This window comes from Grampus griseus (genome assembly GCF_964374135.1).
Source record: "Grampus griseus genome assembly, chromosome: 6".
Classification (NCBI taxonomy): Eukaryota; Metazoa; Chordata; class Mammalia; order Artiodactyla; family Delphinidae; genus Grampus; species Grampus griseus.
The window spans coordinates 94,254,360-94,398,538 of record NC_139000.1 but is presented as its reverse complement, the minus strand read 5'-3'; the positions used below and the strand labels follow the sequence as shown (position 1 = coordinate 94,398,538).

The 144,179-nt window shown below is 45.0% G+C and overlaps 2 protein-coding genes across 2 annotated transcripts; both read right to left on the bottom strand.

Moving 5' to 3' along the window:
- Positions 1 to 30,560: 30,560 nt before the first annotated feature.
- LOC309824370 (anaphase-promoting complex subunit 15-like) lies at positions 30,561 to 30,875 on the bottom strand (the record flags this gene model as incomplete). Its single annotated transcript, XM_082657214.1, has 1 exon — positions 30,561 to 30,875. Exon 1 carries the CDS (start codon positions 30,852 to 30,854, stop codon positions 30,561 to 30,563), a length of 294 nt encoding a protein of 97 aa, XP_082513340.1. The 5' UTR covers positions 30,855 to 30,875.
- A 13,013-nt stretch (positions 30,876 to 43,888) lies between these two features.
- Positions 43,889 to 138,443, bottom strand: SYK (spleen associated tyrosine kinase). Its single transcript, XM_082657288.1, has 14 exons — positions 138,332 to 138,443; positions 96,706 to 97,135; positions 94,203 to 94,363; positions 81,074 to 81,209; positions 77,815 to 77,896; positions 77,388 to 77,431; positions 75,627 to 75,695; positions 66,463 to 66,544; positions 64,864 to 65,041; positions 61,388 to 61,597; positions 60,356 to 60,545; positions 49,010 to 49,150; positions 47,461 to 47,573; positions 43,889 to 44,678 (listed from the first exon to the last, which is right to left on the bottom strand). Exons 2-14 carry the CDS (start codon positions 97,105 to 97,107, stop codon positions 44,606 to 44,608), a joined length of 1,881 nt encoding a protein of 626 aa, XP_082513414.1. The 5' UTR covers positions 97,108 to 97,135; positions 138,332 to 138,443; the 3' UTR covers positions 43,889 to 44,605.
- Positions 138,444 to 144,179: the final 5,736 nt, after the last annotated feature.

Sequence of the window (144,179 nt, the reverse complement as noted above, 5' to 3'; positions counted from 1 at the left end):
TGTCACCAAAGTAGAGTAAAAAGCCTGCCTGTACCATCTGTGATGAAGAATTATGTTCAGGCCAGAAGCACAATACTGCTCATGTAGCATCAATATTTAATCACAGCTGGGTGTTTTTGCTCAACAAGAAACACTGTCTGCCCCTCCGGGCTTATGGTCAATCCACATGTGAACGGATCCGAAGTCCCTGCAGTAAGCCCGGGTGAGGAGGTACAGGGAAATATACTTGGGGATCAGCATCTTGGTAAAGAAAGGGAAGAGAAGGAGCATTTGTGAGAACTTCCAGTGTGCTTAGAACCCAGAACTGAGTAGTGAGTTTGGGAGCAGAAAACCCACGTTCAGCTCTCTGAGCCACTTGACCTTGGGCAAGGCCCTGAAATTTCTCTGAGCTTTTATTTTCTGTAAAATGTGACTATGGTGATTGATGGCAAAAATGGCACCTATTTCCCCTGGCTCCCTTGTCCAGTGTGCCTCTTCAGCCCTGCCACTGAGAGGTAGAATCTAATTCCCCACACCCTGAACTGGGTTGCCTTGGGAACTTGCTTCAGCTTACAGAATGCTGGGGCCATGACAGGGAGCTGTTTGGAGGCTGGTGCACTTCGCTGGCTCTTGCATTTTTGTCATTGCCTGGGAACAAGGCTGGGTTGGCCTGCTGGGAGAAAACAGTAAGTTGAGAACCAAGGTGTCCCAACCTAGGCGACAGCTCCCTGGACCCCACGAGTGCACTCGCTGCCTATTGACCCACAGTTTTCCAGGGCATGACCTGAGGGAGCGCAGCCCAAATACCGTAACTGCCCAGCTGCTCCCAGCTTTAGCTGCTGACCATCTGAATCATGAGTTAAAGAAATGCTTGTTGTTTGAGGCTAGTAAAATTTGGGGTGGTTTGCTCTGCAATAGTAGCTAACTGCTGTTCTTGCCCGATCTCACAGAACGTTGTGAGGAGCGAATGAAGCCATGCTCAACAGAATGCTCTGTGAATCATGAATAGCGCACAGATACAAGCTGTGTTTCCCAAGTTTCAATCAGTATTGAGACCAAGCAGAAGATGCAAATCGATAAAAACAGTGCATTCACTCTCACCCCCCGTCCCCACTCTCCACCTTGACACAGGGTCAAACTTGATCTCGTTTTTTTCTTCTAAATATCCCAGTCACCCTTTAGCCCCCCTGGGTTCACGCACTACACTCATGCACTTAACTGATATGTGTTGGTCACCTACTATTTTCCAGGCACTGTTTTAGGCATGGAGGATGCTGGGATGGGGCGGGAAAGTGAAGCAAATACCGTTGTCCTTCAGTTTCCTTGAGGGATTAGGTCCAGGACCGCCACAGATACCACAATCCACGGACGCACAAGTCCATTATATAACACAGCATAGTATCCACAGGTTCTGCATCCAGGGCTATGGAGGGCCGACTGTAAATTCATGAATAAGACAAAGAAAAGTATCAGAAATGAAAAGAAAAGTACAGGGAGAAATGATAGAATGATTAGGTGGCTACTTCACATTGGGTGAGTTGGAAAGGAGGTGACAATGAGACGAGAGCTAATGAAGGGAAGACGCCACTTGAAGATCCAGGGGGAGAATGAATAAATGTTTCAGGGAAGAGGAGTGGACATGCAAAGACCTCAAGGCCATAGAAGCTGAAGGAGGGAGGCAGGGCCTGAGCTGGGAGAGCAGAGAGGCCAGGTAGGGTCAGAGAGTGGATTCTATTCTGCAGTGTGACAGGGAGCCACTGGGGTGCCTGAAGGGATGAAGTGCTAGGACAGGGTCTATGTTAAAGACCCCTGAGCTGCTTGCTGTGAGGGGAACTGCCTATGGGAGAGCAAGAGATGATGCCTGGGCACCATTTAGGAGTCCTCTGAGGCCGTCCACTTGAAAGGTGTGGGTGATTTTGCTGAACTGGCATCTGACCACCGCTCCACTCATGACGTCTGTCACTTAAAAGTTAATGCCGGGCTTCCCTGGTGGCTCAGTGGTTGAGAATCTGCCTGCTAATGCAGGGGACACGGGTTCGAGCCTTGGTCTGGGAGTACCCCACATGGCGCAGAGCAACTACGCCCGTGAGCCACAACTACTGAGCCTGCGCGTCTGGAGCCTGTGCTCCGCAACAAGAGAGGCCACGATAGTGAGAGGCACGCTCACCGTGATGAAGAGTGTCCCCCGCTTGCCACAACTAGAGAAAGCCCACGCACAGAAATGAAGACCCAATGCAGCCAAAAATAAATAAATTAATTAATAAAACAAACTGCTACCCGCCCCCCCCCCAAAAGTTAATGCCCGCATCAGAGTGAGCTTCTTTTTCAGTTCATCATTTTACAGCCCACACAATCGATTTGTTGTGTTCTCCGTGCATGGGCTGAACTGTGCACTGATGAGCCATCTGGACGAGTGCATGTGATGGCATCCCATGACCTGTGGGCAGCCACCGGACAATTCACCCGGGACTCTGGTCTGCATGGTGATGCACAGGGCTGCAGGGTCAAGGCCAGCTAGCTCTGATTTTTGCCAAGTTTCGATGTGTTTTCAGATCAGATGTCAGTTACGTAACTTGGTTTAAATTACTTTCTTTTTTTGAAGATCAGCTTTGTGTTTCAGAAGCTGGGAACCACTGATGCTCCTTGTCTTAGGCGTTCTACAAATTGGTGGGCGGTTCAGTGTCACAAAAAGAGTTGTCACTTCCATGTATCAGGTGGTCATTTGATATGTTTCTTTATAGCAATGTCATTCATAGCCCCCTCCTCCCCATATGGGGGGTTAGTTTTCAGACTCCTCGGTTTGGCCTGTGTGGGTGAGATGGGAAAACACGTTCTCTTCCTCCAGTCAACACCACCAGAAGGGGTCAATTTCAATGAAATGGAACTCTTGAGTGGACAAGAAGTCACCCAAGCTTACAGGAAGTCAGCTGTTCTCTGCCGCCCCCCTTTCCTTCGGGCCCCAGCAGCTCTCCTCTTAACAGCAGCTCGGGACAGACAAGGTCTAATGGGTGCTTGATGTTTCACAGTGAATTGGTTGTGGTAGACATGGCTTCTGACAAAAATTTAGATGAAACACTATGGAACTATCTTTATCAAGCCTTAACATTCATGCAAAATATATTCATGAACTTAAGGATAAGCTATCTGATCCAGTGGCCTTGCCTTTTTAATTTATTTAATTATAGAGTTGAACTCACTGTCAAAAGCAGGTGCAATTACGTGAAAGTTGTCATGGAGTGACATGTTGCTCAGGGATTGGGAAATAAATGGATCTGTACTGTGGAATCCTGCTGTCTCCTTACAATGAGCAGATGTCCTATTCTTACAAAGTGATCAGTAACATGCTCTCTCTTCTTGAAATATTATTTAACTCAGAAGCTACCTCTTGGTGTAGTATTTTGCACATAGGGCTTCATTGTTTTGTGACAAGTAGATGTTTAGTCCGTGTAGCAGTTTGCTAGGGCTGCCATGACAAAGCACCACAGACTGAGTGGTTTAAACAACAGGAATGTGTTCTCTCACAGTTCTGGAAGCTGGAAGTCTGATATTGAAGTGTTGGCAGTGTTAGTTCCTTCTAAGGATTAATCTTTTCCAGGACTCTCTCCCTGTCTTTTAGATGGCTGTCTTCTCCCTGTATCTTCACATGCCAGTTTCTGGGTCCACATTTCCTCTTCTTATAAGGACACCAGTCATATTGGATTAGGGCCCATCCTAATGACCTCATTTTCATTTAATGACCTCTTTAAATACCTATCTCCAAATACTGTTCCATTCTGAAGACCCGGGAGTTAGGAGTTCAGCTGATGAATTTTGAGGTGGGGACACATTTCAACCCTTAACACTCTGCTTAATGCGGTACAGCACTGTTTTGATAACCAAAGAGAATAACTTTCAGGATATATTACTTAAATAGATAATAAGACTATGGCCCCTACATGATTTGGTTTCTGGTGGGTCCTGTGATTGGTTTATTCTAGGGTTAGGAAGAGAAGGACCCCTATAGACCTCAGAGACAGGAATGCTCTGGAGCAGAAGTAGGACAACCCCATTGGTCAGTGCTTATCAAACCCTAGCAGCCCTAAGAATCTTCAGAAAACTTGTGAAATCACAGATTCCTGGGTTGACCCCCAGAGTTTCTGAGTCAATAGGTCTGGAAGGGCCCTAGAGTTTTCATTTCTCGAAAGTTCTCAGATGCTGCTGGCGGTGTTGATGCTGCTGGTGCTTTAGCCTGAGCAGCACTGGGATACAAACCTACCCCCCGGAGCCCCAGCGACACGCAGCAGAGTAGACATGGTGAGGTGGGTCTTAGCCCGGGGAAAGTACATGGGCTTTCTTCTCCTTGGGCCATTGACTTTATAGTTAAAACCCACATTGTTAGGCAGAGAAGACAAAAGAGGTGGGTTCTAGGAGATGCGTGTTGTTAAGTGATTTTCAGACATTAGCCTAAAACGGACCATAAATTACTTATAAGGAGGAACTTAATTCAGTCTTGGCTGATAGTAAGCTTCACTTTCACTTCTTTAGTGCCCTTGACCTGAGCTGGGAGGTTTGTGGGTTCCATACTCCACAGTGGAAGGGACACGGGGTGAACCCCACTCAGTGATTTCCTTCAGATGTCTACTCAGCTCCACATCAGCTTAAGGTAAGATTTGTGGGAAAATCTCACCTCTACTGAATTCAGGGTCCCCAGGATTTATCTCCAGGAGCAGCTAATATTACTCACAGAACTATTCAGGGTTTTCTATCATCTTCTAGCCCTTGAAGGGGTTAGTCAGGAGAAGAAGTGGTTAATGCCCTTTCTGTCTAATCTGACTAGAATGTTGTTCAGCTCTAAAACAAGATGTGCTGTTCTTGCCAGTGATGGAGCTGGCGGTGTCCATGTAAATGTCATCAGCATCCGTGGTGAGGGATGCACCCTTCTTTGCAGGGTCTGTGCTAACGCACTGAGCTGGACTTTGAAGCAAGCCAAGCAGAACTCACTGCATTTACACTGTCCTTCCTGATGGGCTGGCTTTCTGGGGTGTTAGGGAGTGTTAGACATGCAGGGCACCCTGGAGGGACCCAGGGCAACAGGGCTTTATGTAGAGCTAAGGAAACAAAGAGCTAGCACCAAGGCCCCACAAGTCAGAGGTGACCCAGACCTCCTGCCTCTCCCCAGCATGGAAGGGCCCCTGCTGGTGCTGTGTGTTCCTTCACTGTGACTTGGGGGTTGTGGTCGGGATGGGGACACCGAAGCTGTGTCTGCTTACAGCAGAATCATTCCCCCACCCTTGCTCCCCAAGCATTATCACCAAGGCAAGGAGCTGACCCACGGAGTGAGGGTGTAGGGCCCCCAGGTGGCTCCTCTTCTCATGACCTCCCTGAAGTGCCCCTCGGAGACCCTGCTGCATGAAGACTCAGTTCACAGAAGTGCCCCCAGCCACTTGCCCTAGGACGACCCTGACTCCACGGGGAGGAACACCTGAGCTAGACAGTTCTGTCCATCCGGCCCCATTTCCTAGGGGCAGGGACGGGAGGCACATGGGGTCCAGTGTGTGAGGGAAGTTATTTCCTCAGAAATAAACACTGTGGCCCAGACTCAGGGCCTGGGGGTCCTTCTGTGGCCTGTCTGTGAGGGAGCTCTGGTCAGGCTGTCTGCAGAGCCATGTTCCTGTTCATGTGGTTCTCCTTCATGACACCAGGCTGCCCAGGGTTTGGCAAGCACTGGGATCACTGCAGAGCTTGTGAAAGCCCCTACCCCAGAGTTCCTGAGTTGGCTGGTCTAGAGGGAGGCCTGAGATTGTGTGTTTCTAGCTAGCTCCCTGGGGATGCAAGTGCTGTGGTTGAGACCACACCCAGAGAACCACTGGATGACACAAATCCCTCCAGTTGCTGCCCTTCCCTTGCCCCCCAGTTAGGACAGGGGTGGTGCCAGTGGCCTCTACTATCCTATCTGGGGGTTCCAGTTTTCCTCGGGTTCCCCCACTCCCAAGCACAGATCCTTCTATACGCCCTGCTTGAACTGGTGGCCAAGCAAGCTCTGGGTGTGCTGGTCCCAGTGTCACCCTCCTGCTCAGTGCCCCAGAAGCTGCCACAGGGCAGCAAAAGAGCCCCAGGCTGGTGTCGGTGGACTTTCACGTCCTCAACTCTAAAATAAATGGATTGGGCTTGAGGGTCTGTGATTGTCCTTCCAGCCTCTGAGCTATAGCAAACACTACTTCATGTCCTCCTTCATACCCCCTCAGCCCATGTCTAGTTATCCATGGTTATCAACAAATTACTCCAAAACGTAGTGGTTGAAACAGCAATTTGTTATTATTATTTCTCTCAGTTCTTTGGGTCAGAAATGTAGACATAGTAGAGCTGGACTGGCTCATCTCTGCCCCTTAATGTCTCAGTTGGGAGAATGCAGACTGAGCAACTCCCTCCCTCCCTCCCACCCTCTCTCTGTCTTTCCTTCCTCACACAGCCTTTCTAAGTGACGAGCTTGGGCTTCCTTGAAGCATGGGAGACCCAGGTTACTCAAACGTATCCATCACTACTCAAGGCGCCAGGAGTGGGTGTTCCAAGAGGCCTGGGTGGGAGTTGTAAACCTTCTCAAGATGTAGCTTCTGAAGTCCCAGAAAATCCATCACATTCTAAGGGTCAAGGAATTCAGGAAGGTAAGTACCCAGATTCCATGTATCAGTGGAGAAGTAGCAAAAAATTTATGGTCAAGTTTAATCTACCATAGTCTACCTGAATTAACTGCAACCAAGACAGACGGTGCCCTCTTATCCTACAACACCCCACTTGGACCCTGCTCTGCCTCAGTGTCTGAGCGCCTTCCCTGGTGCCCCAGGAGCTTGCTCAGGGCCTGTGCAGGGCAACCAGAGCGCTGGCTATTCAACTTCCCAAGGAGTTAACCTCAGCCAACAAAGCAATGAGTAGATGGTCCCCAGTGTCTCCATTCCATGGTAGGCCAATTTGGTGGCATGGTCTGGGCCATGACTTGGAGGGCCCTGGGGGGACTGAGCCCAGTTGCCAAGCAATGTCTGTTCATTGGTGCAAAACTGATGGCCTCCTTTCTGCCCCTATCACGTTCCCTCTCCCTCAGGGAACCTCCCAGACCACCTCCCAGATAAACCGCCCGCTCTCCAGACCCTGTCTCAGCATCTGCTCGCAGGGGCAGCTGAACTAAGACAGAGTTTGGTGGTGTCTTGAGAAGGCACATAGCAAACATTCAATTCATGTCAGCAGTTATTGTATCTTTGCATTCTAGAAATGCCTTACATCATTACATCATAATAGGGTTAGTTTCCTAATCCAGAGGTAGAAAATTCCATAGAAATGTAATGACCTGATTTCTGGACTGATTTCATGGTTAAATTAGGCTTGCACCTGTCTAATTCTTAGCCCTCCAAGATCAGAGAAACCTTGCTCTTCTTGCGTGAACCACCCTTGTCATGAGTCACCTCACCAGGCCTGTGTGGAACGTGGTTGATGCAGCAGCACCATGACAACCTCACATCCCGGGCGTGCTCAGGGGAAAGGCCCTGGACATGGGACAATGAGGCGGGTTCCCCAGTTGGTGGTCTCTGTGTCTTTGTGGAGACCTAGAAGAGCGGCATAGAGATGCTTTGAGTCTTGGAGTTACAGGGCTAGCTTTTCCTGAGCTCTTTCCTTCAGGAGGATTTTCTCATTGCATTCTTATACCTCCTGGCTTTCAGGTACAATTATGGTCCCCATTTAGTAGAAGAGGAAGCAAGGTCCGGAGATGCTTATCGAATGCATGCTTCCTATGGCAGCTCATCCTCCCGACCCTGTCCTCACAGCCTTTGTTCCGCAGTGACACCTAACGTGCAAATGCGCACATGCGCACACGCGCACACGCACACACACACACACCACACACTCTCATACCCTCAACACATATTCACATACACACCCTCATACTCACACCCTCAAATACATTTGCACTGCCACCCCACGTATGCCCCTCTCTCCCTCTCTCTTTCACATACACACACACACACACACACACACACACACACACACACACACACACACTGCTAGACACTGGGAAGGAAGTTTTCTGGCTTACAAAGGTCATGATTCTGAGTCATTTCAGCTTTCATTCCGAAGACATGTTGTTCTGTTTTGGAGATGCCAGGTTCAAGTTTAGTGAAACTTTGGGACAAAAACTTATTATAAAGTTGCTGAAAGAGCCAGGCCATGCTGGCATTCTACATGGGAAGAAGCATCATGCCAGTGGCGTACCAAGGACAGGGAGTGGGGTGGGGGCTTGTTGCCCTGGTGCAGACAATGTGGGCAGTCACTGACTGCAGAGAATCTAAAAACGATGTACTAAAATTTTTTATTGTCACCACGCACTGGGAATTCTAAACAGTGTCAGTAATGACATACTCTTTCCCCAAAAAATCTCTGTTGGTGCAGGTCCTGAAGCACTGCTGCAGTTCCTGGAGTCTCGGTGATGTGACATCAGCTGCATATGAGCAGGTGGTCATTTTCAACCTTTTAATAAGTGCTCTAGTGAGTCAGAGGACCCCTGGTGATTCTTGGTCCTGGACACTCAGATACAGCTACACACTGGCTTTGAAAGCACGTTCTTAAGGGCTCTGACCATTCAAGCTCACTTCAGGCACAGTTGGGGTCCCCAGCTCTGGGGGGCTACGTGTTCCTGCATCAAAACAGTAGATCGGGGGCTTCCCTGGTGGCACAGTGGTTGAGAGTCCGCTTGCCGATGCAGGGGACATGGGTTCATGCCCCGGTCTGGGAAGATCCCACATGCCGCGTAGCGGCTGGGCCCGTGAGCCATGGCCGCTGAGCCTGCGCCTCTGGAGCCTGTGCTCCGCAACGGGAGAGGCCACAACAGTGAGAAGCCCTCGTACTGCAAAGAAACAAAACAAAACAAAACAAAACAAAAGACAGTAGATCGGAAATTCACCAGGGTGGTTCAGTGATGGAAAAAAATGAAGAAACAGAACCGCGTTCCTTAAAGTGACCAGTTGGCATGTTTGTTTGTGTTTAAAATTCCAAACGGTGATATAAGTTGGAACTGTGACCACAGTATTTTTGTTTGTTAAGTTCAGATTTTGGTTCATATGTGAACTATATTTCATTTCATGATTATCATGGACAATAGTTGCATCTTACTGAGGAGGTGAGTGTTAGCAATGATCTGTTCTGGGTGTAAATGTGCCAGGCCTGCTCCATTGGACCCTGACTGGGGCAGACATCCATGCCCTTTTTGGTTTTTATGCATATGGTTGCCCTAAACCTGAAATATATGTGATCTATTACACAAACTGTTGCTTTTTCTATTGCTAAGTTGCAACTGTCACTGTGTTATTAAACTCTCACACCACATGTCTTTATTCCAAAGCCCAGATCCTGGTTTACATCCATAGATGTACTGCCGATTGGCACTTCTGGAATTTTCTGCCCTGGTGGTTCCAGAACTATAAAAGAATTACTGCTCGTGGACCTCCAGCCTTGGCCTATCAAGGACTCTGGCTGTTCCCTCCAGTACTGGACCCTGTGAGCTCCACACAGACCCCCACATAGACCCCCAAACTCCTGCGGGCCTCTAGCTGAGGCCTCCCCAGGACCACCTCAGCCAGGAGGAGCTTCCTCACCCAGAGACAGCCCTGCCCTGGGGCTGCGCCAGTGCGCTCGCTCAGGGAGCACTGAAGCCCGTCTCCATTTCCTCCACTGGGGCAAGACTGAAGGGCCCCTGTGACACCCTTCCTTGGGGCTGCTTCCAGAGTTCAAATTCTCCCTCCATCAGGCCCTGCTCTCTCGTTTCCCACAGGAACTGATCCTGAGAGTGTTGCCCAGTGTACTGCCTCTGCACAAATCAGGGTCTGTTTTGGGGAACTCTATTAAATTACCACTCGTGGGCTTTCCTGGTGGCGCCGTGGTTGAGAGTCCGCCTGACGATGCAGGGGACGCGGGTTCGTGCCCCGGTCCGGGAGGATCCCACATGCTGCGGAGTGGCTGGGCCCGTGAGCCGTGGCCTCTGAGCCTGCACGTCCGGAGCCTGTGCTCCACAACGGGAGAGGCCACAACAGTGAGAGGCCCGCGTAACCCCCCCCCAAAAAAAAAAAAAAAAATTACCGCTCGCCTCTCCAGATCCCCATCTTGCATCAGTCGGCCCTCTGGCCTGTGCCGTCTTCCCCATGTGCACTCGTGGGCCCCCATCTCAGCCCCAGTAGCAAGCACTGTCATACAGCAAACACTCCTGCTGCACAGCCTTCCCCGTTTACCTTCCTGGCCCCCTTTTCCTACAGGGATCTCAGAGGCCCTTTGGCAGCAGCTGGGTGGGGCTCCAGAGCGAAGGCTTAAGCTTGGCTACACTGACCCGTAAAGAATTTAACCAACCCACCCACGACAATGAGCTTAGTATTATTCCTCTGCTTCAACTCCTTTCTGCCCCTTCCCTCCAAGGGAGCAAAAGGATGGAGGAATGGTGGGAGGAGGAGAGAACTGATCATTGTTCTATTCAGAGAAACAATAAGAACCTGCTGTATAAAAAATAAATTAATTAAATTAAATTTAAAAAACAAACAGAGGGACAACTAAATCAGATCTTCTTTTCCACCAGCAGACAAGTGATAGAGACTCTATTAGTCAGGGTTCTTCAGAGAAACAGAACCAATAAGAGATGGAGAGAGAGATAGAGAGAGAGAGAGAGAGAGATAAAGGGATTTCTTATGAAGAATTGGCCCATATGGTAATGGAGGCTCAGAGGTCCTACTCTCTGCTGTCTGCAAGCTGGAGACCCAGGGGAGCTGGTAGTGTACTGCAGTCTGAGTCTGAAGGTCTGAAAGCCAGGAGCACTGATGGTCCCATTCCAAGGGCAGGAGAAGACCATGTCATGGTTCCAAGACAGTCAGGCACAGGGAGCAAATTCCCACTTCCTCTGCTTTTTTGTTCTATTCAGGCCTTCAACTGATTGGACGAGCCCCTCCATATTGGGGAGGGCAATCTTCTTCCCTCAATCCACCAATCCAGATGCTAATCTCATCCAGACACACCCTCACAGACACACCCAGGATCATGTCTAAGCTGATACCTGGTTGTCCCATTGCTCAGCTAACTTGACACATAAAATTAACCTTCTGTGCATAGCTATGATCTCTGGGTTCCTGGGGCCTCACCATTGTTCTGGGGGGCTCAGAACTATCTGGGCCTTACGGAGTTATTGAGAAAAGTTGAGGATGGTCCTCAGGCAAACCTGAGGGTCACTCCTGTGGGACAACCAACATGAGGGCAGTTGAGGGGTGCCCTGCTGGTCAGCAGCCAGGAGGCTGCTAATGTCAATCCTCTTCATGGAATATGTGCTCCAGGCTCACTGGATGAGATGGAGGTTGGCAAGCATGAACTCCTCTCCCTCAAGGTCGGCAGCCCTGCCTTGGCTACTTGCAACCCTGTCCTTTCATGTCCCACAGGGCCCAGCAGCCTCCTCTCTCTGATGCTGTGACCACAACCCTGGGCAGCCCTCCATCTTCCCACCTCACCCCAGCCTTGGATAGGCCAGTTATTCACCTGTTACCTATTTAATCTATTATTCACGGAGCGCACAATGCCCTGCTCACTAATCTTTGGGTTTTCAGATCCTTTTAAATGATTGTTTTTTTAATGTCCAAATGCTCTTTTCTAGCAGATTGAAAGCTTGCCTTTTAATACTATTGTCTCAAAGTGGGCTTCCTGTCAGAGGCCAAAGGTTGTGCATGGGGCTCTTTCTTTTTGATAAATTCCTTCCATAACAACCATCCTTCTGGAGAACACGTCTGTCGGGTAGAAGAAGGGACCTGAGGGCACAGGAAAGAAAAGCACAGCTATTAACACTGCAGGTTCTTTTCCTGCAGGAGGTCCGGGCCGGGGCAAGCTTCTGCCACATGGTAAGGGAGGGGGCTCTCAAATGTGTGTCAGCCCTCTGCCTCCTCTTTCCCCTTGTTGAGTTTGTCTTTTTATTATACACAAACCCTGTGCACAGTTAGAAGAAGTTATGTCTGGGCAATCAGCTCAGTTCCTGAGTCGAGAGAAACAATCTTGTGCATCTTGGGTAGCTTTTACCATCTCTGATGGACCCTGGATGGACATCACATAAGAGATTTCTGTTACTTCCTTCCCTGATGATGTATTTAGGGACAAGACTTGAATGATTTTCCTAGATTCTTCTGATCTGGTGGATGGTTTTAGCCCTTCTTCAGTTCTGACATAGCTGGTACCCCTTCTGCTGTCTTCACTTGGGGGTTTTCAGCTTAGAAGGAAACTGGTTTAGAAGGAAAGAAGTTTCTCAAACCTTCTGCAGCACCACCACCTTGCCTCACCTGTCTGTATTGGCTTGGAAATCAGAAAAAATCAAAACACTTCTTTTTTTTTAAATCTGAAAATATTCTACTCTCTGTCGGTCATTCGATACTCTGTCTTGGAGTCAATGGAGAGCAACTGACAGTGTTGCAGCGACAGGGACACAGGTAGCTGTGGATCACATGGGGAGACTTGGACAAGACAGACCCTGGCCGGACAATTCTCAAGCAGCCTGCAAGCCCTGGGCCACCTGCCCTGGGGTGAGGCTGCCCAGCAAGGTCTGGACTGAGGAGAGCACCACAGCAGGGTAGTTGGGGGATGTTGCTATTGGCCCGGGGTGAGCCTGCACCATCTAACACCCCCCAGAGGGGAGCTGGCCTCTTGCATGAGAAGGGGGCACCTGCTCACACAGTGGATCTCCTGGGACAGGCGGGACCTGGCTGTAGGTCTGAGACTCAAGGCAGCTGCCCTTGGGGGTGGTAGGGAGTGAATTGCATCTCGGAACTCAAGCAAATTTCCAGCTGGAGGCCAGGTGAATCTGAGAACAGAAACTTCTCCCTCATTGAACAGATTCATTTACTTTTTTGTTCATTGAATGAATTTATGAAATAGTGCTTTCTTGGGGAAAAAAAATGCCCTGGAGACTGAAAATACAAGATAATACCATGTTGTTAATATGCATTCAACAGAAGCAGCAATATCACGTTATATTAGCACCAAACCAAGAATATGAACATCCAAACTTGAATTCTCCAATGTCAAAATCCTCTGAGATTTACTTTACTCCATTCAAGTGGGGAAATTTGACTTCCGGTTAGAAGTTTCTAAGTGGCAATGTCCATGGACTTCCTTGGATGGCGTGGCATCTTCTGGAGGTTCATGACATTGACCCCTTGCCAACTCCAACCTCCTTCAATCCAAGAAGACTTTTTGAGGAGAGAATGAGTGGCCTACTCCCACTTTCTTCATAGTGGGACAAGGTAAAGTGATCAAATGTGTTTTTCACAACCTTCTAGATTGGAGACATCTGTGGAGTCCAGCATACAGGTTTTTCTAAAAACAAAATGTTCCTTTTGAATGATGTCATCTGCTTCTACTTCCTCCCCTCTCCTACCCACTTATCCTTCCTTTTCTGATGAGATCTTCCAGCAAATCAAAGGTGGGGTTTGGTGAGCAGCTTCCCAGTTATCACCAGCTATCTATATGTTAAGATCTTTATGAGCTCAGTCAATACTGCCTGCCCCAGAGAAAGGGGGAAAGGGCAGTAATCCAGGGATCTAGAAGCAGCTTTCATGCCTCTTCGTGTACGGACTGAATTGTGCATTTAGTGGGGCTGGGTTTGGTTTGTTTCTCAAATTATTTAGACAACCTGAAAATACTCTTGAAAGCATCAGCGCTCACCCCCAGCGAGTGGGAATAAGCACACAAGTGCCCCGCAGCAGAGGAATGCACTAATACATCACCTGACATCATCACCCTTCCCAGTGAGGGAACGGCGTCCAGAATGAGGACGAGGTGATCTACAAGCTCATGAGACAACACAGAGGAGAATCTTGCCAGTGCAGCATGAGCCAAAGAAGCTGGACAGGAAAGTATAATTCCGTTTGTACAAAGAACAAAATGAAGGGGAACTAAGCTGTGCTGTTGGAAGTCAGGGTAACAATGGCCCCGGGCCTGACCATAACCAGGTGATCCTTCCGTGGTACTACTGACATCTGCTCTTGTTCTGGGGCTGGATGCGTGGGTTGAACAGTTAGTGAGCCTTCAACAAATTGTGCACTTCAGAAATGTGCTCCATTTGCGTGTGTGTGTGTGTGTGTGTGTGTGTGTGTGTGTGTATCTCAGATTTAAAAATAAAATAAACAATCAAGGGCTGCATCTGCTCTGGGGCAAGCGGGTCAGAAGATCCATGTGGGTCTTTGGAAAGGAGAGACCCTTACAGACACTGCTTTCCTCCTTCAGTGGCACTTCCCTCCTGCGTGGTGGTCTGGTCTCTGTTTCCCCTCCACGGGCTGTAAGTGACAAGCTGGGGATAGGAGGGGATGGCCAGCACCGACAGCAGTGGGATCCCCAAATGCTCCCCTCTCGTGGGATCATGGCTTTGAGGTGGCTGACAAAAGGGGGGAAAAAACAAAAAAATATTGTTATTGTTGTTTTCAACATTAGGACTCCAGATTACCCAGAAGAGGGAAGACCCCCAAGAGCATTTTGGCACTTGAAGTCAAAGATCAAGGGTTCTTCCAGAGTCTCTTCAGAAGGACAAAGAGTTCAGAGTGTAAGAAGAAGCAGAGGTATGAGGGGCCCTTGGTCCCAGGGCTCTTGGAGGAAAAACCTGGGAGACGATGAGAGCTGAAAACCTCCCAGAGCCAAGGAAATGGGTTTCCAGTGGCAAACTTCTTTTGAGGTTATAATCCAGGATTTATTATTGTTGTTGTGGCTGTTATTAGTTTGATTCATGTAAAAATTTTCCCTGTTAGAAACCCTTAAAAGAAGAACCATTCTCTTTGAGATAAGAGGACAAACCAATTCAAAAATTTCACTTCCTCATTTCTTTTGCTGAATCTCAAGTGAACGTAAGGAAAAAAAAAAAACACTGAGACACACAGACCTATTTTAAGAACAGCAGGTATTTCCACTTTGGTGCTTTGACTTATTTCTAGACCAGAAACCGGATCGCAGGTCCACAAAGCCCCGTCCCACCTGGCGTTTGCTCTGCACGGGTTCTGGGAAAGAGCAGCATGGGGTCAAGCCAAAAAGGCAGTTTTGTCTTTTTTATGATCGAATGCTGAGAATGTACTGATTTATAGCATCTACTTTGATATTTTACACAGGGGCCAAGATTGGAGCTTAGCCCAGTCCTTTCTGGAAATGTATGCTTTGAATCAGGAGGTCCACTTAAAGAAAAGAAGCAGAATTGTGTGTTCCCTGGTGACTTACATCACCACCGTTATGTGCAGCTATCCTTGTCGAGACTGTATCTGGGAGCTGCTCGTGGGAGGTTGGTTCCCATCTGAAGTGTGATGGTATTCAAGTCACCACGAGTGTACCCGCCAGGGAGATGCTTCCATTTCTAGAAACACGCCCCAGTGAATGTGTGGGAAGGGATTTCACAGATTTCAAGTCTGGGTGTTCCCCTACAAGGAATCACACAATATTTGAGTTTGAAATGAACATCTGGATCACCGGGTCCAGGCTGTGGTCACTGAGACACGTGGCCTGGGAGCCCCACCAAAGTCCATCTTGAGGTGGGGCTGCAGGAGGGATTTCCAAGGTGATATCTCCAGGCTTGGCATCTGCTGGGATTATTGCCACACGGTCTCCATTTATACACTGTGCTTCCACAGATAAGTTATCATTTGACAACATTTACCAAAGCTAACAAGAGTTGAAAACCGCTGATCTACTGCAGGTCGTTATTTTACAAATGAGAAAACCGGGCACAGAGAAACAGGACTGATCCAGGACTCCCAAACAGAAAGATCAGCAGATAGCCGAGAGCTGTCAAACATCAAAGAAAAATGAACATTATGAAAAAGTGGCAATCCAATTCAACAAATGGAAAAAGGCCATACAGCAAAGTCTTGAAGGTAATTATAATTAATATAGTCAAGGAAATTAGAGAATGTAAACTATCTATAAAACACGAAGAGTTTGTTATGAAAAAGAACTGGGGAAATTGGAAAATCAAAAACATGATTGCTAATTACAATCTCAATAGGCTCAGTAGCAAAATAGACATGATTGAGGAATGAACTAGTGAACTGAAAGACCAGGCATTTCTTGCAGACTGTTCATGAGGACAAAGAAATCAGAATAAGAGAGAAAAGGGGACACATAAATGGGAGAACCAGAAGTCTCGTTACTTATTTTCCTAGAGTTCCAGGAAAACAGAGAGAATCCAGGGAGGAAAATAATCAATTAACAAATAGAAGAACACTTACCAGATTTTTTTCAGTTCTAAGCAGGACTAGCCTCACTGCTGTGTGGCCTTCGCAGTCACACGGGGCCCTCTGCTCAGAAGGCCCTCCACTTGATTTAATGCCCTGCTGTCACCAACTTGAAATCGTTAATAATTTAAGCTTTGAACCTGTGTTTTGTAGGTGAGGTCTGGCGGGATAATGAAGCGTGCCTGTGAGCAGAGGAGACATCATGCAGAACTAATGTCTGCCGGGTTTTTGCTGCCTGATTCGAGTTCACAGTACCCCATACATAGGGCTCCTATGCACTCAGGATGTGTGGAGTTTATTCAGCAAAACTCAAATCATGTACAGGTAAGTGTGTATCTTTATAGCCGAGGGAGTGGGGCACTGACAGCTTGAGGAGCCACACTCTTCACTTGAACCAGAATTTGCTTCAAATGCAAATGGAAGGCAGTGGCCTTCTCAGCAACAAGAACACCCAAGGCAGCCCGGCCTAGCTTCTCTCACCTGTTTACATCCCTGTAACAGCCGAACACTTACTCTAAAGTGATGATGACACAGCAGGAAAGGGAAACACCTTTTTTTTTTTTTTTTTGGCGGTACGCGGGCCTCTCACTGTTGTGGCCTCTCCTGTTGCGGAGCACAGGCTCCAGATGCGCAGGCTCAGCAGCCATGGCTCACGGGCCCAGCCGCTCCACGGCATGTGGGATCCTCCCGGACCGGGGCACAAACCCGTGTCCCCTGCATCGGCAGGTGGACTCTCAAGCACTGCGCCACCAAGGAAGCCTGGGAAGCACCTTCTGATTCAGTCCTTCCTTTCTCCTCACCAAGCCAAAGTGTCAATAAGTGAACTAAAAATACTTGCGTTAGTTTTTTGCAGTGTTTCCATTGTTCTGGTAAGAATGAAATACACCTGCATGTATGAGGTACAAAATAAGCTAGGTAATCTCAATCGTTCTTCATGTGACTTAAAACGCTCTTTCATTTGCATTTAAAACTGGCATTGCACAATATAAAGGTGAATGCTAAAATGCACACTAACAATTTAAAATTTCAACTTTTCTTTATTTGGAACAACATTAAATAAAAACACCATGGCTAGTCAAGAAAGACTGTGAAGGAAAGGAAAGCTTTATACTTTGGTACCTTTAACCATGCTGTTTTCCTATGTTTTGAACAAGGGTCCCCCATTTTAATTTTGCATGAGGTCCTGCGAATGAGGTAACTGGCCCTGTTTAAAAAGCCTGACAGGGCTTCCCTGGTGGCACAGTGGTTGGGAGTCCGCCTGCCGATGCAGCGGACATGGGTTCGTGCCCCGGTCTGGGAGGATCCCACATGCCGCGGAGCAGTTGGGCCTGTGGGCCATGGCCACTGAGCCTGCGCGTCCGGAGCCTGTGCTCCGCAAAGGGAGAGGCCACAACAGTGAGAGGCCCGCGTACCGCAAAAAAAAAAAAAAAAAAAAAAAAAGCCTGACAAATTCACAGCAGAATATATTTTAAACATGCTTATTTTAGAATTTCAAAGGTAAAGGGGAATTTTTGAGGTTTCCAAAGAGAAAAAGAAGAGCTCATTTACAAGAAATGAAAGTGACCAGGACAAGTGATGGTCGAGCTGGGTAAGGATTCCTTTGCTGACCACTTGGGATGTGGGCACCGAGGGGTCCTCTTCCCAGGGCTCCCCACTCTGAACAGCCAGGTGGCCCAGCCTGCATCTTCTCTTCATCTGGTCTAGAAAGCAAAGGAGGTGGAGAAGCCAGCATCCTGGGGCAGTAAGCAGGCTGGTTGTGAAACTCCTAGGGCTGTCTCCTCACAGAAGCAGCAGGGCTGGCTCTGGATCCAGTCCAGTTTCCCAGGATGTGCAGAGATGCAACTCAGCTGGGCTGTCTCCGTGGGGCTGTGGGCGGTGGGCTGCAGCTCGAGGACACATTGGAACAAAGTGTCCCACTGCTCCAGCACCTGGACATCTGGGCCCAGCAGAAAGCCCAGGAAGATGGAGTGGGTAGTGGAGGCCAACTGCCATTTTCCATGTCAGAGGATGGCCAGGACTAACTCTGAGTTCACGCCCTGTGTTCATGTGCTGGTAGACAGCACACACACACACACACACACACACACACACACACACACACATCTACAGGAATCCACAGACATACAGACACACACAGATACCTATAGACACACACAACACACATACATTAATATACGTTACACAGATACATACATAGGCACACATGCACAAATATGCACGGACACACATGGACACACCCAGACACATACTTATATATACACACAGACACGCACATATACAGACATAGACATATACACATCGGTAGATACACAAACACACACACAGACACACAGACACAGACACACACAGCAGTAGAAATTTCTCCCTTGGCTCTTCAAGTACAGAAATATACCAACCATTCACTTTGGCCAAGCAAACTCCTGTGCAATGTTAGGACCTGGTGAACGACACGGTCAGTCAGGGTTCTGCCTTTCATCCCGTCCTCTTCATCCCCTGGTAGAGGCACTAATGAGCAAACCCAGCCAAGCTGTCCAGGAGGAGGGATGCAGAGCAACAAAGCATTGGGAAAAAGTCCAGTCAGCCAGGGGTGTTGGCTGACCCGCTAGGTGCACACTCAGCACCGTCCTTGCTGCTCTGGTCCAGGTTCAGGAAGGAATGGAATGCAACTTCTGCTTCAAAGCACTTACAGCCAAACGTCCATAAAACATACAATTGGATGGTACATCGTGTTACAGGCGCTCGGCAGTGGAAGGAAGGGAAGATTTATGGGGAAAGAGGGGTGGGCCGACTTCTCTGGCTGGAAGAGCTCAGGCCAGAGAGTGAGGCCAGGGCGGGCAGACAGGTGCCTTCGCTGGGCAGGCGTGAAGGGTGGTGCCGGGCCAAGGACCCCGAAGACATACGGGGTCACGTGAACAGGTTCCTGTGATGCAGGCATTCTGTGCATTTTAAACGTGCTTTCTGGATCTCTAATAGGAAACCAGTCAACACAGGTTTCCATAAGAATTGAACCACGGACTCTGTTCTGCTGGGCAGAACGCAGTCTGTAAATCCTCATGCGAGCAGATGGTGCAGGCCGTAAGGCTTATGGGGAGGTGACACGTTGCAGTTGGGAGACAGGACGAGAGGGTCCTGATTCTAATGCACAGCAGAGTTGATCCACTCTGCTAGGTTAACAGCGTGTGGAGCTGGAAAGCTGCTGTTGGCTGAAAAGGACTGGCCCTGGGGAGGAGTGAGTCCCTCACCCAGGTGCTCACAGCTCTTGGTCGAATTTGAAGCCCATTTGCAGGGAAATGCAAAGCGTAGGGTGAATCCGCTCAGCCCACCTTCAGAATGAAATGCAAAATGACCTCGAAGGGGAAATCTTGTCTTTCTAACACAGCTGAACTTCCAGAAGTGTCACTAACCACGTGAAAGGGGGAAACCACATGTGGGGGGCAGTGGCAGCCATCAATTTTGACTTTTAAAATGCCTTTAAACTCTCCACGTGCTGGAGATGGTTGCAGAAAATGACTTCCCCTGATGGTGCTTCTGTCTGTGTGGTTAGAGACTTGCCTTAGAGGATAAAGGGCCAAGCTAAAGGTTAAGGGGATAAGTGAGGGATGAGGGAATGGATCTTATTTAATCGTTCTCTCTGTGGTTGGAAAGAGAAGGTGCACAATAAAATCTCCAAGTCCAGACATTTAAAAACAGAAACAAGTGTATATTGACAGACCCACTCTGTGAAGGCCGTTCTACTCCTGTGGGAGTGGGTGATGTAGGCCAGGCAGCATCTGTGCCATAGGAGCAGGCTCTGTGCTGGGCCTGAGGTCTGGAGAATCACTCTGGACCGTCCAAGGGTGCCAGGCCCGAGCTTGGCCCTGGGTTATAGCAGGGGCCCCCAGGCACAAGGCACCCCCCAGCCTTGGGGTCCACGTGGATGGAGAGGTCCTTGACCCTCCATCCTGGGAAGCCTGGGCAAGTGAGGATCATGTGGTAGCTGTCCTTGCTCTTACAGGTCCACCTTTGGAACTTGGTTCCAGAGTTGCTCCTGGGTGCTAAGGACCACTTGGACTCCTTGTGCAGGGCCCAGCTCTGTAGATGCCTGGGAGGCAAAGTCTGAGGAGTCTCCACCCACTGCCATCAAAGCCTGCCCTTTTCCTTCTCCAGCACATTCCTCAGCCTGTGCATAACTTCTAAGTCTAACCTCACCCTCTCATGCTGCAGAAACATGTGATAAGTCACGACGCACTGGTTGGAACATAAAAGCTTTCTTCCCAAGCTGAACCTCCCCATGCATGGACTGGAACTTTGCCTGGAGGAGCTGTGGGGAGAGGGTTGGGACTCAGCTCCCAAGCGGGTCGCTTGAAATTTTTCACGGTGATGTGCCCAAGTGTAGGGGAAAGTGGAGGACAAAACACATTTATCTGGGGTCTAAATCCCTGCCCTCTGTGTAGTGCTTTCCATAGGCCAGTTGTCCGTTAACTAAAAGGAGGCAAAAGAATATGTAGAAATACATCTCTTTTCTCCAACCTAGAAGAATCACCTGTCACTCTTCTTGACATTTCTCAAACATTTTGGGGGTGTGTCCAGAAGGTGCCTCATCCTTGGCTTCGCTCCATGTCTGGGAATCAAGAAAAGACAGCTCAGCCCTTCAATGTGATTTCCTCCACTCACTGAGGCTCTGTGACCCGGGCAGAGTGGAGAGAGCGCCAGACAAGCAGTTATGAGGTCCACGGGCTCAATGCACACCCATTTTGGGGGCTTAGTTGCTCCCTCTGTAAAACAGGGTGGATTAGACCTGGGATCCTTTGTGTTACCCCCTTAGAACCTACATCCAAACCATGTTGACTACATAGTAAACCTATTGTTTTTAGATTTCTTTTAATCAAAGGCCTGGACTATTCGAACCCGAATTAAGGAACCCAAGTCTTTCTGACGTCTAAGTGGCCTTCTCCAGGAATACGTGGTATGTCCTTCAATTCCCAAGGCCTCTAGATTGTGGATGAACAAGCCTGGATGAAGGGCCCTTCCAGCTCAAACTTTCGGCATCCCGCCTCAAAATGAGCCCACCTCGAGTTCAGGCCAGCAGGAATGAACATGCACCAGGCAGATCTTTAACAAGAGGACATAAGAAACCTTTCCAATTCCCTTTCAGCCCTCAGTACATAATGGCAAAGATGAGACATTGCTTCCCTGAATTGAGCAGCCAGATGCCAACCACTTACTTCGAAAATAAATCACTTACTACATCTTTTTTACCTGCCGAAATGTGATTTCCAATACTGCATCCAGTTGGCAAATTTCAGGCTTTTGTGAAAATAGGTGGAACCTAAATCACTGTCTCCAAGACTGGCAAGCTCTCGCCCAGGTGTCATGCTGCCACCTAGTGGACGCTTGGGGAGCAGCCACATGCGGTGCCCGTCCTGCAGCAAAGCGCTCCCCTGTGTCAGCCATGCCCGTGGAAGGGGCCCAGCAAGCCTGCTGCCTTCCTGCCAAGGTCAGGCCAGACCGCCTATGTTGACTCGATGGGATGGTCATCGCTCCCGTCTTTCCCTTCTTTTCTTCCCCTCCCATCTCTTAAAAGAGGTTCAACCCAATGAAATGAATCCCCCTTGGAGGCAGCTCCTGCAGCAGAGGACCAGGTTTTTACTTGGAGAGAACACTGCCGACTCTTAGAAATTACCCTGGGCATGGCCCTGGCACAGGTGGACTCAGCCCTAGCAGGTCGGGGGCTGTTAGATTCCGGAGGACAGGGCCCCTCCCCATCAGGGTTTCAGGAATAAGGCTCACTTAGGGATCGTCATTCTGCCCTGGTCCCCCTAGTTCACTATGACAGGGTGCCTAGGGGCCCAGCGCGAGCTGATCAAGTTGTCACTTGGTGGCTTCACAGGGGCCCACACGTGTGCCAGGTTGGTGCCCCCCGAACATGAACAGCATAGAACTGCCATCCCACACCTGGACAGACCTGGAGCTGGTGTCTGTGGACCTTGTCAGACAGCTTGAGAAACCATCTTACAGGCTTGTGGGCCCAAGGGGTTGTGAGCTCTGGGTGGCAGAAACCAGGGTCCCATACCTGGTTCCCCTCCTGCCCCAGTGTCTCATCAGCTCCTCCCCAGGAAGCCCCAGATGCAAGTGCGATGATCATTACCGATTTAACAGCGAAAGCAGTGCCAGGTAGAAGGTGGTTTTCTCCAGGGCTCCCTGGGAGGGCCACTGGGAACTGGAGACTGGTCCAACTCCACAGGCCACAGACAGGTTACGGGGAAAATCATCCCAAGTTCCAGGCTCCTGCTTCCGCATTGGTCCTTACCTAGGACACTGGAATTTACTTTTACTAGAACAAAATACTACCTGGGGCGTTTCCCCAGGTATTGGCTCTGGGCCTTCTTTGGGCTATAGAAAACCTTCTGCTGGCCTTTTCATCTTCTCTCTTCTCTAGTTCTTTATCTCTCTCTCTCTCTCTCTCTCTCTCTCACACACACACACACACACACACCCCTGGCTGACTCCCAGATTTTGAAAATCCCCACATATAAACCTGTCTCTCAGCCTTCCCAGGGTTTCTTTGTCCCTCTGAGGAAGGATGACAATGGGTGGCAGGGTGACATTTATCTTTGACCTCCAAAGCCCTTGAGCTGTTTCCTTGGGCGGGGGCTGGAGAGCAGAGGGGACTCAACCCTGGGGCCCTGCAGGGTGGGGTTAAAACTGATGACCTTGGGATGACCAAGGCCTCCTAGGGTCAGAGGGCAAAGCCAGAACACAGTGGTTGGACTGCGCACAATCCCCGCCAGATCTGGCTGGGCAAATCCACACGGAGAGGCCCTGATGGCAACCAGGGAGCCACCCGTGACTGTCCATCCTCTCACTGTTCTCTTGTCCATGTGGGCGGGAACCTCGGGCAATCTCTTCCAGTGCCTTTATCTGCCTGCTCCACCCCCGGACTGCCTGTGTCCGACACCAACAGGTGAACACAGCGGCTGTTAGACATCAACCACCAATGCCTGGGCACTTTCTCCAGGTGAGCCTGGCTTCCTCCAGTGCTCCCAGAGGCTCAGTGTCTCCCTGTGGATGATGTCACACCAGTGCCTGGTCCCGTCTGTGAAAAGCCTGCGGGGCCGCGTAGGGTGGGCCGAACCCGGGGAGCAGGGAAAGGAATACTGGACTCTAGCAGCTTCTAGCACAGCCCCCTTTTGTCCAGGTGACTTCTGACGTCTGCCTCCCCTCCACCACTTTGCCCGCTGTCCCGGCTGGCCAGAGTCAGGGTGACTGCTGGGTCCAGAGAAAGAACCCATGGCCGTGAAGGCAGAGTGTCTCTAGGTTGTTAAACACAGCCGTTCAGAGATCAAAGTCAGGGGCCTCAGCCGGTCCCCAGTTCTCTGGTTGACCTGGAAGCAGGGGCCCGGGGCTGTCTCAGAGGATGGGGGCTGTGGTGCCCTGGCAGGCTGTTAGACGCATGGGTCAGTGAGGGCCATCTTTACACAAATGCAATCACATCTGATGTCGGATTCTCTGAATGAGAGTACTCCTCTAAGGTCAGCATTTCTGAGCCTACAGGCCACCGTGGGAAACAGAGGAGCAGACACACAGGCACACGGTGTTAGCACGTGGTTTTTCCCGGGATGCCCCAGTGACTCCCAGAGCCCTGTACTCTTGCTGGGATGATGTGGCCAAAGCCTGGTCCGTGAAGGTGGGGAAGCTGAGGGGACAGAGAGGAAGAGAGAGTCAGGGCAGGAACAGCCAGTCCTGGCCAGGCCGCCTGCCCACAGCTGCCCCCGTTTACACAGCACTCTGTCCTCAGCCCGCACTCAGGTGAGCAGGGGACACAAGATGAGCATGGTGCTCCCCTCCTGCTTGTGACCCTCACCCCGACCCCTGCAGGCTTGCAGACTCTCTGGGGACAGAGTCCTTTCTTCTCCTGCCTCAGGCCTCGGGAAGCTGCCAAGTGCTGGAGGGATCAGGGGGGATGGGCCAGGTACCCTCACTGACAAGCAGTGGAGTCCAGGGGACAGTCTGGCCACAGCTGCCAGTAGCTAAAGTGCACATGTCTACAGATTGCCAGCAAACACATGAAAGGATGCTCAACATCGTTAATCATTAGAGAAATGCAAATCAAGACTACAATGAGGTATCACCTCACACCAGTCAGAATGGCCATCATCAAAAATCTACAAACAATAAATGCTGGAGAGGGTGTGGAGAAAAGGGAACCCTCTTGCACTGCTGGTGGGGATGTAAACTGATACGGCCACTATGGAGAACAGTACGGAGGTTCCTTAAAAAACTACAAATAGAACTACCATATAACCCAGCAATCCCACTACTGGGCATATACGCTGAGAAAACCATAATTCAAAAACAGTCATGTACCAAAATGTTCATTGCAGCACTATTTACAATAGCCAGGAGATGGAAGCAACCTAAGTGACCATCATCGGATGAATGGATAAAGAAGATGTGGCACATATATACAATGGAATATTACTCAGCCATAAAAAGAAATGAAATTGAGTTATTTGTAGTGAGGTGGATGGACCTAGAGTCTGTCATACAGAGTGAAGTCAGAAAGAGAAAGACAAATACCGTATGCTAACACATATATATGGAATCTAAGAAAAAAGTAATCTCATGAAGAACCTAGGAGTAAGACGGGAATAAAGACACAGACTTACTAGAGAATGGACTTGAGGATATGGGGAGGGAGAAGGGTAAGCTGTGACAAAGTGAGAGAGTGGCATGGACATATATACACTACCAAACGTAAAATAAATAGCTAGTGGGAAGCAGCCGCACAGCATAGGGAGATCAGCTCAGTGCTTGTGACCACCTAGAGGGGTGGGATAGAGAGGGTGGGAGGGAGGGAGATGCAAGAGGGAAGAGATATGGGGACATCTGTATATGTATAACTGATTCACTTTGTTGTAAAGCAGAAACTAACACACCATTGTAAAGCAATTATACTCCAATAAAGATGTTAAAAAGATAAAATAAAATAAAGTGCACCTGTCGGTACTTCCCTGGTGGCATAGTGGTTAAGAATCTACCTGCCAATGAAGGGGACATGGGTTCGAGCCCTGGTCCGGGAAGATCCCACATGCCGTGGAGCAACTAATCCTGTGAGCCACAACTACTGAGCCTGCCTGCCACAACTACTGAAGCCCGCGCATCTAGAGCCTGTGCTCTGCAGCAAGAGAAGCCACCACAATGAGAAGCCTGCACACTGCAATGAAGAGTGGCCCTGGCTTGCTGCAACTGGAGAAAGCCTGTGCGCAGCAACAAGACCAAACATAAATAAATAAATAAATTTATTTAAAAAATAAAGTACACATGTCCTCTGACCCCCAGCAGTCCACACTCACCACAACACAGGACACACAGGAGTGGAGTCCCAAGGGCACTGGTTTCTTTGGAAAGAGCCTGAAAGCAGGTGGTGCTCTGGGAAGCTGACTCCGAGGGAGCGTCAGGGCAAGCGTTTATCAGTGAGGGTGCAGGGTCCATACCATCAGCAGTGGACAAAGGAAGGGGCACAGCAGCTTTTCCACGGGGGCTCCAGGGCTCACATGACCCACCAGAGCTGTTCCAGGTGGGTCAAAACCGCCAGACCTGCACAGACCTGGACAACCCATCTGGTTGGAGACCCACCCGCAGCCTCCCTCAGGAGGCCTGCCTATGCCATGAAGCTGAGAGGCGCTTAAACGCCACACTGGATGAAGTCAGGTCCCTGGGAACCCGAGATACTCCTTCAGGCCCTGGGTTTCCCTCTGGGACAGCTTCTGGCTCAGTCGTGGGAGCTCCTCCCAGTGGCCCTAACTTATGACCAGAGGCAGGTCATGGCTCGGGATGGGGCCCTCATCCTCTTCTTCCCAGTGTGGGGGATACACTTCAGTGACTTGTTCACATGACTAGATGTTCTAGTAAAAGGGAGGCATTTTGAGCACAGTGCATGAGGCCATGGTCTCCCTTCTGGACTTGCCCAGTGTATTCACATTTGTCTATTCTTACAAAGGGGTCCCAGGCTGGACGAGATTCAGGCTCTGGAGATGCTTCTGCTTCCCCTGCCCTCTGAACACCCAGGGAGTGTCTTCCTCCCAAAGGCTGCACATCAGACTCACCCAGGGGCCTTTAAACATTGCCAACACCCAGGCCACAGCCCAGACCCGAGGAAACCAGCATGACATTCCTCTGCAGGCAAGTCTGAAGGGCAGCAAATCGAGTACCAGAACCCAGGCTCCTTGTTACTCCAGTGGGGCCACATCAGCCTCACCCAGAAGCTGCAAGGAATATAGGCCCCACTGTAGACCCACTGAGTCAGAATCTGCTTTTCAACCAGATCTGCAAAATCCGTGAGCACAGGAAGAAGTGAGAAAGCAACTGGGAGCCACTCGGCCCTCTCCTGGGTCTCCCTGGCACTAGCCTCCGCTGCCACTGAGAGAAGGGGCACCTGGCAGAGGAGGCAGGACCATGGGAGCCCGGGTTTCCCTGCCGACACTTGTATTCATTTCCTGCAGCTGCCGTAACAAAGCACCACAGACTGGGCAGCTTAAACAACAGAAATGTATTGCCTCACAGTCCTGGAGGCTGGAAGTCCAAGATCACATGATTGGTAGGGCTGGTTCCTTCTGAGATTGTGAGGGAAGGATCTGGTCCAGGCCTCTCTCCTGGGCCTGTAAATGACTGTCTTCAAGTTCATGTGGCATCTCCCTCTGTACATGTCTCTCTGTCCAAATTTCCCCTTTTTATAAGGACAAAGTCATTCTGGATTAGGACCCACCATCATGACCTCATCTTACCTAAATCATGTGCAAAGACCCCGTCTCTGAGTCAGTTCACACTAGCAGGTACTAGGCTAGGACTTCAACATCATGTTGGTGGCACAACTCAACCACACTTTTTCCAGAGTGTCTCAGGGTGAGGCTGGTGCAGCAGCCCCCTCCTGATGGGTTGGAGCTGCCCACCGTCAAGGGAAGTGTAGCGAGTCTCCCAGAAGGTGGCAAGCTGACTTTAGCTGCCCCAGCCATCTTCAGAAAGCATCCTCACCAACTCACAGCAAAGCCTCAGGGTCCAACTCTGAAGGAACCATCAAGTTCAGAGCTAGAATCTCTCCGAGCTGGGAGTGAAGCTCTGGTTGGACCCCAGTGGGGACCCAGCCATTTCCAGTCTCTTGAGATGAGCCAGTGAACAGAATGACATAGAGTCCATCTGCACAGTGTTATGGGCTGTGTCATGTGCCCCAAATTCTAAAATCCTAACGAAGGGGAAATATGGACTCAAAGACAGACACTCACAGAAGGATGGCCACGTGACGACATGGAGAAAACAGCTGTCTGCAAGCCAAGGAGAGAGGCCTCAGGAGAAACCAGCCCTGCCCACACCTTGATCTTGAACTTCCAGCCCCCAGGACTGTGAAGCGATAAATGTCTGCTGTTTAAGCCACCCTGTGTGTGGAGCTTTGTTACAGCAACCCTGGGATGCTGCTGCACACAGGGATGTTGACCGGGGGAGGACTTGGTTCTGCTGGCCTAAGGGAAAGGTTGGTCACAGGAAACAGCATGTAGAATGTGGTCTTGGGGGCAGGGCCTGATGGCCACACCCAGCTGCAGACATACACACAGGTGTGCAGACAGGTGTGGCAGGCAGTCTGAAGAACACAATTTGGTTCTTGTTCTGTGAGACATGGGCCAGGAGCAGCCCCACTGGGCCTTGGTCCCTGCATGGACTCCAGGGCAGCCTCTCCTGAATGCCCATCATCGTCCCTGGCCAGGGATTGCAAAGTCTGTTGGGGCCACATGTGAGACCCTGGGGCGCTCAGCAATAAGACGGGGCGTTCACAAATGCCGGGAGCCAGGGACATTACCATTGTCTCTATGAATCTGGCCTTAGTTTCATCCACAGGTGGTGTGACCTGGTGAAAAGGAGGATGGAGAATGTGGGGGCCAGGAGTGGCCCTTCTCAGAGCCTGATGATGTCCTGATGGGGCTGAGCTCCAGGGGGCCCAGCTTGGGGGTGTAGAGGGGGTAGTAAGGGTCCAGGCAGAACCCACAGTAGAGTGTGGCCCTAGCAGGTGACTTCTCTCCTCTTTTTTGGCACTACTCGCCCACCTCCTCTCACACCACCTACACCCAGTTTCTCCCCTCCCTCCCTCCCTCCTCCATTCTCTCTCTCGCTCTCTCACTCTCTTGTTCTCTCTCTCCCAACACCCAACTTCTCTCTATCGTATTGGCTGTTGGCAGAGATGCGTTCACCATGCAGCTATCTATAATTCGTATAATCCTCAGGGCCTGGGGTTTGCATGGGCTCCTTCCAAGATCCTTGGAGAGGATCTAGCAAGGTAGTTATGTTTTTACATAAAGTTTTCCCAAGTAAGAAATTTGATCTACAATCTCTCAAGACAGCTGTCTCTTTCCCCTCCATGTTCCTGGGTAGCATTGGAATAGCCATGGGCACTGTTAAAATTCTGGGAAAGGAAAGCCAAGTTAGGGATGCAGAGAGCCTGGGCTCCCTGCAGCAGAGTAGCTTGGTTCCCTGCGTCTTCCATGTATACTTAGGTCACTGCCAGCCTTCCAGGCAGCCAAGGCCACCACCCATTCTACTGAGCACGTGGTTTGAGACGGGAAGGTCACAGGTGATAGGATAGTGTCCTGTTTGCTAGCACTGGATTGGTGGGGGGGGACTTGCAGGAGGAATATGGTGGCCACGTGCAGGGCTGGAAGCGTGTCTGAGAAAACCTCCTCATGGTGGGAGGAGGGGAGGTCCTTATTGTGAGGTGAATCCCCCTGGCAGCCACACGCCCTGCACAGTGAGGCTTATACAATCATTCATATGATTGCACCATGCTTTTGTTTTTTCTTTTTGATGGGAATTAATGGAATTTACCAGAATTCCTATTTTCTTGCATCAAACCTGTAGCCATCTTACACTCAGTATGCAGAATTGCACATTTTATATCTCCCAGCACTTTGGACCAGTCTTAGCACACCTGGGCCAGAGCCGACTCTGGTGGTTCCGATGAAATCTCTTTCTTAAAGTCGGCTCCACAACCCTGCGTGTGAGCTTCAGACTCCACGAGGCTGAATCCGCCCTGGCCTCTGGGATAGACATAAAAGGTATTCGGTTCCCCTGTTCCAGGGCTTCAGGGATGTGGACCTCCACCGGGATGTTTGTAAGGGAACGGCTTCAAGCTGAAATTACCGTGGATTTTGCTCATTGTTGGGCATCCTGCAAGTCATCTGGGGACCCAGGTGCTAAGGCTCATGCATTCGAGGCTGAGATCTCCCAGATTCTTCTCCTGAGCGAGGCCTGAACCTCACAGGTTCCTCTGAGCCACCCTGAGCTGACAACAGCTCCTGACGCCTTCTCAGGTCCCCCAAACCCCATCCCCCTATTTGTCAGACTCTGCCAGCAGAGAGGGAGTGAAGGAGGCAGCTCAGTTCACAGGCTATTCCCCAATTTGCTGACCAACACCGACAGGCTGTTCCCTGTTCTTCCATGAAAAGTTGGAACCCACATCACAGAAAAGTGATGAAGTTTAACAGGGAGAACCACGAAGTCAGACTTCTACCAGCCAAGAGAATTTTAGACCTTCACTCTTCACTGGGCCACTTTGGGATTGCAGGGACCTCTTAGAGGACTGTCCTGGCAGGTGTTCAGTGACCCATCGTAGAAAACATCGGTCCACGCTGTTTGGCTTCATTGGAGAAACCCAACCTGCTGGAACTCAAGGGAGGCTCTGACCTTAACTTCCTGTCCCAGGATCCCAAATGATTCCAAGTCCCCTAAGTCAGAGCCCTGATAAAAAGGAGCACCAGTGATGGGCCACACAATGGGAATGGATTGTACTTTTAAATATTGTCAATGCCTGGACCTCCCTGGGCCCCATTTCAGAGGAATGCAGCCATGCTCTGGGAACGCAGCCTGGACATGAGCCTTTTTAAGGCTCCAGTTGATTCTGCTGTGCAGTCCGTCCTGGGACCCAGTGGTATTAGACAAAGACATCTGGGCTGGCCACTTTCTGGGTGCTCTTTTCTGAGTCAGGGACTTTTCATTTGTAAAATAAGGAGTTAATAATCACAGCTATCTCAAAAGTTGGTTGTTTTTTTTATTTTTATATCAGTCCTGTGTCTTTATTAAAGAGAGTTAGAAAGAGACTAGGTCTGGCAACCAAGGAGTGAGGTACTGGCCAGAAACGTGGGGATGCAAGGGCAGATTGATGGGCTGGGAGGGGCTGAGGATACCAGGTGCTGGCAGCAGCTGAGGAGGTGCCCGAGGGTGAGCTTTCAGGCACTGGGGTCGGTGTGGGGGGTGTTGGGTGATCAGCTGGTTCCGCAGGGCATCCAGGATAGATTGGGCGGGCCTGGAATCTCCCTAGATCATCCAGTGGTCCTGATCCTGTGAGCTGCCTTCCATGTCCACCTCACTGACCTCTCCATCATCGGGTGACTCATTGTAGCCATTCGTCTCATCCATGCCCTGCGCGTCCCCATCAACCTCTGAGTCCTCTTCACCATCTTCATCTTCATCTTCCTCGTCAACACAGTGCCAGGCCTGATGCTGCTGTTCCTGCTGCTGCAGCCCTGTCTCCTCCACACAGGGTCGATCCAGATTAAACCACAATGTCTCAGTCACACAGGGGAAGGGCGAGGGGAACAAGGTGCGCATGGCTTCTAGACTGGGTTTGAGTCCTGGCTGCACCACTTACTAGCTGTTTGACCTTGGCCGAGTCACTTAACCTCTCCAAGACTCAGTTTCCTCATTGCACCGTGAGGTGGCAGCTGGCGGCAACCCAGAAGCACTTCACTTTCAAAATTTGGTTGTTTTTAGGCTTAAAATAGAAAATATATCTGAAAAGGCTTTGCCAGCTGTATTATGCAAATGCAACTTCTATTACAGAGGGCTCAAAAATGACACTGCACATACCTAGTCTACCAAAGCAGGCTGAACCATTTGTGTGCCTGAGCAATGCTCTGGGCATTCACACACTGTTTGAATTTTTTACTATAAAGCCCTTTGCGTGCTGGTGCTCAGTGGTCAGAGGTGCAACCCATGGGCTGCTGCAGGGCATCATAGAGACATTCATTTCTCTGACCCGTGAGTGCTCACTGGGTGCTCTCCAAAAGCTGAGAATGGGGAGAGAGGAAGACTATGACCCCCACAGACGCTAATTCCACCCTCAAGTGATGTGGATAAGTAGTCTAACTTTGTTTTCTCTCCTGATGAAGCCTCCAAGAATCACCAGTGGCCTGAGGCTTCACCCAAGGACCAAGTAGTGTCCACCCCTCCCTGTTGACCATGCAGGGAGTTGTCTTTGGGAAAACCTGGGCCATGGTTGGCTTCCAAGTGCCGTGCACTGTCGCTCTGCTGGTTAGGCTGGTTCCTCAGGGGCAGGAGGACAGGGAATTGCAGCAAAAGTCCAAGTTCCACTGAAGAAGTACCTGCAGGTCCGGAAAGGATGCCCCCTGCTCTCGGTGGACCCGATTCTCGCCTGACTTGGGGCTTCCCAGCACCCACCCCACCCTCTCACCGCAGAGCAGGGGGTCAATCTCTGCGCAGTGCAGGGAAAGCAGACCTTTCCTTGTGCACTGAAATACTTGGCTCTTTCGAAGACGTCAGTAACAGTGCGTCAGGCCCCAGGTCCATGCAGGTAAGCGGGGAAAACCTGTTCTACACACTGAGAACTGAAAGGGGAAAAGCAGTTCAAGCTGGTTAATAAGAGAGAGTTATTTTCATGTTGAGAAGAACATTAAAAGTACAGGAAGTTCTGAAAAAAAGAATAGACACAGACACCTGTTTGACAGAGTCACACACACTCACACATACACACAAAGAATCCCTGGGGAAACATTACAAAAGAATACAGGTCCCATGAGCCAACTGTGGACCCTGTGTTTCCAAACGATAACATACAGAAGTAGGAATTCGGAATAGAATGAACTCTCTGGCACTTTAGCCAGCGAGTTCTCATCGCAGAATGTTCAGGAAAGGATGTCGTACTGACTTGAAGAGAAGAGTGTCCCAGAATGAACAAATGTCTAAAAGTTTTGCTTGCAGAGTAAAGTCGATTGACGTGGCTCTCTGTTCCATGCTATGCTTTACCCCGGCAGCCCTTTTCTTTGGAGAGATCTCCTCTGCTCAATTCTGTCCATCTCAGGACAGAACTCATCTCTGAGCCAAGGAGAGTCTGCTCGGGTCCTAGTGTCCTGATACCCGTTGTGTGTTTAGGTCACTTTTTTTCTGATTTCCCCGCCATGTTCATAATCGTGTGAGGTACAAAGTGCTGGTAAATGGGATTGGCTTCATCAAGCATCCTCTTTTCTTTCTTCTTCAGGGTTGAATGCTGACAGAAGTAAGAAGAGGTGGGGAAGGATGGAGCAGGCTGGAGGCTTATCAGGCAGTTCGTGCTCCTCAATTCTGACAGGTAGTGGGGGTGGCAGCATGCTGCAGTGTAAGTTTGCTCACCTGGGCACCCTGGCAGGCAGAAAGCTCCCTGGCATCCCTGGGAACACAACCAGTGTCCAGGGGTCCTGCTCTCCCAGATGCCTTCAGTATGAGAGGAGACACTTCTCTGCATGTTCTCCAAGCATCTCCAGGTGCATCATGAAATCGAAAACTCGCGTCCTGCACAGCAGATGCAGATGACTCGCCTACTTCGGTGAAAATCACTTTCTATCTGGAACAACCCACCCGAGAAGGACTCGAATTCAACAAAATGGTTTTCTTTTTTTTTTTTTTTTAACAGCTTTATTGGAGTATAATTGCTTTACAGTGTTGTGTTAGTTTCTGCTGTATAACAATGTGAATCAGCTATACATATACATATACATATATGCCCATATCCCTTCCCTCTTGCATCTCCCTCCCACCCTCCCTATCCCACCCCTCTAGGTGGTCACAAAGCACCGAGCTGATCTCCCTGTGCAATTCAGCTGCTTCCCACTAGCTATCTATTTTACATTTGGTAGTGTATATATGTCAATGTTACTTTCTCACTTTGTCCCACCTTACACTTGCCCCTCCCCTAGTACTCAATTCCATTCTCTATGTCTTCGTCTTTATTCCTGTACTGTCCCTAGGTTCATCAGCACCATTTTTTTTTGTTTTTTTAGATTCCATATATATGCGTTAGCATACAGTATTTGTTTTTCTCTTTCTGACTTACTTCACTCTGTATGACAGACTATAGGTCCATCCACCTCACTACAAATAACTCAATTTTGATTCCTTTTATGGCTGAGTAATATTCCATTGTATATATATATACCACATCTTCTTTATCCATTCATCTGTCGATGGACACTTAGGCTGCTTCCATGTCCTGGCTATTGTAAATAGAGCTGCAATGAACATGTGGTTCATGACTCTTTTTGGATTATGGTTTTCTCAGCGTATATGCCCAGTAGTGGGATTGCTGGGTCATATGGTAGTTCTACTTCTAGTTTTTTAAGGAACCTCCATACTGTTCTCCATAGTGGCTGTATCAATTTACATTCCCACCAACAGTGAAAGAGGGTTCCCTTTTCTCCACACCCTCTCCAGCATTTATTGTTTGTAGATTTTTTGATGATGGCCATTCTGACCAGTGTGAGGTGATACCTCATTGTAGTTTTGATTTGCATTTCTCTAATGATTAGTGATGTTGAGAATCCTTTCATGTGTCTGTTGGCAATCTGTATATCTTCTTTGGAGTAATGTCTATTTAGATCTTCTGCCCGTTTTTGGATTAGGTTGTTTGTTTTTTTTTGATATTGAGCTACATGAACTGCTTGTATATTTTTGGAGGTTAATCCATTGTCAGTTGCTTCGTTTGCAAATATTTTCTCCCATTCTGAGCGTTGTCTTTTATCTTGTTTATGGTTTCCTTTGCTGTGCAAAGCTCTTAATTTTGATTAGGTCTCATTTGCTTATTTTTGTTTTTATTTCCATTTCTCTAGGAGGTGGGTCAAAAGGGATCTTGCTGTGATTTATGTCAAAGAGTGTTCTTCCTATGTTTTCCTCTAAGAGTTTTATAGTGTCTGGACTTGCATTTAGGTCTTTAATCCATTTTGAGTTTATTTTTGTTATTGTGTTAGGGAGTGTTCTAATTTCATTCTTTTACATGTAGCTGTCCAGTTTTCCCAGCACCACTTATTGAAGAGGCTGTCTTTTATCCATTGTATATTCCTGCCTCCTTTATCAAAGATAAGTTGACCATAGGTATATGGGTTTATCTCTGGGCTTTCTATCCTATTCCATTGATCCATATTTATGTTTCTGAGCCAGTACTATATTGTCTTGATTACTGTAGCTTTGTAGTATAGTCTGAAACAGGGAACCTGATCTCTCCAGCTCCATTTTTCTTTCTCAAGATTGTTTTGGCTATTAGGGGTCTTTTGTGTTTCCATACAAATTGTGAAAGTTTTTGTCCTAATTCTGTGAAAAATGCCAGTGGTAGTTTGATAGGAATTGCATTGAATCTGTAGATTGCTTTGGGTAGTATAGTCATTTTCACAATGTTGATTCTTCCAATCAAAGAATATGGTATATCTCTCCATCTGTTTGTATCATCTTTAATTTCTTTCATCAGTGTCTTATAGTTTTCTGCATACAGTTCTTTTGTCTCCTTAGATACGTTTATTCCTAGGTATTTTCTTTTTGCTGCAATGGTAAATGGGAATGTTTCCTTAATTTCTCTTTCAGATTTTTCATCATTAGTGTATAGGGATGCAAGAGATTTCTGTGCATTAATTTTGTATCCTGCTAGTTTACCAAATTCATTGACTAGTTCTAGTAGTTTTCTGGTAGCATCTTTAGGATTCTCTATGTATAGTATCATGTCATCTGCAAACAGTGACAGCTTTACTTCTTCTTTTCAGATTTTTATTCCTTTTATTTCTTTTTCTTCTCTGATTCCTGTGGCTAAAACTTCCAAAACTATGTTGAATAATAGTGGTGAGAGTGGGTATCCTTGTCTTGTTCCTGATTTTAGAGGAAATGGTTTCAGTTTTTCACCACTAAGAATGAAGTTGGCTGTGGCTTTGTCATATATGGCCTTTATTATGTTTAGGTGAGTTCCCTCTATGCCTACTTTCTGAAGGGTTTTTATCATAAATCGGTGTTGAATTTTGTCGAAAGATTTTTCTGCACATATTGAGATGATCATATGGTTTTTATTCTTCAACTTGTTAATATGGTGTATCACATTGATTGATTTGCATCTATTGAAGAATCCTAGCATTCCTGGGAACCCACTTGTTCATGGTGTATGATCCTTTTAATGTGTTGTTGGATTCTGTTTGCTAGTATTTTCTTGAGGATTTTTGCATTTATGTTCATCAATGATATTGACCTGTAGTTTTCTTTTTTTGTGACATCTTTGTCTGGTTTTTGTATCACGGTGATGGTGGTCTTGTAGAATGAGTTTGGGAGTGTTCCTCCCTCTGCTATATTTTGGAGGAGTTTGAGAAGGATTGATGTTAGCTCTTCTCTAAATGTTTGATAGAATTCGCCTATGAAGGCATCTGGTCCTGAGCTTTTGTTTGTTGGAAGATTTTAAATTACATTTTCGATTTCAGTGCTTGTGATTGGTTTTTTCATATTTTCTATTTCTTCCTGGTTCAATCTCAGAAGGTTGTGCTTTTCTAAGAATTTGTCCATTTCTTCCAGGTTGTTCATTTTATTGGCATATAGTTGCTTGTAATAATCCCTCATGATTCTTTGTATTTCTGTGGTGTCAGTTGTTACTTCTCCTTTTTCATTTCTAATTCTATTGATTTGAGTCTTCTCCCTTTTTTTCTTGATGAGTCTGGCAGTGGTTTATTAATTTTGTTTATCTTCTCAAAGAACCAGCTTTTAGCTTTATTGATCTTTGAGATCATTTCCTTCATTTCTTTTTCATTTATTTCTGATCTGATCTTTATGATTTCTTTCCTTCTGCTAACTTTGGGTTTTTTTGTTCTTCTTTCTCTAATTGCTTTAGGTGTAAGGTTAGGTTGTTTATTTGAGATTTTTCTACTTTCTTGAGGTAGGATTGTATTGCTGTAAACTTCCCTCTTAGAACTGCTTTTATCGTATCCCATAGGTTTTCGCTCATCGTGTTTTCATTGTCATTTGTTACTAGGTATTTTTTTATTTCCTTTTTGATTTTTCAGTGATTTTTTAGTTATTTAGTAGTGTATTGTTTAGACTCCATGTGTTTGTATTTTTTATAGTTTTTTTTCCTGTTATTGATATCTAGTCTCATAGCACTGTGATCGGAAAAGGTACTTGATATGATTTCAATTTTCTTAAATTTACCAAGGCTTGATTTGTGACCCAAGATATGATTTATCCTGGAGAATGTTCCATGAGCACTTGAGAAGAAAGTGTATTCTGTTGTTTTTGGATGGAATGCCCTATAAATATCAGTTTCAATTAGGTCTATCTTGTTTAATGTGTCATTTAAAGCTTGTGTTTCCTTATTTATTTTCATTTTGGTTGATCTGTCCATTCGTGAAAGTAGGGTGTTAAAGTCCCCTACTATGATTGTGTTACTGTCGATTTCCCCTTTTATGGCTTTTAGCATTTGCCTTCTGTATCGAGTGCTCCTATATTGGGTGCATAAATGTTACAATGTTATATTTTCTTGGATTGATCCCTTGATCATTATGTAGTGCCCTTCTTTGTCTCTTTAATAATAGTCTTTATTTTAAAGTCTATTTTGTCTGATATGAGAATTGCTACTCCAGCTTTCTTTTGATTTCCATTTGCATGGAATATCTTTTTCCATCCCCTCACTTTCAGTTTGTATGTGTCCCTAGGTCTGAAGTGTGTCTCTTGTAGACAGAATATATATGGGTCATGTTTTTGTATCCATTCAGCCAGTCTATATCTTTTGGTTGGAATATTTAATCCATTTACATTTAAGGTAATTATCGATGTATATGTTCCTATTACCCTTTTCTTAATTGTTTTGGGTTTTTTAGGTCTTTTCCTTTTCTTGTGTTTCCTGCCTAGAGAAGTCCCTTTAGCATTTGTTTTAAAGCTGGTTTGATGGTGCTGAATTCTCTTAAGTTTTGCTTGTCTTTAAAGGTTTTAATTTCTCCATCAAATCTGAATGAGATCCTTGCTGGGTAGGGTAATTTTGGTTGTAGGTTTTTCCCTTTCATCACTTTAAATATGTCCTGCCACTCCCTTCTGACTTACAGAGTTTCTGCTGAAAGATCAGCTCTTAACCTTATGGGGATTCCCTTGTGTGTTATTTGTTGCTTTTCCCTTGCTGCTGTTAATATTTTTTCTTTGTATTTAATTTTTGATAGTTTGATTAATATGTGTCTTTGTGTGTTTCTCCTTGGATTTATCCTGTATGGGACTCTCTGCACTTCCAGTACTTGAGTGACTATTTCCTTTCCCATGTTAGGGAAGTTTTCAACTATAATCCCTTCAATATTTTCACAGACCCTTTCATTTTCTCTTCTTTTTCTGGGACCCCTGTAGTTTGAATGTTGGTGTGTTTAATGTTGTCCCAGAGGTCTCTGAGACTGTCTTCAATTCTTTTCATTCTTTTTTTTAAAATTCTGCTCCCTGGCTGTTATTTCCATTATTTTATCTTCCAGCTGTCTTATCCATCCTTCTTCCTCAGTTATTCTACCATTGATTCCTTCTAGAGAATTTTTAATTTCATTTATTGTGCTGTTCATCATTGTTTGTTTGCTCTTTAGTTCTTCTAGGTCCTTGTTAAATGTTTCTTTTATTTTCTCTATTCTATTTCCAAGATTTTGGATCACTTTACTATCATTACTCTGAATTCTTTTTCAGGTAGTCTGCCTATTTCCTCTTCATTTCTTCGGTCTGGTGGGTTTTTATGTTGCTCCTTCATCTGCTGCATATTTCTCTGTCTTCCCATTTTGCTTAACTTACTGTGTTTAGGGTCTGATTTTTGCAGGCTGCAGGTTCATAGTTCCCTTTGTTTTTGATTTCTGCCCACAGTGGTTAAGGCTGGTTCATGGCTTGTGTAGGCTTCCTGGTGGAGGGGGCTGGTGCTTGTGTTCTGGTGGGTGGGGCTCGATCTTGTCTTTCTGGTGGGCAGGGCTGTGTCCGGTGGTGTGTTTTGTGGTGTCTGTGAACTTATTATGATTTTAGGCAGCCTCTCTGCTAATGTGTGGTGTTGTGTTCTTGTCTTGCTAGTTGTTTGTCATGGGGGATTCAACACTGGAGGTTGCTGGCCATTGGGTGGAGCTGGGCCTTAGCATTGGGATGGAGATCTCTGGGAGAGCTGTTGCCGATTGATATTACATGGGGCTGGGAGGTCTCTGGTGTACAGTGTCCTGAACTCGGCTCTCCCACCTCAGAAGCTTAAGCCTGACACCAGTCCGGGCCACTGAGACCCTGTCAGCCACATGGCCAGGTACATGGGGATTTTCTTGCCTTTTGGGATGTCTGAGATCTTCTGCCAGCATTCAGTAGATATTCTGTAGGAGTTGTTCCACATGTAGATGTATTTTTGATATATTTGTGGGAGGAAGGTTATCTCCACATGTTACTCCTCCGCCATCTTGAAGGTCCCGCAAATGGTTTTCTTTTTTTATTTTCCAAATGGTTTTCTTGATCAATGATCTTTCCTACCTTTCCTTTCCTGTTCATTGTCTGTGAAGCTGAGGTGCCACCTCTTCCCCCATGTTGGGGGAGGAGGGACTCAGAGCAACTGTTCACAAGCTGTGGGTATTAACAGTGCTGTCTTCCAAAGAGCTTTGACATCCTTGGTGGTTTATAGAAATTCATGGTGTCATTTCATATGTGCTATGCAGAATAAACAGTACTAGACACTGGCTCTTTACTTTTATGAACGAGGAAGAGTTGTTTGTGAACAACATACAATTTCCACTCACTGTTCCACAGTTGAATTGTTGTCATGGAAAACTGAGTCATTTGAAGACCTCAAAGACTGCAAAGGCATAAAGTCTCATGAATCACGACTTGGGTAAAATAACGCCTCGCTGAGAAAATAGCTCCTGGAAATGTCCTCAGCTGAGTAACATGTGGGCTGAGAGCATCACTTGGTCAGCTAATGCCCCATAAAGGGGCAGTGACTGGAAGTGCCCAGATGGTGAGATCATGAGTTTAAACAGGCACAGGACAAGTTTGAATCAGCTCAGGACGTGCTGGGTGTCCAGGTGGATTTTTGCTGGATTTGGTGGTGGTGGCTCTGGAAATGTGTACTTTCTTAATGTAGGTTAATTTTGTAAAACTACAAAATAATAAATAAGTGGTCTTAAAAAGAGCTCTATGTAATGAAACATCAAGTTATGTGCCCTGGGTCCTCCTTCTGTATCAAAATGCTATCATTTTATTTCTTTTTCTTGGAAGGAAAGATTGATTATATGTGTCCCAGTGTTGTGTGTATGTGTGTTTGTGTTTGTGTGTGTGTGTATGTGAGAGAGAGAGAGAGAGAGAGAGAGAGAGAAGGAAAGAGAGAGAGGGAACATGATGTATAAATAACCCACATTTGAGAACAGGACAGGGCTGGTTTTTCAGCTAATAAGAACAGGGTAACTGTTTCCTTGGATGATCTCAGGGACAGAATTACGTTTCCACAAGTGCACAGTATCCCACTGTAGAGATCCCTCCCTCCTGCGTGGTAAGTCTGGCATTTCCTAAAGTCTGTGAGGAACACCAGCTTGGTCTTGCTAGTAGGCATTGAGCACAATAGTGCTTCTGTGGTCAAAGAAGCCGGGAAAATGATGAGCTAGAAAAAAATGTGTGAAAAGGTCTTTGTTGCACTTTATTCCTTGAACTTTGGGCTAATGGGGCACCAGAGTCCTTACGTGGGAATGCACTCAGCAGTGTTATTTGATCAGGGAACTGCTGGGTGCAGAGCACAGCTCTGTCTTCCAGACTCATGTTTGCAGGAAGACACCTGTGAGCTGTTTCTCCAGTTTTTCTTTGGATGGACAGCAGGGAGAAGGAAACGGCGTAGGGCCTGGGGCCTGACTGTGCTTTGCCTCTGCTGGGCTCCCAATACCTGAGAAAGGCCGTGATTCAGGAGGACTTGCTTTCCCTGAAGCAGGGACAAATTCCACCCTGAGGCCACAAGCCAGTGTCTAGATGGAAGCAACTGCTGCATAAAGTGGGAAATGGCAGCATCGTTTGTCCTGAACTAGAATCTCTTTCTGGCTCTTTCAAATTATTTTCATTTTTCTGAAAATCAGCTTTATGTTTCAGAAGCTGGGAGCCACTCATGCTCCTGGCCTTAGGTGTTCTACAAATTGATAGGCAGTTCAGGGTCACACGAGTTGTCACTTCCATGTATCAGGTGGTCATTTGATACGTTTCTTTATAGCAATGTCATTCATAGCCCCCTCCCCCCCATATGGGGGGTTAGTTTTCAGACCCCTCGGTTTGGCCTGTGTGGGTGGGATGGGAAAAACACATTCTCTTCCTCCAGTCAACAACACCAGAATGGGCCAATTTCAATGAAATGGAACTCTTGAGTGGACAAGAAGTCACCCAAGCTTACAGGAAGTCAGCTGTTCTCTGCCGCCCCCCTTTCCTTCGTGCCCCAGCAGCTCTCATCTTAACAGCAGCTCAGGACAGACAAGGTCTAATGGGTGCTTCTTCTAAAAAGAGAAAGTGTTTATTGGCTGGTTCTGAAGTCCCCTCCTCCCCTTGGAAAGACAAGGGCAGGTCTTAAAATCTCTCTCTGCCCGAGCTCACTTTGGTGACAAAGCCATCTCACATCCCTGCTTCCAAGGATCACAAACATGTGATTACCTGGGTTCTGCGCCCTCCCTGGGGTTGAAGAAGTCACTGCCTGAGCTGTCACACAGTGCCACCTGCTGGCCTACAGAATCCCCATCGACCAGGTCGCCCATTGCTCTTGGGAGCACAGGCTGTGGGGCCCGCTGGTATTTTTAGAATATGGCTCCTGGCCTCTGTGGCCAGCACTTACACATGTCATCGTAGGTCAGTGGGTAACCCTCAGCTGCAGTCATGCACATCAGGAGGTTGAGTTTGCATGACTCGCCCAAGGTCAGTGCCGGAGACCACCTGTTGTGCCCTGCTTCCAGGGAAACCAGCCAAAGGGCTTTTTGGCAGTCATCCCCCTTCTGGGGCCCTCCTGGTCTCAGGGCCCACCAATGGAGTGTGAGGCCAGCCAACCCAGGTCTCCTCCAAACCTCTGCCTGCCAGGAGCCGGAGGACCTCTAGTGGGGCTGGGAGGGAGGCTGATGGCCAGGAGAGACTCTGGTACTTTACCCAGGCCCAGAGCAGGTAGAAGAGAGATGACTAGATCCGCTAGCATGTATTCCGAGGCAGGATGTCTGCCCCACAGTGGCATTGAAGTGGTCATTCGGAATAAGGTTCAGTGTGCGTGTGTGCTTATTGCAGTGTGTGTATGTACATGGTGTGTGTGTGTATGTATGTGTATGTATGCGATGTCCATGCATGTGTGTAACCTCCTTTAAAACAGGGGATGGGGGCTCTGGATATCTTTTCTTGATACCCCCAGTGCTCCCTAAGCTATCTGTACAGAGAAAGGGAAAGTTCACCAGCCACAATGCTGCTCTGGCCTCTTTTGGGATTTCTGTCTCGTTAGCCCACCTCTCATTAGTGTACGATGTGAGCTGTGAGGCTCTCGCTGGGCAGATCCCCTGCCCGTGAACAGAGGATCATGGCGGGCCAGGGCCCTCCTTGACAGGCCTTTTCCTTCTGTGCATGGCAGAAGCTTCCAGATCTGCTCCGACCAGCCTGCATACATCCATCTTTTTAGGATGTGGCTGGGGACTTACCATTTTTTAAAATATATGTTGCACATTTGACAATGCTGTTTGGCACCGTGGATTTGACAGTATAACCTATCATACTTTAATCACATCCATGAAAATCATCACAAAGCTCATTTAAAAGTTTTATTAAAAATCACAGTTGAAAAAAAGTCCAGTGACAAAAGATTGCTCTTCTGAAATGAATGGAGAATATGATGCCCGGATTGACAGGTAGAGTGTGCTCTTTGGGAGTGTGGGAGCCTGATAAACCGGCGGTCACCCCTACATGTGAAAACCCAGGTGGGGTTGCAGTCATTGGGCTGGGGTAAATGTGAAGTCACCACGCAAAGGACAAAGGCAAGGCTGGTACCAGCAAGTGCAGGGGAAGGACATGCTCAAACGAAAAGCACTTGTAATTATTTTAACCACAGAATGAACTGTGTTTCTGCTACAAAAACTTTTGGTCCCACTGAGGTGACAAAGTGTTTGTGGCATCAGCAGACAATTGGTACTGGCCAGGGCCGTGTGTCTGATGTGCTGTCCTTTTGTTCCTGCTAAACATGGACCAAAAGGTGAAGGCACATGGAGGGCGCCCAGACCCAGGTAAAGACGTGGTTAGACCCATCAGAAGGGCAGCATGCATGTGAAAGCCCAGCCCTGCAGTAAGCCCTAAGCTTCCAAATTTTGCTCATTTACATCATAAATCCTTCCACAAAGGTGCCTTTCCCTATGTGCCTTCCTCTGTGACCCCAGGGAGGAGAACAGTTATCTCTAACGCAGGACACAATTTTCACTAGACAAGACTTGGGCGAGCGGCCACAGTGAAAATTCTACACACAGGCCTCTTTCCACTAGGGGGAGAAGCAGAGGACAGAGCGGAGGGGAGTGCTGGCTGCCTCCTGGGCAGGGCATCTCTTGCCCACTCACATTCTAGATGTTCTTCATCCTCAGACTCCTGGGAAGTGTGTTGAGCTGCTAGACAGTGTGGAAAATCCCACTGGAAAGAAGGCAAGAGCTCTACATGTTTATGACATGCATGCCCTCTATTCCTGTAAGTGTGTGGCCTTGCTACAGACACACTTTGCGGGTAGAAGAAGGACCCTGGGAGTTCAGCAGTGTGTATGGATGGTCTCTTTCTCAGATGCCATTACTGCTTTATCCAGCCCTTTCTGTGATGATTCTACAAACAGCCTGACCACAGAGATTGTGTCACTCATCTTTATAATCTCAGGGACTCTACATGTGCATTGCCGTTGTTTTGAGTATCTGCTCAGCACACAGGGATCCTCTCTTTAACACGATGATTAAACCACCATGTGGCAAAAAAGCATGGGCGGCTTCTGAAAGTTTCTTAACACAAGTTCTACCAGTGGACCCATGTCTTCTGCTGGCTAAGCTGGGGTGCCGACTGCTGCCTTTCTTCATGCCTGGCTCCCCTGTCATGAGTGGGGCCTCCTCTCTGGCCATAGGCTGGATGTACACTTTAAAATGTCTTAGGTACCACTGAAGACAAGATGGTCTGAGTTTATGTGTCTCGACTGACCTAAGAAGGATGGCTACAGCAAATCTGATATCAATGAGATCAAACATTAGCCAAGGATTAACTAAGACTCAGGGACTAGAAAAAAGTTCTCGGGTCTTGTATCTTCAACCCAAAGTCACACTCAATGAGGTTTACTTGTGGAGAGGGTCAGGATCTGTGGCTTTATTGTGAATTGATACTTGCCTTAGAAACTCCTCTTTAGATGACCTTGGCCACCAGGTTGTCCCTCACTATGAATACAGAAAAAGTCAGGGAATTCTGGCTGCAGGCCCTCTCTAGGGGAGAGCAAGCTTGGACCCCACTAAGCAGACGACAGCCCGCTGTACCCTGCTGTCTGTCCTAGGTCAGACCTGAGAGGACAGACATCCTCTTCCCTACTGGGTCTCCACGAAGAACTTTATTTATTAGTCTCCAGTCAAGTACAGTCTTCAGAGAGGCTTTTGGGGGGAAAGTAAGCCAAGCCAATTCATTCCAACAGGCTCCATTTTTCATACAGATGTGAGTCTTCTGCCTCAGAACACACAGAGCAAAAGCAGTATCCATACTTTTTATTTTCCCTTAACTGGGCTACAGGCTTAGAAATTGCAGTGGTCCAGCCTGATTTTTTTAAGCCTCAAAACACTTTTATCGGGGAATGTTTTTCAGTGGCAGGGCTCAGTCTTGGGACCTGTAGGGGCCATGTTCTGGAGGCAGTCAAACCTCTTCTCCTCTCCCTTCCTTCCCTCCACGGCAGGCATCACAAGCCAAGGGCACCCTCTGGCCACTGAAAATGCAGCCGAAATGGGCAAGAGGGTTCAGCACCCCATGGTGATGCTGGGTATTCAAATGCAGCCCAGGAGCCCGAGAACTGAAAAGACAAAGAAATTTGGAAACAAATCCTGCAAATAACCTGCCACACAGACAAGAAACACACATGAATCCACGGGACCCTTGGTCCTGGTGTCTGTCTGTCTTCCCACCGCTCCTCTGGGATGGGTTGCTTTGTGGAGGGCGTGTTCCAGGACAGGCTTTGGGGAACGACAGTCAGTGGAACATTCCACCTGAGCTGGCTCTCCCGGGCGGAGGAAGATGGAGACTCAAAATCAAAGCATTGGAATAGTCTTCCCTCGACTGCTCATTTGCTCAAAGGCAGCCACAGAAGGGCGCCAGAGCCGTTAGTTAACCACATCGTAGTAGTAATTGCGCAGCCGCAGTTCCACTGCTACAAATCCGGGCCTGTTCTCCACGCTGCAAAGGGAAGAGAGGCATTATTGTTTGTAATCAATGCTTGTGAAAAAGTGCTGGTCACAGCAGGGGTCTTTGCAGGCCAAGCGCTAGTGGAGTGGCGGCGCCCCACTTCCTCATGAGCCTGCGGTCACACTGCATCCCTGCTCTAAGTGTGGCTGACCAGAAGCCTCTGGGGAATACAATGTTAGGCCCACCCCAGACCTAAAGAACGCAATATGCACTCAACAAGGTTCCCAGGTGACTCCTGTCCACCTTAAAGATGGGAAAGTTTTGTTCTCAAAGTCAGGATCTTTTAACCGCAGGTTCAGAGACTGTCTCCTTATGACCTAGCAAAACAGAACGTGTCTGAAAATACTTAGTTGGTCAGTGTGCTGCAGATATATATTTAACGTTTGACTCAATCTTTTTTTAAAAAAAATGTGGACACAATTTAAACTTCCCCTCCCCACACCCCAATCAGATGGCTCTGGATTTTCTGAAAAGACGCTGCTATTCTAAACCTTAACGTGGCCAGGCCTTACTTCTGTCACTGTTGGCAGGTGAGGCGATGATGTATATAAACCATGGGTAAAAGTTTTTTTAACAACTTGCAACCTCTAAACAAACTTCTATAGACATCTCTGCTTTCTCTAACATGGGCATACTGAACAGAATCAGTTGGAAGCAAGTATTTCTTAAAATTCGGAGAGTCTATCCTTGCTTGGAAGTTAATTTTATTTTGCAAGAGTTTTGCCTATATTGCAAGTGGGTAAAACTGCCCAAAAAGTGACATAGAACTTGAGGTTAAACTGCATGAACTGTCCACATTCAACCTTTTTGACCTACAACAACTGTGATTTCACATGGTTCAGTCTAGTTATAAGAGAACAGCCAGGGACCACCCATGGGAACCAAGAATCATTTACTGTTATAAGGGCAGGGTGGCTTCTACAGAACCAAAATAGGTTGTCTTGTCAAAGGGCATCAAACAAATGGTTGCACCTACAGCTTTCAAGAGCAGGCAATAAAACTGCGTAAAAATATCAGCCATCTGTGGTCATGTCTATAGACCACACTCACTGTGGGAAGATGTCTCTGGCCACCACATTGTGTTGCAGGAGGGGACGTGATGGCCAAGCCTGGGATGTAGGACCATGTGTGGAAACCTGTGTCCACACGGAAGGAAAGCCTCCCTCCTGCTACTAAACTTCAAGCCAAAGAACACAACTTCAACATCTTTGCCAAACAGGGTGTTCTACTCCTACCATGGGGATCCAAATGCACCAAGAGTCCCTTTGAGTCTTGCTATAAGGGTTTCATCCACCCAGCAGCCTAGCACCAAGCAAACAAACTAGTGTAGGGAAACAGGAGTACAGACTGGCCCTCAGCAAAGACACCTGGTCAGGTTTCCCAGGGAACCTCTCCTTTATACCATGGGTGAGGTTGCCTCTAGGACATCACTGAGCTTCTGCAGAGGAGGGTGGTCAAGTGTCCTGTGTGTGTGCCAGCGTCCTGGTCACTCCCGACTACCTGGGTCTGGGGTGCTCTTTCCGCTCTGACCCTCGTGCCTAGTGGGGGCATTGCCGGCACTCAAGCTCCTCAACCTGCAGTTCTCGGTTGGAATGCCCCTCCCTAAAAGAGGCCAGTATGGACTCTCCAATGGAAGTATGACCCTCCCCCCAAAACTCTCTACTCTCATTCAAAGCTCCCTGTAGCTTGCTCTATAGCACCCATCACAATACATAATCAGGCGTTTATGTTGGGGTTAATTTGTTTCCTGTTTGCCTAGCCCAGAATTGTAACCTCCATGAGGAAAGTGGCAGGGAAATAACTGCCCTCTCTTTTGCTGACCCTGGGTCACTTCTAGATAATAATGAGATTCTTCACTTCCACTCCCAGCTACAGTTGTGGAAGATGCTTCCCGGGGTGTTGCAGAATCCCAGGTGGCATCTGAAAGCACCTGAAATATCCATCATCCTGAAGATACTCTTGCAATATCAGCTGTCATATCTGAGAACAAACCTGACCCTCGAAGTACCAAATCTACTGGCAGATATATGAGCTCCCCCGGATGACAGACCTGAATCATTGCCAAGTTGCAAGGGCGCTATACGCACACTTCAGTGTCAGAGGGACAGAGACCATGGCTTGGAGGTTTCCCCATGATGCATGTCCAGGCTGCCAAACCCAGGCAAGGTCAAAGGCCACGTCCCTGATTCTTAGGTGCAGTGTGTTTCCCTTGCCAGCTGAGCTGCCCTGGACATCACCTGCCTACAACGTCACATGTGCTCTACCAGGCAGGCCATGTGAGGCCCCTCAGTGCAGACTCTAGGGCCACTGTTCCAAGTTCTGAGTTGCTTCTCGGGAAGTGCTACCTTGGCCAATCCATCTGTGAACTGGCCACCATCCGTGGTCATGCCTCACTCTGAAAGGTGGTCAGGAATTAGGAAGTATGACATCCCCCTGCTAAGTACCTCTGCCATCCGCTCATGCCAAAATAGCACGTATCACCAGACCAGACCCTTAAGCGTATGTTTTTACTTTGACCACCCCTCCACCCTTTGGCCAATATTATCTACGTTTAAATTTTGATATCCCGAATTAGAGTAATTGTCTATACTCTTTAGACTAAAGAATATAAGTGTGTGGTCCAGGAAGCAAGACCTCTCCCCCCATTGTTTGTTTAGAAAGGAGCCCATCCCTGATTCATGAAAAGACAGAATTCATGCTCCTTTTTAGCGCTCAGCAATTCTATCTGCCTCCAGAGCATTGGGCTAAATGGCAGGAAGGGCTGGGTACTCACTCATAGGTCCAGCACAGGGTCATCAGCTCGTACATCTCTCTCGGACACCCTGGAGGGCACCCCATCCTCTCTCCTTTCTCCAGCATAGCAGAAACTTCGCTGCCTTTCATTCCCTAAAACACACAAAATATTCTTGAGCTTTTTAAACATAGCACGCAGCAAAACAAAACAAATACATTCTACCCCCCAAAAGAAACAAAAGAGTACATGCTGTGTGATTTCAACTATATAAAGTACAAAAAATAGGAGCACCTAATCTATTTTTTTAATATTTATTTGGCTGCTCTGGGTTTTAGTTGCAGCACACGGGATCTTCATTGTCATGTGCAAGATCTTTAGTTGTGGCATGTGGGATCTTTTTAGCTGCGGCATGTGGGATCTAGTTCTCTGACCAGGGACCGAACCTGGGCCCCCCTCATTGGAAGCGTGGAGTCTTAACCACTGGACCACCAGGGAAGTACCAGGAGCACCTAATCTATGATGCTAGAAGTCAGATGGGTTACCCTTGGGGTAAGTTTTGTGTGTGCAGGGGGAAAGGGGGGCTTCTGTTCTGTTTCTTCATTTGGGGGCTGGCTTCATGGGTGTGTCCCAATTGTGAAAATCCATCAAGCTGTGGCCTAGGATTTGTGCACTTTTCAGTATATATATATATATATATATATATATATATATATATATATATATATATATATATATATATATATGAAAGAAAAAAATCGGAAAAAGGTAACAGCTACAAATTTGATAACGGGAATAGCCATTATTTCTATTTCAAATCTAATAAGTGGTGATTTGGGTATACATTTGATGAAATAAAATTTATATTTTAAGGCAGGACAAGAAAAAAATTAAACATAAAATTCTGTGTTTGTTTGGACATTCTCCCTCCCTCCCTGCTGTGCAGTGTGCATCTGCATTACACATTAACCAGAGCTCCTCAAAGATGGGAGTGTCTGTTTGACCATAAAGATCACTTTTTTTCCTTTCTTCTGACGCTAGCACTGTAACTTCTTTAAAAAACAGTGCTCTTTCCTAGCTCTGTAGGTCATGGTGACTTGCCGCTCCCTCTGTACATGTTTACCTGGACTGTGTATCCCTAGTGACCTTTATGTAAAATATCGGTATGTCATTTTGATGTATGATCCTTTGTCTCAAAAATATATATGACTGTGCCTTTGACTTCTAACGGTGGAACAGTTCTCAGAGCTTTCCGAGAATCTACTTCCTGGGTTATAGTCCTCAGTTTGGCTCAAATAAAATTCCCTTTTACCCTTCTTAACTTGATAGTTAATTGAATTTTTGTTGACATATTTTATGCATATTTATATGTGTAATACACAATTAAAAAAACCCCACATACTGTCCAGATAGCTTCAAATATTTCTTTCAGTTTAGAATAAAGTGAGATCATATTCACCCCCCACTCTCAAAAGATAAAGACTCAGAAAGGGTGTCCAGATTTGATGATTTTCAGGGTCCTTTAAAGATAATCTGGGGCTTATCTGTTTTGATGGTCTGTTAATTAGGAAATGAAACAAATGTAGCTCACCCGATACGGCTTCTGCCCGTAGGAAAATGCTTCCCACATTAACACTCCAAAGCTCCAGACGTCACTCTTGCTGGAGAACTTGAAGTAGTTGATGCATTCCGGAGCGTACCACTTCACGGGCCACTTCCCGTGGGTCTGGGCCTGAAAACCAAGCACATAAAGAGATGTTTCATTAAGAATAAAATGGTGGACATCATGTTTGTTCATAGCAGCACTATTCACAACAGCCAAAGGTGGAAGCAACCCAAATGTCCATCGACAAATGAATGGATAAACAAAATGGGGTATATTGATACAGTGGAGTATCATTCAGCCTTAGGAAGGAAGGGAACTCTGATACACGCCACGACATGGATGAACCATGCGGTTACCCTTTATTATGCTCAGTGAAGTAGGCAATTCAAGTCACTAAAGGACAAATATTGTATGATTCCACTCATCTGATGCCCCTGGAGTAGTCCCATTCATAGAGACAGAAAGTAGAATAATGGTTGCCTGGGGCTGTGGAGAGAGGGTGGGATGGACAGTAGTTGTTTAATGGGTATAGAGTTTCGGTTTGGGAAGATGAAAAGAATTCTAGAGATGGGTTGTGAGCAAAGTGAATGTACTGAACATTACTAAACTGTACCCTTAAAGACAGTTAAGATGGTAAAATTTATGTTATGTGCATTTTACCATAATTAAAAAAAAGAAATAAAATCATGACTCACAAAATGCCTGTGTGTATATAACTGGTCTGAATCTTAAAAATATGTTAAATATTAACATCTTAAATTTAAAAAATGTAAATACATATTTTTAAGGTTCAGACTGAATTTTTTGTATTTTTTAGTCGCTTTCTCTTACCTCTTCCTTTGTCTACTCACAGCTTCTTGGAGCTTGGCGTGGCAATGCAAGAGTCAGGCCTGAATATTACTTCATGGTTTTGCTCCAAGAAATACTAGGTTGTTCATAATATATTTAACTATTACTGTACATTTGTCTACATCTTTAAGCCAACATTGTTTTGGGGGAGATGGTTTGCTAGTATTTAAAACAAAGTTGTAAACTTTCTAATTTAAAAAAGCAGGTGCTAGTAAAGAGATAAAAATCTTGCCTAGCAAAACTCTTTCTTTGGGGCTTTAGGGTTCAGCGTGGTGTAGTGAAGTCTTGATACCTCCCATGGAAGTCACTCTAACCTGGGTGACATCTCTTGAAGTGGAGGGAGGGAGGTGAGTTGCCCTACGGTGGTCAGAGGAGACAACTCGGGGATATCAATCTGAGACCACAGGTGCTAGGGCACTTCTCTAAATGACACACTGCTTATATGTCTGTCTCATGTTATGTATTATTTCTAGATTTTGATTTCAAAAGTTGTGGACAATCTAGTCATGTGTGTTATTTCAAGTTTATTCTGAATTTTAAACTGATCACAAGATAAACCTTTGACAAACCCTAAATATGATGAAAAGGGAATCTCTCTCCACCACAAACTCCAAATCCTCACCAAGAGAGACAGCACGTTTGATCGTTTTTCTTGAATCCTTCCAGAAAAATCTACATATAAGTATAAACTGGTAATATATGCTTTCTTGAGGGGTAATCAAGCTATAGGTATATACATTTTGCACTTTTTACTTTTTCTACTTAACCATGTGTCATAGATATATGTCTATGTCAGCACATGCAAAGAAAGTCACTTTTAGGAGAGTTAATTGTATGCTTCGCATAAATCTGCTACAACTGATTTAACCAGCCTCCTACTGAGAGGTCATTAAGTCGTTTACTGATTTTTGCTATTACACATCATGCTAGAATGAACATTACTGACAGTGTATCTTCCCTGTGTGTAGAGTACTTGTAAGGAGTTGCTGGATTAAAGGGCATTTGCATTTACAGTCCTGCTGCACAAATTCACGCTGTCATGCACAGTTCTCTGAGCACTGAGCTAATCTGCTTTCATCACTATCATTTCTCTTTAATCTTGCTTAACTCTTTAATGTTTTCCATTTCACTTTGTTTTCTTAAAGAAATTCTCCATGTTCCCATCTTTTCATTTGTGTTCAGTCTCTTTTAGCTGCTTCTAACATGGCTTCTTTCTTTTGTACAGTATGATGATTGAGACACGTATATATTGCAAAATGTTTACAACATAAGGTTAGTTAACACATCCTTCACCTGACAAAATTGCTAATTTTTGTTGTCACTGTTGTAATGGTGAGAACACTTAAGATCTACTTTCTCAGTAACTTCCAAGTACTATACAATGTAGTACTGTTAACTCTAGGCACCGAGCTGCAGATTAGATTCCCAGAATTTATTCCTCTTATAACTAGAACTTTGTACCCTTTGACCAACATCTTCTCATTTCCCCCACCTCCCAAACCCTGGCAACCAAAATCTACTCTCTGTTTCTATGAGTTTGGCTTTTTAAAATTCCACATATAAATGATATCATACAGTATTTGTCTTTCTCTGACTTATTTCATTTAGCATAATGCCCTCAAGGTCCATCTATGTTATTGCAAATGGCAAGATTTCCTTCTTTTTTATGTCTGAATATATCCTATATATTTGTCTACAGTTTTAAGCCAACACACACATACACACACACACGCATGCACACACACACACATACACGTATCATATTTTCTTTATCCATTCATCTATTGAGGGATATTAGGTTGTTTCCATGTCTTGGCTATTGTAAATAATGCTGTAATGAACATGGGGGTAAAGATATCTTTACGAGATAGTGATTTCATTACCTTTGGATACATATACAGAATGGGATTGCCAGATGATACAGTAGTTCTACTGTTAATTTTTGAGGAAACTCCATACTGCTTTCCATAGTGGCTGCACCAATTTACATTCCCACCAACAGTGTACAAGGATTCCCCTTTCTCCATATCCTCAACAACACTTGTTATCTCTTATCTTTTTGGTGATTGATCGCTATTTTAACAGGTATGAAGAGACATCTCATTGTGGTTCTGATTTGCATTTCTCTGATGCTTAGTGATGTCAAATACCCTTACATGTATTTGTTGGCCATTTGAATGTCTTCTTTTGTCATAGAAATATAGAAAAAAATAGAATACTTCTATTCAGGTCCTTTGCCCATTTAAAAATCTGATTATTCGGGGGGCTTTACTATTGAGTTGTATGAGTTACTTATATATTTTGGATAATTACCGATTATCAGATAGATGGCTTGCAAATATTTTCTCCCATTCTGTAGGTTGAACTTTCATCCTGTTGATGTTTCTTTTGTTGTACAGAAACTTGTTAGTTTGATGTAGTCCCATTTGTTGATTTCTCCTTTTGTTGCATGTGCATTTGGTGTCATATCCAAAAAATCATTGCCAAGACCAACACTGAGGAGCTTTTTCCATATGTTTTCTTCTAGGAGTTTTATGGTTTCAAGTCTTACAATCAAGTCCTTAATCCATTTTGAGTTAATTTTTGTTAATGTTATAATATAGAGGTCCAATTTCATTCTTTTGCATGTGAATATCCAGTTTTTTTAACACTATTGAAGAGACTATTTTTTCCCCATTGAACATTCTTGACTCTCTTGTCAAATATTAGTTGACTATATATGCATGGGTTTATTTCTAGTTTCTTGATTCTGTTCCATTGATCTATGTGTCTGTTTTTATGTCAGTACCACACTGTTTTGATTACTACAGTTTTGTAGCATAGTTTGAAATCAGGAAGCATATGCTTTCAGCTTTGTTCTTTCTCAAGATTGCTTTGGCTATTCAGGGTTTTTTTGGGTTCCATATGAATTTTAGGATTATTTTTTCTATTTTTGTGAAAAATGCCACTGGAATTCTAATAGGGATTTGTATTGAATCTATAGATGGCTTTGGGTAGTGTAGTCATTTTAACAATATTAACTCTTCTGATCCATGAACACAGGTTATCTTTCCATTTCTTCAATTTTTTTTCATCAATTTCTTATTTTTGGTACATAGATCTTTCAGTTTCTTGGTTAAATTTATCCCTAAGTATTCTATTGCTTTGATGCAATTGTAAATGAGATTTTTTTCCTTTATTTCTTTTTCAGATAGTTCACCATTAGTGTATAGAAATGCAACTGTTTTTTGTGTGTTGATTTTGTATCTTGCTATTTACTGAATTTGTTGATTAGTTTTCAGTTTTTTGAGGGAGTCTTTAGGGTTTTCTATATACAGTTGACCCTTGAACAATGTAGGGGTTGGGGGTGCCGACACTTCACACAGTCAAAAATCCATATATAACCTTACAGTTGGCCCTCTGTATCCACAGTTCTGCATCCATGGATTCAACCCATAGTGGATTGTGTAGTACTGTAGTACATACTAATGAAAGAAATCCATGTGTAAGTGGACCTGCACAGTTCAAATCTGTGTTGTTCAAGGGTCAACTGTATAAGATCATGTCATCTGCAAATAGAGATGAGGTAATTTTGGTTTATAAGCCTTTTATTTCTCTTTTCTTTCTTTCTTTCTTTTTTTTTTTTTTTGCCTAATTGCTCTGGCTAGGACTTCCAGTACTGTTTAATCAGTGGTGTGAGTGGGCACCCTTGTCTTATTCCTTATCTTAGATGAAAAACTTTCAACCTTTCTCCACTGAGTCTGATGTTAGCTGTAGGCTTGCCATACATGGCCTTTATTGTGTTGAGGTATGTTCCTTCTATACTGACTTTTTTGAGACTGTTTATTATGAAATGATGTGAATTATGTCAAATGCTTTTTCTGCACCTAATAAGATGACCATATGATTTTTATCTTTCACTCTATTAATGTGGGATATCATATTTATTGATTTGAGTATATTGAACTATCCTTGAATTCAAGAATAAATCCCACTTGACCATGGTGTATGATCTTTTTAACGTGTTGTTCAATTTAGTTTGCTAGTATTTCGTTGAGAATTTTTGCATCTATGTTCATCAGGGATATTGGCCTATAGTTTTCTTTCCTTGTATCTGGCTTTTGTATCAGGATAATGTTGGCCTTGAAAAATGAATTTGAGAGTATTTCTTCCTCTTCCATTTTTGGGAATAGTTTGAGAAGGACTGGCATTAATTCTTCTTGATATGTTTAATAGAATTCTCTTGTAAATTCTGTTAGGCCCATTTGGTCTAAAGCACAAGTCAAGTCCAATGTTTCCTTATTGATTTTCTGTCTCTATGACTTATCCATTGTTAAAAGTGGGGTATTGAAGACTGCTACTATTATTATATCGTTATCTATTTCTCCCTTCAGATATGTTAATATTTGATTAATATATTCAGGTTCTCCAATGTTGGGTACATGTATATTTACAATTATTTTATCTTCTTAATGAATTGACCCCTTTACCATTATAAGATGACTGACCTCCTTTGTCTCTTGTACCAGTTTCTGGATTAAAGTCTGTTTTGTCTGATATAAACATAGGTATACCTGCTACTTCTTGGTTTACATTTGCATGGAATATATTTTTCTATCCCTTCACTTTGAGTTTTTCTGTGTCCTTAAAGTTGAAATGAGTCTCTTGTAGGCAGCATATAGTTGACTTTTTTTTTTTGTCCATTCAGCCACTCTATGCTTTTTTGATTGGAAAATTTCATCCATTTACAATTAAAGTAATTATTCATAGGTAAAGACTTACTAATACCATATTACGGTTTTTTGGATGTTTTAAATTTCTTTTGCTCCTTTCTTCCTCTCTTACTGTCTTCCTTTTTGATTTGATGAATTTCCATAGTGGTATACTTTGCTTCCCTTTTCTCTATCTTGTATGTATCTATGGCAAGTTTTTGACTTGTGGTTACCCTGAGGCTTACATAAAACATCTTATAAATATAAGTCTATTTTAAGGTGATAACAGCTTAACTTCGATTGTATGTAGAAACTCTACCCTTGTACTCCTCCCCACATGTTATGTTTTGTTTTGTTTTGTTTTTTGCGGTATGCGGGCCTCTCACTGTTGTGACCTCTCCCGTTGTGGAGCACAGGCTCCGGACGCGCAGGCTCAGCCGTCCATGGCTCACAGGCCCAGCCGCTCCGCGGCGTGTGGGATCTTCCCTGACTGGGACACGAACCCATGTCCCCTGTATCAGCAGGCGGACTCTCAACCATTGCGCCACCAGGGAAGCCCATGTTATGTTTTTGATATCACAATTTATGTCTTTTTATATCATGTATCTATTAACAAATTATTGTAGCTATAGCTATTTTTAATACTTCTGTTCTTTAATCTTTGTATCAGCATTAAGTGATTAACACAACACCATATTAGAGTAATGGGGTATGCTGAATTTGACTATATACTTACCTTTATCAGTACGTTTTATATTTTCATATGCTTCCATGTTACTAATTAGCTTCCTTTTATTTCAGCTTGAAGAACTCAGAATTTCTTGTAAGGAAGATCTAGTGGTGATAAACTCTCTCAGCTTTTGTTTGCCTGGGAAAGTCTTTGTCTCACCTTCCTTTCTGAAGGACAGTTTTGGAACATAAAGTATTCTTGGTTGGCAATGTTTTTCTTTCAGAACTTTGAATGTATCATTCCACTCTCTCCTGGCCTGTAGGTTTGTGCTGAGAAATCTGGTGGTAGTCTTATGGGGAGCTCCCTTGTAAGGGACAAGCTTTTTTTCCTCTTGCTGTTTTTAAGATTCTCTCTTTGCCTGATTTTTGACAATTTTATTATTTTGTGTCTTGGAGAAGATCTATTTGAATTGAATTTATTTGGGGACCTATGAGCTTCATGAACTTGGATGTCTAAATCTCTCCTCAGATTTGGGAAGTCTCAGCCATTATTTTTTTATTTTTAATTTTTTGTTTTCAGTATGCGGGCCTCTCACTGCTGTGGCCTCTCCCGTTGCAGAGCACAGGCTCCGGACGCGCAGGCTCAGCGGCCATGGCTCACGGGCCCAGCCGCTCCGCAGCATGTGGGATCTTCCCGGACCGGGGCACGAACCTGTGTCCCCTGCACCAGCAGGTGGACTCTCAACCACTGCGCCACCAGGGAAGCCCTCAGCCATTATTTTTAAAAATAAGTTCTCTGCCCCTTTCACCCTCTCTTCTTCTTGGACTTCAGAAATATATAACTTGTTTCTCTTAATGGTGTCCCATAAGTCCCGTAGGCTTACCTCACTTCTTTTTATTCTTTTTTCCTTTTTGCTCCTCTGACTAGCTAATTGCAAATGATCTGTCTTTGACTTCACTGATTCTTTCTTCTGCTTGGTCCAGTTTGTGGTTGAAACTCTCATTGAATTCTTCAGTTCAGTCTTTGTATTGTACAACTCCAAAAGTTCTGTTTGCTTCTTTTTTATGTTCTCTATGTCTTTGTTGAACTTATTTTGTTTTTGTACTGTTTTTCTGATTTTTATTAAATTGTTTATCTGTGTTCTTTTGTAGCTCTCTGAGCAGAAGAATTATTTTGAATTATTTGTTAGACAATCTGTGTATCTCCATTTTGGGGGGATCAGTTATTGGGAGTTTACCATGCTATTTTGGTTGTGTCATGTTTCCCTGATTCTTCATGATCCTTGCAGCCTTGTGTAGGCATCTGTACATTTGAAGATGCAGCCACCTCTTCCAGACTGTATGGGGTGACTTCAGTAAGGAAGGACTTTCACCTGTGGGTGGGAGCATGCTGGAGCATACTTTGACCCTGGGTCTAGGACATGGGTCCCCAACCCCTGGGCCAAAGACCAGTACTGGGCTGTACAGCAGGAGGTAAGCAGCAGGCAAGCGAGAAAAGCTTCATCTGTTTTTACAACCACTCCCCATTCCTCGCATTACCACCTGAGCTCCGCCTCCTGTCAGATCAGTGGCAGCATAGATTCTCATAGGAGCACAAACCCTGCTGTGAACAGCACATGCAAGGGATCTACGTTGCGTGCTCCGTATGAGAATCTAATGACTGATGATCTCAGGTGGAGCTGAGGTGGTGATGCTAGCTCTGGGGAGTGGCTGCAAATACAGATTATCATTAGCAGAGAGGTTTGACTGCACAGAGCCCATAATAAATCAATTGCTTGCAGACTCATATCAAAACCTTATCAGTGAGTGGCAAGTGAAAACAAGCCCCGGGCTCCCACTGATTCTGCATTATGGTGAGTTGTATAATTATTTCATTATATATTACAATGTAGTAATAATAGAAATAAAGTACACAATACATGTAATGTGCTTGAATCATCCCCAAACCATCCCCACCCCCGGTGTGTGGAAAAACTGTCTTCCACAAAACTGGTCCCTGGTGCCGAAAAAGTTGGGGACTGCTGGTCTAGGGTACAGGATATCAAGTGCAAGGGTATGTGATGGCTCCAGGTCTGGGGGTAGGGCTTGATGTTTCACTTGCTTACATCTCTGTGGTTCACAAAACAACAACTGTGTGCTCCTTGGCAATAGCTATAGGGGATCTGCAGTGGCTTCAAGGGCTGTTGGGGTCCTCAGTGGTACCTCCAGGCCCAGCAGCTAGGGACCAGGCAGGTGTTGGCAGTGGCCAGAGCCAGTGGTGTGCATATACTCAGCTGTGGGGGCTGGCTGCAGCTGCCTCTGTAGTGACTGGGGCTGGCTGCAAAACACATAGTGGCAAGGGCTGGGCCTAGCAGCACAGGTTGAGGCCAACTGTGGGTGCACTAGCAGCTGCAGTGACCCTGGGCTACTGACATGCTCTTTTGTGGCTGCAGAGACTTGCCATGGGTACATGCGTGGCACTAAAGGTGATGGGAGTTGGGCTGACAGTGTGTAAGTGTACAGCTGCAGGTGAGCCCAATGGTGCAGGCCAGTGACAGGAGACAGGGATATATCCAAGCCCACAAGATGCCATAGGGGCCTTGGCTGTCAGAGTGCACTCCTGCAGCCGCACAGGCTCATCCCAGGTATACGCACAGCAGTGGAGGCCAGTAATGGGATTTGAGCTGGCAGCGTGCAGGTGCACAGCTGCAGGAGATAGCCACGAGTGCACACATGCCGGTGGGGATCAGCCATTGGGGTCCAGGCAGCTGCAGCAGCTGGAGCGGGCTGCTGGTATGGATCCTGCTCCCCAGTGGGTGAGGTGGGGGGAGTAGGGAGGGACTCAGGTGGCTGGTGAATTAGAAAACCTGTAGGGCAAAAACCCTCAGCAGTGAAATCTGTGGGGAGTCCATGATGAGATCCTGCGTGATGAAAGCTGGGGGGATCTGCAGCATCTGTAAGGGCGGTTGAAGTCCTCAGTAGTGAAGGCTGCTGGGGTTCCTTTGCAGAGTAGGTCACCAGGAACCATGCTCACTCCTGCTGTGTAGCTGATAGTGGTAGCCCCCACTCTTCTCCCTTCTTCCTTGTTCCTAGCTGTCTCTAGACAGCTCAGCTTTGCTGGCCTCTGGGTTGGGTGAAACTGAAGCAGGTCCTTCGTGCACTGCTCCAAAAGGCTGGGGAAGCTGGTTGCTCACCCTGCTTTCCCTTTCCTGGTGAAGAGAACTCTTTCTAGCTGGGTTCTTGCCTCCACTGAGCAGTGCTGACCTGAGGGATGGGATGACGTAAGCAAAATTAAGCTATTGTTCCTTCCCTTTTTATGTAGCTATTCTCAAGTTTTTCGTTCCACTGTGCTGCTAAAGCTTCTTAAGTGGACTCCAGCATTCTCCCAGAGCTGTTTCATTCATGGATAGCTGTCTAACTGTTGATCTTTGTTGGGGGACAGAAGCCGGGGTCTCCTACTCCACCGTCTTGTTCCTGATCCTTTGCCTTTTACTTCTATACTGCCTTCTATATTTTCTTCCCCACTGATTTTCAGAGATTCACTGGTTTACTTTCAATGGTATGTTGTTTAATATCTGTGGCAGTTGAAAAAATTGGCCCTCGTGTTCTTTGACATTCCTCCCCACTCCCTTGAATATGGGTGGTCTGTGGCTGCTCTGACCAATAGAATAAGTGGACATGACTCTGAGTCAGTTCCTGGGCCCTGAACTTAGGAGCCTGGCGGCTTCCACTTCCTGCCTCTTGAGTAACTTGCTCTTAGGACCCAGCTGCCATGCTGTGAGTAAGCTCAGGGGCACATGGAGAGGCCACATGTAGTTAAGTTATTGTTTAATGGGTACAGCCCAGTGGAGGTCCCAGACCACAGCCCATGTCAAATCAGTCATTCGCTGTGTGAGTGAGCAGAGTGGAAATAAATCCTCTGCCCCCTTGGAACCACCTCCTGAGACACTGTGTGGAGCACAGATGCACCATTTCCACCAAGCTCTGCCTACAGTGTAGAACTGTGTGTAAATAAATGCTTGGCATTGTTTTAATGCACTAAGTTTTGGGATTATTTGTCATCTCAACTTCTTCGTCTCCTCTTTGAGTCCTTGTTTTAGTATATATTTTCTTCTAATTACCTTGATGAAGTGCATGTTACAAAGTGTCTCCAACATAAAATCTATTTTTTTCTGGTGTGCATGTGTGATTGTTATTCTAGGCTATTGTTCCCTTTGCTCCATCTCCCAGCAGTCCCTGCAAAGGGCTCACTTGATACTTTTCTCATGATGGCTCATTTCTGAAGCAGCTTTGCTTTGGGGCCAGCTTCTCTATGAAGAATGGAGTGAGGAGCTGTGATGGGAGCTCTGCTACTGTTGCTCGTACCTTTGTGCTGACCCTTAGCTGACCAAGAGCTGCTATCTGCTGCTATCTGTCATACCCACACCTGGCTCTCAGAGAAAGGGTGGGTGGGTAGGTGTGGATACTTAGGCGTATTTCTCCAGCCGCTCCAGGGTGTGGCACACAGGGCAATCCCACAGATCCCATCCTGCCATTCACTAGTTAGATCTTCAAGGTATGCTGTCTATTTCTGAGGTGGCTGGACATTCCCAGGGACCTGAAGAGGTGGGAATCTGTTCTTGGTACACTCTTCCACCACCTGGTCTCAATCCTAGTACATCTTCTAATTGATCAACATAGACTCTACATACAGACTGTGATTGAATTCATATGAGGATGGGACTTTCTTATTTTTTCCCCTTCTTTTAGTTGCTATTAGTTCATTTGAGGGTTCAGAGAGGAGCTTTGAAAAGTCCTGCAAGAGTCAACTTGTTCAACGCATATTTTCCAAAACAATTTAACAAAGGAATTCTATTCTTGTTTTTTTCCAAATGAATCATCATTAATACCTTGATTCCCTATTGCTCCAAGGAACATAGTTTGGAAGATACTATTCTGAGTAAATCCCAAGTTGTGACATATTAGAGTATTTCCATTTTTTTAAACAATAGAATCAAAGCTTAAGAAGAAAATTTCTTACATAGTTATTTTTAAATAGGGAAATTGCTTCTTGAAACCCTACCATAATAAATTAAGAAAACATACATTTGCATTTCAGATTTTTACTACCTGATGCTCTGAATACTGGCTAAGTTGTTCCTACCTTGTAGTAGTTTTCATCAGCACGAAGTGCTTTGGAAAGTCCAAAATCACTGATCTTGGCATAATGTTGAGTAACCAGCAATACATTTCTTGCAGCCAGATCTCTGTGCACAAAATTGCACTCTTCCAAATACTTCATTCCCATAGACACCTGATGAACCAGCTCTATGATGTTCTTATCCTTGACATGCCTGAAAGTCACAAATGTGTTATTAGTGATAGTGAACAAGAGTCCATTTTAGAACAACCAACCATGCACACAGAATATGAACCCACTCACTTCCTATTCTTTTTAAGCAAGAGTCACAAATGGTGGTGACTGGTGTTCAGCTGGTAGAATTTTCAAGGTATGCTTTGAATTGCATGAAAAGCAGTATAATGGGGTGGTCAGACCTGGCTCACCAACAGACAGGCTTCAGTTGGAATCCCCTTTCCAATATTGGACAGCTAGCAAAACCAATCCTGAGTCTCAGTTAAGTATAAACATAATGTAGCAAATGGGATAAAGTAATCAGTGGCTATTATTATGACTTATTCCACGTGAGTTCCTCCATCTCAACCATGGCTGGAGATGAGCACAGAATGATTACTCCATCGATGGTTGTAATCAGTTAATAGCAATGGATGTTTTCAGAAGTAATTACTCAAGGGAATGTAGAGGTCAGCCAGACATGTAAAACATCACTGTTTTCTTTTATAATTGTTTATTTAAATATTTCTTTTAAAAGAGCATGTTTTTTCTGCTTGGTGAGGGGAGACTGCTTGCCAAGATAGTCTAAGGCTGATTCTATCACCAGGCCAGTACAGAGTGAGCAAAGGAGACCAAATTGTTGGATTAGAGTTTTTCTTTACACATTAAGAACTAAAGAGCACTTGATCCAAAGACTACAGCTCTCTTGTCTCCCTGAGTGTGGACCAACTCTGGGAAGGTGTGGGAGGAGACAAGGCTTCCTGTAGAAATCAGGTTATGATGTGCATTGGGCAGGTGGGCCCTGCCCCTCACAGTATGAGCTTCTGGGGTACCTAAGGATACCTGTTCTGCTGTAAATATTTGTTGAGTGGACCAAGTTCCGCCATCTCCATAACCAGCATCCAGGACTCGGCTTCGCATATCCCAATCATGCGCACGATGTAAGGGTTGTCAAGTTGCTGCATGACGTTTGCTTCTGCTAATAACTCATCTTTAAGAGCGGGGTCGTTGGCCTCGTTTTTCAGGATTTTCACAGCCACTGTTTTCACAACTCTGCAAAAGAAATCACAACACATAAGAAGCTTTTCAAAGTGGCTCACATGTAGGTAACTATCTTTCATGAAGCATAATTCCTACGCTAGAAATGATGTTATAGAAATATCTGTCACAGAATGGAAATGCATCTTAAGAAGCCATGTTATACATGACTAATTTTCCAATCATGTTCTCTCATTTTATAGACAAGGAGAGGAACACTCAATTGGTTAAAAATAATGGGAGAGCGCTGAAGAATGCCGCAACCAAGCAGAAAGCCAACACACTGTAGAATATTTAAATAACTTTCCAACAAACTTTAAAAACTATGACATACATGAATTCCAGTAACATCTTGAGATGTATCATCTCAGATTATGTGTAATGTATGTAAATACAACATGCCTTTAATATATGTTACAATGAATTTCTAGCTGGAGAATTAAAAAACATACACTATTAAAGCTCATAATTTATAAAACTTTTAAAAACTGAGCTCTGCTAATTTTAAGCACACTTCAACAAGTTTGAAAAAAAACTAATTACTTTCCATTTTCTAATAAAAACACCACCTGGGTCATGTTTCAACTCTTGAAAATATTCTGATATAGTGGGGCTTAAATAAATGAATGCAACTTAACTACGTATGATTTGAGAAACTGCATCTCTCCATGATACAGTTCCCACAAATACAAGAAATATACCTCTTTTGTTGAACTCTGAAATGGGAGAATAAAAACAGAACTATCCCATAAAATAGGTAAAATAACAGAGTAACAGACTAAGTCTGACATACATTCAGAAAAGAACATACAGCTTCAGTGCAGAACTCAGAAGAGTATTTACACATTGGACACATGCTATAGCTCCTACACAGATAGAGATACACAGCATCACCAGCACCCTAGAAGACCCCTGCATCCTCTTCCTGAGACCAAGGAAATATTATCCTATGCTATCTCTAGACAGTTTATTGTTTTACCTTTCACATTTCAGTCTGCCATCCACCTGGAACTGGTTTCATGTATGGTGTGAGGTAGGGATCAAAATTAACAAGGAAAAACCTCTTGATTCTTCCCAATGTTTAAGGAAGAGAGAACACCCACAAACTCTTCCAGAAACAAAAAGAGGAAGGGAACTTCTCAACTCATTTTATGAGGATGACATTAACCTCATTAAAAAAAAAAGAAGTTACAAGAAAATAATTTACTGATATCCCTCATGAACGTAGATGTAAAAATTCAAAGGGAAATATTAATAAATTAAATTCAGTGATTTATGAAAAAGATATGATGAATATATAATTCATGAACAAGATGGGTTTATTCCAGGAATGCAAGGTGGGTTGAACATCTGAAAGTCAATCAGTATAATTCACCACATGAACACAATAAAGGAGAAAAAGCCTGTGGTCCTAGCAGCAGAGGAGAAGAAGTACACAAAAAAATGTAATACACATTTAGGATTAAAAACAAATCCCTCAGAAAAGTAGAATAGAAGGAAACTTTCATAATCTGATAAACAGTAGCTATAAACCTAATGGTGAAATGTGGAAAGTTTTCCCCCTGAAATCAGGAAGGAGGAATGAGGCTACTGCCACTTTTATTCAACACTGAACCACAGTTCCTAGTTAGTACAATAAGGCAAGGAAGAAATATAAAAATATAAGGATTGGATGGGATGAAATAAAACTGTTGTTATTTATAGATATATTTCTGGGTCAAAGAATACATAGATAAACTACTGGAAATAATAAGTGAGAAATAATAGGGGACTTTAAGCAAAGTTGCTGGGTATCAGGCCAACAGACTAAACCAGTCATATTCCTGCATTCAAGCAATGCCAAGGAATAACAAGTAAGAATTTTTAAATTAGACCACATATATTAACATCAAAAATACTAACTACCTATGAATGAATCCAACAAAGAAGTTGTACAAGACCTCTACACAAAAAAACTAAACAACTCTGCTCAGAGAAATAAAAGACCCAAGTAAATGGAAGGATGGGTCACTGTTATTGATTGGAAGACTCAGGATTGTAAAGACATCATTTTGCCCCAAATTCACCTATATGGCCTCTCCTCTCCCCAAATCTCTAGCTGAAATTATGTATCTATAGTTATATCTATGTTAATTTATATATTTAATTAAGCAAGGAATTTGAGTATCACAAACTAGTTGAGAACATCTATACCTTAATACAGGATAATTTATATTCATTTTACAAAATAACTGTGATATATATATGTATACACATATATTTAAAAATAAGCACAGCAGTCACATATATATATACATATACACATACATACATATATATATATATATACATATACACATACGTACACATATATATATATATATATATATACATGTATCCACACACACATACGGTGGAAGGGGCAGGATTAAAAGCGTAAGTTTCTGTGCATACTTTTGTCTATATTTTTGACCCTTGAATCATTTACATGATTCAAGGGTCAAGAAAAAAAAATTTACACTAATTCCTTAAATTTAAAATAGCATCAAACAACCAAACCCAATTATATTCCTATCAAACAGATTTTCAGAGAAGATTTGTTTCAAAGGACTTTAGAAACCAGTATTTTTCAAAGTACTTAGGAACCAGTACTTTTACTGAACATTCCCTGTTGGATTCCTTCTAAAGACCAAATGAAGTACAAAGAGATTTTTAGTAATTTAGCAATTCTAACTGTTATGTAATATATACTATTATTTGAAATTACAGGATAAAGCAAATAATTATGCTAAGGATATTTGTAATCAAGAATTTTCTGGTTAAGGGAAATGAGACACAATATTTAAAAATCAAAGAAAATAAGTGAGAACACTGGGTTATCACTGAATGATTGCATTTTAATTAATTAGTACATATGTGCACGTGTGTACATATAAAGATCAAAAAAAATATAGACACGTTTGTTAACAGTAGTGGTGTTTGAGTGGTAAAGTAGGATGTTTTTATTTTCTTATATTTTGCTTGTTTCTATTTTCTAATTCTCTGGAAGGGACACATAATACATCTAAACTAATATGTATATAATTATTATATACACAGTTAATATATATAATGGATGCTTTCACTTCAATTGTACCAGAACAGAACAAAAACTACACTGTTGATAACAAAGGATTTAGCTATGCTAGGTTAAATTTTGCATTTGAGATTAAATAAACACAATACATGTATATGTGGTAGTTTCTAGAATGTAAGCTCACATGAGAATGAGTGTGTTGTGACAGGGCACAGCTTTGACTTACTTTTTCATCTGGTAGTAGCCCTTCTTCACCGTCCCAAAGTTCCCAGAGCCCAGTTCCTTGTCCTCCAGGGTCAGCAGCTTCCGGTCCAGGTAGACCTCTTTGGGCCTGATCTCCTCGGGGTCTGCATAGGGGCTTTCATAGACCTCGGTGTCCATGGGCAAGGCTTCTCTCTGGGCTTCTGCAACGCAGTCAAGAAATGCACAACCCTGGGGCTGGATCCCCCATGAAACTGCCATCGTCCCCCCCACCCCTACCTCCTGGGCTCACAGCTTGCCTTTTAAGACCTTGGTTACCTTGGGCAGTTATGGTGTCTGTGAGCGCTCAAAGCACTCAAGGCAGCTGGTAGCGGGGTAGGAAAAAGCCCTTCATCCCTGTTGTACTTGACCCCTGTTCTTGCACTAATGAACATCGAGAAAGGGTCTTCCTGCCAGAGGCAAAGACAGATGGGGCCCTCCTAATGGGCCGTGGTGGCTTTAAACTATGTCTGAAAATTGTGACCCTCCTTCATTGAGAGGTGGAATCTATGTCACCTCACCTCAGTGGCTTTTGTAATCATGTCAACCAACAGAGTGTATCAGAAGTGATGTCTGTGATATACTCAGGCAAGGTTCTAAAAGGCCATGCACCTTCTGCCTGGGCTGCTGGAAATCTGCTTCTTGAAGCTTCAAATGCTATGCAATTGTCTAACTGCCCCGACTCCTTCTATGCTGTGAGAATGTTCCAGTCAGCCCAGGCGGAGAGACCAGACTGAGAGCCTCCGAGGCTCTGTGGAGACAGGGAGATGCTGGCCAGCCGCCAGAGCCCCGGCCCCAGTCTCACCACAGCCTCCACCCCCTGCTGGCCCAGCTCCACCCCCAATCTCCCTGCAAGAGGCCCTGAGCCACCATGGACCAGCTCAGCCTTGTCCAGATTCATGATCTGCATGAGATAATTAAATGATTGCTGTTGATTTAAGCTACTAAGTTTGGGGGTGCTTTTCTTTTTGTAGCATTAAACAGACCAAGTTCACCAATTTAAAAAAACCTGGGGCCACCTAGAAAACCTAAGAAGGTCACCTAGAGGTCCCATTTCTGATCAGTCTAGTAGAGGCCTATTGAGTTTGAGGGGGTGCCTCTCTGAATCCTATCCTCTCCTGGCCTCACAGAATCACTACAATTCCCTGAACATGTGTTGAATTCCAACAACTCAGACATTCCTTCAGTTTTTACCAGTCACTCATTTCTTTCTGCACCTCCTGCTGAAACGTATTCCTGAACACAGACATTTTTCCAAGAACAGGATCTTAGAAATGGAAACTTTGAGTAGTATCAGTTATTGTTGCAAGAGGTGAGAAATCCTGAAGCAGCAGGACTGAAGGATATTTTCAACGTGGCCAATTTATTGTGATGGAGGCCGTACAGACCATTTCATCCAACAGACAGCACTGCTCACAGACACGTGGCATCTGTCCCCCGCCACCAGATGACAGGACCACTTGCTGCTAACCAGTGCTATGTTACAGCTGCTGACAGTGGGGTGAGCCCACCCTGCAATCGGCAAGGGACTGTGGGAGACAGCTCTGTGCTGTGAACACCCAGGGACAAAAGGTGCATCTCTCACCTCTTTCGTTGGCCCAGGGCCCTCGGTCTGGCTCATAAGGGTTGAACGTCACCGAACTTTCTGGCCTTTGGGATGAGGAGCCCTGAGGCACACAAATGATAACAGCTCACTTTTCTTCAGGGATAACACTGTTGAGTTGATCTGCGTAATTATTTTTATTTCCAAATAATCACATTTTAACTTAAGCAGGGAAGACAAAGGAAGGAACTAGGAAAAGAGACGGGAAAATAACAACGACATGGCTTATCTCATTCTTTGGGCAACTGATGGGATGCTGTGAGGGTTAAATAAAGCTCTTGCTCCCACAAAGAAAGGGGCAGGCAGGGGTCCCATTGTGAGAGAATTAATCGTAACTGTTTGGGTGGTATTCCTTCCTACTTACATGCCCTTTCAAATCCTACTTCCACTTACTAAAAGATGCTGAAGATTCTCATTATCCCTTTGGATTTGTTTTCCTCCATTACTTCTTTCCCTTTAATATATTGTAGGGAAGTTATTTAAAAAGAAACACTAGGTATCCACCAGCTGCTCCCACCCACTCCCCAACTCCAAATACCTATGCCTTCCTAGTATCCTCTTATATCTTTATCATCCATGGAGATGTAGCAACTTTTGGGTAGATGCCAGAGGGTAGTGCTGGTCAGTAAACTAGAGGTCCCAAGAGGAAGCGGCTGCCAGCAGCCCAGGGTCCACTGCCCCTGCTGTCGATCTTCATCATTGTCATAATCATCATCATCATGGACCCTGTGAGATGGGGAAGCCTCTTTTTGCTAGCCAGAAGGAAAGTAATTCTTCCTTGTACTCAGAGCAGGTAACTGAAGCATATGGAGACAAAGCCTTGCTGGCCATTATTAATGGCAACCTTCCGTATTATTTATTCAATTTGCATCAGTCTGCAGCATGAAATAATGGGGGAAAAAATCCACTGTTATATTCTTATATCCTTTCCCTTCCAAAAGTCTCTATCTCAAAGTCTGTCTGATCCACCTTCACCCCAACTTAAAACAAGGGTATTGCTACTAAATTTGGTTCATGGGAAAACCACGATTCAAACTATTTTTTTGGCATGAGTGAGTGGAAATTTTATATATCTATTTACCTTAGCAGTGCCCAAACACTGGCCACAAAGGAATGAGATACTGCCAGATTTTGGAGAAATTTAAAGAAACAGAGACAGTAAGCTTAATTTTACACAGTCACTTATCTCCTGGTACACACTGAATCTTCTGCTGCCTTCCTGATACCCCAAGCCCGGGAACCAAAAGTACAGTAACAAAGTCACAGTGCATCACTGCCGCCACTTGTCCACTTGTCTCCAAACCTTCTTGCTACCTACTGAGCTCTACAGAGCCACTGCTCACTGGGCAAAGGCCCTTCTGACAGCCTACGGGACATTCGCTCTTATGTGTCAATGGCGTGTCACTGGATCCATTTTCTGACGACTATCTCAGCATTCTTATCAAACTGTTTAATAGAAGTAGCTATGATATATCAAAAATGAAAACAGAATATAAGTTACAGGGGGCATAGTCATTTATACACTGAATTAGAGCTTTTCTACTAAATTTGGTTCACTCAACCCACCACTGATGCTAAACAAAAATGGGTTCAACAAACACATGATGAATGAATGAATGAATGAATGGAGATACCCTTCAAACTGGGAGATGTGAAGTGTAAACTTAATGTGATTTAAAAGTGAATTTTCTCTCAAGTTCTTATATTAACAAAGAATAGGTGTGGATAATTCCAAATGACAATATACCACTTTTAAAAATTTACATATAATTCCGAGATTATCGGACGTGCTGTGAGCTCACTTCTCATTTATAAAATAATTATCCTGTCTCAACAGAACTGTCCTAGGAGAAACTAGGTAATTCCCAAGGCTTGCCATCCTCCTGCTCTGCTCAATTGTCTCTAGCAATCAAACTCTAAGATGGAAATAGTTTGCAAATTTTAAAAAAAGGTCTCTTTTAGGTTCATATTGACTATCATTTCAATTTCTCTGATTTTCCCTCGAGGTAGGGAGGTTCTGAATCCAAAAAGACAAAACTTCAAGACACCAGGACCAACCATCATGGACAAAGACAGGGCACCAGCACCCCTTCTCTTGACTGGAAGACCTCCCACCCTTTGTTCACTTAGAGATGTATCCTGGGTCTGCAGCCTCTCCATCCCTGATGGAATGTTCTCCAGAGCAGGACTTCATAAAGGCTGTTACAATTAAGTCAAAATGCAATTACCTGCCATATGAATCCTGTGGGAGAGAATTTAAAAACAGAGGTAGGGGTGTAAAAAGTACTGAAAAGGATACTAGGGCACGAGGAGTAAGAATCAGTAGGGACGGACACAGTTTGCCTAAAGCCCTGGACACAGTAATGTATACTCTGATTAGCTGTGTAGTGCTCACCCCTCATCTGTCTTGGCTATGGATAAGGAAATGGGTTGGGGGTCTTCTTTGAAAGGTTGGGTCCCATCTTTTAAGCTGAGGTGGTTCTGGACTTCATTTCAATGCTGCCCACATGGACCACCACTTGACTAGGAGCCTTTGCAGAGCCTTGAGTTTCCCTCAATAACCACATCAGCTCCCTGTGCGGACCCCTCGGCCCTCCCTGCCCTGATGGGGACAGAGGATGGAACTACACTCGAGAGACTGTTCTTTGGAAGAAATGGGAGGTTTTCTGCTGTGTCTGTTAAAAGGGTAGTATTGACTTTATGTGAAGATGAAGATACAAAATACAAGTTTCATCTTTCCCAGAGTACTCGGTGAATATGCCATTAGTAAAACAATGACAAAAGCCCTCTGGAATCAAATGCTCAGTTGAAAAGGAGAATTTGAGGACTTTGTAAAGAATGAGCTCTAAGGCAAAATGATAAATTATCGAAGAATTTAAAGAATTTAAAGAAATTTTAATTTAATGAAAAACATATTGCTGGTCCAGTTTGCTGGTCCAGTCTATCATTTGTCATTATTCTTTCTTCCTTGTATTTGATAACTTATTCTGTCCTAATCAATAGCATCCCCTTTTCTACACAGAGAACAAGGTATAAATGAAATGTTGACTGTTGCTTTTTTCCCCATTTTTGCTGGTATTCGAAACAGAAGTCAAAGCTGAAGGACACCACTAGATGGCACTAGCTACCTTAGCTTTCCACCTTCCAAAGAGCAATTTGCGATTTTTCTTTAAGTTTTGCAAATTCAGGTAAAAACAGATCACTCCACAACAATAAAAAGAATATTTGTTTAGGTTATAAATTATGATCTGTGATCTCTGACTGGCCAGGCTTAACTGCAAGTAGGATATATATTTGACAAATATTCTTTCCGTGCCTGTTTCTAAGAAGTGCACATTCAGAAGTGAACAAAGGAGAGAAAAAAAATATTGCTGTTATGGAGCTGGTAGGCTAATTCAGAGTTTCCTGATTGGGGAGTATTGCTAGATGTTCTGATGGCCATTTATAGACTTTAATTTTTAGACTTCTTAAAAGACATTTTCAAATCAGGCAACAGCAGTAATAAAGATGACAACATATTTGTCACAACTGAAGTGACAAAAAGAACGAGTAGGCTTCAGAAATATTGGCTGCCCAAACCAGACATGGTTCTGGTCTCTGGTGGAATGACCGTGGTCCCAATGGGGACTAAGGTTCCACAGGTGAAGGCAGACTCTTCTTGGCCAGGGTATGAGATAATCTTAGGTTTGCTTCAGATCCATGAAAATAAACACTTCACCTTCATAATTAATCTTCCCTCACCTTAGAAGCAAAGATCTAAAATCTGGCCCTTTATAATCATGTGGAAATATTTTCTCAGGGGTCTGGTCCACTGCTCCCACATTACCAAGTAAATGGGTATGACTTAAGGATTCTTCTTTCTCTCCCAGCTGAACACTAGTGAATCATGTATGAAAATGTCTTAGGGCTTCCCTGGTGGCGCAGTGGTTGAGAGTCTGTCTGCCGATGCAGGGCACGTGGGTTCGTGCCCCGGTCCGGGAGGATCCCACATGCCGCGGAGCGGCTGGGCCCGTGAGCCACGGCCGTTGAGCCTGCGCGTCCATAGCCCATGCTCCGCAATGGGAGAGGCCACAGCAGTGAGAGGCCCACATACCGCAAAAAAATAAATAAATAAAATGTCTTAAAATATTCCAACCAGCAATGTATGTGTTGGAATAAAACATGTAAAATGGGTTTTAACTTGAAATTCTGGAACACTTTTCCACAACTAAGATAAATGTGAATGCTATGTCTCATCTTAAGAGACTCTGCCTTTGAACTGTGAAACAGAAGCACAGTCTTTAAGGCTGCTGTTGTTCCAACTCTGCCAATCATCCTTAATAGAAGGATAGGTTTATGCACTTAAAGTAGCAAAGAAAAATATTCCAAGGCTAATAACAGGAGACATTTTATTCCTGTAAGGACTACAAGTCCTTAGAGTAAGTGATGGCAGGGGGTAAGGAGAGGGTGAATTATACTTTGATTTTTCAATTAAATCCATTTATATTTTTAAGTGTTAAAACGTACTAATCTCTAAAGAGAAGAAAAATACACCTGCTCTAAAGATTTTATTATGGAATTTCAAATTATCTGATTAATAATATTCTGCAGATCAAAAAACACTTGTCATTAACTACCTACATGCTAGAGTTAATTCAAGTTCGAACATGTCCATTTTGTGCCTGAATTATTAAAAACAACTATTTATATTGATCAAATTAACAAATTCAAGAAAATTATTTACACCTTAGCTTAACAAATGGGATATTTGACATAATTCCCACAAGTCTTTTCTCATGACTGGTTAAATAATGGAAAATTCCCCTTCTATTTGTGAAAACGTAAGTATTAGTTCTCCTAAAATATTTCTGGTGAGCAATTAAAATATTTTTAATCCATTGCTTAAATCACACAATCCTTCCTTTATCAATTAACTATTGATATTTTTGATATTTATGAAAATTCAATGCATACTTCAAAGTTGTTATAAATTTACATAGGGACTTCCCTGGTGGTCCCGGGAAGTGGTAAAGAATCCATCTTACAGTGCAGGGGACACAGGTTCAATCCTGGTCAGAGAACTAAGATCCCACATGCCTTGGGACAACTAAGCCCGTGCACCACAAATACTGAGCTCACACGCCTCAACTAGAGAGCCCGTGTGCCACAAACTACAGAGCCCACGCGCTCTGGAGCTTGTGCACCACAACTAGAAAAGAGAAAACCCCCATGCCACAACTAGAGAGAAGCTCGTGCACCACAACGAGAGCCCACGCACCGCAACGAAAGATCCTGCATGCCTCAACAAAGAGCTCACGTGCCGTAACTAAGACTCGATACAGCCAGAAAATAAAAATAAATAAATAAATAAATAATAGAAAAAAGAAACAGCAACAGCATGCTTTAAAAATAAATAGACAACAGCCCTCTTTTAGCCAGAAAAGTATTTCCACAGTATTAATCAGATTAGTTTCTAATATTTAATTATCCTTTAAAATTGATTAAATAATTTAGGAGGGGCAAATTGTAAAAGGCACAACAGGGTTTACTATGAAAAGCGGGTCTGCTTGACACCCCATTTCCTACTCCCAAGGCAACTAGTGTTATCAGTATTTTCTGTATTCTTCTGGAACATTCTACACTATATCAGCACATATATACGTGCATGACTTTGTTGTCTTCAATTAACATTGTATTTTGGAAACAATTCTAGATCTCAGCTACCCATCACAGTATGAATTTTATTGTAGCTGATTTCATTTATTTCTCATTGCTTGTCTTTTAAATTATTTCCAGATTTTGTCAATGATACAACGTTAGAATAAACATTTTCATATATACATGATTACACATAAGTGCAAGAATATCTGTATGATAAATACCTACAAGTAAAATTGCAGTTAAGAGGTTATATGTACTCTCAATTTTGATGGATGTTGTGAGATTGCCTTTCTTACAGATTGTAACATTTCACACTTCTCCAATAAATTACAGCTGTGCTTACTCACCACACCCTTGTGTGGTGTCACCAAGCTTGTTTATTTGGATCAGCTTCACAGGCGGACATAAGGGAGCCCCACAGTTTTAACTGGCATTTCTCTTATATGAAATGGAACAGCTTTTCCTATGTTTAAGAGCTATTTATGTTTGCTTTACTATAAACTATTGCCCATTAATCTGTTAGACAGTTAAAACTTTTATTAATTTATAGAAACTCCTTACATATTAAAGATATTAACCTTATATATGGATCATCATTACTAATACTTATTCCAAGTTTATTATGTTTCTTTTGATGATGTTACGGTTCTTATCCACACATATTTTATTTTTAGGCAGTCTTACTGATATTTTCTTCAACTTTCCTTAGACATGTTCTTCTTTAATTTAAAGATCTACTAAAACTTATTTTCTGTATATTTCTTTAGTCACTGTGGGTGACTTGAGCTGGCTTCAGCCTGCTTGGGACAAGGACAGGGGTGGGAGTGGGGCTTGTCTCCTCACAGTGCTGGGTTACTGTTTCCTGGGGTGATGGCATTTTGATGTGTCAACCTGGCTAGCCTGAATGATATTTCTGTGTTAATGAATCAAACTGTGATCTTGGTACTGCTGTGGAGGGATTTTGCAGAGGTAATTAAAATCCTTAATTTGCTGATTTAATTTGAGGAGATTATCCTGGATGGGGCTGGCTTAATCGGTCAAGAGTCCTTAGAAGAGATTGAGGCTTTCCTAAGCGAAAAAGGGCACCAAGGGGAGAGGGGTGACTGACCCTTGGCTGGCTGTGAATGATAGCTTTGGCTCTTCCCTGCGTGGTTCCACCCTGCTCATCCTCCCTTCATGATGATCTGCTCTATGGACATTGAACTTGCCCCTACAGTTGTGTAAGGCAAGCCCTAGTGATAAGTCTGTATATCTGTGTGTGTGTACATGTATACAGATGTGTGTATGTATAAATATGTACATGTGTGTGTTATGTATGTACCTATGTGTGTGAGTGTGCTGTGTGTCTTTCACGCATAAATCTCTGACTGGTCACGCTTCTCTGGGTGAACCCTGAATGATGCCCTTGGAAACCACAGAATTAAGATAAATGTGGATTGCTGTTGTCTACTCTGTCTGCAGTGAAACTGCTCATTTCTGGGACTGCGCATGGGGAAGGGCTATGTGTTGGCACACCAGCTGTGGGCCATCATAAAGAGAACAATGAAGACACAAGCGGTGGGAGCCAGGGGCGTGGCCCACGTCCACGGGGGCTCCTCCATGGCTGCCAGTTAGACCTGGTGCGTGGAGAGGCCAAGGAAGCCAGGCGAGCGAAAGGTTCTGGGCCTGCTGATGGGGCACCATGCACGGGCAACTCAGTGTCCCTCCCTGAGTTGTGCTATGAAGCTTCGTCAATGTAGCATTTGATCAGGACTCCTGAAAAGATGACTCATGATTGAAAAGCACCCTGAACCAGAACACGTTTTGAATCACCTCAGTTGATGGGGTACCATCTGACCTATTTCCCCCAGACAATGGTCCTGTGAGATGCCATCCTGGCAACCAGGTGAGCCCTGTCCAAGGAGAAGGGGCGAATGCCAACAGGGGTCGAGGGCCAGGTGGGCCAGAAGGTGGCCACCATGGAAACTCTCCATGAGTTTCGCCTTTGATCATGGGGAATGCTGACCTCTTCAAGGTCAACGCCTCAATCACCTACTAGCCCTGATGGTCTGAAACAAACACCAAGTCATGGGGCAAAAGGGACACCAACATAGAGCATGTATTGCCTTGACAACCTGGTCCCCAACTCCTAACATGCCACGCTGGCATGGGTAGCCGTCACTGTCACCCGCCCCCCCCACAAAAGGGATGCCCCCTCATGGCTGATGTTTCCCACGAGCTGATCAACACTGACTGGGAGCATGATATTGAAACAGACAGTTATTCCATTCAGTTTTATTACATAACTTTTCCCCTCAAACACCACACTAAACTCACTTCTCTGTTCTGTGGTCAAGAAGATTGAGAACATCTAGAATATGACTGCCACTTGGAAAGAAAATCTCCGGGCTTTTATGCTTTTTATTTCCGTTGTTTCTAATAAGTACTTAGGCAATCTGCTTCATGAACTGACACTCAATTATATGCTGAAATGTTTGGAAAAATACCAACCGATATGAAAATGGAAAGAGTTATTAATAAAATAATCAATTTTAACCCCAATGATAAAACTGAAAAGTAAAAAAAAAAGCAATCCATATACAAGTTATAAATACATTTTTTGAGGGAGGTGATTCATGATAAATAAAAATCTTTAAAAAAGAACTTTTTATGTCCTTCATAATTCAATTATATAGCAAACTATGAAAATGCATTACATGTCAGTTTTTTTTGTTTGTTTGTTTGTTTGTTTGTTTTTTTGCGATACGCGGGCCTCTCACCGCTGTGGCCTCCCCCGTTGCGGAGCACAGGCTCCGGACGCGCAGGCCCAGCGGCCATGGCTCACGGGCCCAGCCGCTCCGCGCCATGTGGGATCTTCCCAGACCGGGGCATGAACCCACGTCCCCTGCATCGGCAGGCAGACTCTCAACCACTGCGCCACCAGGGAAGCCCCTATATGTCAGCTTTACTGTCTCATAAAGAAAAACGGCGTTTCTAATTCTTAAATCCCACCTTGTCTTTATACATGTTATAGTTAAAGTTCTGTGTTGGAACTCTACAGCCACAATGAAGTTGCTGTGGCACTTGATATTTATAAAACCAATGGCCTTGTGTAGTCCCTGGGCAGGATCCACACAACCTTGGCTCTTCCTTCTGCCAACATGTAATTTATCTAGTCAATTACCATAATGCTGCAGCATGTGATCCTGGCTTGCTTTGAAAAGACTCTGCCATATGAGAATTCCCTCCCACCTATCACATGGACTGAAATGACTTCCAAGAGCACATTATAGCGGAGAGAGCACACTCACGGTGATGGACTTTGCAGGAAAGGGACTCGGACCACACAGAAAGCAGGGCGTGGGCTGCCCAAGAGGGCTACATATGGCAGGGACATGAGACCAGAGCAGCAGGAGGGTCGGCAGCAGGGCACACGGAGTGGGCAGCCACAGGGCAGAGTGTGAGTGCTGAGTGCGGGTCTGTCCTACCACTTAGTCAGGGACAGCAAGCAGGGGACGTTTTAGCACCTTTCTGTGGCCAGGCTTTGGGAAGGAGTATGATTTGATTCTTGAGATTATTCCACCCGCTGACCAAGTCTAGAAACCATAACGGCAAAGAGGAACAATAAATGTTTCAGAAAACAAATACAGGCTACCTTACATGACATGCTATTTTAACCTGTTCTATAATTACACTAACGCCCTCCAGATTCTGTTGATGAGATGCACTAGAGGCAACACATGATCATTAGAAAGGCTTCAGGAAAAGCCGACCACTTGAGCAGAAGGATCTGGAAAAATACTTTGGCAATATTTTCCACAGAAGGCTATAAAATTTGAGGTTTTACATTGAATAGCCGACTTTTCATACAGAATTATTAAGTCACAAACTCAAGACAAATTATCCTAAAGAAACTAATTTTGCATGCTCAATTTTGTTACTTCTTGTGGGTGCTGGTTCCATGATGTTTGTGGAAATTCACTGAGTTTGGCCCTTAGGGAACATGCATTTTTTTCCTATATGTTTTTCACTAGTCAATAAAAAGTTTTTCCAAAATGTCCAACTCCTCGGAGCCATTAGGTGATGCAAGGTTAAATAGAGGGCTTGATATTCTTTTAAGAGTACTCAGCCCTAAGCCCTCATGCCTCTTAGAGGAAAATGGACCTGTCTCATGATGGGTACAACCTTAAAGTTGACTCGCCAGGCCCATGAGCTGTATAAAGGGTAAAATAAAATGATGACTCCATTAAGGTGCTATATTTTAGAGACTGATCCCAAAGTTCATCGGTATTTTAGCAAGTTCCAGTTCCCCCAGTCTGTGGACAGGGGCTGTGCCTGGAGAACCTGCCTGGTTCAGCACAGCTGCAGCTTCTGAGCAAGTCAATAGCCCCCTCAGAGGGCAGAGTGGACATTCTGCCTTTTGCAGATTTTAAGGGTTAACAGGCAGAAAGTGAGGTATAGAGTGCACAGCTCACGATGGGGTAATTTTCATTCCTCACAGATGGCATCAAAGGGCATCAAATGTCCACAGTGAGGTCCCCCTTAAAGTAGCAGGACATCATTCCTGCTTGGAGTATAAATCCGTGTGTCAACTCATAACAGTCTGGAGGGAGAAGAGAGCTGGAATTCTCTCTTTTTGGGAGTATCAGGCATGTGTTGGGCAAACCCACGTGGAAAAGTGTGGACAAACCACAATTCTCACCTCCTATTGACATGGAGGGAGATGTGGGTTCTGGCCAAGCCCCTGACTCTAAGGGCTTCTCTCATGTGATGGCACAGAGCATCCCCATTCCAAGCCTTCCTCCACCAAGGTATGGCCAAAGCAGCTCTCCTGGAAAGGGTGATTTTTCTGATAACAATGTCTCGGTTGATTTAACCAAAAGAGTCGGGCAGCCAACCTCAGTGAGATGTCTTACACACCTGGCTCACCACACCATCATGCACGTGGTCACATGGATCGTGCACACGGCTCCACATGGACGGACCAGGGACTGAGCCTGAACAATATGCTACATTTCCCAAATCTGCCAGGAGGCATATTTCTGATTTAACATTGGGTTGCATGGTCATTTAGTATACTTTTAGAAAATGGAAGAATTTTAACCTACCTAAGAAGTTAAGTTGGCTAGCTCAGATCTGAAAATAGGCTGATTCTAGCTGACACCCACAATCCCAGTTTACCAAGTGTGATGAAAACAATTACCATGACTCCTGTTATCTAAACATGCTTTTCATCATGCTAATATACAACTGTTTCACTTTTAACAGCATGGCTAAGTAACACTTACCACAGGATGGGAACTTGGAAGTTGTGGACGGAAATTAATATTTCCTGGTTAGAAAGAACATGGACAGTTACTGCTATGTTAGTGAAAACCAACTATGTATCCCCTCCCCCACTGCAGATCAATCAATGTGACTGTAAAATATTACTGCTTGAGGAGTGGATACATTTTCTGCATACATTTCTTGATACCCTCTTTCATCTTTCTCACATAAGCAATTAAAATGAATTTGTTTTTTAAAGTTAAACTTATCAGCTAGTTTTTGATGAACGGTATCTATAAAACTGGAGCAATCTGACATTATTTTAATCAATCAGTAAAAACAAAGCCTCATCCCATCTTGTTTGAGTTTGCAACAGACCAAATCTAAAACGAGGCTGATTATTACCAACATCTGAAAGAGTGAGACTCCAATGTCTTGGCTACTCACCCATTTGCCCATCAAATTTTTGACATGGAACTGTAAGAACTCTTAACAAACCATCTGACTTATAAGAATAATGCTCGACGAGCTGAAAGAGAAGAAAGTAAGAAAGCATAATAAATAATGGAGGCAGGCAATGGAGAAATCCTGACCTGGAGCAGCTGACTCCCCTTTTGGACTTTAAAAGTGATTCAAGGACAGCGCTTAACAACAGAAGGTGCTTCCTTGGTGGTATTCCTGATCCCTTCCCATGCCTCTCTCCTGCCACCCTCAGACTTCTGGACAGAAGTCCACATGCCACCTTCCCTTTTGGACTCTGCTCTTGGCTCACCCTCTTTCTTTCTTTCTTCTTCTTCTTCTTTTTTTTTTTTTGGGTAGCAAGTTGCATTTATTTGTTTATATTCTCCCATATCTGTGTGATATTATAACAATGAATTCAGCACGCTAATGTTCATTCATTTATTCAGTCATAAACAAACATTCTGCTGTGTGCTAGGTCCTGAGATAGGACAAAAGGTAAACTATGGTGAATCATCCTACAGTTGAGGTACTTTCTTGGTGGAGAGAGATATAAATGAACAATGTAAAGTGATTAATGGTGTAATAGTGCTGTGGGCAAAGGCTTTGGAAGGACCAAACAATTCAACCCAAAAGTTTCAGAGAGAAGACATCACAGCACAGGTGATGTAAGAGCTGGGACATGGGGAAAGCTGACCCTTTGGCAAATGGCCTTATGTTGACAGGATATGGACAGCCTTGGCTAATGGCTCCCAGAAAACTATGAATCATGATGCCTGATTGCTACATTAAAAAATAAATGAATGGCAAATAGATTTATTTATATCTAATCAAAATTATGCAATAGGAAGACAGTCTTAGTTTTCACATTTACTTTTCTCATACAGACATTTCCTCTTCAGACAAGCTAAAATCTTCCTATCTGATATTTCTTCCTTATCTGTTTATTGGTACCTTTTCCAGTTAAGGACTCGTTGCTTCTGAATCTTCTTTCCTCTCAAAACTTACCTATTTAGGTGAATGTTTGTTGAATGAATATATTTTATCCTTCCAGGGAGCATTCTGTTTCTTAAATTTTATTTTATTGTGGAAAGAACACAACATGAGATCCACCTTCTTAATAAATGTTTCAATCTGACCAGCCCTAACACGCTACTGAGATGGACATCAAAGTTCTCTCTATTCTGTTAAATGCAATAGTGTGTTCTAGGGCTAAATAGTATTGAGGTCCCTACAACAGCTGAAATATCACACATCTCTTCAATGTCATTCAAATATCTCCTTACAAGCTTATGTTTTCAGATAATCTATGCCTCAAGGGTGTCTGGGAGGTGGGCATACATGTTAGGATTTCCCTCTTGGGCAGGGGTCTGCAAACTTTTTCTGTAAAGGGCCAGATAGTGATATTTGAGGCTTTTTCACTCCACATGGCATCCCTGTCACACAGTTCTTTATTTTTTTAAAAACCACCCTTTAATGTATAAAAACCATTGTCTTCAAGTACTACACAAAAGCAGACCAGGGGCAGATCTGGTCCACGGATGTGTTGACTCTAGCTCTAAAGAAAGGAATACTAGAGTAGTGTAGCAGTTACCACCTCTCAGACTCCTGGGTGGGGGAAGGGCACAGAGGTACCTTACGTTGATGTCAAGGAAAACCAATGAAATCACACTTGTAAAAGTGGAAGGTACTGCTGGCATTTTTATGCTCTTTCTTAAACATATATACAAGGGGAAAGATTTAATTAAGGCTGAATACTGTGAGATGCTGGAGGAATCAGTAAATGGGAAAGCGTAAATATGGGAAACAGTCTTGGGAAGGAACTTTCCAACAATTAAAGATGTTTAACATTATAGTCAGCATGCAGACTTGGAAACTGTGACTGGGCTCAGACAGGGAAAATGGTCATTCAGGAGAAGTATAATGGCTGTGTACCAGTGATGGAGCCCAGAACCCTCAAGCATTGGGCTGACAGATGGACTCCAGTGCCTTTAAATGCACACCATCAACAATTCTTGTAGGAAGTGAGAGACTCTGATGGGAAATTAATACCAGAAGGCAACATTCCCTACTCATCTCTCTGATTTGCATTGGGCATTAGTACCTAATAGGTTAAATACTCTTTCAAAGCGATACCATTAAAACAAAGCAAAGTCTGTGGTTGATAATAAGCTACATGCTAATGATCTACAAACCAAAAGACAATGTCAGCATTATGACTAATATGAATAAATATTAAAATACCCAGAATTCAAAGAAGAAGATTTTGTCCCCAACTACAGCATTAGGAACCAAAATACACCGTGTAGTGGTTACTCTAAGTGCTTTAAAGGTAATGGGGATCCCTGATCACAGTTTTTAAAAAGGCAAGATTTTGAGTCGGGTCCTTTCCTGCTGTAACCATACATGAGGTTCCTGGTGGGGCCTGGTGTGGACATTTGAACCCATCCCCGATGATGTCCCGCACCTACAAAAGCTCAACATAGCTGTTGCTCTTGGGATGGCAGAGTCCCTTGGTTTTCTCTGTCTCTGGACCCACTACAGTTTATAGGATGCTTTGCCATTTCCTCATGGAGCTGTGATTTAGAATGAAGCCAAGTCATTCGTGCCCAATGGAAAGCAGGGATGAACACCGGATTAGGGCTCATTAGTGCCTAAGAAACTCCCAAATTACTCTCTGTTTTCGGGTTTACTATCAGGTAGGTCAAGAAGAACCCCTTTTTAGACCAGGGCTGAACAATTCTATACGAGTGGTGGCCTGAAGCGCAGGTTCAACTGCCAGGTTGCCCTAATTTTGCAGCAAGATTCATTTTGCAGTAAGAATGGCACCTGGCATTTTATATTAAATTTGGCCTCTCACAACTCAAAAAACAGTCTGATTAGCCACTTCTAGGCCTACCTTCCCATCCATCCACACCTTTCTATTGTGTGTATTTGTATGATAGGCTGTTCTGGGTTCCAGGCAGAACGTCTTAGAAAGAAATGCCTCTAGCGCCCCAAGGCTGGGTCTCTGGTTAAAACTAAGCACAGTCCTGAGTGGGTACCACTTACTAGTGCCAAGAGCTAAGGGGCCCTGGATAAGCTATGGGAGCCTCTGTCACCTGACATGATGACCCTAGACCAGTCATCCAGGAACCTGAAGGCTGAAAAGCAGACTCTGATTGGGCAGGTCTTGGCAAGGACCCAGGTGGCATATTCTAACAAGGTCCAGGGCCCGGTTCCTCTCTTTTCTGAGGTTGATGTATACCTGCCATAGTGTGTCGAAATTCTTCCCGCCAGGGATGGAGAGCTTCCCTGTTTTGTCCTTATCGATGCGGTAGTGCAGCACCTTCCCCTCGTGCAGCAGGCACAGGGCGTAAGACCCGTTGTCCCTGGACCTGATCCTGGAAGAGAGGAGACAGCGCATCACCATCACTCCTACCGCCTGGAAGGGAGGAGCGCCCTGGGGAGGCACCCTGCAACAGCGTCCCAACCTCGGGGACAAGGGGTCAAGGACTTTGTACCCAGGGAGGCCCAGCCCACAGCTCAGTGACACCGCAAGCTCCAGACAAGGAAATGCTATGGTCAGGGACAGGCCACAGCCAAGCCCAGCAGGCTGGGGAGCATTGGGTGGGCGTCAGGAGAGGCCTGGGCTCTGGGGGCAAGTCCTCTGTTTGCCTGGAGCAGCAACGCTGCTCAGCGTACCAATAAGTGGGACCCTCAGCATTCCGCAGCTGGGGAGTCTGCAGAGCCCTCTTCACTCACCTCCTCTCTTCAGTGAGGTCTGCATTTGGATCCGATTCCAGGGAGTGCACCTCCCCTGTCTAGCCAAGGGTGGGCGTGGAGAGGGGGGGTGTCTGGTGGGCATTTTAACTAGGAACCTTCTGGACCCCAGATGGAGGGGGCTGAAAGCCCTCTTCCCTCCCTCAAGCTCGCTCTCCCCTTTGCAGGGAGGAGAGGGCGGGACCAGGACAGGTATTTAAAATGTTCCATGTGAGGTGGTCAGATGACGTTGCCAGGAGAAGAAAATGTCCTCCAGCGTGGGGTGGTGAGCAGCAAGCAGAGCCAGGTCTGCACTGGCTGTGCTGGGCGCCCAGGCTCTGCCTGCTGGTCCCAGTGGGTGCTCCTGGGCACCACCCGCTTCCCTTATTCAGGAAATGAGTGTTGTGAGTCTGCTACCGAGCAGAGAGGCACCCGCTGTGATGCAGGGGGACCTGCCGCCCACGGGGAGGGCCTGTGGGACTTGGGGAGGGCGCAGGCCAGGTGGGGCTGCAAAGGCACGGAATGGAGGTGAAGCCCCTCCCCAGCTGAATTCCTCAGTCATCGCCATCCGCAGCCCATCTTCCCCTCTCAGCAACTCAAGCCCTTGGGATCACAAGATCTGCGAGAGGGTGAGTCACCGAGGTCCCAGCGGTCCCAGAAAGCCTCTCCGGCCTTGGCACTTTCTAAAATGAGGAAACTGAGGCCCCCAAATGTTAAGCAATGCGCCCAATGCACTGTATTTTGGGAAGAGTTCAAATATGCCAAGCTGCCGTCGTATTTCCACGTTGAGGGGAAATTTCTGATGCCTCCTTTCGGTTGTACGAGGCCACATCCACAAGACGCACTTTGGAAGCTGACGTGGTCACCCTTGGCCTTGTAGGTTCACCTCAAAAAGCTAACCCAGGACTTGAGATATGAGCTGTGTCTTTGGAACCTCGTTTTAAAAATAAGTTTAAGTCGTGCTTGGCTGTGCGTGATGAACGGGTTCCCTCCATGCACCAGTGCTCAGGGCAGCTGGTGTGGGTGGCGGGAAATGCCCAGACCCGCCTCGGCCTCTAGGGGCCGCTTCTGAAACCTTCTGCCCTGTGAAAACATCCCTTCTTCCCAACCCAACCAGGTCACCGGCACCCCAAAGTGTAAGCTCCCTTTCACGGTTACATGGCCCATTAAGGCCAGTTGGTTGCTGTCAAACTGAAAAACCACCACACAGAAAAGGAAAAACATATTTTTATATGAGGGATAACTGAGTCTATCTTGTAGGGAAGCTATTTTATAATGTGGGGCTACTCACACCTGCTTTGTTTATTTTATAAGCATCCGTGGCAAACAAATAGGATAGTTTGGAGGTACAAAGAACTATACAAATTTTTAATATGAAGCAATATCAATTTACGTATACGCATATAAAAGGTGACCTTGGGATAATGATGCTCATAGACCATTCCAAAATACCACTCTCTTTGATTTAAAGTCCTTTGTATCTTGGACCTCAGGGTCCTGGAATCAAGTAACTGGATCTGAACTCTGGTTTTCCAGATCCATGTCCAATGCCCAACCATTCCACCTTGCCTTATGCCCTGATTGACCTTTTGTTGTTAAAACTGGGATGGAGGATCACAGAATGTCTGGGGAGATGGTTCAGTCACCTCATTAGAAATTGGGAAATGCAAATTAAGACCACAATGGAAATACCATTACACGCCCTTCAGACTGGCAAAAATTAAAAAGACCAAAAATGCTAAATATTTCTGAGAATGAGGGCAATAGGCACCCTCGTATACTGCCTGTGGGAGCATGAATCAGTTCAATCATTTTGGAAAACAATTTGGAATTCTCTACTGAAGTTGAACCTATTTATCCCCTCTGAGTCAGCAAAACACTACAAGATATACAAAACATGTGCATTCTCCACCTATAAAGTATGTGGGGATGCTTATAACAGCTTTATCTGCGATTATCAAAAACCATAAGCAGCCTAAGTGTTCACTAAGTGCAGAGTAAGTAGGTTGCGGGGTATTCATACCACAGAATGTCATAGAATAAAACAAACAAATGGCAGTGATACAAAGCACAGATGACTCTGACAAGTATAAAACGTATACTGTGATTCCACATGCATGAAGTTCCCAAACAGGCAAATGCGAACGGTTTTGATGTACGCCTAGGTCCTAGGTGGTGACGAGAAAGAAAAAAGTCAGGGCATGCTGGACACAAGGGTGCAGGAAGTGGTGTCCTGTAACAGGTGGGTGTGAGTGAGCGGCCTTCTGCGATGCTGCTTTTGTTTTAGTTCTTGACTCCAGTGGTGTTTGCTTTAGAATTATCCATTAAGCTGCACTTACAGAGTGACTCACTCTTCTGTGTGTTTCGTATTTTCGTAAGAAAAACAGCATTAAAAGAGAGCTGATGCAAGGCAGAAATAGAGCATCTCTTGCTCTTGGGCAGTGATTTCTGCAAAGGCACACGCTTCCTTGAGGCTCCCCCCGAAAATAGGTCCCAGAGGAGTTTCTCTCCCAGAGCTCCAGCCAGGCAACCTGTTTCAGCTCCCGGGATGCCAGTGGCGACAGCTACCTGGTGAGCACAATCTAAGGACCGGGAGGCACAGGGACAGGCTGTGGACATGCAGCCTGAGCAGCCCCCGAAGCAGCTGGCAGGAAACGAGGGCAGAGAAGGGAAACCCACAGGCCCAACATCTGTAGGTGGCAAAGCCCAGAGGCTTGGTGACACTAACGGCCAGTAACTGTGAGGTGTCTGCTGGCTGCAGGCAGATCCTGGGCTGGGCTATTTTTAATCTAACATATGGAAAATACTGGTTTGGAAGCTGAAGTAGCTCCTCCTCCTGGCCCCCTCCTGTTCCTCAGAAAGCCCCCCTCTGCCCTGGGACACCCGCCAGGTTTGTCACATGGACGCCCAAAGGGGAAAGAGCAAAGACTAGTCTTGCACCTTCTCTTGGGGTTGCTGGCCTCCATCCTCCAGGTCAACTATCTTCAGTCATGTTCCCGGAAGCCCCAGAATACTGTATTTTTTCCCAGTGAATCTCTTGGAACAAGCAGGCTCACGACAGATTTGTGTTTTGCTACGACAGGGTGTGGGACTTCAGCGCTCTTGAACTGCGAAGTTGTCCTAACTGGCCTTAAGACCATCTTGAGGTCCTTGGTGAGAGGGCAGGAGAGCCACCTTGCCTCTGCGGGTGGATGGTCTCAGGCTCTGCGATGAGCAGGCCTTGCACCTCACAGACACCAAGCACTTGGCCAAGCTGAGGTGGGGAGAGTGTTCGTTCTGCCAGGCACAGCCTGGGGGGGCTGAAGCCCTTTTCCACCCTCCTATGACCTCCTGCATCGGAGAAAACATGTGGTAATGATGCCCAGATACTGACAGGGAAGTGAGGACCAGGAGGTGGTGGGACCCTCAAGGTGACCTCCACCCAGCAAGGTCTGGGGACAGTGCATTGTGTCTGCTGCAGACAGAACAGGACAGCTGGGGCACATCCTAGCCCACCAGGCATTCTCACTGTCCTGTGCATTTGTTTTCCCATGGGCAGAGTAGAGCGTGGCTGGCTGGAGGGGAAAGGGGGTGCCTGGGATAAGCTGTGTACCTATGGCCCGGATGGGCTGTACAAAGAGACAGGGAGGGGCTCACTTCCAGGGCTGACGCTGTATCGGGTGGTCAGATACTGTGGCATGGGGCCCAAAGGTGGCTTCGAGACAGCAGCTGAGGAAGGAAGGAGAGGATATGGGAGTGGCACGCCCAGTAGTATGCTTGCCAGTATAACGCTGAGAGCATCCCCAGACTCAGGAGAGGTATCAGCGCTAATGATCCACGGAAGACAAGAGGAAATGCAACTTCTGGGTGCTTTTGCTTTGCACTATAGCAAAATTTAGGCACGTGAGCATTCCATACATGCAATGAAAGCAGGATCAATATGGAACACAGGTCTAAATGTGGGGCCATGCCAAGCTATTCTTTCACACATCTGCCTTTTAAAAAGTTTTATCAATTCCCCTCTCTCTCCCTCTGCTCTAGTTTATGAGGTGAAACTAGGTCATGCTGCTTCTCCTCCAGCTTCATGGGGACCTTGATCAGACCAATGAAGTGATACTGACGTTAGTCCACAACCCCCTTTAAACTTTTCACTTCAGACAGGCCATGACCCTTTATGCTGACCTGCGGCTGCAGAACCACACGTGTCGAATAAAATGGCACACTTTGATCCATGATGGAAACACCTAAGAGCGCTCACAGAACTCAGCTTTTATTGTGGCATATGAGGGTCATGCAGTCTCATTCATCTATGAATAAGGTTTTTTCTAAACCCAGAGATCACTTTTGAAATTTAAATATATAACAAAAAGTGAGTTATAACTTAAGGAGGGAAAAGTGAGTGGCAAATAAGAGCAAAAAAAAAAAAAAGTGAGATTTAGCTAAGGACAAACACCAATATCAGTGCTGCAGTGGACAGGGGGAGAACAACCCGGGCCAGCAGCAAGGTGGGCACCTGAACCTGAGATTCCCCCATTAAAGCAAGGACGGTGAAGAAGAAAACCTCTTCAACTCCGGAGAACAGTGTTCCCAGCATAGAACACTCAGGAGTCCCACAGATGAATATCAAATACGAGCTCAAAAAGATCACCCAAAACATAAGGAAACAGGAGTTATAAGAAAGAGGTCAGGGAGGGAAAAAGAGCAGGAGAGACAGAGATTTATACACCTAAGGACTTTCTGTATTGGAATCATCAGATACAGAATATAAGCTAACTATACATGAAATATTCAAAGAGACAAAAGATGGAATCACAAAAACTAGCAAGCAATAAGATACTCTCAAAAATATAGAGGACTATTTGAGAAACAACAAAAACAAATGGAATTTCTAGAAATTTTTTAAAAATATAACTGATGGAAAAAGCCAGTGGATGGGTTTAAAGTAGATTAGATACAGATGAGGTAAAAATTAATGAACTGGAAGACAAATCCAAGAACATTACATAGTTCAGTGCAAAGAGAAAAGGCAATAGAAACTAAGAAAGAATAGAGGATAAATTAAGAAGGTCTAAAACACGTTTAATAGGAGCCTCTGAAGGAAGAAATGATAAGAAAGAAGGATGATAATACTTGAAAAAAATAGATGAGTATTTTCCAGAACTGATGAAAGAATCCATGGTTGTAGGAAGCACAGATACAGGACAACCACTGGCTTAGCTTTAAACATATTACCTTGTTCATCTCTGTAACAACTCAGGTAACACAGTAGTTTCCCCTTTTTATCATTCAGTAAGCTGAGGTCAGAGAGATGAATTAAGCTATCTAACTCACAGAGCTATTAAGTGGCTGTGCTTGCCTGAACTTAAGTTTCTACAAATAGAAGCAGTTTCAAGGTTAACTCTGTCTCAACCAGTCAAATAATACAGGAACATTCCCTAATGTACATATGGTTAAAGACCCTCCAATGAACTTGGAAAATCTCAAATGATCACTATTCTTAACGTAGCTTAGGTAGGCATCCAGCATCTTGAGCACGCTCAAATGTGGTCCTCAGACCAGCATCACTTGAGAACTTGTTAGAAATCCAAATTCCTGAGATATAACTCAGGCCTAGTGAGTTAAAAACTGGGGGGTGGGGGTGTGTGGTTTGACCCAGCAATCTGTGCTTTAACCAGCATCCAGGTGGTCTGCACACAAACAGAAGGTTGAGAATCACTGCTTACATCATCTGCTCTGGACTTTTTATCCATCCTGTGGAACCCCACTGAAGGTACTGTTTTCATTCTTCATCCTTTCTCCTAGTTTACATTTGTTCCTTGCTCATGGGGAATACAAGTGTATATTCTTACAAGCTATCTCAATGTCTCTGAAAAAATGTAGCATATTCTGAATACATTTTATCCTGGTTACCTTACACTGAGTTGTACTTGCACTGAAAAAGATTACTAATAGCTATTTCCAAAGAGAGGCATCCACCTGCCATCCAGTATACCTGATGGGGAAGGGGGAGAGGGATGGGGAGGGCATTGGTGAAAGGTATTGTTCTAATATTCAAGGATGGCCGGTATGTCACCCAGTGTCCCCAAGCCAGGTCCAACCTGGACAAGGACCACATGGTTTAGCACATTCCTGATTCTGGGTGCACACAACCCTTTTCCTTAGAAAGCCACTGTCACCAAATCTTCTAGTACCCAGTTGTGTACAGAATGGTGTATGCCCTCATTGGACCATCTGTGCATGTTGCTCATTGTTTTACCTATAGGTTCCCCTGGAAGGCCTCCTACAGGGCCCCGAACATTAGAGGAATGAATAAGTGAATGTGTGTGTGTGTGTGTGTGTGTGTGTACGCGTACATGTGTGTAAAGGAGGAGAGGGTGTGAGGGGCATCAGGCTATAATGGAGAAGGATGTGGTGGGGAAGGGAAGGGAAGAAAAGGGAGGAAGGGAGAAAACAATGAGAATGTCATACTCCATCTAGAAAATGGCTAATGAAGAAGGGATGACTCAAAGATTAAAGTGTTTATTTCTCCTTGAAAGGGACAGGGGAAGGAAGATCTGGGGTACCTGGATTTCAGATGCACATAAGAGCACATCACACAGGGAACTCAATTGTTCTGCAGGGCTGGAAAGGTGGTTGACTGTGGAGGGCATGTGAAGGATAAACGGCACCACTACTTGGTACCTGCTCAGAGGCCTCTGCACTGTCTTGTTTCTCTGCATACAGGGCCCCAGGCTACCTGGGATGACTGTCACATATTAAAGAGCTGTCATGAGAAAAGCGTGGGTCGAGGAGTCCCACCCATCATATGCAACAACCACAGGCCAGCGCAGGGTGCTGAGGCTCACCCTCAACTGCAGGGGATGTAACGCTCTACGACCTCAGGACCCGCGAAGCCCACAGGTCACAGCTCGTACACTCCCCAGCACGTGTGCCTCTCAGACCCTCGGACTCCAACTCTCCTGGGCTTCCTCTAGGCCTTTGTTCTCACCTTCCTGCCCTGCCCACACTACTCAGCTATGGCATGGGCAACACTCGCTCTTGACTTCTGCAAACTACTGTCCTGGTCTAAGACCTGACTCTCTGCCATCTCTCCCCCTGCAGAACCCTCATTCCCCTCTCTTCAGAATCCAGGGGACCAGCCCAGAGGTCAGGGTCTTCCTCAGGACCTCACAAGTCTCTCAGACCTGACTGCACCACTGGTTTGGCCCAGGAGACTCGATCTGGCAGCACCTCGTCCCCACCTGCTCTCCTGGGATCTCCTTCAATCCCCTCCACCTCTTAGTCCCACGGCAACGCTGGCCTGGCGTTCACCAAGCATTTCCAAAATAAGACCTGCAGTCAGCACCTCTTGCCTTCCACCATTCTCACCCAGCGGCTCTGGGCACAGCCGCCCCAGCACTCATCCTGCTGTGGCTCTTCCTCCCTCCTGATGGAGTCCAGAACTGCCTTACTACCACCTCAACCTCAGCTAAATCTAATCGGCCAGTTTAAGGATCATTTGGCAAATATTACAGTTGGTGTGTAAATAGGATGACCCTCTGGTCTGAGACAGCCCTGCTGACCCCTGCTGTACCCCCTCCCATCATGTTATCGGCCCCCTTTCCCTCTCCCTGAGTGGACAATCCATTCCCCAGTCCACCCCTTAGGGTCAGGAGGGACTTCCTGTCTGGTTGGACAGCCTTTCCTTCACACAGCTTGTCACTCCTGCCCTGCTCCTGGGCCAGGCCACACTCAGGTGGCAGTGTTGACCCCTAAGACTCTGCACTGACACTTCCTCCTGCCCAGGACCACTTTCTTTTCTTTCTCTACTGATTCTCTTCTCCTCACTGCTCAGAACACAGCTGAAACGTTCCTTTCCCCAGAAAAAGATTCCTACCACTGAGACCTGTTCTGAGCACTTGGGCTCCACCCGTGAAGATGGAGGCCAGTCCCTGCACTTGGGCATGCAGAACAAGTGGGACTGACGGACAACAAACAAGCGAACAGAAATAAAGATACCAACAGTGTCATTAGATGGGACGACCGTGATGGATGGAGCGGGACATGTAGTCACACGTCACACAGTTTGCAGTATGTGTTTCTGAATTTAACATCTTCCCCTAGGCTGTAAGCACGGTGCAGGCAGGGACTAAAGTCTAGTTTGTCACAGTCCTATCACAATGCCTGGCACACATCTGGTGGAATGCATTATTTTGTGGAATGAGAGGCTATTTTTGCAGTTTTTTTTTTTTTTTTTTTTAACAGCATACTTCTAAAGTCAGAGAATAAGAACTACAGTGAAAATGGCATTGGCGACTTACTGGTTTGATGACTCCTTTGACAAATCTGAGATACTATCTTTTCTGTGCCATGTTAATTCAGCCATTTGGAGAGCTGCCATCTGTGTATTTTAAAGGTCACCTAGAACTCACTCTTGACTCTGTAAGACTTGCAAGGACATTTAGCCAAAAACAATAAAATGTTTTCCTGGGTATTAAGCACAAAGCAAGTGACAATTCCATTGCTTTTCGTTTGCAGAACATGGAAATTTTAGAGTGTTTTTGTTCTGAGATCCCTTACATGATGACACAAAGGGACTAGTACATTACATTTCAGCAGATGTGATGTGCTCTTGGAGCAGCACTTGTGAATGTGAGCTCTGAGCTGTCCTGCACGAACCACATGGTGAGATACTTCTGAACTGGACAGTCAGAGAACCATTGACCACAGCCCGTCCCCATGGCCTCGTTTGGCCCAAGCAGGGCCCAGCAGTGTGACCACATGGCCTTAGAGTTTTGTATGATTTGTAAAAGACATTTAATCACAGCCAGAGAAGACCACTCTTTCTTCCACTCCAACTTCCTTTTCCAGAGTTGACAATGATCCTAAAAATGGACATGCATTACTCAGAATGAGGTGTGAACCTAGAGGAAGGACTGAGTTTTCTTTTTTCAAAATGAAGAAAATACTACCAAATTATTGTCAAATGAAGAGGGAAACACTATACTGTCAAAAGATGTAGAAAATAAAAGGTGCTATAGACGTGTGTCAGGAACTTAAGTAAAAATAAAAATATTACTTTTTCTAAATTTTGTATGTTTAAGGTATTGATAAGTTTTTTAAAAATTGTAAATCTTTGTGATTTTTTTCTCACTCTAAAATATACTGTATTGTATACCTAATTTTGTGTTCTTTCTTAAAGAGGGTCTCCAAATTATATATGCTTTGGACCCCACCAATTCTGGATCCTTCCTTTGGGGGAGAGGATACAACATTTTCGGAAAGTAAGCTTTGTTTCTCTTTCCTAACAAATCTATTTTGTAGTCACGCCTGAGCTGTGGCTAATTTCTCAAAATGGCAAACTGTGCTGTCATATGAGGCCTCAGAGAGCTGAGGGGACTCATCCCCAACACAGTCTGTCCACTCTGCCTCTGTCCCTGATGTCACAAATGAGGCAGAGCTCCAGCCCTGACCCACAGGACCTGGGCTGAGGGTCCCTGTCTGGTGTTCCCATCTGGCCAGCCAGACCCCAGACACAGGCAGGTGCCTTAGTCAGAATACCACAGGCTGAGGGGCTTTAAAAACAGACGTTTCTCTCAGTTCTGGAGGCTGGAAGTCTTGGATCACGATGCTGGTGAAAGCCTGTTCCCTGGCATGTAGACAGCCGCCATCTGGCTGTATGCTCACGTACGTGGCCTTGCCTCTCTGGTGCAGGCAGAGTCCAGCCTCCTCCTTTTCATAGATAATCCCATCATGGGGCCCCATCTTCATGGCTTCGTCTAAACCTAATCATCTCTCAAAGGCCCCACCTCCACATCTGTTACACTGGGGGCTGGGGCTTCAACATACAAATCTGTGGGGACACAAACATTCAGCCCATCATAGCAGATGATGAAAAGCCACCTCTAGAAATGCCACAGATGACTGCAAGGGAGGGTCTATAGGCCACACTGTCCATCTCCTCTGTAAAGAGCCTTTATTCTCCAAGGACAGTACAAAGTCCCTGACAGCCACTCTTCACAAAGCCACTCCTGAACAGTCCCAGCCAAGCTGTGTGTACAGGAGACAAGAGCGGGGAGCGGGCATTCTGAGTAATGTGCCCTGGTACCACGCCTTGCATGGGGAGAACGGTGGAGCCAGAGACAGTGGACGCCTTGGACGTGGCTTTTGCTTCTGCTTCCTCTCAGCTCAGACGTGCCAGGGACACCACATTCCAGCTCTCATCTCCTACTTGCCTGACAGCCTTGGGCAAGCTCCTCTGTGCCTAAGTCCTTGTTTGAAAATCAAGGGATTTAGACCATTAGCAGTGAGGTCCCTTCTGGCTCAGGGGTTCTGCTACTGCAAATGGATTTCATACCATAGTTCAAGAGGAGAGAAAATATGTACAGTGTGGCCGGTGAGCATGCTCACTTCTGCACCTCTGCACTGGCTCTTTTCTTTTTTTTTTTTTTTTTTTGCCGTACGCGGGCCTCTCACTGTCGTGGCCTCTCCTGTTGCAAAGCACAGGCTCCGGATGCGCAGGCTCAGCGGCCATGGCTCACGGGCCCAGCCGCTCTGCGGCATGTGGGATCTTCCCGGACCGGTGCACGAATCCGTGTCCCCTGCATTGGCAGGCGGACTCCCAACCACTGCGCCACCAGGGAAACCCTGCACTGGCTCTTTTTTACACGCAGCCAGACGGGTACCATTGAACTTCAGTTGGATCTGCCTTAACACCTTCCCGAAGCTGGACAGACTGGTTTGCCCAAAGCAAAGTCCTCCCAATGCCCGAGAGCCCTCAGTAAACTGGCCCCCATCCTCCATTTCTCCCCCTCTCACTCTGCACCAGCCACAGTGGCCTCGTGGTGGCCTGGCCCTCCTAGCACACTCCTGGCCTTTGGGCACCCACACATGCTGTTCCCTCATCAGGATGGCTCCCAGCTGCTTTCAGGTCTCTGCTCAAATGTCTCCTTCACAGTCAGGCCCTTCCTTGCCATCCAGCATAAAACAGAACCCCCAACCACAGCATGCTCTAGTCCCTTCCTTAAATGCTCCGATGCGCTGTGCAACTCTTGTTCAATCATTCAGTGTCTACTTCTGCCAGTGACATGTGGGCCCCACGAGGCAGACGCCTCCGTCTCCAATGCCCAGGACGGAGCTGGTTTCCAGTGCCTCACGCAACTGTGGACACCAATAAATGCTGGTCCACAGATGGACGAGTCAGTTTAAATGATGGGAAAGTAGGCAGGAGACACATTCTTTAGGGAAACCTGGATAAGGCCGGAGAAGACCCAGTTGGAAGGACCCCACAACTGTGGGGCTGTCCCAGGGTGGGTGCTCCCTGCAACACCCCCTTGTCTAAGTGGGGAGCAGACGGTCTCCCTGAATGCAGCTCTTCCCCGGCGAGAGTCTGAGCCCAGGCTTCTGAACCGGTGAGAAGGCAGAGGTCTTGCTGTTTGGATAACCCAACTTGGGGCTGACTTAACGTACCAAGATGCCATGTATGCAGTCCCATGAGAGGTGTGTTGGAAATTATTCCTAAGAAGTTGGTAAAAGTTCAAACCTCAGGGGAAAATGAGCTGATAGGTGCCACACTGAGGGCAAAAAATATCCCTCTGTCTCATGATTTCTGCCAGTGGCCATTACTGCATCCACTAAGCCATCATCCCAGTCATGCAGTGTGCCAGCCTGGGCTGCTCTGGACTTGTTTTTAGGATTTTTTTTTTTTTTTAAGAGTATTGTGTTTAAGATCATTTCTTAAATAATAGGGATTATAGGAAAGTCTGAGGAAAATTCTTTACATTAGATGGATACTCAGAGAAAACACTTCAATTCTAGGAAAAGTTTACAGTGCCAGCTGGGTGTGACTCCACATCCTTGGGCACGGGGCTACACTGCTGTGTAAGTGTCCGAGGCCAGATTGGGGCACCCAGTCAGCATGTCCGGGGCGGGGGTCACTGAGCAGTGACAAACACAGGTGAGCATGCCTTGGCTGGCAGCCCCCCGGCAACCCACCAGCCACAGCACCTCAGGGGAATGAGGTCGACACCTGTCCAAGACAGCTCCTTGCCCTCTCTGGACCACCGACCCTGCCCCGAGGCAGCCTACATCTCCAGCACCTCCAGGACTGAGGTGCACTGAGCACTGAGGATAAGAGTGAGCAGGCCTTGAGACACACACCTCATTTCTGAGATTATGAGGCCAGAGTCTGCACACCTGCTTGTGATGAAGTTCCTGCACTAACCTTTCATATGAGCGACTCCCAGCAAATTTTCTTTACTATCCATCCTACTGGTACTTCTCCCCAAAGAGAAGAAAAGTCTGAGATCTTGGAGCAAATGTGAGCAATCACACTGCAGTATCTTTAGCTTGGATGGATAGCCACAGATAGTGTTATGCATCCCATGTTTATCATTAAAAGCAGAATACGTGGCTGAATAGATATTCTTCAATGATGTCCCTTGGTGCCCAAGAAAAATGTTCACTTTGGGGCCATACTGGGCAAAACAAATGCTGAATTCCATGAGATGGCTTCAATTTGAGATGTCTGTGCAGCCAACCAACACATGTGTTTTGATGATAGCACATGATCCCTTCCCCAAAGTCACCAGGACTCCAGGAATGTGGAGGCTGAGCTACCCCTAACTGTCCAAGCAGGCCTGGAGCTACTGGGTGAAGGGAAAAGACACAATACTTACAAAAACTTTCCATTTGTCTTTGATCCTATCAGGACAATCTGCTCAGATTCATCCCGAGAGATTTTTCCGTGGAACCAGGGCATTTTTTCATGGGCTGTGGTGGCGATCAGCTTCTCCAGCTGAGGTTTCTGGCTGATAATGGCCTGCTCGAGAGCTTGACCCTGTCCCGAGGAGAAGAGAGTGAAGCCATACCAAGCGAAAGTGACGAGAAAGACGCAGAAAGCATTTCCAATCTATCCTAAGTCCTGACATGGTAAAATGTAATCACATTTATTTATGTGTTTGTATGTTCATTCAATAAATAAAGCCAATAGATCTTATATATTGTTTAAGTGCCTTCAAGTATATAACTAACAAAATAGACTTTAGGATACAGAAGTGGGCACTTTAAAAGCCACATTGGGCTTCAGAAACCATCTGGTATAATCCATGAGGTCTAGAGAATGGTCTTCCTGCCCTCTTCCAATCAGTCGCCTCCTAGAACTGACTGTTCTGTGTTAGACGCTGATCACATAATAACAATCAGGAAGATGTAAGACATGCTTTTTCCTGTCTGCCTCTACAAGGCTTCACTCTGAGCACTTACACATGTTGCTGCCTGTAACTGCAAGAGATGTGATCACAGAAAGAGGAGATAAACCTTGACAACATGGAAAACAAAAATGAGAAAAAGGCTGACAGCTGGGTGAATTCGCTTCTTCAACTGTTCTTAGTGGGAGAGAAATAGATATCTTTCACAGTAGTAAATAAACAACCTGAGCTGATTATTCCAAGTTATAAAAAGAATCAGAAGTGAAAATAAAAACATAACCAACCCACGTGAGGAGATGGAAGGGGGGAGGGAAGGCAGAAGGGAAGGTGAATTTGAAAATTTTGTCATGCTTCACAGATGGAATGAAAAACAAAAGCAGTAATAGTTACATACCAGAGAGGCATCCGATTCAAAGTGAGCAGAGGGCAAAAGCAAAAGGGTGTGGAATACTACTCGGCCATAATAAGGAACGGACCCCTGACACACAGCTGACTCACGAATGCATTATGCGGAGTGTAAGAAGCTGGTCTGAAAAGGCTACATGCTGTGTGAGTCCATTTATATGCATTCTGGACAAGGCAAAACTATAGGGACATAAATCAGATGAGGAGTTGCCAGGGGCTGGGGTTGGGGGTGAACATGAGGATGCTTGATGGGTGATGGAACTGTTGCATGCCTTGACTGGGGTGGGGGGCTACATGATGCCATGTGATTGTCAAAAAATCATAGAACCAGGGCTTCCCTGGTGGTGCAGTGGTTGAGAGTCCGCCTGCCGATGCAGGGGACACGGGTTCGTGTCCCGGTCCGGGAAGATCCCACATGCCGCGGAGCGTCTGGGCCTGTGAGCCATGGCCGCTGAGCCTGCGCGTCCTGAGCCTGTGCTCCGCAACGGGAGAGGCCACAACAGTGAGAGGCCCGCGTACCGCAAAAAAAATAAATAAAAATAAAAATCATAGAACCATATACCTAAAAAGGATGAATTTCACAGTGTGTAAATTACACCTCAATAAATCTGATTTATCTGATTTTAAAAAAGAGTAAAAAGATGGTCTAAGACTTATGTAATGAATACTGATGAAAAATACTGAATATATAGTATCTGTTTGCAAGACTGAATTCAGTGCAGAACATATTAAAGGAGTAAAGAAGTCGGTGTATAGAATCCTCAGAAAGCCTGTAGTGTCATACATCCACATGGATATATAGAAAACATACATCCAGGAAACACAAGGAAATGGTTGAACACGTGGGTCTGAGCAGGAGACCATCAGCCAGCCTGGTGGCTCCTGATATCAAGTGCTGTTGAGAGTGTGGCAGGAATGTAAGTTGTCACAACCTCTGGGACCTTTCTGGATGACAACCTGTCAATATGTCCGAATCCTTCACTGTGGCAAATCCAACCTGTTCAGGGTTATCCTGCTGATGCTGCATAAAGCGTTAGGAGAATGTTACTAGCAGGATTATTTATAAACAATGAAGATGTCCATCAATAGGTACTAGTAAAATAAATTATGGTGCACAGGAGGGACCATCAGGCAGCCAGTAACAGGCTGATGCAGCTGTGTGTCTATGGACATGGAAAGTTCTGCAAGAGATATTATGAAGGTGTGAAATCAAGTGCCAATCAGTGTGTCCAGTATGACCCTCTTGGGTAAATAAAAACCAGTATATGCCTGTGGTGCCTCTCTGAAAGGGCCCAGCACGAATTGGGTAACAGTGGTTTCCTGTGGTGGAGAAACCACATGGCTGGCACTGTAGGGGCCCACCCTCTCAAGTGTGACCGCAAAAGAGGAAAGGCTGTCTTCTTGGAGTGAGGCATTTGGGGGCCCACGCTGATGACTAAGGGATAGGTTGCTTATCTGAGGCACCACTGCATGGCTCTCATGCAACTGGGTGCCTGTGTGGAATCCCAGGGCCGGCGAGCACACGAGACCGTGCACCGCCGCCGCCGGGGGACCGGCTGCCGCCCACCTGTAGGTTCCATGTCTGTTTCACATACTCCCGGATGAGGTTCTCCTTCAGGTCCTCAAAGGGGCCGGTTTTGGGCTGCACCCCGGGCGGCCGGTTGAAGGGCTTCTTGAGGAGACAGATGAGGCCATCCAGCTCCTGGGAGTGGTAGTGGCAAAGCTCGGCGGGGCTGCTGTGGGCCCTGCCGCCTGAGATGGCGTAGGTCCCGTTTAGCTCCCGCTCAATGGTGTAGTGATGCGCCTTCCGGTCGTGCGCCACCGACAGGGCAAAGCCGCCCAGGTAGTTGCGGCTCTGGCGCAGCAGGTAGAGCCCGTCGCTCATGCCCCCCTGGGCCAGGTAGTCTTCTGCCTCCTCCCGGGTGATGTTGCCGAAGAAGAAGGGCAGGTGGTTAGCGCTGTCGCCCATCCCTGCGCCTTCCCCTCAAGTGTTTCCCCTGGCAAAACAAAGACGGGGCAGTGGTCAGGACCTGAGCGGCACGACACTGTTAGAGCACCGACCCTCCAGATAAGGAGACAAGTCCTCCCGCCAGGCAGAAGCTCTTCCCTCTGAGACTCGGATCTAGAGCCTGAACTAACTGTGCCCTCGTCCTTTCTGCCCACATAACCATTACATTTCCAAACACACCCTCTCAGTATTGAACCAAGAAACAGAGCATTGGACCAATGCAGTCAAATTAATCTTTTGTGTGCATGTGTGGGTCGGGGGGTGGGGGGACAGAGAATTCTAAGAGACAAACTAAAAAGAGAAGTCCCCTTCCAAAACAGGGCTTAGGAGCTCTCTGACAGTCAGTGGGGCACAGGGGCAGAACCCAGACGAGCCCCTTGTTCTCTGGAGATGCAGTTGTCCAGAACACTCATGCTGGTCAGAGTTATGTGCAGTGAAGATGTCACTGGACTCCTTCTACGTGAACATTGAGGGTCTACTGTGTCACACGCTATAGCTGGACACCAGAGAGCTGAGCACTGGCCACATTTATATATGTCAAACCTCTGGCCAGGAGGTTGGACGGGCAAGTGGCTGCCCTGAGGCATGAAAGTGCCATCCTCCCAGAGCCCCAGGCCTCAGAGACACATTGTCCCCTTCCCACCCTCCTCCGGACCACTTCCTGGCACCCGTCTTGTACCATCCGCCGGAACAGTATCGAAGAAATAGTGCAGGTTCCACATTTGATGAGGACACCTGTCACCAAAAACAGATACTTCTCACACTAAACAGAAACACACTTCAGAGGGGAAGTGTGAAGGCAGTGAGTGCAATTTGACAGGAAGACTGTTTGATCATTTGTGGTTGTAGATGAGAAGGATCTATAATGCCAGTCCAAAAAGTATCTAAAATAGTGTATATTTTAACCAAAAGGGGATTTTCATCAATGGAAAAGTATCTAGATGACTGCATCTGTGCATCTAGGGAGCAAAGCACATACCCCTTCATGTTATACAAACAGACATACACACAGACACCCAAAGAAACACACACAGACCCACACACCACACACATACAGAGACACAGATACACACACACATGATTATGTGAAACAGCCTCTTCTCAACAGGACTTACCTTACAAAAGACAGTAGAACATAGTGCCTGCCTGGTAGAGGTAACAGAATTTTCTCCAGGCAATACTGCCAAATCCTGAGTGAGCCCCCCAAAAGACATGGGTTTTATTATAATTAGATTGTACAAATAATTTTCTCATTTGCTTCTCTTAATATTTGACTATCAATCACTAATTTTTCTTTGTCAATGTTTCTAAACATTCATCTTCCAGCAAGGTTTTGTTTTCTCTTATAAGTACCATCCATATTTGCTCTTAAAGCAAAGACATCTGCTATTAACCAAAAGACATCCCTGGAAAGACGGTGAGTAGATGTGTCTTTGGGGAGCAGTAGTTCCCTTCTGCTTCTTTCTTCTTCTCAGGCTAATCCCTCTATGCCATTTGTGTTACAGTTTCAGCCCCTGCCCCCCCATCCCCCAAAGAGTGAGGGCTCTGGACTCCTTTCTCATGCTCTGCTCTGTTCCTGCAGTGGGTCTTCCAGGGCCTCACCTATCTGTCATGCACAGTGAGCCCACCTGCACTTCCAACTCCTGTCCCCTGCAGCCCAGCACTTTTCCAACCTCCACATGCCTACACATCACCTGAACTCTGTTAAGCGCAGGGGCCAACCGAGCTGCAGTGCCAACAATCTGGGTGATGCTGATGCTGGGCCCCTGACCGTATCTGAGGCTGAGATCTCCATGTACTACCCCCTGCCTTCCTCAGCCAAGGCCCTCCCCCAGCCAGGAACCCAGAGTCCTTCAAGAGTCCTTGCTTTCTCTCAGGCTGGTTTCCCAAATGGCTGTGGTGTGTGTTCCGTTCCCTCTGTATCTCTTACCACTGCCCTTTCTAATGCACCCTCCCAGCTGCACTGCTGTAAGCACTGATGTCCTGCTGCCCTGCCATCCCCTCCCCTCCTATTCTGCTTCATCTGCCCCGTAGGCCCACAGTTCCCTGCAGCTTGCCCCATCCCTCTCTGCCTATCAGCCTCATTCCTAGCAGGCTCGGTCCACAGGCCACGGCTGTCCCCTCCTATCTCCTTGCTTACACACTCCCTCTGCTTGAGGGACACACCATCTTGCACACCTGCCCCAGATGCACCCTTGATCTCAGCTGTCCCTAGTGCTTGGGACTTCTCACAGAGCTGCCACCCACCACTGGCCTCAACAGTAAGTCTTCAAAAACAATATTGTAAGTGTTTACAAATATTTTTTAATTTACATAAACCTTAACAACTATTATTTTTAAAATTCATCAGTTTGCCACTAAGATTTACATCGGTGCTGGCCCTCTGCTGTGAATCCCACATTGAAGCGAACCAACATGACAAGATAGAAGACAGGCGGAAAGGCAGCCTGCCAGGCCCATCTTCCAGGCCCATGAGGGATGCTCCTGAATGGCTCTGATGGTGCATGTCAGACTCACCCCTAAGCAGGTGGTACCTCTCTGGCTTCCCTGGGAGGGGAAAGGCCTGGCTGCCCTCAGTGTCAGCAGTGCCTGGCCAAGCAGCCCTTTTATAATGGTGTGATTTCCTGGGCTGGAGGTGACACTGGGAGAGGGCCTGAGCAAATGCACTGGGCCGTTGCCGTTGGCAGTGGTTTTGACAGTAGAGATGGTTTACTGCAAGGACAGCTTAGGGCACATTCTTGGGCTATTTAATTTGGGAGATGAACAACACCTGCGATGCCTTCTCAGGACCGGCTCCCACCACTGCCCACCTGGGGCCTTCTCCACAACACAGGCCACGGTGATGGGAGACGGTCACCTTCATTGCAGCCGCTGTCCACAGAAGCTGCGTGACCGCACTGCTGCTCTCAGCCCTGTTCCTCAGACAGTAGCTCTCGCTCACTATGGTAAATAAGTACAGACAGCAGCTTCCCCGCTGTGCTGTGTACTCCCCTCCACAAGCCCGTTGACTTGGGCCCCTCTCCGTCCACACTTGCTCACAGGCACTGCTTAAATCTTCCTTTTCTTTGGACCCCAGGGAAAGTCTGTAGCTCAAACTCTGTTTAACACACACAGGGATAATACTCTCCTCAACAGTGCCTAGAACTTGCTACCTATTTTTTTTGTCTATTTCAACATTCCCAGTTATTTCTCGCCATGTGTGAAATCACTTTATTGTGATAAATCAGCTTTATTCCAAAGCTCAAAACTGAGAAACAAAAGAGGCCGTTGGTCCCCGTGGACCAGGCCCCCCAACTCCTCCCCAAACACCCCCAGCACCTCGGCTGGTGCACAGGTAGCTCTTGAGTAAGGTGAGGCTTCATGCTATTGCCAGGTCAGTGCCTCAAAACACTACAGCATTGGGGAGGGTTGGATTGGGAGTTTGGGACTAGCAGATGTAAGCTATTACATATAGAATGGGTAAACAACAAGGGTCTATTGTGTAGCACAGGGGACTATATTTGATGTCCTGTAATAAACCATAATGGAAAAGAATATATATGTATAACTGAATCACTTTGCTGTATACCTGAAACTAATACAACACTGTAAATCGACTATACTTCAATTAAAAAAAAAATAACACTACAGTATCATTTCCCTTTTGGGGCCTTTTTATGACACAGGTTCAAGGTGGATTTCACACTAGAAAAATGTTTTATAACATGAAATAATGTTTTGTGATGCCTAGGCAGCCTATCCCCCTTCCTGGCTTAGTTTTTCTCTAGAGCACACCTCCATGGGTAACAATCCTTTAACACACTGTAACTTGCTGTTGAATTGGATTCTTGTCTCGGTCCCCACACCAGAGCGCCAGCTCTGAGAGGTGAGAAGAGGATGCCTTTGTTCACTGCCCTGTCTCGGCACACAGCAGGTGGTCAAAAATATTTGTTGATTAATAGGTATTGTAATAGGGAAGAACAAATCTGACTCCATATTGGATGTGTTTCTCTTACTTTAACCTTTGTATTCTATTGCTTTTGCTACAAGTTAATCACTAAAGAGATGTTGCCCATAGCTTAGAGAACACATAATGGCCCATCTCTGGAAACCCTGCCTCCCATGCCTGAGTGTTAAGCTAAAATACCTTTGTTTAGCTCACAGGAAATATCCTGACAAGGCCCACCTGTGAATGGCCGCAGGAAAAGAAGAAATTAACACATTGCCTGCAGGGTCTGGCCAGAACCAGGAAATATTTGCAACAACTTAGTGTCAACCTTTTTTACTTTACCTCCTTACCTCCCCCTCTTTGCTCTAGAAAAGAAACTAGCATCCAAACCCCAGTAAAATGGTTCTTTGGGACAGTAGTCCATCATCTTCTCGGTCTGAATAAAGTTGCTATTCCTCGCCCCAATACCTCATCTCTCAGTGTATTGGCCTGTCGTACGCCGATCTTGGACTTGATAACAGTATGATTAAGTGAAAGCAGCTTTCAAAATAATGTGTCCAGAGCAATCTAGTTTTGTTTTTAAAAGGTTATATGTACCCAAGTATGTAATAACATACACCTAGAGAGTGAGAAAAGAGACATAAAGTCTGAGAGGACAGTGGGTATGGAGGAAGAACCCTGGCTGGTTTTACTGGCCTCTTTTATATTTTCTGTCAAAGCCTCTGCACTGCCCCATCCTCTTCTGCCTACTGTCCTCTGCCTGGCCTTTACTCCACACTCCATTAATCTGCTCTTGCCAATGCCACCAACCTCTAAATGGCCAAACTCAAGGTCACTCCTCTGGCCCTATCTTGCTTGACCTCCCAGCAGTGCTGGATGCCACCCAGCACTCCCACTTCAGTGGGTCAGTCCCTCTTCTTGGCCAACCCCTCCCCAGTCCACGGCTCCTTCCTTCACTTAATCTGCAACCCAGTGTTGGGTCTTCAGCTGCATCTTCTCCCAGCACACGGCCCCACTGCCAACGACGTGCCCGTGGATCCCACATCCATCTCTCCAGGCTGAGCTCCTGACCTAAACGCTGTTTACCTGACGTTTCCACCTGAACATCTAAAGGGCAACTCAACCTTCAGGTGCCTAAAACGGGACTTTCAATTGCTCACGCTTGGTCCTCCCTGAGCCCCTTCTAATTGAGGAAATGACACCAACTCTAACCAGTTGCTCAGGACGAGACCCTAGAGACTTTCAGGATCCCTCCTTTTCACTCATCGTGCATGTCTAATCCACTAGCTTAGAAAAGAACATGTTTTCTTTCGGATGTGTCCAGGCCACCCTGGAACATGTCCCTTTGAGAAGCAGTGAGCTCCATTCAGAGACCAATGGGCTCCATCACGGGCTGGGGAATCTCAAAGGAGGTTGGATCAGCTGGTCTCCAGGGATCTCTTATCAGTTTTCCTCTAAAACATATCCCAAAGCCATGTCTTCTCTCTTTTTCCCCTGACATTCCCTGGGTAGAAGGTCCATCACCTCTCACTCACGTGGATGGAAGTCTTACCCGTTAGTTCTCCCTTCCACCCAGCCCTCCTCATGGACCATTCCCCACACAGCAGGCAGAGTGATGCTAGCAAGCCATCTCCCTCTCCCAGACACATCCCAAACCCTCTTCCTCCGGCCTTCAAGCCCTACTTGGTTAGGCCCGAGCCCCCTCCTCACCTTGCCCACTTTCCCATCTCACCCGTGCTTACCACGTCCAGCCACACCACCCTCCTTCCTGTCCCAGATGCTGTACTTTCCCCCATGGTTGGTTTCCTCCTTCTCAGGCCTGTGGTCTCAACTCATGTCACCTCCTCAGAGGGGCGCATGCTGATGGCCGAGTCTAAGGTGGCTTCATGACCCGGTTCATCTTTATCTCCTGAAAAGGTTTATTTCCTGCATCACATTCACCACAAGCCTGCCCTCGTACAAGGTAAGGTCCAAGGTCTGGAAGTATCGACCTGCATCCCCAACACTTAGGGGCTTCCCAGGGGCTCACAAAATACCTATTAAATGGAAACCTGCTGATCTCTCCTTTTTAGAGTTTCTACAGTGAATAATGCCATTGCTTTACTAATATAAACTCTCACTGTGCAGCTGCTGCTTCGCCCAGGTGGAGAGCATGGTTGCAGAGTCAGAGAACCTCGGAGAACATGCGTCCAACCTCCTTCGAGACCCACACAATTCCAATTTGCCCAAGACCCTCTTAAAGGTATAGTTGGCTTCAATGCCACCACCGCCGAGATCTAAACACACAAGTGCACAGGCCCCTCTTGGGCTGCTGTCGGTAGCCCACAAATGCAGCCATGGGTGGCCTCAGCTCCCAGTATCCACACTGGGTTTCTAGCAAATGAAAACCTGCCCTTTTCACATGTGGTCAAAGCACGTCCCCCACCCTTGATTTACACACTAAGACCGCTGCATTTGCCCCCTCTCACACTCATTTTGTTGGTCTCACCCATTTCCATCTGTCACCTTTCATTAAATCAGCACCGGGCTTCTCAACCTCGGCACTCTTGACATCTGGGTTGGATCATTCTCTGCTCTGGGGGCTGTCTTGTCCACTATAGGCTGGGGTAGCAGCAATCCTGGCCTCCGGCCACTAATTCCAGCAGTTTCCTCCCATTCCCCAATCATGGCAACCATTTCCAGACATTGCCAAATGTTCCCTGGGGGCAGTGTCCCCAAATGTCCCTTGACTGGAAGCCACTGTGTTAGTGGTTTGGCCTGTCCACAAATCTGATGTGTTCCTTCCACTGCTCGAGCACCTGCACCAATAAATTAGATAAATGAATATCCCTCTATTGAATGATCACTCTGAGCACAGGACAGGGAGAGGTGGAAAGGATCAGAGCCCCGTGGAAGTAAATGTGCGCTGACCCTGGAGGAGAGCTAGGGGTGCAGAGCAGAGTCTGGGAGCCGGACAGGCTGGTGTCCCATCCCAGCTTGTGTGACCCGGGCACATTAGCATCACAGGTCTGCACCTGTGAGAGCGATGACGGTGGCACCAAAGTCGCCGTAACTCACCGCAGTCATGATGGAGAGTGTGGAGGGGTGACCATGACAACTGGTACCTCACAAGTGGGAGTTCCGAATAAAAGAGAGAAGGAGTGGTTCATGGTGGAATGGTGAAGGGGAGGTATGGGCAGCCCACGCTTGAAAGGAGAGTGTGTGTGTGTGTGTGTGTGTGTGTGTGTGTGCACGCAACCCCAGTAGACACCTTCACAAAGGCAAGATGGAGGCTTGAATGGAACCACAGACAACGTTTTCTTACTTTAAAATCCTGCCTAGTCAGGTAAGGCTTCATCCTCCATTCAATGCACTCTGAGGAGTTACATCTAGAATAGAGCCTATATCATCCCTGGGCTTTGATTCTGGCTGCCCACCGCCCCACACCCCCCCTAGGAGCCCCACCAGCAGCCCTCCCAGAGCCTGCAGAAATGAATTCCTGTGACCTACGATGAGCCCCTTGAATCCAACTAGCACTCTCATGTCTTCCTCGTTTGATCTAAGCAGTACTGTATCCTTTTGCACTTCCTGACATGTTACAATCTCCCCTGCCAACTAGACTCTCACAGTGCATTTCCCCAGTCCCAGAACCAAGGCTGCCTGCATGACCTTTGCCCTTTAAAATGCATTTAGTTTTGAAAATATCACTAAGTTCTAGCTTATCAGACAGCAGTTTCATAGATTAAGAGGAATAGCCCAGGCTTGTCATCATAAACAAAATGTTTCAGATAAGATTTGAGCTAATTTTTTTTTTAAAAAGTCACATTTCTGGGGGCAGCCTGAGTGGAAGATTAGGTACAGCTGCTCACATCTAGGCTAGTAGCTGAAAAAGCTGTCTGGAACCCACAACTCAGGTGGAAGGAAATTTCGTCCCCAGCACAGGACAACCAGAGTGAAGTCAACGTGATGAAGCGGGGCTGGGCTCTGCATGCTCACCCACCTCAGCTTTATAACCTATTTTTTCCTTGTCTGCATCCTGAAAGCCATTAGAATAGATACTCCGTAAGGATCAGTATGTTTACTGTATTGTTCCCTACTGCCTAGAACAGAGGCTACCCTAAGAATGGGCCTCCACCCTGCAAAGCTCGGTAGAGAATTATTATAGAATGTATACATGGCAGGCAGCCTCCTAGATGACGCCATCAAGCCTCACCTCTTGGTTCCAGGCCTTCATGTGGTCCCTCCCACACTGACTGAGGGCTGCCTGCACAGTGAGAGTGTGGGATGCCTGAGCCTAGTCTGTAAAGGCCTTTACAATTTACGCCTGGTCTCTGGGTCTCTCACCCTCGGAGAGGCCAGATGCCAAGTCGTGAGGATGCTCAAGCAGCTCTTTGGGGAACTGAGGCCTGCAGATAACAGCCAGCATGGACTTGCCACCCGTAGGAGGGAGTCACCTCAGAAGAGGGTCCTCTAGGCCCAATGAGCCTTCAGACTATGCAGCACATGTGACTGCAGCCTCATAGGAGACCCTGATCCAGGCCAACCCATCTCAAATTCCTGACCCACAGACACTGTGAGGGATGCTAAATGATTATTGCTGCTTCAAGCCACTAAGTTTAGGGTAATCTGTTATGTAGCAATGGATAACTAATGCAGCATGTGGAATAGGGTCACATGAGAGAAAGGGGCTTCATAAATATTTGAATGATTTGTTGACAAACAAGGCCCCCAAATCTGGGGAGTGAGTGAGGGAAGTAATTAGAGGGGCTGGGTTCTGGCAGAGTTCGAATAAAACTTTCTGGTACTGGGGAGGGAAGAAGAGGAGGAGATAAACCCCTAAGGTCAGGAGGGAGGGAAATGAAGTACCTGTGCCCGGCAAGTGTCCCTAGGAGCTGCCATCTCAGTCTGCCTTCCTTCATTCCCTACTTCTACCCGCTGAAGGCTGTCAGAGGCACTGACTCCAAGCCCTGCAAGGCTTGGGAACCAGGATCAGAGGCAGATCCCAGAGTTCAGATTAATTTACTATCTCTGACAACTGTAACTCACACACCTACACAGCATCCTTTCCTTCCCTTCTTCCTCCTCTCTCCACTATGTCAATATTGCTACCCTTGCCTCTATTCTCTTTTCATCTAATGCATAAAACAAAGCACAGTCAGCTCTCATTTTTGGCGGCGGTAGTTAGGCTCTACAAAGGCACAGTGAACAATGAATTTTCAAATGCTGAAACACTGCTCCTGGAGAAAGACTGAGTTAGGTTCTTGCGAGCCTCTGGTCCACGATATTTTTGTCAATAGATCAATATATAACCTTGTTTCATGTGTATTCCTGTTTAAAGAAACTTATTTCATATATATTGTTGACTTATTAACATTGCATTCACGGCCAACAGCACCATAACCCACACCTGAAGGAAGCTTATCTAACATGTGGTTTCTCTGTAAGGCATATCACAACCTTCTTGCCCTTAGGAACACCAGACAGCACTTCAGCACTATGCTTGGGGCTCTTCTAAATAAGAAAAGCACAGAAATATACAACACACTTGGCACTAAACAGACCACAGAAAGGACCCTTGTTTGTGTATGAGCTGAGACAAGAGGGCAGAGTGTCTCCTCATTCAACCTCAGCGGGCAACGTATGTCTTGGGCAACTCAAGTTTTTCACTGCCCTGCGCGTGTCCACAAATAACCACACAAGTGTGGTGGGTATTGATGTGGGTGTTACAAATCTATTTTAGCGAGACGGTGGATTCATAAATATGGAATCCGTGAATAATGAGGATCGACTGTAAGTGACTTTCCTCCACTCTCCCCCACCTGCCCCGAAAAGCCCCCACCTCGTGGGTAGATACACGATGATGCCTTAATATAAGACCATGCTCTTAAATGTATTATTCTTATTATCTAAATCTGTGTTCAGTTCAGTGCTTTTTGTTTTTTTTTTTTTTTTTTTTTTTTTTTTTTTTTTTTTTTGCGGTACGCGGGCCTCTCACTGTTGTGGCCTCTCCCGTTGCGGAGCACAGGCCCCGGACATGCAGGCTCAGCGGCCATGGCTCACAGGCCCAGCTGCTCCACGGCACGTGGGATCTTCCCATACCGGGGCACGAACCCGTGTCCCTTGCATCGGCAGGCGGACTCTCAACCACTGCGCCACCAGGGAAGCCTCCATTTCAGTGCTTTGAAACTTGGCGTGGAACCAGAAGAGGTAGCCTAGCTCTCCGTACTTTATTTTTTTTTTTTAATTTTTCTTAATGTTTTTTAATTTTTATTTTTTAAATTTTTTAAGAGTGTAGAATATTTTTATTGAATAATAATGTATACCTTAATCATAGATTACATAAAAATCCCAACACTTGAATGCTAAAATATCAGCTACAAAACGATCATTTGCTTACTTATATACATTTTATTCTTTTCTTCCTCCAAATTTTTAAATAAATTTTTATTTTATATTGGAGTATAGTTGATTAACAATGTTGCGTTAGTTTCAGGTGTGTGGCAAAGTGATTCAGTTATACTTATACATGTGTCTATTCTTTTTCAAGTTCTTTTTTAAAACCCTATCTGCCCCAGTTATCACTGGCCCAGACCTGCGCTTCAAGGCTTCTGCTTTTCTTAAGACCCATCAAACCATGGCTCCTGCAGGTGCTGTCCTCTCGACTACAGGGTTCAGCCCTTTCTACTTCCTGTGGAGAACATTTCAACAGCACTTAGCACATTAAAGGTGGCTGATTTCTTATCACTGGGCCACAGTTTCCCCACATAATGTGGACTGAGGTGACAGTGGCAAGAAGTAAATGGTACCCTGGGGAGACAACATCTGGGGACAATTTCTGCCATTGCCCTACCATATAGGGGAACAAAATCAGGAAGATGCAAAAAGATAGCTTGGCTTACCATGCTCAAAGCCACACAGCCACCTCAATGCAAAGCAGCCCTGATAAAATTTGCCTGGGAATTTCCTTTGCAGGTCGAAGCTGAGAAAATTAAGTACCAGGACTTTGGTAAAAGGAAAAACTTCATCTGTGGGTTTGACTGATTTTCATAAGAAAGAGGAAAGAGCCCAGCCCAGAGGGAGAAGGGTTCTTCCTGGGTCAGTCAGGGACTGGCTGATTAGTTACAAGAAATGACCAGGCAAAGGGAGATGCAGATGATGCAGATCCACCCCAAACAGCACCTGCAGACAACTGCCCTCCATCAGTCTGCAAAGGGCCCTGGGCACTGCCTGACCCAGCCTGAGTTGGCCCCATGTCCACCCGGCCTCCTGAGTGACACCAGCTGGCCTCGTGCAGGGCTGTCCCCAGCCCCCCTGAGGCCTGCTGGGCTGGTCATACTGCTGTAGACCTGGTCTTCCGAGACAGAAACATACTTCGCGACTTCCGCGGAGTGGCCCCTGTTTTGCATTTGTGGTACGGCACAGTTTCTTAGGTACAGACACACACATTTCAGAAACAGAAAGTAAGTCTAAGGCTGGCAAGAACATGATGTTTCACTAATATTTAGAAAACAGGGGCTGTTCCAATACTTGAAAACATTACCCAAACCTTCGAAACTGAGTTTTTTTGCTTTGCCTTCAAAAACCCTGAAGGTGCTGAAAACGCATCAAGGAAAGACTGATGTATCTCAACCAACAACATCTGGATTTTCAGACTCCACAAGAGATGTTCAAGAACCTCTTTACTATGTCCACCTAATATTGCTCCCTTGACCTAATAAGCACAACTCACTGATACTACGCCTACATAAACGTTAACTCTTAACATAAACATTCACTCTCAACATATTTGGTTACAGATAAGCCACCAGCCCACCACAGTGAATTTAACTTTAAAATATGAATCATTTATTCATTCAGGATGTTTGTTGGGCATCTACTAAGTGCAAATCATTTTGTTGGGTGCCCTGTGGAATAGAAAGGGGACCTCCTGCCTCCAGACAGTGAGTAGGCATAAGAGGCTCATGGGTGGCGGGATCTGTTCCAGGGGCCCTGCTTCCATTTCCAGGATTGTGAAGATCCAGGGTCTCTACTGTCTATACCTCTTCTCACTGCCCAGTGTGACTGGCCAGGACCACTGCAGACGCAGCTTCTAGGCAGGAACTCACCATGCCCATGCCGTGCACTTCAGGCTCAGCCCTGGAAATGCGGGTCCCGACCCAGCTCAGGCCCGCAGGTAGAGAAGGCAAGTCTGGATTTTAAACGACTTCCTGGTGATTTTCAAGCACTCTCCTGTTTGAGAACCTCTGCCGTAATCCAATGTATCACTCCCCAAGTGGGACTGGCAGAGAGAAAAGGGAGCTGAGTATGTCTCCCTCCAGGATATAGGGAGGAAGGGAATCAGGAGATGGGCCGAAACTGGGCTGCCAGCTGCCACGGCAGCGAAGCGAACCAGGGAAGAAAATTAAAGTCCCCTATAGTGTGCCTGCTGAGCCCGGGGCAGGAAAACTCGGCTCCAACTCCATCAGGGAGGGAAAGTTACCCCTGCACTACTCTACCAGGGCACCAAGTCACAGGCATGCTCATCATGAGGCCGGATTTATGCACAAGGATGCGGTGATTAAAAATGAGCTATCCAAAAATGGGCAGAAGACCTAAATAGACATTTCTCCAAAGAAGATATACAGACTGCCAACAAACACATGAAAGAATTATCAACATCATTAATCATTAGAGAAATGCAAATCACAACTACAATGAGATATCATCTCACACCAGTCAGAATGGCCATCATCAAAGAATCTAGAAACAATAAATTCTGGAGAGGGTGTGGAGAAAAGGGAACACTCTTGCACTGCTGGTGGGAATGTGAATTGGTACAGCCACTATGGAGAACAGTATGGAGGTTCCTTAAAAAACTACAAATAGAACTACCATATGACCCAGTAATCCCGCTACTGGGCATATACCCTGAGAAAAACCATAATTCAAAAAGAGTCATGTACCACAATGTTCATTGCAGCTCTATTTACAATAGCCCGGAGATGGAAGCAACCTAAGTGTCCATCATCAGATGAATGGATAAAGAAGATGTGGCACATATATACAATGGAATATTACTCAGCCATAAAAAGAAACGAAATTGAGTTATTTGTAGTGAGGTGGATGGACCTAGAGTCAGTCCGTCATACAGAGTGAAGTAAGTCAGAAAGAGAAAGGCAAATACCATATGCTAACACATATATATGGAATCTAAGACAGAAAAAAAAATGTCATGAAGAACCTAGGGGTAAGATGGGAATAAAGACACAGACCTACTAGAGAATGGACTTGAGGACACAGGGAGGGGGAAGGGTAAGCTGGGACAAAGAGAGAGAGTGGCATGGACATATATACACTACCAAACGTAAAATAGATAGCTAGTGGGAAGTAGCCACATAGCACAGGGAGATCAGCTCGGTGCTTTGTGACCACCTAGAGGGGTGGAATAGGGAGAGTGGGAGGGAGGGAGATGCAAGAGGGAAGAGATATGGGAATATATGTATATGTATAACTGAGTTACTTTGTTATAAAGCAGAAACTAACACACCATTGTAAAGCAATTATACTCCAATAAAGATGTTAAAAAAAAAATGGGCTAGACTTAGTGAAGAATCAATGAGCACGGGATCCTATCCAAGTTGTCACTGGGTGATGCCCTCTCATGCTCTCCTGAGCAGAAGAGGAGAAGTGTGGTTGCTGTCAGTGGGCTGAGGCCCAGGTTGCCCCGGAGTGGGTCCCAGGACATCCCCCCACACCTCTGAGAACTTCACTCAGCCACTGTGTCCTGAAAGCCACCTTGTCACCCACTCTGCTTTGGGGAAAGGTAAAAACAACACACAAAGTCACAGACAAGAGAACTCACATTGAAAGTGGCTGAGAGCCCTCACTGGCATTCTCTTCCTATGGGCAAACCACACAGGGAATCTGAACAGGCAGCAAAATTACTGAGTTTCCCCTGGTCCTGATTCAGATGACTTTCCAAGACCCTTTCCCACTCAGAGAACAGAGCTCCTGGCAGGGCCGTGGTCATCTCACAGTGACTTGGCCTCTCCTGTCCCCTGTGGTGGTACCTGGAGAAAGTTTTTAGCTTCCAGGCACTATTTTACTTTCCTGTCCCCCCACCTCATTCACACAATATTTACAGGGACCCTGCAGCTGCTAGAAAAACCATACCACCTGATTTAAATGAAACACGCCTTTAAATCCTTTAAATGAAAGGATTACATCATCTACAGAAAGTTTTACTTTCTGTAGATAATTTTTACATTAAAAATAGCCATCACTTTTTTTCTAGTCAGTGAAAGGATAATGTGAGTGACTCATGATGGCAAAATATTATAGAAGCTTATGATCGTATTCTTAGATTTCATAAACCTGTGACATATATATACCCAATGCTTAAACAAGTGGCAAAAGGTTCTATGAGGGAGAGAGAGATGATCTGACCACACAATAACTGCAGGCAAGGAGTAGGATGGCAAAGACCTGAGCCCCGGCTCTTCTGGGCATGCGGTCAGTGGGAGAAGGCTGGCTGTACAGGGAAGAGTACACACAATACATGAGCACAGACATGAACTCACTGAAGCACGAGTGTGGTATCCTTCCTGTGGGCAGCCACAGAGGGTAGAACTCTGAGGTCACCCTTCTGGATTTATTTGATTCAGACACATCTGACCCACCTTCCTTTTCTGGATTCAAGCGTAGGTCTGCAATCAGAAGCCCAGGACAGCATGGAGTATGGGATGGAAAAGAGCCCAAGATGGAGAGATGTATTTAAAGGGAGAACAGCAGAAATGGAGAGAAAGCAGAAGACAAGCCTTACCAGCTGGAATACTTCCTGTCCACACTGTGTCTGCAATTAGGGAAGTGGGCCTTCTCCTCCCAAATCGGCAAACCAACCAGAAAGCAGAAGTGCAGTTCCCCACGCAACCAGCCTCCTTCACTTGCGGGTACAAAAGAACACCCCAGGGACATGGAACCCAACAGAACAGATCGCACCAATGGCTGATCCTGTTACGCTGAGCCAGCCAGGAAATGCACTCTCCCAAGAGTTCTTGCTAAGCAAACATTGTCCTGAAGTGCTAGGTGGGGTATACCAAAATCATCTTGGTTATTTTATATTTTTAAAAGCCCTAGGACATTGTAAGTTCAAATTCCACCTGAACGGTGGATCGAATAGGAGAGGAATCCTAGGAAAGGCCTTCTCAGAGAACTCAGGATACTGATTCATGGCTGGAGACTGGAGAGGTAAGCAGGTCATTATGGCAGGAAGGCCAAAGTGTAGGGTCAGAGTACATGTGCCAGCCCTCCCCGACTCTGCTCCCAGGACTCCTGGCAGACAGCCGCTCATGGTACCAGCAGGAGACACAACTCCACAGAGGACCTCTGGTGAGGTCCTTCAAGCTGAGTCAGGAGGTGCTTTCCAAGCATCTCCTAAACATCCACACCCTCTGCAGGAAGAATGATTTTGAATTTCTCACTCCAGGCTGCGTCATCCCCCACGCTTGGAAAAAGAGCTGGGAAGAGCCTAGTCAGGCTTCTCTCTGAAAAGGTGAGGAAACATCCGTGAAAGGCAAGATGGAGAGACACCCTCTCCAGACACCTGAAGCTGGAAGGAGCTCGGTGGGTGGTTTACAGGGGTGAGGCCAGGAGACTCCCAAGGATGTGTTCAGAAAAGTAACAGTAGCCAACCTGCCCCTGAAGCCAGCAAAAATGACAGCTCAATGCAAAAAGCATTATCATTTTACAGGTGATAAACCCAAGCCACAAAGAGGTTTATGCCAACCAGGATGACTGTGAGAAGGATGATGACGAAGATGACAAGGATGACAAGCAGAAGCAGCTCCCTCGTAGGGCATTGGCTGACCTGCATAACATCCCTAAGGGTAGCGGCTACTGTCACCCCCAATTCACAGACTTGGACATTGGGCTCAAAAAGGTCAGTTACTTTCCAAAAAACACACAGGTAATAGTGGGAGACCAATGTTGGAAGCCAGCCCTTCTCTTAGCTACTGCCTTTAGAGACCCTCAGGTGGATGTGAAAAGGCGCCTCTATCAGCACATCCAAATGCAAGTTCAGAACTTTTGCAACATCAGCATCACCAGGAACTTGCAGGAACTTTGGCTCAAGGACTCCATCCATGTAATGGCTACAGACGAAAACCTAAGTCCTCTCAGATAGTGCTGTCCTCCGAATTTCTGAAAGTAGTGCATCACCAATTCCACGAATCTTATCTTGCAGTCTTCCAAACACGTCCTCTCTTCAAACAAAACCTGATCACACCACTTCTCTGCTGAAGATCCACCACTGTCCACTCTCTGATCTCAGGATAAACGTGCCCCTGTCCCCCAGCATCCACATCAGCTTCCCTCAGATCTCACTCCCACTGGGCTTTCTCTGTACAGCATCCTCGGATGCTCTCAGACCATCCAGTTCCCCTCAAGGTACCATGTGCCTTTGTTTTGCAATACTGACCACTGTTCTGACTAAATTTTAATTTACCTTTACTTAGACGTGTCTGATTATTTGATGAATTCCTGTCTACCTGAGGAGGGCCGAGATTATATCTATTCATCTCTCTCTCTTACTTTTTAAATAAACTTTTAACTTTAGAATGTATTTAGATTTACAGAAAAGTTGCAAAGATAGTACAGAGAGCTTTCATGTACCCAACGTCCAGCTTCCCCTATTATTAACATCTTACATGATTATGGTACATGTCTCACAACTAATGAACCAATAGTGACAAATTATTATTAATTAAAGCCCATACTTTATTACTTTCTTTGCATTTCCTTAGTTTTTACCTAATGTATTTTTTTTTTCTGTTCCAGGACCCTAGCCAAGATACCATATTATATTTAGTTGTTATACCTCCTTAGGCACCTGTTGGCCAAGACATGTTCTCAGACTTTCCTTGTTTTTGATAACCTTGACAGTTTCGAGGAGTACTGGTCAAGTAGTTTGTAGAATGTGCTTCAATTGGCATTTGTCTGATGTTTTTCTCATGGTTAGACTGGGGGTTATGTGTTTTGGGGAGGAAGAACACAGAGGTAAAGTTCCCTTCTCCTTAGACCTTACCAGGGTGCGTGCTGTCAACATGACTTATCACCACTGATGTTAATCTTTGATCCTGGGCAAATGGGGTTTGTCAGGTTTCTCCACTCTAACGTTGCTCTCCCACCCCATCCCCTTTCCATACCACCCTCCTTGGAAGGAAGAAACTCTGCACAGCCCACACTTAAGGAGAGGCACTTATAGATCACCATAACAAATATTTATACAATAATGAAAAAGTTTGAAATATGGTGAGAATTACCAAAATGTGGTGCGGAGACATGAAGTGAGCAAATGCTGTTGAAAAATGGCACTGGTAGAGTTTTTTGACACAGTGTTGTGACAAACTTTCAATCTGTAAAAAACACAAAACCTGTGAAGCACAATAAAGGTAAGTGCAATAAAACGAGCTATGCCTGTATTTTTCCATTGTTGGACTGAATATCTTATAAGTATCAAGGAGATCAAGTTGATTGACAGTGCTGCTCAGGTCATCTACATCCTTACTGATTCTCTATCTACTTCATATATCAATTACTGACAGAGGGTGATGGAAATCTCCAGTTGTAATAGTGGATTTGTCTATTCTCCTTTCGGTTTTATCAGTGTTTGCCTTTTTTATTTTGATGCTCTTTTGTTATGTGCACGCAAGTTTAAGATTGTTCTGTCTCCTTAGATAGCTGATCCCTTTATCATTATGTAACATACCTCCTTATCCCTGATAATCTTCCATTTTCTGAAGTCTGCTTTGTCTAAAATTCATATAGCTACTCCAGCATCCTTTTGATTAGTGTTAGCATGGACTATCTTCCTCCATCCCTTTACTTTTACTTTATATGGGCTTTAACATTTAAAGTGGGTTTCTTGTAGACAGTATTCAGTTGGGTCTTGGTTTTTGATCCACTCTGACAATCTCTGTGCTTTAATTTGTGTGCTTAGACCATTTGCATTTAAAGTGATTACTGACTTAATTGGATTAATATCTACAATGTTTGTATCTGTTTTTTTTTTAATTCACTGCATTTGTTCTTTTTTCTCCTCTGTTTCTGCTTTCTCTGGTTTTAATCAAGCATTTTATATGATTCCATTGTATATCTTCCCAGCATATCTTTTAAAAGTTTTTAGTGGTTGTCTTGTAGTTTACAATATATCAATACATTTTAAAATTTAAATTCCATTTTCAAATAATACTATACTGTTTCATATATACAGGTACCCCGTAACACAGTATTCCCAATTCCTCCATCCTGTCTTTAAGACAATACTGTCATTCATTTCATGTATCCATATGCTATAATCATCCAATACACAGTTACTTCTATTGCTTTAAACAGTTAACTTTTTGACCAATTAAGATTATGAAAAACAAAATATCTTATTTTACCTTTATTTTTCTCTTCTTTATAATGCTCTTCCTTTATTCAGAGAGATCCAAGTTTCAGACCTATATCACTTTCCTTCCACTAAAGAACTTCTTTTAGTATTTTTTGTAGGGCCAGTCAGCCAGTGGTGAATTTTCTGTTTTTGTTTGAGAAAGTCTTTATTTCTCTTTCACTTTTGAAGGGTAAATTTATCTGGATATAAGATTCTAGGTTGTTGCTTTTATTTTTTTCCTGTCAACACTTCATATCTTTTACTACTCCAATTCTTGTTTGCATTGTTTTTGATGAGAAGTCTGCTATAATTCTTATCCTTATTCCTCTGTAGGTAAGAGTTTTGTTTTTGTTTTTTTCATCTGGACTCTCCTAAAACTGTCTTTTGTATTTGAAATAATCAATCCCCCACCAACCTCATTTACATGCCAAGCCACTATTCCCCTGCCCCAATCATCCCAAGGTCAGGTACCAGGCAACTAGGGACAGCCCCTACACACCATGGCCCACTGAAATCATTCAGACTAGCCAATCCCAAGCCTACTTACCCTACCTCACCTGTTCTTTCCCACAGAAACCACAACAAAGGCTCTTGTCCACATTTTCCCCTCTCCCTCTGCCTCCTGACCAAACCTGGTGATTCCCCATGTTGCCCAGCATGGTATGCTGCGCCTGCTATTTCTAGAGATATGTGAATATAAAAACTTCTATCTTCACGACAGTTATTTCTGTGTCTTTGTGTCTTACCATACCTCAGTAGAACATAACCCAGGTACCCTTAAAACAAGGTTTCTACAGGTAAAGCCCAAGAAAGTGGAGATGCTTCTGAGACTGTGACCTATTGGAGTTTCTCTCTCTCAAACTAGTCCACACTTGGCCTCACCAAAGTGACCATTTAAGAGTTCCTGTCTGGTTAGGGCTCCAGCAGCATCAGGCCAGGTAAGCAGGTTTTGGTGTTTCTAAATACACCTGTCTCTTCCAGACTTCTAGGTGACAATCTGCCCTAGGACTTCAGTTCTCTGATAGTCTAAGAAGAATCACTGAATCACAATTAGTCCAGATTTTTTCTTATTCTAAGAATAAAAGTGAGAACACCTATTTTAAGTTCTTTATTTGTTGAAGCTGAAACTGGAAGATGGTGTCTCTTTTCTTTCACCCTTACCTGGTATTTATCCTATTAGAGATGGCCCACAAACATTTGTCAGATGAATGAATAAATGAATGAGTAATTAGATGTGATTACTCTATAACAGATGGTCCATAAGCATTTGTCAGAAGAAAGAATGAATGAATGATCCAGATGTGATTACTCCATAATCGATGGTCCATAACCACATCATACCTATGAATTTATGAATGAATGAAAGAATGATTCAGACGTGATTTTCTGGTCCATAAACATTTGTCAAATGAATAATGAATGAGTGAGTGAGTGAGATGTGATTGTAGTTTTATCCAGACAGGCGTCCCAACTGCTCATCTCAAATCTAAGGCAGCCCACAGGTGCTCCGGGGTCCTGAGTCCACTCCACACTATTTCACTCCAAATCACTAGAGAGCCCAACATCCTCTGACACACAGTGTACACCCTTTCCATATTTTCTCCTCAGGAGCTCTGAGACAGTCGTAAACTACTTTTGCCTCAAATGATTAGGTCTCTGCTTTTTCATGCAGGTCTGGAATGCAGAAGGAAAAAAAAATATTTGTTTTTCACACTCCCCCAAATACAATATATTTAGAAAACCTTGATATGCCCCATTTAGATATTGACCAGTGTTATTTTCTACCTGGCTAATTAATAAACCATAATCTTGTCCCAAATTACAGAGAAGTTGTGGGCCTTATTGTCTTAATTCCCTTCTTTTTCCCTCTGCACAACCTTTAACAATATTTGAGGTCTACACCAAGAAAACTACAATAACTCTGCAAAATTAAGGGCCTTGTGTTTTGACAGCAATGTTCACTTTTCACTTTCACCTGAAGAGCAAGGTCAAGCAGCATTTTCTGTGCCTTATTTCAGGCAGAACCCTCTTGTAGAGTCACAGAAAGCCTTGCATACATGGGGTGGAGAGGTGGTCTGTGACAGGCTCATGAGTCCCAGCTTAAGACAAGAGTCCCTGGGTCCAAACACTGGACCTGTTGCAGCTGAGCCTCAGCTTCCCTCATTTGCAAGACGAGAATCTTGGTGAAACCCACCTCCAAGAGCAGTGTGGGGATTCCATTGCCAACCTGCGTGAAGTGCTCACAGCATATAGCCTGGCACCTGGTATATGCCCCGGGTTGGCCATGAGGATAAGTGTCCTAGTGGCAGGCAGGGTGACGACTAAGTGCACACCTTCACTATTGGAAATGACCTCCTTACGTAGATTTTCTTATCCAATCACTCCCAGGATGGTGTGTTCACACATTCCTCTTCACCTGTCTCTGTGGTTCTGCAGCTAGGGTGATGCCATAATTACAAATGTCACCTAATGCTAATTGTGTTAGGGGGGATATCATGCCTTTTTTCAGAAAGGAACATCAAAGTGTTTAGAGGTGAAATTTTATAATATCTGTAGTTTACTTGGAATGCACTTCAGAAAAAAAAATATGGAAAAATATTACCACAACTAAGTCATGAGTATACACATGATCATTACACTCTTTTCTCCATGTGTCTGCATATGAGAAAATATTCATGATAAAAATGTAAGCTTTTTTTCATGCAAAAAGATTAAAAAATGAGCATAAAACTTACGTTCCATAATATGGGCTTTAAAGACAAATTTGAAGCCTGTCGCCATCAGCCACCACTCTGACTACACGAGGGCCCATGATTATGTTCAGGCACATCAACTGCAGCCCTGGGCAATGATGATCAGCAAAGACGCTCTGTATTTTACGGATCTTAGTGGAAAAAGTGGGGATGACCACACACCCTAGACACAAACACACTCCTAGCACATAAAGTGATAGAGAGGATCAAGAATAAGGTGCAAGAAACTTTGAAAACATAGAGCCTTAAACAAAAAACATTCTCTATTATGACATCATTGAAAGTATTTTGTTCCCAGAAACCTCCAACTGCTAAAATGACCAACATTTTATCCTCCAAGGAGCATATGACCTTTATCACAAGAATTGCTTGGGTTCAACATCTCCCACCTAAAGAACAGGCTCTGCCCCACCAGAGGATGCCCTTCTCCCATTGGCTATGTGGTGCCCACCTATTTAGGCAACACCACTTTTGCTCGTGCTAATTAGCATTTAATTTTATAAATTGCATCTGGACTGGAGGAACTATAAATATCTAATAAAAACCAAAGGTTTGGCCTGTTTCCAGTGGGACCTTTAGGCTGTCTTGAGTGTTGTTCAAAGAGATAGCTGGCTTCCTGGGCATGCTCCGGGTGTGGACCTGGCTCTTTACACCTGAGCTGTATGATGCAGTAAAGACCCCACTGGAGGGAAATGCCTGCCGTCGCCCTGCTGCACAGAGCAGTTTCTGCCTGACAACCTTCTGAGTCAGCCAGTGCCAATATGACCTGTGATGACCTAGGGGTCTGAATACTGGGAGCCACGAGGACTTTCTGGTGTGTGTGTTTTACAGCATTTCATCACGAGCCTCCAACTGTGCAGCTGGGAGGGAACTTGCCATAAAATCAGTCCCTGGTTATGAGAAAGATATTTACTTAAAAATACTGCTATGAAAAACTATTCTTTCATAAGAAAACACTCGTGTGAGAATCAGACTCTTGTTTTGAGAACTCACTAGGGTTGTTACCAAATTTAAACAAAAATCATGTTGATGAAGTGTCAGGACTTTTAATCCTGATGATTGTGATCTGACCTCTGGACCTGTTCACCGATGTCCTCCTGGTACCAGAACAGTGCCAGGCACACAGTAGAAGCTCAAGAAGAACCTGCTAATTTAATTAACTAATACAAAATGCAAGGCAAAGAGATTTTCACTGGATTTTAAAATAGTTCTTTTCTTTCAAAGATATGTCTCATAAAAACAGTCACATCTAACTGGGTGTTAAAAATCATTTCCCTGATTTGTACCAAAAAAATAATAAAATACAGTCATTTCTCATTATTTGTGATAATTATGTTTTATAATATTGCCACAAACACTGAATTAGCAAATATTGAACCCTTGCTCCTAAGGGAAATACACAGCTAGGTTCCAAAGAGCCTAAGGTCACATTTTTGTCAACCAATCAATACATAACCTTGTTTTATGCGTGCTTCTGTTTAAAGATACCTTATTTAATATATACTGTTGATTCATTACCACTGAACTCACAGCAAAAGCTCCATAATTCATGCCTAAATGAAGCTTATCTAACACATGTATTTTACCCGTAAGGTACAACACAGCCTTCCTGTGCTTAGGACACCAGACAGCACTTCAGCACTGTGCCATTTTTTTTTTTAATTAATTAATTAATTTTTTTTTGCAGTACGCGGGCCTCTCACTGTTGTGGTCTCTCCCGTTGCGGAGCACAGGCTCCGGACGCGCAGGCTCTGCGGCCGTGGCTCACGGGCCCAGCCGCTCCGCGGCATGTGGGATCTTCCCGGACCGGGGCACGAACCCGTGTCCCCTGCATCGGCAGGGGGACTCTCAACCACTGCGCCACCAGGGAATCCCCAGCACTGTGCCATTTTAAACAGCAAAATCACCAACAAAAAGCACAAAAATTAAAATGTACCACTCAATTGACCCCCAAAATGACACTGTTTATAGGATGAGCTGAAGCTAGAAGGCAGAGCTTCACCTTGTTCAGCCTCAGCTAGGAACACGCATGTAGGGTGACTCAAGTAGTTTGCTGCTCTGCACATGTCCACAAAGGACTACAAAAGCACCATGGGTACTGATTTGGGGGTTACAAATAAATTTTGGTGAGTAGGTGAATTTGCAAATATGGAACCTGCAGAATGCTAAATATAAGTCTTAGATTCATTCTTTATCCATTTTGAGTGACTTCTAGAATATTCACAAGGGGCCTCAATGGTCACAAGCTAGATGAAAAAGTATGAGTTACTGTAAAAATCAACACAAGGGTAAAGGGATACTAACATTTGGAAATTTCACATCTCAATTCATCTCAGCTTCTGATAACCACCTTTCCCTTTCTTTGCTTCGCTCTCTAACAAGATGTTTCTTGGCACTCTCAAAAATGTAGGCTTTATTTACATTTACTAAAAATCAGTCCATTGCATAAGAAAAATCCGTCTGGTTTACTATCATACGTGTTGATATTTGCTGTAGATGAGCCGCACAGCTAACACGGCACAATCAATGCCTCGTACACGAGGCAATGCAGCAAAGTAAATAAAAGAATAAACAGACTTTGTACCTAGAGGGGCCTGCTGCTCACCAGCTCTCCAGCCTTGAGCAAGTTACTCTCCATAAAAAGGGTTCTACTTGATTTGGGATGTTCTTTCTTTAGAAGAAATAAAGGCAAAAATGGTAAACTGGCAGTGTTTGTTAATTATGAGTGTTATTGCTCTTTTCTGAACTTTTTAAATGGTTATTGTGAAGAATAAATGAGGTTACGTCTGATTAAGTCCTGGTGCTGGGCCTGCTCTTTCTTTCAACTTGACTGTAAACACCTTGAGTGCAGAGAAGGATATTGGTTACAGCTGTAGCCTCAACACCTGCCACCATCCCTGGCTCATGGAAGGTGGCCAGTGAATCAACGTAATGAACAGATCAAGAAACCAGCCAATAAAACGGCCCCAGTTGGCCAGGTAGATCAGAGAGGCTGGCAGAAGCAAAGAGTGCCACGTGAACTTTTGTGGTCATTCTGAAGTTTTCTGTTTGTTTGTTCTTAACTGTTCCTGTAGAAACTTAGTTGTTTGACAAAAATGCCAAACACGCTAAAGTTGTCCTGTATGATGAATGTCAAAATATCAGATAGCCTGGATGTTGACCGAGTAAAGATGTCACAACCCCCTTCTCTCTAAAATCACCCCCCAAAAAGAACAAGAAAGAGAAATGTCATGGAAGTAGTAGACCGCTCTCACCCGGAGCAACAACCCAAGAGGAACAACAAAATGCAGCAAAGGCTTGTCCTGGGAGCATGAAGACTTTTAGGGAAGATGGTCAAGGAAGCGGAGGTGCTGCTGCAGACCTCAAAGCCTGCAGATGTGTAGCTTCTATAGAGCAGGAGGAAGCCAGCCACCGCCCAGGGGTGGAGAGGAGATTCTGAATGGCTAGCAGCCTCCATGGGAAGAAGTAAAGGTTTAAGCAATTCTTCCTTCCTTTTCTTTCTTTCTTTCTTTCTTTCTTTCTTTCTTTCTTTCTTCTTTCTTTCCTTCTTTCTTTCTTTCTTTCTTTCTCTTTCTTTCTTTCTTTCTTTTCTTTCATTTCTTTCCTTCCTTCCTTCCTTCCTTTCCTTTCTTTCTCTTTCTTTTTCTTTCTTTCTCTCCCCCCCACTCTCTCTCTCTCTCTCTCTCTCTCTCTCTCTCTCTCTCTCTCTCTCACACACACTCTCTCTCACACACACACACACACACACACACACACACACAGCATTACTTAAAATGAGGAAGATATTCTGTTAGGCTAGAACACATGCTGGGCCGCTCCCTGACATGATTCATTTCCAAGATGAGGAACCTACCCTGGATCTGTACAATTACACTAAAAGAATAAAAGGAGAGAAGCAACAAGAGAAACAAATAGCACACAAAGAACATTGGCCAGAAAATCTTCCCAAGGGGCAGATGAAATCACAACCACACATATAGCCATGGAATCAAAGGACTTCACAGAAGAGTCACTGTTAAAAACAGTAGCTCTAAATGGAGACATGAAAGGCAGGGGATGAGACGGGAAGGCAAGAAAAGTCATGGGAAATAAGCTGGAGATCAGAGGAAAATGCAGGAAAGAAATGATGGCTATTATTTCAAACAGCAAAAAGAGAGCAGACATTAACACTGTGAAGAAGGTGGTGGACAGGATGGAGTAGCCTGAGAAAAATGAAATGAAGATGAACAAAGAGTGAAAGAATTCAACAGAAAAGGACTAGAAGGACAAAGGAGATCTAAAATATGCAAGATGGACGTTCCTGAAGTAGAGAATTTAAATAAAGGAGTGGAAGAGATGTTTAGAGTCATAAAGTAAATTTCCAGAAATAAAAGAGGACTTTTCTCCTGGATTCTCTTATCCAGGATCCTATAAAGGGAAGGAAAGTACTGGGCTTCAGACTTCTCCTGGGCCATGTTCCCAGCCAGCATAGAGAGGGCTGAGGTCCCCAGAGGAGGCAAGAGTGTCCAGCCCAGAGACAAAAGGTCCAGCTGGGCTAAGGGCTGGCTACAAGCAGCACAACTTCAGGACATGGACTAAGAGGATTGTGAAAAGTAGCAAGGCTTTAACGCTTCTGCCAAGAGTCCAAAGGCCAAGCAGGCCCATTACACCTCCAAGATGGCTTCAAAATCACTCCAGATGCTTCTTATCTGTGCAGACTCGGGGCCCACAGCAGCCTAGGGTGTCTAAGTCTGAGGGCCTGGGCTGCTGCCCCAGGTGTTGGGTATGCACATAAAATCACAGAAGAGTGCTTTCAACAGCAAGTTCAAGAGCAAAGCTCTAGGCCAGAGCAGTGATTCTCTACCCTGGCTGCAGGTGACAACCACCAGGGTACTTGAAGTACTGGTGAGAGGGTCCTAGCCCAAACTAACTCAGAACCTCCAGGGCTGGGGCCCCGACAGCACTAATTTTTTTTTTTTTTTTTTTAAGTTCTCTGGGTGATTCTCATGAGCAGCCAGGACTGAGAATCACTGCTCTAGAATTACTGCCTCTGTATGGAAGGTTCAAAACTGATCCAAACAGAGCTGACCACTGAAGTGAGCAGCGGCACGGGTTATGGAATGGAGGAAGATGGGCAGAGTAAAAAATTCAAAGTTTTACATAGAATTCTAAAGGAGAAACAGGAAAGGCATCATTCAGGAAACCACTTTCAGTTCAATAAAACCTCCTCACACACACTGATTTTGAGACGTACTTATTTTGCTAACACAGTAATTCAGGTAAAAGAATCTTGCCCGTGCTCGCCTCGCCCATCACGCATGCGTATTGGCCAGGGCATGAAGTCAGCTTGGGAATAGCATACGTATTGCTCCACTTCCTGATGTCGGGCTGAATCATGAAAGGAAGTTCTATAATTCGCAAACCCTTCCAACCGCTTCTCTTGTGGTGTTTTATCTCTCCTGAAACTGAGCAGCACAGGAATTCCAGAGACAGGCAAATGGCACATCTCTCCCCCGCCACCCAGGATGAGAATGAGGCAGAGATGGAGCCTAGTGGACGGGGCAGGCGCCCAGGTGGAGTGGGTCTCCCTGCCTGCGGTGGGCCCCTCCACCTGTCCCCTCCCCATTGCAGGCTCCTCGGGTGCTGCCTCTAACAGAATGACCTGCGTCTCAGCCCACCTCACCCCTGCCACTGCCCTCGGAGTTCTCAAATGCACATTCCAGAAATGAGTCTTGTTTTCTTGTATTTGCAAGAACAGAACATGGTCACGTGGTAAGCACTGCATTTTCCTCATTTTGTCTTGACGAGGAGCACACTCTCTCTTCAAATCTTCATTTTAAAGTGGACAGAACCTTGGATTCCAAATATTTTGAGAAAATGACATTGGATTTTTTTTTTTTTTTACTGCACAGAAATTAGTCAGTACTAAAGTTCTTTCCATTACCTCTAAATCCTCTTGAACAAAAAACTAGTTTATTCTTTCAGAAACTATACTGAATCAAAGGGTGCTTAACCGCAGCCTACTATTCTCCAAGGCTGGGTTCCCACTAGACCGCTCCAAGAAAACAACTGGGAACCATTTCCCTTCCTATGTTACTCATTAGTAAGTAACCTCTCACTTACCCAGACTGCCATGGTTTGTTTGCATGTGCGTGTGCACACACGTGTAGGTGTGTGCTGTGTATCTGTGTTGGTGGAAGCTGTTGTGGTGAGTAGGAGACTGTCACTGTCTTGAGGATGAAAGAGCCAGGCCAGATCCTGTGGACAAGACTTGGGGTATCATCTGAAGGATGTGGGCATTCTGATGCCACCACCACCTTCCAGGGTCAGAGCCTCTTAAGGAAATGGGAGACAACCGGGGTCCACACATGGAAAAGTGTAATGATGCATCGTCCACACGCAGTGGTACCAAGGGCTAGGAAACGTGGGAGGGGGTAGAAGCTTGTGTCTCCTGACTCCCCAGGAAGAATCGCGTGGGGCTCAGGTGTAACACAGAGTAGTTAATCTGTCCCCAAAACCGTACTGCAATGATGGAGATGTTTGTTCTACTTTGTCCCACACAGAGCCACCAGCCACATGTGGCTAGTGGCCCCTGAAATGTGGCCATTGTGACTGAGAACTGATTTTTACATTTTATTTCAGTTTAAGTATTTGAAATGTAAATGGCCACATGTGGCTGGTGGCAATGTTCTGAACAGCACAGTTCTAGGTCCTTGCCAGGGAAGCTGGAGAGAGGCCATCTGTCCTCACCTGGGCTAGGTGTCCGAGGTGGAGCAGCAGGCAGCACCTCCCTGGGACCAAAGTGATGGGATTGCAGGTCGACAAAGGGAATATTATAAATTCACCCTGAGGAACAAGCTGTATGGTCCAGACACTTCTCCCTTCCAGATGTTTCTCCTACTTGGGCCAAGCTTGGGGCTGTAGGTTTTCTTTCTATTAACGAGAGACACATTTTACTCCAAATATCTAGCTTACTGTATCCAAATCCTATGTGACATATTGAAATGTAAGGAGGGGACTTTAAGAGCACCTACACATGCACAGTGGGCCCCATGCTGGGAGCACAGAGCTCACAAAAATGTCCACAGCATGGTCTCCAAACGGATGTTGTAAAAATATATGACAAGGGCCAAAATAACGTTACACAGCATTTTAGCACTTCAGGTGAGAGTGCTGCCAGGAACCCCTGAGCAAGGTATCCTTGTCCAATCACTGGGGACAGGAGAGCACGCTCCCTAAGGGCTGCCTGTTAAAACCCAGGAGGGTTCCCAGGTGTACTGCCAGGGAATAGACACTCATTTGCTTCAGAGTCAAATGACACTTGGGCCAGAGCCACTCTTTCTGTGACCTTCCCATAAAGTCTTCTAATATTGTTTTGTCCCCAGAAGACCCCCTTTTCAATCCCCAGGTAACCAGAGGCTACGTAGCTCCTTGACTTCCTGTACCCAAATACGACTGCTCTGCAGGGCACCTCTTTGCAAGCCATTCTGATGGGCACTCTGCACAGTGGGTCTCTGGGTGCCACAACCACCCAGGGGCAGGTCTTTCTGGCCTAGTTTTGAAGATGAGGTGGCCAGAGCTGAAGGAGTTTCAAGGAAGGATGAATTGAGACAGGCTGGGACCCGGGACCTGGGACCCGACACCTGGGACCCGTTGCTGCAATGTTCACACCTGGACAAACGTCTCCTCCAGGAACAAAATACAAAGAAACTATGAGACTAAAAATAACCATGTGCATGTACAGTTGGGGCAAATTATGGACAAGAAGGTACAAAAAAGACCAAAGAAGCCCCAACTGCCACTTCTGAAGAGCCAGGAGCAAAAGCAGGGGATCAGGAGCAAAAGCAAGGTACTGCGCATGCCCCCTGCACTCAGCACCATCAAAGGGGTGGGCAGACCACCTAAGTCACCCCTCTGGCCTGACCCCCCGGACCTACCCCTACCGTCACCCCATATAAGGAAACATCTCACCCCCCCACGTCAGGGAGCAAGCAAGGGAACCTGTTAACTTGTTCCCGCTCCCCCTTGCTGCAGCAGGGGCCCCAATAAAGCCTTGCCTGAATTTCTTGTCTGGCCTCTGATCAATTTCTTTTGCTTAAGGAGGCCAAGAATCCTGGTCAGTAACAGCATCAGAGGTGTGTGCCTGGTCTGCTTCCGCCACCCACACTGCCCCCAGAGGGGCTTTCAGAACTGGATGTTTATGGGTTACAGTCCTAGAAGTTTTATTACAAAATATAGATGTGGGTGCCCTTGGTGAGCCCCAGGGTCTCCCCATGTGAGTGCTGCATGGTGCTCCCACGTGTGTGCTTGGACGGACAGGGTCAGTACCGGGAGGCCCAGCCACAGACTGTCCCCAAATGGCCCATAGCGGGAGCGGCCCCTCTGTCACCATCTGCTGCAGGCTTCGAGGCCCAGAAGTCACAGACACCAAGAAACCCAGGCCCTGGCTCTCCACCCACAGCGAGACTGTTCATTCACGTCCTTCTCTTGAGAAAAACCATCTCACATGAAACAGGCAGATGACAGAAGATAAGTACAGTGGACTTGGAGTCACACTAAGAACTAATCTGAGAGATGGAAATCATTCAGTTTATCTTGGGTAGAAAATGTTACTGGTGGCTTTTCTATCAGACCAGTGCGCACATTCTTTCTCTGAGAATTGTTTCAACGCGCTCACCTCCCACAAGTCTCATAGCAGTGTGCTGAGAACACGCTGACATCCTCCCTCAAATGCCTGCCTCTGTAACTGCCACAGGCCTCCAGACTTTATGAATCCACGTTCCCAAGGAATGGAGTGTTTGCATCATAGAAACATGTGAGTTCTCTCTCTCAATCATTCTCCTTCTCTCAGTCTCTCTCTCTCTCCCTCTCTCTCTCTCTCTTTCTCTCTCTCTCTCTCTCTCTCTCTCTCTCTCTCTCTCACACACACACACACACACACACACATACACACACAAAGTGGGGATGCACCAGCTAATATGCCCAAAGTCTCTACAGTCAAAGGCACACACAGCTGCCACTATACCCAGTGTACCAATACATTCAAATTTGGTGGAAATTGCATTAGGCTTGAAGGATGTGCCTGTGTGCTATACAATCCCATTAACTCATTCTAAACCAGTGGTACTCAACCTTGGCTGCTGTACTTGGTGGGGAGGCCTTAATCATGAATTTCCAAAGGCAGGTCACACATTAGACCACATCAGAAACTTTGGAGGCAAGCTGGGCATCAGTGGGCCAGACAAGCTCGGGTGACGGCTGTGCACAGGCACACTTGAGAACCTCGACTGTATAACTCTGGGCAAACCACCCAACCTCTCCAAGCCTAATGCCTTGTTTGGAGACAGAATGGTCCCAACAGCCATGACTGATGCTGTGTTGCTGAATTAGTTCTTTTCCTGGTCTCATCCTACTTAGCCCCCAGACCCCCAAGCAAACCTCATTTTATCATGATCACTGCAAACATCTGTATGCAGAGTAAAAATGTACATTGCACTTTTTTTCTCAAAACCAATTCCCTTACTGCCTTCCCCAGACAACTGCTACTCACAGTTTGGTAACTTTGCTTCTGGATCTCTCTGCATATTTACACACACACATCGGTATAGGCAGACTTGCATCTATATGTAGTAAATAACATTCCAATAGAGCCTACATGGCTATGTGCATGCATGTGTTTTTAAAAATATAGCAATATATTACATTTTGCTGTTTCACTGAATATAACTTGGACATCTTTATTTTTTGGTCTACAAGATTCCACATGTTTAAAAAGGCCACATATGATTCCAATGCATGGATATACCATAGTTTATTTAACCAGGCATGATACATATTTCCCTTCCTTTTCTCTTTCTTTCTTTATTTTCTTTCTCTCTCTCTCTCTGTCTCTCCCCCCTTCCTTCCTTCTTTCCTTCCTTCCTTCCTTCTTTCTTTGCTATTACAAAATAAAATGTTGCAATGAATTACTGTATGCACATATATTTCCCCACCTTTGTTAAGTTATGTGTGCAATAAGTTCCTAAAAGTGAAATTGTTGAATCAAAACACATGTGCGCTTTACATTTCAGAAGACGTTACCCAACTGCCCTGCTGGTGCTGACCTGTGGGAGTGTCTCTTTTCCCCACACCTCACCACACAGCAAACCCTTAAATCAATGCAAGATTACACAGAGGCAAAGCATATTTGTGTGCTTTCGGTTCATTTACATTTTGAGTTGCCTGTTCGCGTCCTTGACTGATCTTTGTATTGGAGTGTGTTTATTTTTCTCATTGATTTGAAAGAACTCACTGCATATGAAGGCTACTGGTCCTTCACCACAGACCTTGAAAATAAATACATTTTATAGGTTTCTTCCCTCACTTATTTATATATATTTTTCATTTGTATAAGGACTTGCTTACAATTTTAGAAAACCATACTTATCAACTGTTTTCTATTATGGCTCCATATTTCCTACCATATTTATAAAGGCCTTCACTCCACAATTATTTTAAAACTCACCTGTTTTCTTCTAGCACTTTTATGATTGCACTGTTATATTTTTATTCTTTGTTAAATTCGGAACTTATTTTGGTATACAGAGCAAAGCTTTATTTTTCCCAAATTATCAGCTGGTTTTCCCAAGACCATTAATTGATAACCCATGCTCCATTTCCTGACTGATGGGAAAGGCCACCCTTGCTTTGCACTAATTTCCATGTGAAATTTGTGTCTGTTGCCCCATTTTCCATTGCAGTTTTGCCTTAAGATCTTACAGAATTTGTCTCTCCTCATCATTCTTATGTTTCATTTTTTTCTCTGGGTCTCATAGGTTTCTCTTCTTAAAAATAATGCTAATCTAAGGTGGAAGGACAATTGTTTCTTGAGCATTTTAATTTGCTTAGTTTTGTGTGTGGTGTCCACGTACATCATGTTCCATAACCATCTGTGCACAAAGCTCACTTCAGCTGGCTTAGAAATCTCTCCATCATGATACCGGAGAGCTCTCTTGTGCTCTCAATGGCAGCACAGCAAGGCCACTTGGGAGGAGAGACCAGGCTCCACTTAACCACCTGCTGTGGGAGGAACTGTTTCCCCTCCCAAATTCATATGTTGAAGTCCAGACCCCCAGTACCTCAGAATGGGACTTTTCTTGGAAATAGGGTCTTTACAGGGGTAAGTTAAAATGAGGTCATTAGGGTAGGCCCTAATCCCCTATGATTGATGTCCTTATAAAAAGGGTAAATTAGGACACAGACACATGCAATAGAGGGAAGAAGATGTGAAGATACAGAGAGAAGATGATGTCCACAAGCCAAAGACAGAGGCCTCAGGAGAAACCAACCCTGCCCACCTTGATCTCAGACTTCCAGCCTCCAGGACTGTGACATGATAAATGTCTGTGGTACTTTGTTCCAGCGACCCTAGCAAACTAATACACCATTCCTCTATTAATGGATACTGACAGTTCCCAGAGTTTTCTTAGAAGGGATAATCTAGAAAGAATATCGTGCACACATCTTTGCAGGTATTGGCTCCTTCGGGGAAATCATACATGACTTTTCTATCTTCATTCTAGAAGGCATCTTTTTTTGCAGTTGTCAAGCTGCCTTTCTTTCACTGAGCCACTGAAATCCCACCTGCATCACAAGTGTTTCCACCATGGAATAGAACTACTTTTGAAATTTTCCTTTATCTCCTCCATTCCAACCTTCAGGACCCCATGTATGTCCCCTCCCCAACTCTAGGGACAGTAATGTGTGCAGAGAGTAGCAATTCTGTCCTGTGTGGGGACAGCCACAGAGATGCAGGCCTGATGTGCAGACAAAGGCTTGGTGCGTCCTTTTAAACCAGCTTCTCACATTACTTTAGTGCCCTTTGGGTGGTAAATTTGAAAGTCAGCTCAATCTGTGTTGGAAGGAGACGTATGCAAAAACATCAGATATTCTCATATTAACCTGTCATTGATTCAGGATTTTTTTGTCCAATTCCTACTGAATTTGCTTAATTTCTCAACACAAAGCTATAAAGATAATAATAAGTTTTCTAAAACTCCTGGTAAAAGAGTGAATCGACACGTCAAACTGGGCTTATGCCCTCCGGCTGCCTTCTCAGGCTCCTGTCTCCACTGATAGGACTTGAAATCTTCTCACCACCAGGCATGATGGCAGGTCCCGTTTTGCTCCTCATTGGAGTAGTGGATAGGAATTCTTGTTCTGGATTAGAAACACCTGGGTTTTCGGCTTCGAATCACAGCACCATCACTTAGCAGCTGGATAAGTGAAAGTCACTTTACCTTTCTGGGCCTCACTGCTTACCAGCAGGTTGAATTAGACATTCTCCAAGATCCTTTCGCCCTCTAATATCTCTGGTGTCCTTAAACATGTTTCTAAGAAACTTATGATTTGGGACTAGCAATTTCCTAATAATCAGTACAGACTTGACCACTGCAGCCCTCTCCTTGGACACACTTCCTGCCTAAGCTACAGGATGGCTGGCCCAGCTCTCAGGGCAACAGTGAAGACCAAAGAAGCCCCAAGCCTGCCATTCATGCCTGCTCTAGAGAGCTCCTCTCCCTCCTCCCTGTCACTTCCTTCACAGCTATGACCATCAGCTGATTGGTGTTGCTAAAAAAAAAAGAAAGGAAAAAAGGAAGTGGTGGACTTGCCCTTCAAGTAAATACAGCAGCTATAAATGCAGAGAAAGAAAAGAAACAGCATTGAAAATAACATAGAAGATAAATCCATAACCACGCTGGGGAGCAAAGGAGGCATATTACTAGTGGGCTGGAAACTACTGCTATCGTTGAAGGAAGCAGAGCGAGATGGGCTCAAACTGAAGAGAGAAACCACAGCCTAAGTGCAGGCAGCTGGGGATGGCTGTGAAGAGCCAAGGGTGTGGTGCCTTGCAAATGACAAAGCCTGGGTGGGATGGGGTGAGGGAGAAGCAGAGCGGGAAGCAGGCAGGCAGCCAAGCCCTCTCCAACTCCTCAGCTGCTGGCACCCTTAAGAGCAACAGGAGTCCCTCTGTAGGAAAGACGTGCATTTGAAGAAGCAGGGTATGGCCACATCCATGAAGAACAGAGAGCACCTGCACCGACCCCCCCATTGGTTACTGGCTCGTCCTGCCCTGCTCACGTCTCACCTTCCTCACATCTCATGGGGGACAGGTTACAAGAGGGCCATGCAACACACACAGCATTAAAAGACTAACTTGTAGGGCACCTCAAAAACAAGACCAGCATACATCCTAGAAGTACCAAGCACATCAGGAAAGCTAACCGCACAAAGGAAGGCACCCAATGGGCAAACAGATGAATAGGTGCCAAAGAAGACAGAGGTCATGGAGCAAGAAGAGAACATCTACGCTGGAACCAGTAATAAAAACAAATATTAGAAAAAAAAAAAAAAACGAGTATTAGGCAAGAGCCTAATGTATCACTTAAAAAATAAATAATTAACTACCTTCGGTGCTTGCTAAAATATAAATGACTCAATAGATGCCCTGAATAACAGGATGGACAGGGCTGAAGATCTTTCTTAAGAAAGTAATTAACCTGTCAGTTCCATGAAATGCAATGAAAAAGGTAAAACAGAAGGAAAGAATGAAAGAAAAAGTGCATTCCCTGCAGCTTTGTTTACAGTATCAAAAATTAGAAAAAAGTCCTAAATGTCTAGCAATAAACAATCATTTTTCACCCTGGAATAAAGCACGATGATCACTGATAGGAAGGGCTCCCCCAATACTGTTGATTCAAAAAAGAAAGTTGCAGGATGATATTGGTATTAAGAAGGCACACACACACACACACACACACACACACACACACACACCCCACCACCACCACCACCACTACATCGTCTAAAAATACACACATATATACACATGCATGAATGCACAGGATGAAAGATTAGAAGAATATGCACCAAGTTGCCCTCTCTCAGTGGGGATGGGCTGGGGCTGAGGGTGGTGGTTAAGGAGGGCTTCAATGTCGCCTGTTATATCTGAATTCTTCACCAATGGATATGTACTTAGACATCAGTTATGCAATTTAACACTTTTCAAAAAGAAAATGATAGAAAGTTCTCCCATCTTGCAGGCCAGAGAAACTAACTTTAGAGACAGTACTTACTCATCTGTGACCTATTTGGGACTGCTCTTATTAGCCTCCAGCCAAGACTACAGGCGCAGACTCCCAGAGCCACCCACCTGGGAGAGACTGTGACAGTTATGCCAGTTCTAACCACAGGCCAGGTATGGGCACTGCATGCATGATCTCCACCGTACATCACAGTGAAATCCCCTGTAATCCTTCCATCTACAAAAACTAAAAACAGTAGCTTGAAAACACAGTGAGATTTGAACCCAGTGGGACCTCAGCCCCCCTACTCTCAACCACTGTTGATAAAAATATTCAGTGACTGTGACTTTGAAGCATTAGGGCAATCAAGTGATTCAGATACTCTTAGCATTTTGGAACTTCCCTGGTGGTGCAGTGGTTAAGAATCTGCCTGCTAATGCAGGGGACACGGGTTTGAGCCCTGGTCTGGGAAGATCCCACGTGCCAGGGAGCAACTAAGCCCATGCGCCACAACTACTGAGCCTGTGCTCTAGAGCCCGTGAGCCACAACTACTGAGCCCAAGCGCCACAACTACTGAAGCTCATGCGCTCTAGGGCCCATGCTCCACAACAAGAGAAGCCACCGCAATGAGAAGCCCGCACACTGCAACGAAGAGTAGCCCCTGCTCGCTGCAACTAGAGAGAGCCCACACGCAGCAACGAAGACCCAACACAGCCAAAAAATAAATTAATTAATTTTAAAAGAATACTCTTAGCATTTAAGAGGTATTCTGCCTCCACCTAAGCAAAGCCCGAGGATCTTGTAAAGGGGTAGCAGGTTACCCAGTGTTTCCCAAAGTGGACTTCGGAAGTCCTGGTCCCCAAGGTGCTCCAAGAACCAATGAATGCATCCTATGACCACAGGGGTGTAAGAGTTCAGTGACGTATGTCCTGACCATGCACAACACCTGCACAACGGCTCTGAACAAGCCCACGACAGTTACCCTGCTTACTCAACTTTATTCTGTCTCTCATTTCACTCACTTCAACAAGGAAAGCTTCCTCGGGAATACCATTTAAAATTGCACAGCACCCACTTCAGAAATCCAGGGAATCGAGGCTGGCCATCTGATTAAAGCCCTGTGGATTCCCTAGTCCCAGGAAAATACATATTCCCATCAATCAGATAATAAACCATCAGGGTCAGAGCAAATACAGAGGTAACACTGAGACTGATTTAAAACGTAGCTGCTGACCGCTAAATTGGAGCTAAAAGTAATCTTTCACGAAGCATGACTCAGAATATGTCCTGACGGGAGAAATTATAAAAGTTCCAAAAGTTACAAAAAGTAATAAGTTATATAAATGAGCAAATATCCATAGAAATCAAAAGTTTGGGGAAAATGTTTTCAACAATTATGACAATGGATTTACAATGGATTTGAAAGCTACATGAATGTTGATAAGAGTTATGTTAAGACTCCAAAAAGTATACAGGGCAGCAACTTGCAGAAAATATATTTAGCTAACCAACTCCCCAAAATATGCTTCAGTTATTAATAGGTGTGTAGCAAGACTGAAAAGAAACCGTCAGACTGGCATAAGGAGGCGGAGGGTTCCAGAAAAAGAGAGAAATGGAACTGATAGGTTGCTTGGTATATTTGACTCAGTGGGAAACTGAGTCAAGTGGGGGGTGTTTAGCTTTGTGTCAGAGAGCTGGGGAGAGAATTGTAACAGGTACAGGACCAACTGAGAAAACACAAAAATGAAACAAGAGTTTACACCAGGAAAAACAACATGGAGTAAATGAAAGAAAATGGAACTATATTATATACTGTGCTCTAGCAGTAAATATAACCACAGCAAGGTAAACAAACACCAAATAGCATCTTAACCCTAAATTGTAGAAAGATTATCCTGAGTAATAAGAGTCTAGGACTGCCATGCACTTATTTATCAGAGTAGGAAGTCAGGAGACATTGTCTAAAACTGATACATTAAAAAAAAAAAAAAAGTGCAAGTGAACATAACATCAGGAAATAAGAAAGAAAATTCTAGAAGAAAGAGCTAAAAAGATTAAAAGATTGCTTTTGGGGAGCAGTACTAGAGCATTGGAAGGTATTCTTATAAATTGAAATTAAATAAAAAGAAAGATTAACTCTGGTCCCACCAAAAAATTTCCATGACAACTGAACAGAAAACGGATAGATTTAATAACTTGTTGGGCTGACCAAGACAAAAAGATGGAGTGGGAATGTAGGAGGTTAACTGTTGGACATTCAAATGCTCTTTGTAGCCATTCTGAGTATAACTAAACAAACCAATATTTAAATTGTGACTTTTCCTAACACTTGGCCCTTGGCCCTCTTCCTTCCTTCCACACTCCCCCCATTGACTGTATCCAGGCCTGAGCCTCACGGACCCTGACATCAGCCCTACACTCTCCTGTCAATCCTGCTGCCTGCCCAGACTCTCTTCAGATCAAAGATGTGACACTCAGCATGCCAATCTGCAAGCCCAGTGTCCTCCCACATCTGTGCTCCCCTCCAGGGCTCCAGCACAGCACTAAGGGATACTGCCTTCTCCAGTTTCAGGAGCCAGGACTCCAGGGTCAGAGACAGGTACTCCCAGGACAGAGGATGCTGCTTACCAGATACTGTCCATCATAAAAGCTTTCAGTATATCCCCCTTAGTAATTGAGGTGTTAACAATATTCTAAATCATCCTCACCTTCCTCTTCCCATCATCAGCCTCTGGCAGCCACCAAAACAAATACACAGTTTCCCAGAAATAAAAGAATCAAGAAAGAGTCATTTTTGAGTTGTTAAACCCACTATAATAGAAACTAAATATTCTTTCTTCTACTGGTATTTTTGGCAGTGGCTAAATTTGACTATACTTAAGATTCCAATGCAACCACCTTTCAGGATTCATAGGGCAAAACTTACATAACTCTTATTAAAGTAAAAAAAAAAAAAAATTCAAACCGACGCAGGCTAACATTTTGCCAGACAAAATTATAAGCTAGTAGAAAACTTTCCTGCTAATATAAAGTCAAAATGAATGAATAAATTTTTCCTTTAAAATCCAATCAGCCTAGTTTTTTTAAATCTTCCTACAATTCCTCAGTTTAAAAAAACTCTCTTTTTCTGAGTGGAAAAAAAAGAAAACCCAACTTGTTCAATTCCAAGGTAGAAGAGTAAGATGGTAAGATATAATTAAGTCAGACAATTTAATTCCAATCTCTCTTTAAGACTCTGCCTTTTGATTTCAACTGCTGTAAAAGAAAAGCAATGTTCAGTGTGCAGACATTTTTAAAAAATTTCTTACCCAAAGGCCTAATTTCCTAATTTTCTCTCCACTCATTTGCAGCTAAATCAATCCAGAAGTGGAAGAAAGTGTTGGGGGGCAGGGTGGTGGTGAGTTAGGGAACCGTTGGAAAAAAAATCTATTTGGCGAAAAGCTGAGAAAGCAAAAATTAGCTCAGATTGTACAAAGTACCCGGCCATTTCTTAGGTACAGATAACAGACAGAGATAGAATGAGCTGCAAAGTGAACAGGAAACAGTATTTCTTCCAAGGCCATGTAGCTGTGAAGGGTGGTAATAGCCCTTCTTTAAGTAACTACTGCCTTCTTTCTCTAGAATCAGACTGTCAGAAACTTTGCTGTTGGAAAGTCTCTCAGTAAGGATGAAACATCGTATTCTCACTTGGAGGATCTGTATTTTGATTGTTATCACTGAAAATTCAGGAAAGTCTTGCTATTTCAGGCTTCCTGGAAAGGGGGGAACTACCCATCTAATTACTGGAAAGTGTGAGTTGTTGGGCAGTAGAAATGTAATTTGCTTTCAAAAGCAATCGGTAGCTTGACAGAATCTAATACAGAATCAGTCCCATAGCCCTAACTCCAAAAACTGCTGAAAAACAAGGTTTTTTGGTGAGTTTTATAGGGAACCTCATTTAGTGACATTGACACACGGCTATTTGTAGCCTCTCTTTATTCCACTTAGTGAGACTTTTCACACTGTTTGTGCAGAAATATTAACATGTGGGATTATAGGATGCTGCCCAGGCTGTGTTGGAGTGGTGTGTAACATATGGCATCAGTATGTATGCAAACCTTTCTAAATTCTGAGAAATGCCTTTCTCAAGGCTGAAATTCAGATTCTAAATTTGAATTCTAAATTCTCAAAAACCCTGAATTCCAAAACATATCTTGGCACAAGGGTTTTGGATAATGATTATGGATATGCTATGTGCTAAGTGATGTCCTACTAAGAAGTCTTTGGTTTAATAGAGAAATCAGACCTGCACTTAGAATACTAAATATGAACCTAAAGAAGGCTAAGGTAACTTATTTCTGAAGTGCAAATCTAGGGATAAAATTATCTTTCTGACAATTTCATCCCTCAGGAAAGATAAAGAGCTAAAATATACACCTCACTTTTATCCTTGGCTTAAAACATTAAAAACATTCTGGTTATTAAGATGATTTACAAAATCCTACATATTGAAGCACTCCAAATACAAAGAATATAACTGTTTCTATTTTAGCGCAAAATTTCCCTAAACAGATCAAAAGTTCAATGCAGACAGAACAAAATAATTTGATAAAATATTTTTAGTAGACAAGATTTCTCACTTAAAATACCTAATACTTTACAAGTATTTAAACCTTTTACCTCAAAGACAAACATATCCAGGCACTGTTTGGCCTTTTTTTTTTTTTTTTTTTTTTTGCAGGGAGAGGGAGACGTGATATGCACATCAGTGAATTAAATTGCATTTAAGTAAAATGCCACCTGTGTAACAGCAATGAACTTGTTCTTACTAAAACAAAGAAAACAAATACTAGAATCAATTCCATTTCTTTCAGGAATTCTCCATCATCCCATGATTTTTCTTTTTTAACGTGAAGATTCAGATGTGACAATTTGAATCTCCAAGTCTTTAAATTACATCTCCAAGTCTTAATTACACACTGAAATGCCTCCAGGGTTTAAGAAAATGAACAACTCCAGTCAACAGTTTTACTTGGGTTAAACGGGAATCTTTGGCAAGTCAAGCAAACTCATTAAAATAACCTGCAATCCTGTTTCCAAAGGCCACCTGGCAGGATGGCATGGGCCTTTTGATCACCAGTCGGGAACGTCTTGGGTTAATGAGTGGGAAGACTCTGCACCGTGAATGAGATTCTCTTTCCCAAGCAACTGCCCCTCAAACAGCCAAAAGACTGAAACTCTAACTTCTCCAATGATTGTCTTGCTAGTTCTTGATATTCAAACAAACCAAAAAAAAAAAAAAAATTCGCTTTTGTATCGTTATTTAGGTGGGTTTAAGGTTTTGAAGCCATAATATGACCAAAAATATCTTTAACTCAAATTCACATTTGACTACACAAAACTTCACTGCTCTTCAAGTCATTCACTGGCTGATGAAGTTATTTTACCATGAAAATGTGGAAAAAAGGGCAATGATGCTACATTTTCGTAGTGGTTCAGAAACTTTCATGGTTTTATGCAACTGCTCTTTCTTTCTGTAGTAAAAGTATGAATAAAACCTTTGCAGGCATATAAACATCCCTACATTGAGTCACTTCGACAAATACAGTGGAATTTTCCAGTGCATTCTGTGAATGGCCAAACGAAAATGTGTCCTTTCCGAGACCCCGACACGGAGTTTCTTGTGCCTGCGGACTCCAGCTAAGTCTCCCAGGACCCAGCCGCTTCCGCACTTCCTGCGCTCGCGGCAGCACCTGAAGTTTTGGCTTCTCGGCACAGGCCCCCACCCACGGGCCCGGCTCCCCGTACAAAAGCTGGACCCCAAGAGGCACTAACTAGTTTTAGGAGAAAAGCTGGCACAACTGACTAGTTTTCAATAGAAAAATTTTATCAAATGTTCCCTCCGATTATCAAAGCAGGAGGGCCCTAGGCGTACCCGTCTGGGTTAGCATAGGCGCACAGACCTTGCGCGGGCCAAGGAGGAAGGGCCGCATCCTCCCCTCTCTCGGCGCCTTCTCCCCTTCCACGCCGCCTTCCCAAGCCTAAAGGTGCGTCCCGACTGCCCAAGCGGAGAGAGCAAGCGGCCACACCTACCTGTATCAGGTGAGGCTAGGGCGGGGCGCGGGTCTCCGGGAACCGGACTGGCGCGAACTAGGGGGCAGCTCTGGGCGCCGCGCCGAGCAGCCCCCTCCTCCTCGCTGCTCCCGCCGCCGGAGTCGCCTCAGTCGCCCAGTGCATGGCGCTTCCTCATTTTGGGCAACTTCCTTAACGCTCCCAGGCAGGCCCCGCGCTTCCTCCAGGCCGCCGCGCTCCACCGCCCTGGGACCGCCCCGCAGCCCTTGCGCCGCGACCGCCCAGTGTGCCATGTGCGCCCCCAGCGCCCAGGGCAGGGCAGCGGCGGCCGGAGCGCGCCGGAACCCAGCCCGCGGGGTTGGCCTACAAGGCGGGAGGCCGGAGGGGAGAAGAGAGAGGAGCCAGGTGGGCGATCCTTGCCAATTCCCGGGCGCAGAAGGCCTGGACAAGGGGGCCTCATACCAAAAAAGGGCGTGCGGCCAACAACAGGAGCCCCTTGCCACCTGGCCTGCCTGCTGCCTGATCCTTCCAAGGACCGACAGGCAATCAGGGGCACGCTCATTTGCCGTGCAATTGCTTGGGAAGAGAATCTTGTTCACTGTGCGGGTATTCCCAGTTACCAACCCAAGACGCTTCTGCTGACTGGTGATCAGAAGGCCCCTGTCATCCTGCCAGGTGGCTTCTGCCTTAGGTGAACATCAGATTTTATAGCGCACCTTTGGGTGAGACCAGCCTGTCCAACAATTCAGTTTTCTGAGGGCTTTAATTATTACAAGGTTCTTGACAGTGAGTTAAACTTGCGTCCTTCTTACCCACGAACGGTTCTGTTTCATCCTAATTAAAGTTTCATCCTTCTCCGTAGTCTTTAAAATAGTTTAAAAACACCTACGTGGTTCCCCTTCCCCCTTTTTTCTGTTAACCCTCTTTAAAATTTTCCCATAAAAGTTGCAAGCCCCTCACATTCTTGGTAACAGTGGCTAACAGTGCCTGTTTTAAAAAGCTGTACCTGAACCGAAATACAATTAATAAAATAAAATATATAGTGTGTTAGATTATAATTGCCATGGAGAAAAATAAGGTGATAGGAAGCATTTACACTCGGTTGGAGCCCCTCAGCATTTTCCACTGGGACATTCTCTTCCATTTATTTTTGCCACGAAATTTTTATTCCAAGTGCAAGATTTTTATTATGGTTATATTTGTTAACCACTGGACTTAATTTTACTGCAAATAACCAACAAAATATCCATTGTTGTCTAAACAGAGGCTGCAGATCCTCTGGCAATATTGTTGGAAATGGGCAGGAGGGTGATCTGTCTTGCTTTTACTAAGATTACAACGTTTCCTTAGGGAATGCTAGTGGGAGATGAGATGAAGTTTTGGATCCATCTCTAAGCCACCCTTTAGCATTGCTGCAGTCCTTCCCACCTTTGAGTCATCTTGAAAGTTAATTAGTATGCTTTTTTTTAAAGTTAAAATCATCACACAAATGCCTAGAAAAAGAATCCTCCTAAAAGTCAACACATTTCTCCCAGCCTTTCTTCCTTCACCCCATGTGCCATTTCCTTTTGCTGACTTTGCTTTTTATCTTTCATTCAAATAAATCTTAGCTGTGATCACATGCGAGTCCTGGAAGCCCTCCTAACAAAGCCCTGCACCCAGAGGGTCTCAGGGACTCCTGACACCTTTACTTTTTAAAGTCTCCTGGTACCTTGAGGTCCTTTATTTTTATATTTCTTTGAAAATAGTCAATATATATTTTATATGTGGTTTTGCTGTGTTAATTGCACCTTATGAAGTCTTTAATGTACACTTATGTTGTCTGAGTGTTACCATTGCTTCTTGCTCATGGTGCCTGGCTTCCTTGTGTATTTGGCTACATTGGATGTGATCCACTCATTGTCCTTGAAAAATTATTTGTGGAGATTAATTGAGGCCTAGGGAGAAGGTACTTTCTTTCAGAGAGAATTTGCCTTTGCTTCTGTCAGAAACCTAGGGTGCAACTGGTGTTTGGACAATTTAAGGTAAATTCTCAGCTTTTGTGTTTTGGGACCACCTAGGTGATATGAACCTGGGCTGGAAATTTGGGCACAATTTTGGTCAGCTGGTGGTTACTGTTTCTCAAGGATTCATTTCTTATGCTCTGTGCTCTGCTCTGTGCTTCCATTCACATTTCTTTTAATCTTTGAGTCCGTGTTTTTTGTATTCCATGCTTTCTCTCCCTTAGTTCACGCCATCATTTTGGTGGAACACAATCTTCAGGAGTTTCCTGAGAAGCAGAAGTAGGTATTTTTTTCCTGTGCACAGATATTTATTTTTTAAAAAACGTATTAACAAGGAGATACATTACAGTTCATATGACTCCACAGGTGAAGTGTGTCTTTAAAATAATTTAGGCAATCATATATTTCTAATGGCCCTAATACCCCCAATGAGAGTCCATATTTAACATCCCTATGTTAATTATCAATACCTGGGGTGGGTATGTTGCCACTGATAAAAGAAGCCATGTAGTGGTGGCCTCCAATGTGGTTAGAATTCTAGCTGACCACTAACTGGGATGTGAATCCCAGATAAGGGAAGCGGAAGTAGGTATTTTAAAGACCTTCCATATCCCAAAAGTTTCTACCTTCAAGTTTGATTGATGGTTTAGATTGTAATTATACCTTTTTCTTCTCTCAAGATTTGAGAGAGAATTGTCAGGATTTTGTAGACTCACAAGATGTAGTTTTTGGGAGGTGGGGACATGACCTCATTGTGATACTCTCAAACTTCTGTTTTGTAGATGAGCCAGCACTTTTCTAAATTCATCCAGTTAAGCGCTTCTCCTTTTCTTGCTTGGTTACTATTGGTAACTTACATTTTTATTTCTCCCCCTTCCTTTTTTTACTGGGAAGGGGTAGAAGGGAGGTGTGGGTGAAAGAGGAGGAAGGTTCTTTATTTTTTTCTAGATAGTGGATATTATTTGGCTGTTATGAATAATCCTGCCATGAACATCTGTATACAAGTTTTCGTGTGGATATATGTTTTATTTTTTTCTTGGATATAAAACTAAGAGTGGAATTGCTGGGTTATATGGTAACTCTATGTTTAACACTTTGAAGAACTGCCAGACTGTTTTCCAAAGTGACTTTACCACATAACGGTGGCCAATAGGCACATGAAAAGATGTTCAGAATCACTAATTATTAGAGAAATGCAAATCAATACTACAATGAGGTACCACCTCACACTGGTCAGAATGTCTGTCATCAAACAGTCTAGAAATAACAAATGCTAGAGAGGGGACAGAGAAAAAGGGAACCCTCCTACACTGTTGGTGGGAATGTAAATTGGTACACCCACTATGGAAAACAGTATGGAGGTTCCTTAAAAACTAAAAATAGAGTTGCCATATGATCCAGCAATTCCACTCCTGAGCATATACCTGGAGAAAACTATAATTTGAAAAGATACATGCATCCCAGTGTTCATGGCAGCACTATTCACAATAGTCAAGACATGGTGGCAACCTAAATGTACATCAACAGATGAATAGAAAAAGAAGATGTGGTATATATACACAATGGAATACTGCTCAGCCATAAAAAAGAAGGAAATAATGCCATTTGCAGCAACATGGATGGACCTAGAGATTATCATACTAAATAAAGTAAGTCAGACAGAAAAAGACAAATACCACAGGATATCACTTATAGGTGGACTCTAAAATATGACACAAGTGAACTTACTTATGAAACAGAAACAGACTCACATAGAAAGCAAACTTATGGTTACCAAAGGGGAAAGGGGGTGGGGGAGGGACAAACTAGGAGTATGGGATTAGCAGATACAAACTACTAAATATAAAATAAATAAACAACAAGGTCCTACTCTATAGCACAGGGAACTATATTCAATATCCTGTACTAAATCATAATGGAAAAGAATATGAAAATCAATATATATATGTATAACTGAATCACTTTGCTGTGCACCAGAAACCAATACATTGTAAATCAATTATACTTCAATTAAAAAAAAAAAAAAAACAAAGTGGCTTTACCATTTTTAGATTTCCACCAGCAATGTGGGAGGGTTCCAATTTCTCTCCATCCTTATCAGCTCATGTTATTGTCATTTTGATTATAGCCACCCTAGTGCATGTGAAGTGGTATCTTACTGTGACTTTGATTTGCATTCCTTTATGTCATAATGCTGAGAATCTTTTGATGTGCTTTATAGCCATTTGTATATCTTCTTTGGAGAAACGTTTATTCAGATCCTTTGCCCACTTTTCAGTTGACTCATTTTTATTATTGAGTTGTAAGAGTTCTTTACATATTTTGGATACAAGTCCCTTATTTGATATAAGATTTGCAAATATTTTATCCCACTTTGAGGGTTGCCTTTTCCCTTTTTTGATGGTATCATATACCAAACAAAAGTCTTTAATTTTGATGAAGTTCAATTTTCTCAGTTTTTCTTTTTTTGCTTGTAGTTTTGTATTATATATAAGAAGCCATTTTCTAACCCAAGATTTTGAAGATTTGCTCGTATGTTTTTCTCTCGGATTTTTATAGTTGTAACTCATACCTTTATGTCTCAGATCCATTTTGAGTTAATTTTTATATATAGTTTGGGGCAAAGGTCCAATTTCAGCTTTTTTTCAGGCACATATCCAGTTTTCCCAACAGTAGGTGTTGAAACAACTATTCTGTCCACAATTATCTCGACACCCTGTTGAAGATCAACATAAAGGTTTATTTCTGGACTCTCCATTCCATCTCATTGATCTATGTATCTGTCCTTACACCAGAACTACAGAATCTTAATTACTGTAGTTTTGTAGTAAGCTTGGAAATTGGGAAGTTTGAGTCATCGAGCTTTGTTCTGTTTCAAGATTGTTTTGGCTGTTATGGTTCCTTTGCATTTATTATATGAATTTTAGAATCAACTTGTCAATTTATGCAAAAACAGAAGCTGGGGTTTGATAGGGATTGTGTCGACTCTGTAGATCAATTTGGGAGCATTTCCCTCTTAACAACATTAAATATTCTTATCCATGAACATGGTCCATTTTTTTAGGTCTTCTTCAATTTCTTTCTTTTTCTTTCTTTCTTTTTTATGGTTCCTCTACTTCTTTGAACATATTTATAATAACTCCTCTGAAGTCTTTGTTCACTAGGCCCACCGTCTGGGCCTACAAAGGCTGTTTCTGTTGCCTGCTTTCTATTCCTGTGTATAGGTGATGATTCTCTGATTCTACGCATGTCTCATTTTCTTTTTTGGTTGAAAACTGAACACTTTAGGTTATACATAGCAAGTTTGGAGACTGATCTCTCCACCAGGGCTTGTTGATGTTTGCCTGTTTGCTGGTGCATTTGTCTGGTATTGGCTGGACTATTTTCCTGGCTGTGGGAAGCCTATGATGTCACTCCTCTGAGGGCACAGCCTTGGGTGTGGGACAATATCTCTGACCATGGGGAGTGATTGTGGTCTTAATGGGGTCTCTTTGACTTTGTCTTTCCCTGATCTCCCTGACGAGCTTCTGACTGGTTTGCTGTTGGTGTCACACCAAGATTTTAACCTCTTTTAATTGCCTGCTGATTTCTTTGTTGTTTTCAACAATGCCCTGGGTATAAATTGCTCAACTGTCTGATCCAATTAAAGTCAGTTCTCTTTGCAGGGACAGATGTTACTAGGCTTTGAGGCTTGCTCCTACCTAGGAAGGCTCTTTTTAGCTACCTCTTGTTCTGGTTCTGTTAATCTTCCAGCTGGTCTGTTTTGCTTATTGCTACTAGTATTATTAAGTTACCATCTTCCTTTTAATTGCTCACCTCCAGAACCTCTATTGTTTTTAACAACACTTTTAGATGTGAACTTCCTT

Excerpts from the sequence above, each read along its gene's own strand:
- SYK (XM_082657288.1), bottom strand. The coding sequence starts at position 97,107 with ATGGGCGACAGCGCTAACCACCTGCCCTTCTTCTTCGGCAACATCACC. Across the intron at positions 66,545-75,626 it reads CAAAGCCTGGCCACAGAAAG|GGCTCCTCATCCCAAAGGCC; the intron begins GTGCTAAAACGT and ends TGTGTGCCTCAG. Across the intron at positions 65,042-66,462 it reads GCCCTGGGCCAACGAAAGAG|AAGCCCAGAGAGAAGCCTTG; the intron begins GTGAGAGATGCA and ends ACTGCGTTGCAG.